General features: G+C 51.0%; 9 protein-coding genes across 22 annotated transcripts; 4 read left to right on the top strand and 5 right to left on the bottom strand.

Annotated features, from left to right (window-relative positions):
* Positions 1-12,750: 12,750 nt before the first annotated feature.
* On the top strand, positions 12,751-15,379 carry LOC116947925 (gap junction delta-2 protein-like). The gene is made up of 2 exons (XM_032964245.2): positions 12,751-13,352; positions 13,555-15,379. Exons 1-2 carry the CDS (start codon positions 13,282-13,284, stop codon positions 14,405-14,407), a joined length of 924 nt encoding a protein of 307 aa, XP_032820136.1. The 5' UTR covers positions 12,751-13,281; the 3' UTR covers positions 14,408-15,379.
* A 24,216-nt stretch (positions 15,380-39,595) lies between these two features.
* Positions 39,596-51,900, bottom strand: LOC116947923 (syntaxin-binding protein 6-like). Of its 3 annotated transcripts, none has more exons than XM_032964242.1 (6): positions 51,733-51,900; positions 47,841-48,022; positions 46,064-46,194; positions 45,316-45,481; positions 43,651-43,808; positions 39,596-42,249 (listed from the first exon to the last, which is right to left on the bottom strand). In XM_032964242.1, exons 2-6 carry the CDS (start codon positions 47,998-48,000, stop codon positions 42,226-42,228), a joined length of 639 nt encoding a protein of 212 aa, XP_032820133.1. In that variant the 5' UTR covers positions 48,001-48,022; positions 51,733-51,900; the 3' UTR covers positions 39,596-42,225. The 3 variants fall into 3 exon arrangements, with proteins under 3 accessions (XP_032820133.1, XP_075927279.1, XP_075927280.1); XM_076071164.1 differs by lacking the exon at positions 51,733-51,900 and adding an exon at positions 51,589-51,720; XM_076071165.1 differs by lacking the exon at positions 51,733-51,900 and adding an exon at positions 51,172-51,546.
* A 1,116-nt stretch (positions 51,901-53,016) lies between these two features.
* LOC116947924 (cytochrome c oxidase subunit 7A1, mitochondrial-like) lies at positions 53,017-59,108 on the top strand. The gene is made up of 4 exons (XM_032964244.2): positions 53,017-53,167; positions 56,552-56,641; positions 58,059-58,143; positions 58,549-59,108. Exons 1-4 carry the CDS (start codon positions 53,153-53,155, stop codon positions 58,602-58,604), a joined length of 246 nt encoding a protein of 81 aa, XP_032820135.1. The 5' UTR covers positions 53,017-53,152; the 3' UTR covers positions 58,605-59,108.
* A 3,467-nt stretch (positions 59,109-62,575) lies between these two features.
* Positions 62,576-75,790, top strand: LOC116947922 (uncharacterized). 2 transcript variants are annotated; one of them, XM_032964240.2, is made up of 8 exons: positions 62,576-63,087; positions 64,172-64,657; positions 65,108-65,554; positions 68,155-68,598; positions 70,536-70,613; positions 70,723-70,830; positions 72,195-72,299; positions 73,065-75,790. In XM_032964240.2, the coding sequence occupies exons 2-8, from the start codon at positions 64,180-64,182 to the stop codon at positions 73,493-73,495; spliced, it is 2,091 nt and encodes a 696-aa protein (XP_032820131.1). In that variant the 5' UTR covers positions 62,576-63,087; positions 64,172-64,179; the 3' UTR covers positions 73,496-75,790. The 2 variants fall into 2 exon arrangements, with proteins under 2 accessions (XP_032820131.1, XP_032820132.1); XM_032964241.2 differs by having other exon boundaries at positions 62,576-63,174.
* Positions 75,791-76,843: 1,053 nt separating this feature from the next.
* On the bottom strand, positions 76,844-85,757 carry BDH2 (3-hydroxybutyrate dehydrogenase 2). Of its 6 annotated transcripts, none has more exons than XM_076071162.1 (10): positions 85,659-85,757; positions 84,853-84,934; positions 84,164-84,242; positions 83,332-83,433; positions 82,451-82,559; positions 82,085-82,145; positions 80,704-80,817; positions 78,511-78,569; positions 77,733-77,825; positions 76,844-77,040 (listed from the first exon to the last, which is right to left on the bottom strand). In XM_076071162.1, the coding sequence occupies exons 1-10, from the start codon at positions 85,740-85,742 to the stop codon at positions 76,987-76,989; spliced, it is 837 nt and encodes a 278-aa protein (XP_075927277.1). In that variant the 5' UTR covers positions 85,743-85,757; the 3' UTR covers positions 76,844-76,986. The 6 variants fall into 6 exon arrangements, with proteins under 6 accessions (XP_075927277.1, XP_032820126.1, XP_075927278.1 ...); XM_032964235.2 differs by having other exon boundaries at positions 83,332-83,428; positions 84,853-84,925; positions 85,658-85,746; XM_076071163.1 differs by having other exon boundaries at positions 83,332-83,428; positions 85,659-85,697.
* Positions 85,758-94,545: 8,788 nt separating this feature from the next.
* LOC116947919 (uncharacterized) lies at positions 94,546-100,142 on the bottom strand. The gene is made up of 3 exons (XM_032964231.2): positions 98,003-100,142; positions 96,112-96,309; positions 94,546-95,569 (listed from the first exon to the last, which is right to left on the bottom strand). The coding sequence occupies exons 1-3, from the start codon at positions 98,439-98,441 to the stop codon at positions 95,274-95,276; spliced, it is 933 nt and encodes a 310-aa protein (XP_032820122.1). The 5' UTR covers positions 98,442-100,142; the 3' UTR covers positions 94,546-95,273.
* A 115-nt stretch (positions 100,143-100,257) lies between these two features.
* CHP1 (calcineurin like EF-hand protein 1) lies at positions 100,258-114,523 on the bottom strand. Of its 2 annotated transcripts, XM_032964232.2 has the most exons (8): positions 114,353-114,523; positions 108,716-108,788; positions 106,628-106,708; positions 106,308-106,432; positions 105,357-105,418; positions 104,957-105,079; positions 103,898-103,991; positions 100,258-103,085 (listed from the first exon to the last, which is right to left on the bottom strand). In XM_032964232.2, exons 1-7 carry the CDS (start codon positions 114,417-114,419, stop codon positions 103,938-103,940), a joined length of 585 nt encoding a protein of 194 aa, XP_032820123.1. In that variant the 5' UTR covers positions 114,420-114,523; the 3' UTR covers positions 100,258-103,085; positions 103,898-103,937. The 2 variants fall into 2 exon arrangements, with proteins under 2 accessions (XP_032820123.1, XP_075927276.1); XM_076071161.1 differs by having other exon boundaries at positions 100,258-103,991.
* Positions 114,524-114,789: 266 nt separating this feature from the next.
* Positions 114,790-119,416, top strand: LOC116947918 (transcription initiation factor TFIID subunit 11). 4 transcript variants are annotated; one of them, XM_032964226.2, is made up of 5 exons: positions 114,790-114,923; positions 115,624-115,897; positions 116,208-116,295; positions 117,731-117,827; positions 118,386-119,416. In XM_032964226.2, the coding sequence occupies exons 2-5, from the start codon at positions 115,665-115,667 to the stop codon at positions 118,514-118,516; spliced, it is 549 nt and encodes a 182-aa protein (XP_032820117.1). In that variant the 5' UTR covers positions 114,790-114,923; positions 115,624-115,664; the 3' UTR covers positions 118,517-119,416. The 4 variants fall into 4 exon arrangements, with proteins under 4 accessions (XP_032820117.1, XP_032820121.1, XP_032820118.1 ...); XM_032964230.2 differs by lacking the exon at positions 114,790-114,923 and adding an exon at positions 114,930-115,259; XM_032964227.2 differs by lacking the exon at positions 114,790-114,923 and adding an exon at positions 114,930-115,264.
* Positions 119,417-119,892: 476 nt separating this feature from the next.
* Positions 119,893-134,350, bottom strand: LOC116947917 (1-phosphatidylinositol 4,5-bisphosphate phosphodiesterase eta-2-like). 2 transcript variants are annotated; one of them, XM_032964224.2, is made up of 20 exons: positions 133,850-134,350; positions 132,543-132,719; positions 132,053-132,419; positions 131,439-131,568; positions 130,453-130,665; positions 130,239-130,332; positions 129,379-129,582; positions 127,990-128,110; positions 126,301-126,472; positions 125,875-125,952; positions 125,094-125,207; positions 124,890-124,978; positions 124,559-124,722; positions 124,254-124,439; positions 123,669-123,776; positions 122,616-122,740; positions 122,136-122,220; positions 121,838-121,984; positions 121,089-121,168; positions 119,893-120,413 (listed from the first exon to the last, which is right to left on the bottom strand). In XM_032964224.2, the coding sequence occupies exons 1-20, from the start codon at positions 133,869-133,871 to the stop codon at positions 120,189-120,191; spliced, it is 2,901 nt and encodes a 966-aa protein (XP_032820115.1). In that variant the 5' UTR covers positions 133,872-134,350; the 3' UTR covers positions 119,893-120,188. The 2 variants fall into 2 exon arrangements, with proteins under 2 accessions (XP_032820115.1, XP_032820116.1); XM_032964225.2 differs by having other exon boundaries at positions 129,379-129,552.
* Positions 134,351-139,828: the final 5,478 nt, after the last annotated feature.

The following is a 139,828-nucleotide window of genomic DNA, read 5'->3' as shown; positions in this document are numbered from 1 at the left end:
TGTATTATTTCCTTTCCAACTAATATTGTAAGACGAACATTTTAAATATCACATCAATGTATTTTAAACATGTAAATTAATTATGAGCCGCTCAAATTACATTTGAAGAATATTCATCGCGATTGTCAGGGTGAAACGAATTTCATCTGAAACGACTTTTCAGTAGAAATAGACAAACGTATTAAACCCCCTTTCATTATTAAAACGAATCATGCCGAACACCACACGCATGTTACGCCTCACACATGTTACCTGTGTGCAACGCAACCATGCGCAAAGTGAGGTTTTTAGCCACCGCGAGGTGAGACGCCGTCTGGCTGGGTAGAGGGCTGGTGGCGTGCCCACGTGGCCACGTACCCACGTGGCCACGCTGCTACCATAATTGGCTGCACCGATTCGAGTTTAAACTTGATTCTCATAATTTTACAAGTGCCAGAACAGGAATGTTAGTAATTGCTATTGTGAGACAAAGGAATAGTTTCTGTTTGACCATTCAACTCTCGTGGTGTGCATTGTAGAGCAGTTGTAGTCGAGGGTAGTGTGAGTGCTGTGGCGACGTGTCGTGTGATCCAGCACTGTGGAAACAAGCAACGGTTGGTGGCTCACACAAGTTGCGAAACTCCCTTCCCGTGGGCGTTGATGGGATATCATGACCTTGCTCGCCACGAGAAGGCAGTACGTACTGCAAACACGTGGACTCCACCTGTTCCATTTCTACGGGATATAGTGTTTTCCCTCGCTCGCAAGCGTCGGTTTTCTCCGGGTGCTCCGATTTCCTCCCACGTGTAAATTAATCATTAATTGGCCGGTAACACCTTCATATATAGAGGACCGCAGAGCTGAGATAATTGTTGGTAGCGCCGGCTCCTCATCGCATGGCTGCTGCGCCTTCCCGTTCGTCTGTGGCTCCTCCTCGTGGCTCTGAGTCGTCCCCTCTCGCTCTACGTGAGACAGCGAATAATATAATAAATGAGCAAATGCAGACATGGAAATAACACATTAAATTGAAAAAAATATTAAATGTGCATCGAGGTTTTGCCTGTCGATATATCTCAGTGCTCGTCCGGGCCTTATTCCCGGGCTTGTCGGACCGTGTGGCCGTTGAGGGCCTCCCCACCTCCCACGCGGAGTGCGGTGGCCCTCATGCAGCAGTGGATCGGCAGAAGGAGTGGCACCCGTGTCAATCAATGCGTGTGACTCGCTCGGTTTGTGTGTCCGGGACCGGTGTCTGTTCACCTCCGCGTGTCTGTCCATCCACCCGTGTCTCCGCATCTGTGTTTGGAGCGTCTCCCCTTCTGCGTCTCCTCTGCGTCTCTCCGCTCCGACTGTTCTGTGCCTCTCCACGACTCGCGGTCTCACTCTATCCGCTCCTCCCTCTCCTCCTGAGACGGCTCCAGCGCCTCTCCAGTAAATATATTTTTTTATTTCGATCCCAGCTCTCCATCGCTTCGAGAGATACGGTTCATTGCCCCATGGCCGCTTACATTCGCTTGGAACAAAATGGCTTAATTATAGAAGGGTGAACATCTTCCTTCCTTGGTCATTATAATCGTAATTACATTAATATCTCGCTGAGAGAAATAAACTAAAATAGTCTCTGGAAAAAAAATGTTTCTTCTCAGGTCGAAAGAAAGTAGTTTTTAATTAATCTGTGTAATAATTGTGTCGCCTACATTGTGAATTGCATATTTCCTTGCTTGCCTTTGTGTGGAATAGGAATGTTTATTATTTATCACTATAAGAGCACAGTGGCTGGAGTTTGCCCTCTTGGCCTTTCCAAATTTGTATTTAGCGGTCACGCACGCGAGACGGTGGAGGGGTTCTGGGAGGCGGGGAGCGGTGCCTGGGCCAGGCTGCTTACGTTGGCACGGAACAGGTAAGGGAGGAGGAGTGGAGTCCGACGGTGGAGGAAGAGGCCAACTGAGCGCCACTCGGCGCCACATGTGCAGTGACTTAACGCGTAGCTCCAATTATTGCCCATTGTCTTAACACGATGTCACAATTTTTTCAAGCTATTAAAAACTATCGTTTTCTCGCAAAATTCAGTATCCAGCACGAAACTAAAACGCCACTGTCTTTGAGATGACTTTGAAACAATTGGTATACTGCGACTCGGTTTACCGATCTTTAAATGACCCACAGCACACGCGTCGACTGTGTGCACAGTGACGACTGTGCCTCTTCTGCCCCTGTGGTTACCATGATTCCCCATTCCCGAATGACGTCTACAGAGAGCGAGGCCTCAGCCACGCGCTGCTCGCTCTGGGCACGCGCCCCGTGTGCCCACTGCTGCTGTGCCCTGCTGCCCGTGAATAGGCGTGAGGAGTGCACAGCCTAAGGGATCCGTGCCTCCGCGTGTGAACCAGCCGGGTCTGTGTGCACTCTCACTGGTCCCGTAGAGCCCCGCTTTATCTCACTGGTTTTACACGACATCAGTATCTGTGTCTGTGTGTCTTTGGCTTGTGTGTCCTTAGCTCTGTGTGTATTTGTCTTTGTGTCTGTGTGTTCGTGTGTTCTCGGCCACAGTGGAGAGTGGAAAATTATATCTAAAGCGGCCTCAGTGCCGTGCCAGACTTTCATAGGGGCTCACTAACAGCAGATTCCCCAATCGTCTGTATGGATATAGGGGTGCCTTTGTCTTGGTCGTTGTGTGTGTGCTGACTGTGTGAATATGTGAGTGGGTGTGTGAATGTGTGCGTGTGTAAAGTGCACATATCCTGGCACAGGCGCAGTTGTTGTAGATGTGCATATGTGTGTGAATGTCGCCTCAAATGAGTACCTGGTGCGGTGAGTAAAAACATCGCCACTAGAGAGACAAAGGCGGGTGTGTGAATGTGTGCGTGTGTAAAGTGCACATATCCTGGCACAGGCGCAGTTGTTGTAGATGTGCATATGTGTGTGAATGTCGCCTCAAATGAGTACCTGGTGCGGTGAGTAAAAACATCGCCACTAGAGAGACAAAGGCGGACGGGCGTGGTGTTGGCCACCCACCCTTTCGTGTGCCGTGCCGGCCTTCATAGGTGTTCGCTAATAGCACTTGCCCCAACAGTCTGTTAAGGTTATAAGGGGGATTTTTGTATTTATGTGTGTGCTTACTGTGTGCATATTTGTGAGTGTGGGTGTGTGTGCTGACCGTGTGAATGTGTGAGTGTGGGTGTGAGTGCTGACTATGCATGTGAGTGAGTGAATGTGTGTGTGTGTGCTGACTGTACATTTGTGTGCGTGAGTGTGGGTGTGTGTGCTGACTGTGTGCATGTGTATGTGTGCTGACTGTACACGTGTGTGTGTGTGTGAGAATGTGTGAGTGTGTGTGCTGACCGTACATGTGTATGCGTGCATGTGAGTGTGTGAATGTGTGTGTGTGCTGACCGTACACGTGTGTGTGTGTGAATGTGTGAGTGTGAGTGTGTGTGCTGACCCCGTGAGCCCCTATCGATCTCGCACGCCCCGTGTGCCGCTATCGATCACGCGCGGGTTTACAGCCGCTATCGATCTCGCGCGCTCCGCTCCGCCGCTCCGCTCGGCGCTCCGGCGCTCTCCACTCGCACTGCTGCCACAAAGGCTCGCTGCAGAGATCTGTAACGCTTTCAATTTACATTTCCTGCAGCAAAAAATGTAGCCCATTACTCGCCAGGCTTACGCAGTAATTGCCGATGTGTTTATTCGTGTTTAGCTTAAGGCAATTAAATTGCTGAACGTTACAATTCGGTGAAGATGGAATTTACATGATTGATGCATTACTTTTCCCGAAAATAATGATAATATTTTCGTGATCACTTTCGTCTGTTGGTGGTCATCCGTAGCTTTCTGAACTCTTATCTTGACCTGGCAGAAGGCATTGGAAACCTCGGTGGAATCACTGATCCTGAGCTCCTGATCGCCACTACATTCATCTCAACTCTGCAGGACCTTCCACCTCCACCTTAGCGACTTTCCAGCTCCACCTGCGCCAGGAACCTCATGTACGCATTAATCGCCTCTCCTCGACCATCGCAACTTCGTTCGGCATCCCTCAATCCCTCGCCTCAAAACCCCGAAGTGGCACTGAGTGCCGCCGCGAGGCACCGTGCTGGAGCCTGTACACATGACGTGTGTATGTTGATGTGTGTTGAACTTATTTCGCACCGTACGTAGCCAACCACTCTAATCGGCAGTGCGGGTAACCACGTTACCGCACTCGCCAGGTTGCTCCAAATCCACTCCGAGGTCAACTCAGTCACTTCAAACCCAATGTGTTTTAGTGATGCTGCAGCGTTGGCAGTGGTGCAAAAACACAAGCTAAACACTCACAGTGTGTGGCCTTAAAAGTAGTTTCATATATACAATAGGCGACGTTTCGGACAATGACCCTTCTACATAGCACTTTGCCCTCTTCAAGACCCTTCGTGGACTCTGTCCACCTCTTCCCATCTCCCTCTACTCTCGTTCCAATGTTCTCCGCTCCAACGAACACGGCCCTCTGTCAAATCCCTCGGGGCAGCCTCCCCTCAATGCCAGCTCGCTGCCGGGCGATCGCACCGCCGAATGCATCGCCGCGTTTTCCCCCCTCGAGGTCCCTCTCCTGCCCACGACTGGGAATTCGTGACGTGACGTCATTTGCAATTTTACCAAAACCTCGCCTCCATCCCCCCGTGTGGCCAGGATAATTATCTCTTTCTCTTCCCCCGCTCAAATACAATCACGAAACTCCCCATCCCCAGAAGCGCGTGGTACTCCAATTCACATTCACAGGCGCTAGAGATGCAAGCGGCAAACCGCTTTTGAGTCCAGTGCGATGGATGTCGGCACGGAGCGATGCTTCACCGCCAGTGATCCCATGAGCAGCCACCACTCGGGAATCATCGCACCCGGTCATCAATTATTTTATTGTCTCATTTTTACAGTCTCGTTAGCATAGCATCACTCATTAGCATATACTTTGCAAATCAATTGCATATAATCGTAAATTACTATATTCTACACAAGCACCGTGAATTTAATCATTCATTTTAATACATCGATCACATGTATCGTTACATTCTTGCCTGCTTGCTTAGTGTAAGTAGGAACTACACACACAGTCACAGACTGTCAGAGCTACCCAGAAGAATGCCGCCAGCATCACATTCTATTCTCTTCTTGCGTGTGAGTGTTCAAGAGCTCGATGCCAATGTCGAAGTTTGTTTCTCGCCACGACGAGAGGGCTTCAGCAGAGAGAGATATGCTTTGGATCTTTCGGTAAAGTCACGTCGATAGGTTCAAATTAATAAAAAGAAAATAAACAAAAAACTACGACGTTTCGATCACAACACAAGCGATCGTCATGTGTTGTGATCGAAACGTCGTAGTTTTTTGTTCATTTTATTTTTATTAATTTGAATCTATCTACGTGACTTTACCGAAAGACCCAAAGAATATTCATTCCTGCAGTCACGAAAGCTGCAAGTCAAGATTTAGAGAGAGATGGAGTTCGTGTCGTCTTGCTGTTCCTCCTCCGTTGAAGGAGCGCAGACTACAGGGGTTCACTCTGTGGTCCATAGCTTGTGTTGCATGGCCACAATCGCAGTGCTGTGGCTCGTCTTTAATATTCCAACTGCCAGCAGTAAGCGACGTCTCTGCTACCTTCTCCAGGAAGGAGCTCAATCTCATAAATGTTTCCGTGGGCGAAAGTCGTCTCTGTTATGCGAATCAACAATCGGTAAAAACAAAAAAACTCCCGTGACAGCTGTACCGTCGGGTGCGGTGTTTCACGTTGATATTCGAGTGCAGCATTTACAGAAATGCCGCGACATTTATCACCTCCTGCCGCGCAGCAGCGGTGAGCCCGGCGCTGCCTCTCGGGAGTCCCGGCACAGCAGATGCCAACTTCTGCCCACGGGATCGACTCCGTGTCTCGCCGAGTGCCGCTCAAAACGCCTGCAGTCTTCCCCTTCCGTGAGACTGCTGCTGACGTAGATGCAGAGCAACAACCACAATGTCACATTCAGGTGGTCAAGCCAGATAACGGCTGCAGTACATCCGCACGTTCCACATCATCCTCTGCGCCCCCTGGTCCCCATGTATCGCGACAATGAGGACATCACCGGGAGGCTCGCTCGGCAGCGCGCTGCGGGCACGGGAATTGCCGTGCCACCCACTGCTGAGTAAAGGCCTCCTCTTGCCGTGTTGGTCGTGGGAGTTGTTTGACCATACTTCACCATTTTGGTCAAATTGGCTGAAATCATCTTTAAATAAACCCCAATGCAGGACCCCCCTCAAAAAAATGGTTCTGCTACTCTGTGTGGCTTTCCTGAATTAATTAGCACTTTAGATTCAGAGATGACTCACCACTGACGTTAGCCGTGGCTGGGAATGGAACTCAGGTAGCCGGGTTCATCGCGCGGTGTGCACTGCACCACCCACGAGGTGTTAATGAGCAGAAATATCGACGGGAGAATAACACGCGGCACGAAAGCCGCAGCGAGCAGCACTGCCCGCAGAGCTCCGAAGCGCGGGTTTATCCAATTACTTCTCAAAATCTTAGACGGCCAAATTAATGCACACGACAGATAACGCCAATTAGAGGTGTGAGCTGCATGTTTAGCACGGGGGACGGCTCGGCGCGCCGATTTCAGTAGGCGCGCGTACACATGGCGTGGCGTGGGGGGGGGGGGGTACGCGTGCGCGGTGTTCATTCGATGGGAGATGTAGCACGGGGCTCTTGGTCACAGTCATTGTTGTTGGTGGCTTCTAGAGAGGCACTTCGGGAGAACCGAGACGTCGGCAGAGCCCCGACAGGGCCATGGTCACGTGCGGGGCTCGGTAATGGGCGCCCCCCAAGTTGAAAGACAGCGCGGACCGCTTAGCACGGCCCCCTCCCTCTCGTGGTCATCGGGAACAGCGCGAACAGCGAGACGCGAGGCACCGGGTGGGGAGTGTTGCCCCGCTCCGCTGCTGTCCAGTGGCTCGCCCAGCCGGGAAGCCGAGCAGCGCGGCTGCAGCGCTCCCTTTGCATCAACCATTAGCACGGTTGGCTACGCAGGGTGCGAAAAGAAGGTCAACATACATACCTACATGCATGCACACTCGCAACCACTCGCTCAAAACGCCTCGCACCACGCGGGGTGGCTCACTGCTGCTGCTGCCGCCTCGGTCATCGCACCCGGCCTCGTCATCTGTCGCCCAGTGGCTCCCTCTCCTCTTTCTTCTCTCCTGCATTTCCCCGTCCTCTCATTCTCTTGCCTGCCTTAGGTGCAGGCCAGCTGCTTGCGCGGGACGCGGCGATGCCTCTCGACCCGGGCTCCGATTGTTTGAATTTACTTTGTCACTCGAACGCAAATGGAATAACACGGCCAGGGGTGAGCTCGGAGCGATGTCAGCTCGTCAGTCGAGGTGTCGTCCTTGGTGCGATTTTCGGCCACGGAGAAGGAGGCGGTGTAAACATCGCCAATCACAACAGATCGGCCTCCTGTCGCGAACACAAAGGCGGCGTCGCGATCATCCATCCTCTTATCTGCTGGGAATCGTGAATAAGAGGAGTGGGGGTTAAGGCCGACAGTTGAGCTGTCGTTGTGAAAAATGACTCGCTCACTCATACACACTCACTGAAGACACACACACACCGTGAACACACACACACATATCGTGACCACACACACACCGTGAACACACACACCCCTTGAGCACACACACACACCGTGAACACACACACACCGTGAACACACACACACACACCGTGAACACACACCGTGAACACACACACACCGTGAACACACACACACCCTGAACACACACACACCGTGAACACACACATCGGGAACACGCACACACCGTGAACACACACACCGTGAACACACACATCGGGAACACGCACACACCGTGAACACACACACACACCGTGAACACACATACACCCTGAACACACACACACCGTGAACACACACACCGTGAACACACACACCGTGAACACAAACACAGCGTGAACACACACATCGGGAACACGCACACACCGTGAACACACACACACACCGTGAACACACACCCTGAACACACACACACCCTGAACACACACACACCGTGAACACACACATCGGGAACACGCACACACCGTGAACACACACACACTGTGAACACACATCGGGAACACGCACACACCGTGAACACACACACACACCGTGAACACACACACACACCCTGAACACACACACACCGTGAACACACACACACACCGTGAACACACACACACACACCGTGAACACACACACACCCTGAACACACACACACACCGTGAACACACACACACACCGTGAACACACACACACCGTGAACACACACACACACACACCGTGAACACACAAACACCCTGCACACACACACCGTGAACACACACACACCCGTGAAAGCCCGGTGTGTGCCACTCGGCTAGGGGGTCTCGTGCTGACAGCCGCTGTCGCGCTGTGGGGCTGTGATCGGGGCTCGCGGCACGTTCAGGTTCCTCACTACAGCAGCTACACTCTGAGAGTACAGTACTGACCAGCTTGGTGAAGTATGGTCAAAACAACCGCCACGACCGACATCGTATCCCGCAGCAGATTACCAACGGGTTTGTGATGTTATTAACGTTGCATCATGATGATCGCGTTTAACTCATTCAGTTCTGAGTTTCATGTCCCTGCGTTTTGCACATCGTGAAGCAATACCCTTTCCGTCACAGAATGCACCACACGCTTTCCGCACGAGGGTCAATCTCATTACCCGTCATATCGCGGATAACAGGGTTACTGATAAGAGGTGCAATTCACAGACGACGCCACTAGCGATGCTATAGCCGTGTAAGTTAATTTGCTGACGACCGCAGTCCTGGTTATTTTGTTCCATTCCTTAATTCATGACCAACTGCGCTGACGGAGCATTCTATGCAGGTCAAGCAGACAGGTCATGCAGCCAGGTCAAGCAGCCAGGTCAAGCAGCCAGGTCAAGCAGCGCCTCGCTGTGCGTGAGCCTCTGGCGCTCGCTCCGCGCGCAGTCTGAGCGAGGAGCGAGCGGAGGAGTCGCGGACAACGCGGAGCCTCGGGTTTATTTTTAGACGGAGATGCAAATGAGGAGACGGAGTCAACAGAGCGCACAGGGAGAGAGAGCGGGCAGCAGAGCGCGAGGAGAGCGCGGTGCTCGCGAGCCGCGCGTTGCACCGGGGGCTCGCGGCGTTCTCAGTTTCGTGGAATCGCAGAGCCCGGGACTCGAGAGAGAAAGAGAAGGGGGGGGGGTTCTGAATGTGCCGCAGTGCGGAGCAGCAGCAGTAGCGCGGCGCCGCGTGCCGAACTCGGGCGGCGATAGCGCGGGGGCTGCGTCTCCAGCAGTGATGAGCGCGGTGCCACGCGCAGGGGGGGGGGGGTGGGGGGTGCACTGCTCAACGCTGCGTCCGTCCCCAATCAAAGACCACGTGTAGCAGTGGAGGCGACAGGGCCCTATCCCCCCCTCCCCTCCCCCCGTGAGCCCCCCACCCCGCGCTGCACAGCGAACCCGTCGGTCCAACCCCTCAAGCGCAGCCGTTTGTAGCCGCGTTCCTCGACCTTTGCGAAGGCGCTGCCCCTCGCTTCCCAGCTCGACCCCTACCTCCACCATAGACTCCTCCCCCCTCCTCTAAGCCCCAACACCCCCCCCCCCCCCCCGGCTGTTCCTGTCGCGACCACAGACCCCCACTGCGCATCCCCAATTACAGAGTCCTCCCTGGATGGGACTCCACTCCAAATCAGTGCAGCTGCCTGCCCACAGTCAATGTATTTTATGACTAGACCGCCAATGTCATGAATAATTGAAAACTAATTCCAAGTTAAGGCGCTGTAGCCGGTGATATCGTAACCTTCAAAGACATTGCACATTGTTACATCGCTGCAGTAAATGACGTTGCACAACGGCTCCCCTCCTCTCCCGGTGTGAATGCATTGTCCAGGGACCCTTGCTTGGCCAATCGGAGCGCAGCGTTTATAATGTTTATGATGTGGTGCCTCCGTACAGCCACACGCATCCCTTTTTCACTGGCACATCCGAGCCGCGCCTTGACCGTGCCGAGCTGGCCCGGCGCGGCTCAAGAGGTGCCAGATTTTGTTTTCCCAATGCAGAAATGGAAAGTAATTAATGATATCTGGCGTCGAGATTACATGACATTGATCCGCATATGCAGACGCAGTGACGCTGTATCCTCACAGAGTACTGACTGACGACGACACACGAGTAGAGACACAGATCTCACTGTAGCCTGTGATAGCCTGTTGAGGTACACGAGAGGGTGGGTGGCCACCACCACGCCCGATCGCCTTTGTCTTCCAGTATCGATGTTTATACAACCGACCAGGTACTCATTTGAGACCGAGTCGACCTAGGGGAGGTCCAGGACCGGATAGTTACTGATGTTGGCCGTGAGCGGGAATCGAACTCGGGTCGTCGGATTTGTAACACATCGAGCAAACTGCTCCGCCACCTTTCCCCAGTGGAGACGCACACACACACACATCGACATACACACTCATACACACACAGGTCTACACACACGTCGACATACACACTCGTACACACACAGGTCTACACACACATCGACATACACACTCGTACACACACAGGTCTACACACGTGTAGCACACATACACACACATCTACACACGTGTACTACACACACACATCTACACACGAGCACCTCTCCTCACAGACCAATAGATTCTCCATCGCTCCCCTGCAGAGCCGCTCCACAGCCCCCGCCCCCTGTGCTGCTGCTGCGCCTCGCGGCTCGGGGACGCGAGACGCAGCAGCAGCAGGAGGAGGAGGAGGAGCCGGTTTCTATTTTTATCTCGGAGCTCGCTGCCTCGCTCGTGAATAAATCAGGATTCCTTAAATAATTCCCTGGCTCACAACTTCACGGCATGATCCTTGTCTCCCGCCTCATCCCAGCGTTCATTTCACGTGCACGTTGTGTCTGCAGTCATTCCCATCCATTGCATTGCAGTACGGTATCCTATTATGTAATATATAAGTAAAACCGTGCCAGGATGCGTCAAGCGCACGCACAAAGACACAGCTTTAGCAAATCGTTGGAGCAAGTGCTGTGAGCGAGCAGCACCTATGAAGGCCGGAACGATGCACGAGCGGGTGGCTAGTCAGCACCACGTCCGGCCGCCTTTGTCTCTCCAGTGGTGATGGATTTAAGACTGAGTCGACCTAGATAATCGTGATTGGTGTTGGTCGTGAGCGGGAATGATACTCGGGTCGCTGGGTTCGTCGCGCAGTGCGCTAACCACTGCACCACCGCTCCCCACTCCACTCGCGCACCCTTTGCGGCGGGGAGCGCCCCGCGAGATGAATCCCCGGGGTAGCGGGGCCGGGCTGCTTCTCACCACCCAGCCACAGCGTCCTCCTGCTCAGCTGAATATACAGGCGTGCTCTTCTCCTTGTTTACAACACCGATCCGGTGGTGGAAATTCCACATTCCTATGGGTGGGGTGGATCTTTCAGCAGGACCACCACCGGAGGCGAGATGCTGGAATAGGTGTGGGGGGGGGGGTAAGAGGTGGGGGGGTAAGAGTTGGGGGGGGTAAGGAATCTGAGTTCGCCGATGCGCCACGCGCTGTGTGGGAGAGCGGAAAGGGGGTGCTGATGAGGTGGGGGGTGTGCGGGGCTGGGTGGAAGGGGGAGGGGTAAAGAGGCTCGGGGAAGAGGAGACCGGCCAGGATGCAAGGGGCCCTGCTGCTGGCGTGGACGGGAAAGGTACAGAAGGTGCTGAGGGGGAGGTACGGGGGGTGGGCAACCGGCGTGGCGGTAATGCGGTGAATGTCTCCGCGTGTCGAATCGCGACCAAGTAGCGGGAGAGCCGCGCTCCCTTCTCAATCAACTGGGCGCGCTTCGCTTGGAGCACGCGGCACGGCTTCTCGCTGCGGCGAACACAGCCGCGCAGGCTCCTTCACCCCCCACCCCACACACCTAACACCCCCACTCCCTCCCCCCCAACCCCCCACCCCACACACCTAACACCCCCACTCCCTCCCCCTCTAGCCCCCCTATCCCACACACCTAACACCCCCACTCCCTCCTCCCCTAGCCCCCCTATCCCACACACCTAACACCCCCACTCCCTCCTCCCCTAGCCCCCCCCCGCCCCCACACACGTAACACCCCCACTCCCTCCCCCCCTAGCCCCCCCCGCCCCACACACCTAACACCCCCACTCCCTCCCCCCCTAGCCCCCCCACCCCACACACATAACACCCCCACTCCCTCCCCCCCTAGCCCCCCCCGCCCCACACACCTAACACCCCCACTCCCTCCCCCCCTAGCCCCCCCATCCCACACACCTAACACCCCCACTCCCTCCCCCCCTAGCCCCCCCCCCACACACCTAACACCCCCACTCCCTCCTCCCCTAGCCCCCCCCCGCCCCCACACACCTAACACCCCCACTCCCTCCCCCCCTAGCCCCCCCCGCCCCACACACCTAACACCCCCACTCCCTCCCCCCCTAGCCCCCCCACCCCACACACATAACACCCCCACTCCCTCCCCCCTAGCCCCCCCCGCCCCACACACCTAACACCCCCACTCCCTCCCCCCCTAGCCCCCCCATCCCACACACCTAACACCCCCACTCCCTCCCCCCCTAGCCCCCCCCCGCCCCACACACCTAACACCCCCACTCCCTCCCCCCCTAGCCCCCCCCCCGCCCCACACACCTAACACCCCCACTCCCTCCCCCCTAGCTCCCCCGCCCCTCCCCCAACATCTGTGCGCCGCGCCCCGTGCCCCCTCGTGGCGCCGCCGCCGACGCTGTCACTTTCATCTCCGTCAAGGCGAGCGGCGCGGAGATAAAATTAGCGCAGCGCGCGGCTTGCAATGCCCGGCTCACACCAACCCGCAGCACGCGCGCTCCGCACACCCCGCGCACACTGCAGGCGCTGCACACGCGGCGAGGAGGAGGAGGAGCGGCGCTGGTGCTAACGATGCCGAATAAACCCCGCGCGACGCAATGAAGAAGTCTTGGCGAGGAGTCCGTGCCCTCCTCGCCCGGCTCGCGATGCTGCGCTCGGGGCTCGCGGAGTGGCACCTGGGACCCACATAGCGGGCACTGCGCTCCGGCGCGGAGAGGAGCACGCGACGAGGAGAGAAAGAATCGAGGAGTGAGAGGAGGAGGCAGAGTCGTGGGGGGTCGCGCCGCAGCGCGGCTCCCGGGGAGGCGATGCCGCGGCAAGGCGAGGGGGCTGCGTGATGAGCCGCGGGCACGGGCGGCGCGCCGGGCTCTCAGCACTCTCGGGCCCGCGCTGAGGCGAGCGGCACGGGGTGAAGATGGGGGAATGGACCATCCTCGAGAGACTGCTGGAGGCTGCCGTGCAGCAGCATTCCACCATGATCGGCAGGTAGGCGCCGCGCCGCTCCGCGCGCACCGAGCGGCGCGGCTTCGCCCGGGGTCGCGGGGAGGGAAACTTTGACGCGCGCCGCGTTCCGTGCTAACACCGTGCCGAGTGTTGCGTGCAGGGCGCCCGCGATGCTGCCGGTACTGCTGCGGCTGCTGGTGGTAGTGCTGGTGTGACGGAGACCGCTTGTGTGTCTCTGCCTTAGGATCCTCTTGACAGTCGTGGTTATTTTCCGGATCCTGATAGTGGCTATTGTGGGAGAGACCGTCTACGAAGACGAGCAGACGATGTTTGTATGTAACACCCTCCAGCCGGGGTGCAACCAGGCGTGCTACGACAAGGCGTTTCCCATCTCGCACATCCGCTACTGGGTCTTCCAGATCATCATGGTGTGCACGCCCAGCCTCTGCTTCATCACCTACTCGCTCCACCACTCGGCCAAGGCGAGGGAGCGGCGCTCCTCCGTGCTGCACGCGCTGCTGCTGCAGGACAAGGAGATCCTGCACGACCTCTCGCCCGAGAAGCGAGACGACAGCAAGAAGACCAAGAACTCCATGCTGAACGGCATCCTGCTGCAAAACACCGAGAACTCGTCCCGCGAGCCGGAGGGCCACGAGGTGAAGGAGATCATGCACCCGACGCCACTGATGCGGACGAGCAAGCTCAGGGGCCGCAGGCAGGACGGCATCTCCCGTTTCTACATCATCCAAGTGGTGTTCCGCAACGCGCTCGAGATCGGCTTCCTCACGGGGCAGTACTTCCTCTACGGCTTCAACGTGCCGCCCATGTTCGAGTGCGACAGATACCCGTGCATCAAGGAAGTGGAGTGCTACGTGTCGAGGCCCACCGAGAAGACCGTGTTCCTCGTCTTCATGTTCGCCGTGAGCGGCCTCTGCGTCGTCCTCAACCTGGCCGAGCTCAACCACCTGGGCTGGCGCAAGATCAAGCAGGCGGTGCAGGGGGTGCAAGCGCGGCGCAAGTCCATCGGCGAGATCCGCTCGCAGGGCGGCCCCGTCGGGTTCGGCCGCACGCACTCCAGCGAGTCGGCCTACGTGTGATGGCCCGCACAGGCCCGCGACCGCTGCCCGCGTGGGGACCCCGCGGGCCCTCGTGGGGCCGGACCGGGCAGCCCCCCCACCCCCCACCGGAACGCGCTACCCGCCACTTGCAGTGAGGAGGGAGCGACGCCTGCCTCTCGGGACGAGTCATTCTCACGGTGACGATGTCCACCGCATCGTTGTCGTCACAATAATAATGATAACGCCGGCATCAACGTGGCCCGGCACGGCTTGAGCTGCGTGGCGCGCGTACAACGAGACCGGGGCCCGTGGGGTCGCCGCTGTTTACATCTCGTGCCGCTGTGGCCGCGCGAGTCGCATGGTGCGTGTGTGTACTGTATGTGTACTGTACGTGTACTGTGTGTGTACTGTGTGTGTACTGTATGTGTACTGTTCTCTATATGCAAGCATCGCCACGGGGCGCGGCGACGCCTCCCCTGGCGTCCGCACGTGTCGCGACCCGACCGCGTTTTTAAACTCGACCATATTTAAGGAACGCGATTGTTGACTTGAACTATACTTAATCTATGCGCAGCGACGTGCTTATACATATATACGGCTCGCGATTTCCTAGGTCTAATCCTAGGTCTTTCCAAAAACGCCACATGAAAGCCCGATATAAAAGCCATAACCGCGGCGGCGCCGAGTTGGCTCCGAGCGGGCACCGAGCGGGCACGGCCAGTGCCCCCCTCCCCTTCACGCCGGCTCTGCGTGCGCAAGTGCCGGCGTGAAGGGAGGGGACCCCCAGGGTAGGGCTGCCCTGTTGGTGATGCGGCGCTGGTGCACTGCGCTGGTGCACTGCGCTGGTGCACTGCGCTGGTGCACTGCGCTGGTGCACTGCGCTGGTGCACTGCGCTGGTGCGCTGCGCGTCTCGCGGGGTCGGCGCTCGTCAGGCCGCGCGTTCCGCGTACCCGCGCCACGAGGACCACGGAGCGGCGTTGCAGGGGGGGAAGGAGACCGCGTCGAGATCACACGGGGGGGGGGGGGGGGTGGCTCGGTGACCGCGTCCGTCAGGCGGCGGGAGGGCGAGGGGGGTTCCTGGGTAAGGAGCTGAAACGGCTTGGGGGTCGCGGCGCACACCGGGGTGGGTGTGGGGGGGTGTGAGGCGATCGCTCCGGAACGCGCGGTCCCCTCGCACGCCCGTGGCCGGGATGGTCACCACGCGACGCGGCGATTGGCCCCGGAGTTTGACTTTGAAAGCAGCGCGCGCGTTCATAGGCAGCGCAGCAGCAGCTTCAGCGCTGCTACAGCAGCAGCTTCAGGGCTGATGTAGCAGCAGCAGCTTCAGGACTGCTGTAGCAGCAGCTGCTGGCCCCGCGTCACGCGATTCACCGCAATGCGCGCCACCGTCACCGCAACGATGTGGCTGGGCAGCAGAGATCCGCGCGGAGCGGGACTGTGCGTGCAGAGGACACGGCGCGTCACTCACACGCATCACAGTGTGTCACATTCACTCACACCACATCGTGTCACTCACACACATCACAGGGTGTCACACACCCGTCACAACGAGGGGTGCACTGCCCGTACCTCGCTTCTTCCCATCGGCTGTGAGAAACACCCTAAAACCCTAACACCCAAACACACAAACACCCAAACACACAAACACCCAAACACACTGCGGCAGACAATCGCCGTGAGTCTTGGCACCTGGCGGTGCGATTATGGCGGCCGTGTTAATGCGATGTGACTTAACCACCATCGGAGATAATGGGGATGAGAAAGGTTAGGGGTGATAATTAGTTGTTGTAGTTAGTGGTGGGGTTGTTAGGGTTCGGGGAGAGGATGAGACTCGGTGTGTGGAAAGGGCTGATGTTGTTCGGGGATGCTGATTGGCTGCTGCGCTGTTTACAGAGCAAGGGGGTGGCGCTGCTTATGGTAGAATGGGGAAGGCTGCGGGAGTGGCTCCCGACTTCACTGCCATTCCCGTCTCCCTATCTCTCTCCACAAGCCACGTGCTCACTCGTGTCACGCGTTCAGAGCTCATGCCCAGTGTCTGCTGCGGGTTCTGGCTGCCCCCCACAGTGATACCAGCCCCTCCCCCCACGCTCCCCAGTCCAGCGAGGACACCCATTCGCACGTTTCCCTTCGCCCTCGTCAGGGAGATGCGTGCACTCGCGTCACTGCGCCCACACCACGGGCCGCTAATGAGGAGCGCGCTCCTCGCACTGCGCTTCCCGCAGCACGAACGAGATGCGCAGGAGAGGCCACACCACGCAATGCCACACCACGCCACACCGCGCAATGCCACACTATGCCTCACCGCGCGACGCCACACCACGCCACACCGCGCGATGCCACACCACGCCACACCGCGCAATGCCACACCACGCCACACCACGCGATGCCACACCACGCGATTCCATACCACGCCACCCCACGCAATTCCACACCACGCCACACCGCGCGATGCCATGCCACACCACGCAATACCACAATACGCCACACCGCGCGATGCCACGCCACACCACGCAATACCACACCACGCCACACCGCGCGATGCCACACCACGCCACACCACGCGATGCCACACTACGCCACACCACGCAATACCACACCACGCCACACCGCGCGATGCCACACCACGCCACACCACGCAATACCACGCCACCCCGCGCGATGCCACACCACGCCACACCGCGCCATGCCATTGGACGACGACTCGAAAACAGAGTGGCGTCGTTTTATCGATCTCGGTAGTAACGATGGGCTCCTGGAGCCCCGATGGGGGACGCATGCTGGTGGGTGGATTAGCAGTGACCGTGACCGCGCTCTACTGTGAGACACCACACGCTCGCACGCGTGGCTAGGGAAGGGTGAGCAGGGGTGAGCAGGGGTTGAGCGTTCGATGACCATAGAGAGACGGAACGAGGATCGCGCGCCCGTGCTGTGCCAGGAGGCGCCGCGCGTCCTCCTGGCAGCGCCCCCAGCGGCGCCGTTCTCTGTGCGAGGCAAAGCGCGCGCGAGTTGCGCAATAATGACGTCACCGGAGTAATTTGTCGTCTTGCCCGAAAATCAACTTGAGAGTTGGAGAATCGCCTTCGTCTCACTCGTGGCGTGAGAAGTTGGAGAGTCGCCTTCGTCTCACTCGTGGCGTGAGAAGTTGGAGAGTCGTCTTCGTCTCACTCGTGGCGTGAGAAGTTGGAGAGTCGTCTTCGTCTCACTCGTGGCGTGGGAAGTTGGAGAGTTGTCTTCGTCTCACTCGTGGCGTGAGAAGTTGGAGAGTCGTCTTCGTCTCACTCGTGGCGTGAGAAGTTGGAGAGTCGTTTTCGTCTCACTCGTGGCGTGAGAAGTTGGAGAGTCGTCTTCGTCTCACTCGTGGCGTGAGAAGTTGGAGAGTCGCCTTCGTCTCACTCGTGGCGTGAGAAGTTGGAGAGTCGTCTTCGTCTCACTCGTGGCGTGAGAAGTTGGAGAGTCGCCTTCGTCTCACTCGTTGCGTGAGAAGTTGGAGAGTCGCCTTCGTCTCACTCGTGGTGTGAGAAGTTGGAGAGTCGTCTTCGTCTCACTCGTGGCGTGAGAAATTGGAGAGTCGCCTTCGTCTCACTCGTGGTGTGAGAAGTTGGAGAGTCGTCTTCGTCTCACTCGTGGCGTGAGAAGTTGGAGGTCGCCTTCTTCTCACTCGTGGCGTGAGAAGTTGGAGAGTTGTCTTCGTCTCACTCGTGGCGTGAGGAGTTGGAGAGTCGTCTTCGTCTCACTCGTGGCGTGAGAAGTTGGAGAGTCGTCTTCGTCTCACTCGTGGTGTGAGAAGTTGGAGAGTCGTCTTCGTCTCACTCGTGGTATGAGAAGTTGGAGAGTCGTCTTCGTCTCACTCGTGGCGTGAGAAGTTGGAGAGTCGTCTTCGTCTCACTCGTGGCGTGAGAAGTTGGAGAGTCGTCTTCGTCTCGCTCGTGGCGTGAGAAGTTGGAGAGTCATCTTCGTCTCGCTCGTGGCGTGAGAAGTTGGAGAGTCGTCTTCGTCTCACTCGTGGCGTGACAAGTTGGAGAGTCGTCTTCGTCTCACTCGTGGTGTGAGAAGTTGGAGAGTCGTATTCGTCTCACTCGTGGAATGAGAAGTTGGAGAGTCGCCTTCGTCTCACTCGTGGCGTGAGAAGTTGGAGAGTCGCCTTCGTCTCACTCATGGTGTGAGAAGTTGGAGAGTCGTCTTCGTCTCACTCGTGGCGTGAGAAGTTGGAGAGTCGTCTTCGTCTCGCTCGTGGCGTGAGAAGTTGGAGAGTCGCCTTCCTCTCACTCGTGGCGTGAGAAGTTGGAGAGTCGCCTTCGTCTCACTCGTGGCGTGAGACAGCCAGCGACGCGCGGCCTCCCTCGGGCTGCGCGTTCCTCTCGTTGCCGACCCGTGAGCTATAGGGAGTTTTGTACTGGGCAAGGATGGGAAAATAAAGTGTATTATGCATTTAAATCTAAAGCTAGGGACAGATGAGTAGACGTGCGGTAGATCGCCGATCGAGAGGGAACACGTGAGTGTGATTTGGGTCGCAGCTTTGACGCGGGGGGAGTGAGCCTCGGGGCACGGGAACGTGGCACGCTCGAGGTTCACGGGGATCGTCCGAGGCCCTGCGCCATCCTCGCAGCGCGGCTCTGATGGCACTGCGAGTCCCCCCGCTGTGCGCGTCGCTCCCCTGACGCACGGCGATGCAAGGCAGAGCGCAGCTAGCGGCACTCTCAGCCGTGCTCGGTCAGAACTCGGTTGGATCCCAGACCAGTGGACGTTGATTGCTGCGTTGTCTGTGGCGGCAAGAGTCGGAGTGGCCTCTTTCCTGCGACTCTCGCCGAGGTGGTGGCCACGCTCATCCCGGCCTCCGCACTGCGGGATACGCACGGGGGCCGCGATTCACCATCGCCGCGTGTCTGGCTCACCTAGCCCAGGGAACAGGGTCAGGGACGGTGGTCAGGGCCAGCGCTCGCCGTGGCTGCGGAGCGCCAGACTCGAGCGTGGGAATGAGCGGCTCCGCGTGGAGGCTCTCGGCGCGTGTCGATGGGGCGACGCGACGGGTTTGGGTTAAATCCCCGGGCTCTGGCTCGCGTGGTCCCCCCACCCCGCCATCCCAATCATCGGAGCAGCTACAGCAGCAGCGTTTTCTCAGCTGCGGCAGAATTCATGAGCCAGCTGAGCGAGCGATGTTTAAGGCCGAGTTGGCACGAGGCTTGCGGGATGATGTCTGCCTGACCACACGGCGTGCACTCTCACAAAGACTCCATCGAGTCTAAGACGGGCGCGCTGGGGCAAGGACCGAGCTCCCTAACCGACACCGCATCCCGGAGATAGAACGATGATCAACCCAGTCAGGGCACACAACCGCGCGTTTACACAAACATATGTGCAATGGAAACTAAAACGATCGTGGCCAGATGTCCAACGTGTACGTGCAGCGCGTCTATTTAAAGATCGTGCATCGCCTACCGGGCGATTGTCACTCGGCACTTGGGTCTTCGACGGAAGAGCTTTTCCGTTAGACGCGTGGCTCCATGCTCCGGTAATCGACAGAAGGAACTAAACCATTCTTGGTCCCGTTTGAGACACTGGATCATTCATCAATAGAGCAGTGCGCCAACCACTATGCCACCACTCCCTCCCCCGCGGTCATTATCACTGCCCTCGTGATAGCGGAGAAACTTGCGCTAGGTGACGCACTGTTGTGTGATTGTGATGATGTGTCGGTGAGGGTTGTTGTTGTGGATGATGTGTCTGTGAGGGTTGTGTCTGTGAGGTTGGGTCTGTAAGAGGTGTGAATTTTGTATCTGTGAGGGTAGTGTCTGTGAGTGTTGTTGTCAGGGTTGTATGTGCAAGGGTTGTTGTGGTGAATGTTGTGTCTGTGAGGTTGGGTCTGTAAGAGTTGTTGTGAATGTTGTGTCTAAGGGTTATATCTATGAGGTTGTGTCTGTGAAAGTTGCTGTTGTGAATGTATTTTCTGTGAGTGTTGTTGTTACGGTTGTATCTGTGAGCTCTGTTGGGAATGTTGTGTCTGTGAGGGTAGTGGTGTGTGAGGGTAGTGGTGTGTGAGGGTAGTGGTGTGTGAGGGTAGTGGTGTGTGAGGGTAGTGGTGTGTGAGGGTAGTGGTCTGTGAGGGTAGTGGTGTGTGAGGGTAGTGGTGTGTGAGGGTAGTGGTGTGTGAGGGTAGTGGTTTGTGAGGGTAGTGGTGTGTGAGGGTAGTGGTGTGTGAGGGTAGTAATGTGTGAGGGTAGTAATGTGTGAGGGTAGTGGTGTGTGAAGGTAGTGGTGTGTGAGGGTAGTAGTGTGTGAGTGTAGTAGTTTGTGAGGGTAGTGGTGTGTGAGGGTAGTGGTGTGTGAGGGTAGTAATGTGTGAGGGTAGTGGTGTGTGAGGGTAGTCATGTGTGAGGGTAGTGGTGTGTGAGGGTAGTAATGTGTGAGGGTAGTGGTGTGTGAGGGTAGTGGTGTGTGAGTGTAGTGGTGTGTGAGGGTAGTAATGTGTGAGGGTAGTGGTGTGTGAGGGTAGTGGTGTGTGAGGGTAGTGGTGTGTGAGGGTAGTGGTGTGTGAGGGTAGTAATGTGTGAGGGTAGTGGTGTGTGAGGGTAGTGGTGTGTGAGGGTAGTGGTGTGAGAGGGTAGTAATGTGTGAGGGTAGTGGTGTGTGAGGGTAGTGGTGTGTGAGGGTAGTGGTGTGTGAGGGTAGTGGTGTGTGAGGGCAGTAGTGTGTGAGGGTAGTGGTGTGTGAGGGTAGTGGTGTGTGAGGGTAGTCGTGTGTGAGACAATGGGTGTTTGTAAATATCCTCCTGTCCGCTCGTGGCCGCCTGTTAGCCGCGTGATGCTGAGCGGGTATGATAACAGGCGACGCCGCTGATGGTCACTTTTAAAAATAATTCCGCTATAAATCAGCGTCCAGGGTCGAGCCGAGGGGAGCGGCCACGGGCAGGCAACGTGCCGAGCCAGGGGCGCAGCCATCAAACTAGACAATTATTTTTATTTTACAAGGTAAGGTTCACTGAGCTATATAGCTTTTTTCAGGAGCGACCTGGCCACAAATGATAGCAAACGAAGTGACTTATCACATGGAAATGTATAGCAGCTAAATGTGGAGAGAAAACCCGGAGGACCCGGAGAAAAATCCACGCGACCACACGGAGAGAGACACCACAAACTCCAAATATACAACAGCAGGCGTCAGGGTCGGGGTCGATCCCACGGACTCCTGCATACCAGGCGAGGGAGTTCACATCTCCCAGCCCCTGCGGCGCCACCAGGCCAGCCGCCACCACACGCGAGTCCACGGTTCCATTCTGTTCGGATGCCCCCCTCCCAGCATGGGGTCCGCATTGTCTCTACTCGGCCGTTCGCTCGCATCTCAACTGGCGTGCTCCTGCCGGCCAACAACAGTTCCGCACGTGGGTCTCACGTGAAGATATCGCGTGCGGGAGATGCATTTGTGATCGTTTACCCGTGACCTTCGGCCCGGGGTTCACCCCTCCTCGTCCTCTCACCGCCAGTGCAGCACTGCACACTGCTTAGCGGCACGCGGGTGGAGTGCTGCTGGGGGCGGGAGGAGATGATGGGAGGGGGCGGGAGGGGGCTTGGAACTCGCATGGATGCGCAGTGCGTGCCCGAGGCGGCGCGTGTCCAATTGCCGCTGCGTGAGACCACCACACCGCATACTCAGCGGTGTGGTGAGTGTGAATGTGCTGAGTGTATTTGTAGTGAGTGTGCTGTGTGTGTGGTGAGTGTGCAGTGTGTGTGCTGAGTGTGCTGTATGTGTGCTGAGTGTGTGCTGAGTGTGCTGTGTGTGTGGTGAGTGTGCAGTGTGTGTGCTGAGTGTGCTGTATGTGTGCTGAGTGTGTGCTGAGTGTACTGTGTGTGTGCTGAGTGTGCTGTGTGTGTGCTGAGTGTGCTGTGTGTGTGCTGAGTGGAATCGTGCAACACAGACTTGGTGGCTGGAGCAGGGAGCACGTGAAGGGGAGTGGAGCGCGACGAGAGGGGAGCGGTGGGCGGGGCGAGGAGCGTGCGGGAGATGCTGCGGTTGACTCGGCACTGCGTGGATCGGGGGGTCGCGTGTGATGTTGTTGATGGGTGCATGCGGCATTCTGGGTCATTTAGATGTCGACGGTGAGGAGGTCTACGGAGGTCACCGGGGAACTACACGAGTCAAGTGGGGGGGGGGGGGATGAAGGCGTGGGTCTCGGCGGCAGATGGCGTCAAGGAATGGAGTGGTGCGGGGTGTGGGGGGAGAGATCATTTGCAGACTTCCCGCGTCTGTGTTCGTCGTCGTGAACCTGCACGATGCAAAGTGAGAACAGGGTGGTGGTGTTGTTGTTAACACTGCGCTGAATGAAAGTCCGTAGCTTCTCGGCCGACTGGCCGGCTTCAGGTAATGGTCAATTGAGGGTCGTTACTGTATTACCTACCCCGAGTATTCTCGGAGTATACCCTGAGTGTTACCTACCCCGAGTATTCTCCCCGAAACGCGACAGCCACGTGGCGCGTAAGCTGTGTTTACAAGGGGCGGGGCGGGGGGAAGGAGCTGCATCACCCGAGGTCTGTCCACGTGCTCCACGCGGTGCTCCCACTGCCTGGCACGGGCTGGTCTAGGCTCTGATTTGTACCTCTCTAAATTCTACTCCACTTTTCAGTGACAAGCAGCTTTTCTCACCGTTTCATTCCACTTTCTGCCGTTTACAGTGCCCCGTGGTATCTTTGTCTGTGACACATCAGCACAGGCGTGAGGGTGACATCTCCCCGTGCACATCTTGTCGCACGTGTTGAGAGACTCACCCGAGAGTGATCGCCCTCCTCACCCCGGAGTCCCCGCGCGGGCTACCGAACGAGCCCCCCTCCCCCGCAGGCGGTGGCGCGGCCTCTGCCGGGCGATGCCATTGCGCTCGGTGGCACGCGGAGTGCGGCCGCACAGAGGCGCGACACCCGGGGCGTCTCCGCCGGGATTGTTTCTCCCGAACTCTGACGATGCCGCGTGCCTGCTTCTCTCTCGCGACCAAAGCGCAGGCGATCGTTAATGACGCTCACGCGTTACAGTGAGGGAAAAAAAGTATTTGATCCCCTGCTGATTTTGTACGTTTGCCCACTGACAATGAAATGATCGCTCTATAATTTTAATGGTAGGTTTATTTGAACAGTAAGAGACAGAATAACAACAGAAAAATCCAGAAAAACGCATGTCAAAGATGTTATAAAATGATTTGCATTTTTTGTGATGGAAATAAGTATTTGACCCCTCTGCAAAACATGACTTAGTACTTGGTGGCAAAACCCTTGTTGGCAATCACAGAGGTCAGACGTTTCTTGTAGTTGGCCACCAGGTTTGCACACATCTCAGGAGGGATTTTGTCCCACTCCTCTTTGCAGATCTTCAAGTCATTAAGGTTTCGAGGCTGACGTTTGGCAACTCGAACATTCAGCTCCCTCCACAGATTTTCTATGGGATTAAGGTCTGGAGACTGGCTAGGCCACTCCAGGACCTTAATTTGCTTCTTCTTGAGCCACTCCTTTGTTGCCTTGGCCGTGTGTTTTGGGTCATTGTCATACTGTAATACCCATCCACGACCCATTTTCAATGCCCTGGCTGAGGGAAGGAGGTTCTCACCCAAGATTTGACGGTACATGACCCTGTCCATCGTCCCTTTGATGCGGTGAAGTTGTCCTGTCCCCTTAGCAGAAAAACACCCCCAAAGCATAATGTTTCCACCTCCATGTTTGACGGTGGGGATGGTGTTCTTGGGGTCATAGGCAGCATTCCTCCTCCTCTGAATCATTCAGATGTTCATTGGCAAACTTCAGACGGGCATGTATATGTGCCTTCTTGAGCAGGGGGACCTTGCGGGCGCTGCAGGATTTCAGTCCTTCACGGCATAATGTGTTATCAATTGTTTTCTTTGTGATTATGGTCCCAGCTGCCTTGAGATCATTGACAAGATCCCCCCGTGTAGTTCTGGGCTAATTCCTCACCGTTCTCATGATCATTGCAACTCTACGAGGTGAGATCTTGCATGGAGCCCCAGGCCGAGGGAGATTGACAGTTCTTTAGTGTTTCTTCCATTTGCGAATAATCGCACCAACTGTTGTCACCTTCTCACCAAGCTGCTTGGCAATGGTCTTGTAGCCCATTCCAGCCTTGTGTAGGTCTACAATCTTGTCCCTGACATCCTTGGAGAGCTCTTTGGTCTTGGCCATGGTGGAGAGTTTGGAATCTGATTGATTGATTGTTTCTGTGGACAGGTGTCTTTTATACAGGTAACAAGCTGAGATTAGGAGCACTCCCTTTAAGAGTGTGCTCCTAATCTCAACTCGTTACCTGTATAAAAGACACCTGGGAGCCAGAAATCTTTCTGAGTGAGAGGAGGTCAACTACTTATTTCCCTAATTAAAATGCAAATCAATTCATAACATTTTTGACATGCGTTTTTCTGGATTTTTGTTGTTGTTATTCTGTCTCTCACTGTTCAAATAAACCTACCATTAAAATTATAGACTGATAATTTCTTTGTCAGTGGGCAAACGTACAAAATCAGCAGGGGATCAAATATTTTTTTCCCTCACTGTATGTGCGTGTCACATTGTGTGCGTGCGTGTCGACGAGAGCCCGCGTGTTCCATGTCCGCTCTTGGTGTCACGCTGAAGCGACACGCGGGGCCCCTTACACGGCGCGAATGAAAACCTCGACTCGACGAGGACTCCCCGCGGAAGCGTTCCGCATGCTCCCTCGCCCGCTCGTCGCGCACGAGCTGCGCTCCGTGCCCAGCGCAGCAGCGCCACATTCTCATACTCTTAACACACCCCACGTTGGCAACACGTACGCTGTACCATTAACACGTACTGTACATGTAACACACAGTACCCGTAACACACGATATACCTGTAAAGACACCGGCGCTTGCCCCAAAAATATGTTAAGGCTATACGGGGGATCTTTGTCGATGACGCACGACTCCGTGTCGTGCTGGTATCGCTCCCAGTGGAGACTGCCAGGACATTGTGTTCGTGTTTTGTGGGGGGGGGGGGGCACAGTAAGCTCACGGATCGGGGGTTGGGGGGGAGGAGTAAACGCGGAGTGACCGACAGGCGCTGGTGCAGCAGGGCGCCGCATGGAGCACCCACCACCGCCACCACCCCCGGTCTCGGTCTTCGTGGGGCTGCCGACCCCGATGCGCCATTTGACTGCACGCCGAGTTCCAAAGCTCATCGCGCGGCTGCTTCGGAAATATTCGGACGCGCATGGCGTGGCGACAGACCACAAAGTGCCCGGTCTGGACAGGCGCCGTGTGCTCTTAGCAACGATTTCTCCGCGTTCATTGCAGTTATATAATATGTCGTTTTGTATTCAATAGCTTGTTTTCATTTGCTTCCCCATATCTTTGTGTATATTTGGGTTTAAAATATATATATTCCAGAGAAGCACCAAGTGTGTAATTCTCGCGCCGAGGAGGTAGCAGCCCCCACCTCTGATCGTTTCCAGCGGGAGGCGAGGGCGCGGCCCTGCGGGGGGGCGAGCTCGCGGTGACCCTCGATCGCCCAGAACATCAACAAAGCGATCACGGCCAACGCACAGGGACAGTCGCTTCGCAAGCAGCAGATGGTGGGGGCGAGGCCAGCAGTCACCTCGATGTGTCCTGTGCGCGTGTCTACCGGGAGCCCGTACAGCACGGGCGCTGATGATGATTATTATAAGTTGCGGTTACCAGTCCCAGCAGTGCCGGGATCCACTGGCCCGTGATGACCACACAGCACTCAGACCGTGCACGTAACGCACCGTGCACATTACGCACCGCACATTTAACACACGAGTGCTTGTAACGCACGCTCGCCGTGCTCGAACACAATTGCAGTCCAGGGTGGTGAGGTTCGCGCTTCCCGTCTCTAGTTCTCGAGAACTGGTGCTACCACGTGTGTCGAATCATAGAGTCGCCACTTCAGAGGGACGAACATCTGTGACATATCATGGGAAGAATACGGAGAATATTTCCTCACAAGACCGCAAGAGGGGAGACATTGTGAATGTCTCGAGTGGTACGTTGTTGCTGTTGTTATTATTATTGTTACGCATGACAAAACCCGGGACGTGTAATGTCCCGAGATGATGACACATTTCCCAGGAGAGCAGCTACCTCAACAAGAGGACGTCCCCCTGGCAATCCAGGACACGTGCAGCAAACGCTGCCGGGTACCGTGGCACGAGCACGGCACGCGCGCCACGTGCTCCATCATGCGTGGGGGCCGAACCGCACCACGAGGAGCCGCCGTCGCTTCCGGAGGAGAAGAATGAGCCCTTTGTGACGTCAGCGACGCGGAGACGTCTCCGTGCGCGCTCTATGCACGCGGCTCGGAGCCAACGGGAACAGAAAGGTTATTTTTCTTAACTCAAGCTAAATCGTTGCATTTTAATAGCCTATATTAAGCAATAATTCGTACAAAAGGACTGGATCCGCAGCACTGAAGAAGACTTCGCGCATTGGCGAGGAGTCGGGGAGATTCGGAGCCCGTGGGACCGTTTGCACGCGTGGAGTAGGCGATGTTTTAGAGGCGATGTCTCAAAAAGCGCATGTGTTGTTCATTGTCGTGTTAATGGTTTCGGGCCGATATGTTACTGTTAATTGCCGTGTCAGAGGGTGGTAGCTTCATCCACGTTTCTTGTTGGGTTAGGCCAGTCGGTGGTGGTTTTATGCCAAGATTCTTCTTGTCATCACCCTCCACCACCCGACAAGATTGTCAAGTTTACAAAGATATTATTATTATTATTTACACACGTGCCAATGTATTGATCAAATTCTGACCGATAAAGCTTCAGTTGCTCTCTGGTGGTGGCTCGAGACTTCTCACGGTTGAATTCAACGTCAACGTAGGACGACGTTTTGCCCAAACTGTTTAGAGCTTGACCAGGAGGAATCGAGTGGCATAAACCTACCACGTCGCCTGACCCAACGACCAACATGGACACGAATCGGGATCATTGCAGTGGCTACGAACCCCACGTGGGTGCGCGGCAGACTCCCCCATGGCGTCTGCGCACGCAGCCCCGGCATTCCGAGTGCAGCATGAGCTGGGCACGTGTTGTGAAACCACACGGGCAACACACACACATACATATACATATATATTTTCCATTACATTAACATAAGTAACCGTTCTTTCTCATTAAAAAATCGCAAACTTTCCTAAAACGTGGCTGGTTTGTGAATACGTTGAACAGCGAAGGCTCAGCAGCAGCAGCAGCTTCCAGGCACGAAACCGGCGGATTCTGGAGGATATCGCGGTCTGCGGTCCCAACGCGCCCAGAAGGCACCTCCAAGCGCTCTCAACCCCACCCCATGGGATTACAGAACATCTCCAGTATGATCTTGTATTTTAATTGGGTAGTTCCACAAATTGGTAGCCTCACAGTGAACGTTTAAAGATCGTGCTACTGATACATTCCCAGTATCGTGTCGAAGGTAATTATCTGCAGTTTTTTTAGAATATGGCTCGTTAATGGGGAAAACATGGTTGGACCCATATACACGAACTGAGCGCATCATCAACACCAACATCACCACTATCCCAGCGTGGATGACAAAGTCCGTTCGAGTGCGCCTGACACCGCGGCAAGCAAGGTGGATGAAAAATATCGATCTCGGTTCCAGTCGACTCGCGGGAGTGCGACTCGCTAGATTCCTCCAGAGCGCGCTCATGCCCCGAGCCAGTTAATCCGACACCCACGTGCCCATCCAGCAGCTGATAGAGCATTCCTATGGAAATAAAGTAAAAACCTGTGACATTTGTCGTGGCCATTCTTTCCTGGTTTCATGGCTCACAAATCTAAAATTGTAAAATGATCCCAGAAAATGTAAATCCAGCTTCGATCACTCTTGTTATAAAACTACGGTCATTCCTAGACTCTCTTTCCAAAGACATCAATAACGCAAACGACTCTCACCCACACGGTTACATCGTTGATATAGAGACAGAGTTGTAAATTGACAGAGGCACTCGACAATGACGGTGGAGATGAATACGAATTCTTAACGCACTCGGACTAACGCGTGGAACGGTAACGAGTAACCGAGCAGATGCTCGCCCACCGGGAGTCCCTGGCCACGGATAACGCTCAGCCAAGGTAAGCTGGCGGGATAGGAGCCTACCCTCTAACCCCTGACGTAATCAACTCCTTCCCTTCCCTCCCACTCCAAGAAAAGCGGCACACACGGAGTGCGTCCATAACCACGTGTGTCCCCGGCATGCGGTGTGCACAAGCTCCATGTGGTGCCACGGCTTCAGACTTTCCGATAGGCCCTCTAACGCAAACAGACGTCGAGACGGCGTTGTCTGGCCCACAAAATCACCCAACCCTAAGACAATGTGGACCACGTGGGCTCACATGTGGGCCACGCGGGCTCACATGTGGGCCACGCGGGCTCACATGTGGGCCACGCGGGCTCACATGTGGGCCACGCGGGCTCACATGTGGGCCACGCGGGCTCACATGTCGGTCACGCGGGCTCACATGTGGGCCATGCGGGCTCACATGTCGGCCACGTGGGCTCACATGTCGGCCACGTGGGCTCACATGTGGGCCGTGTTGGGCGAATCTGGGTCACGCGGGCTCAATGTGGGTCATGCGGGGCTCAAATGTGGGCCAGTGTGGGCTCAATGTAGATTCCTGGAGTTCAAATGTTGGCCAGTGTGGGTTCAAAGGGGGTAAATATGGGCTCAATAAAAAACAGTTGTGGGCCCCTTGTGGGTCATGGGGGCTACAGTATTGTCCTTCTGCACCAAATCCAAAGCGTTCTTGTGCCAGGAATGTATGATGTATGTTGAACTTCGCACCGTACGTAGCCAACCGTGCTAATCGGAGGTGAGTCGAACCCCCGCTTGCACTGGACGTGGATTTGTTCGTGAAACTCGGGCGAGGCACGCGACGCTCACAGCTCTGTATAATTCATGGAGACTTTGGCATCCACCGCTGATAGGCATCTCCCCTGAAACAGCCACATTTCGCTTTTTCAGCAGAATTGGCAGCGGCTGCAGAAATGTGTTCTCGCGGGGCCTGACCTCTCCATGGGAGCCGGGGCGGCGAGCAGCGCACACCTGCCGTGCGTGCGCACGCGTGACGGATCGCGACTTGCGAGCAGCGGATCTCCCCATTAGGAGACTCCGCGCATGCTCCATCTTGGCGACACGTGTCAAATTACAGACCACGACCTCATTTGTCATAGCTTTTCACCCCCTGGTCACCTAAAGGATTCGTTATCAGCCGTAATCCATCCACTGCTGGATGAAGGGATCCCACAGCTGTCGCCACCTCTTGGCCAGGCGGTGGTGGCTCTGCACGTGGCTGCAATCCAGCACTGTGGAGGCAGTAACAGTTGGTGCTTCGCACAGATGTTGTGAAGCTCCCTTCCCGGGTGCATCACGGTGCCGCACCCCTGGCTCGACAGCATAATACAGTACCTGAGGAGGTGGACTGACATCATCTGTCCCCTCTGTACGAGGTGTTGTTGCCTCCTCGCTATGCGTGGGGTTTCTCTGTGTGCTCCGGTATCCTGCCACATCTACAATAAACACTAACTCATTGGCTGGAAACATCTTAATATGCAGAACACTGCAGAACTATTGTCAACGCCGGCTCGCTGCCTGATATTCTTCCAGCTTGGTCTGTGGTTCCTTTACTCGGCGAACGTGAGATGCGATTTGCATGAGCGACGGCGCTGTATCAAAAAAAATAACAATCAGTGCATAGAGGGGGTATTGAGTGAGAGATAGGAGAGTGTGTGGAGGGGGTATGGAGTGAGAGGTAGGAGAGTGTGTGGAGGGGGTATGGAGTGAAAGGTAGGAGAGTGTGTGGAGGGGGTATGGAGTGAGAGGTAGGAGAGTGTGTGGAGGGGGTATGGAGTGAAAGGTAGGAGAGTGTGTGGAGGGGGTATTGAGTGAGAGGTAGGAGAGTGTGTGGAGGGATTGTAGAGTGAGAGTTAGGAGAGTGTGTGGAGGGGGTATTGAGTGAGAGTTAGGAGAATGTATGGAGGGGTATTGAGTGAGAGGTAGGAGAGCGTGTGGAGGGGGTATTGAGTGAGAGGTAGGAGAGTGTGTGGAGGGGGTATTGAGTGAGAGGTAGGAGAGTGTGTGGAGGGGGTATTGAGTGAGAGGTAGGAGAGTGTGTGGAGGGGGTATTGAGTGAGAGGTAGGAGAGTGTATGGAGGGGGTATTGAGTGAGAGGTAGGAGAGTGTATGGAGGGGGTATTGAGTGAGAGGTAGGAGAGTGTGTGGAGGGATTGTAGAATGAGAGGTAGGAGAGCGTGTGGAGGGGGTATTGAGTGAGAGGTAGGAGAGTGCGTGGAGGGGGTATTGAGTGAGAGGTAGGAGAGTGCGTGGAGGGGGTATTGAGTGAGAGGTAGGAGAGTGTATGGAGGGGGTATTGAGTGAGAGGTAGGAGAGTGTGTGGAGGGGGTATTGAGTGAGAGGGAGGAGAGTGTGTGGAGGGGGTATTGAGTGAGAGGTAGGAGAGTGTATGGAGGGGGTATTGAGTGAGAGGTAGGAGAGTGTATGGAGGGGGTATTGAGTGAGAGGTAGGAGAGTGTGTGGAGGGATTGTAGAATGAGAGGTAGGAGAGCGTGTGGAGGGGGTATTGAGTGAGAGGTAGGAGAGTGTGTGGAGGGGGTATTGAGTGAGAGGTAGGAGAGTGCGTGGAGGGGGTATTGAGTGAGAGGTAGGAGAGTGCGTGGAGGGGGTATTGAGTGAGAGGTAGGAGAGTGTTTGTGGAGGGGGTATTTAGTGAGAGGTAGAAGAGTGCGTGGAGGGGGTATTGTTTGAGAGGTAGGATAGTGTGTGGAGGGATTGTAGAGTGAGAGGTAGGAGAGTGTGTGGAAGGGAGTATTGAGTGAGAGGTAGGAGAGTGTGTAGAGGGATTGTAGAATGAGAGGTAGGAGAGTGTGTGGAGGGGGTATTGAGTGAGAGGTAGGAGAGTGTGTGGAGGGGGTATTGAGTGAGAGGTAGGAGAGTGTGTGGAGGGGGTATTGAGTGAGAGGTAGGAGAGTGTGTGGAGGGGGTATTGAGTGAGAGGTAGGAGAGTGTGTGGAGGGGGTATTGAGTGAGAGGTAGGAGAGTGTGTGGAGGGGGTATTGAGTGAGAGGTAGGAGAGTGTGTGGAGGGGGTATTGAGTGAGAGGTAGGAGAGTGCGTGGAGGGGTTGTAGAGTGAGATGAGAGGGTAGAGGGATGCAGCTGCGAGTCCACGGAAGACCGTGAAGATGCTGACTTTAAATCTGAAACGTGTCCGGGACTGGATGTGAAACCAGCGGAGGAGGCAGGGATCGGAGCCGTGGGGGTGACGTGAAGGTGACGAGGCGTCGCTCGATCAAGAATCCATCGTTCCCGTGTGCGGGCAGCGGCCTCGAGGCCGAGCCGTGAGCACAGGGCTCGCTGGGGGGTGCTGTGGGTGCGAGTCTCCCCCTGCGAGGGGGGTGTGCGGGGTTCGTGCACGGCGGAGTGAGAACGGGGATGGGGGGGGGGGGCGTTACTCCCTGTGACAGGCGGACTGCATTAGCCGCCCCTGCTGCACGACGGTGGTCCTTGAGACCGGCCGTAAATAATCGGACAGGATCGCTGGGCAGCGCGCGCACATCCTTGTGATACTCGGCACGACAAGTGACCGCATCGCGTAATTGAATTCCCCGGTGCTTTATCAGAACACAAATCAATGCGCAACAACAGCGGCGGCAGCAGGAGCTGCTGCACGGAGAAAACACAAGTTCAGCCCCTTCCTTAAGAACATTAATTAACACAACCTTCTGCGTCGAGCCCTGCCAAGCATCGATAATAAAAACAGAAAACAAGAGATGCAATTAACATGTTGCCAAGTTGTACAATCAGCCGCTCATCATCATCGCACGAGGCGGTCCCACGATGGCACGGCGAGTCGCGGCGGGGCACGGAAGCCAACATCGCAAACCCATCGGCAGGAGGAGGCGTTAACGTCATACCAATCATGATTATTATAATTGTGCAGGAATAAGTTACACGCACGTGAAGCAATCTTGTAACGAATGCCACTGCGGTACCGTGGCGTCATTAGGAGAGCGCTAACAACGCAGAGCTGCGAACGCGTGAACAGCGCAGGAGCCAGAGAGACGCTGCTGCTGCTGCTGCTATTCTTAGCCCTGCATGGGGCACGTTCGCTGTGCTGCCCTATGCCGTATACATGCTGTACGCACTAACGCGCTATGCTGTGTGCATTAACACGCTATGCTGTACGCACTAACGCGCTATGCTGTGTGCATTAACACGCTATGCTGTACGCACTAACGCGCTATGCTGTGTGCATTAACACGCTATGCTGTACGCACTAACGCGTTATGCTGTGTGCACTAACGCGCTATGCTGTATGCACTAACGCGCTATGCTGTGTGCATTGACGCGCTATGCTGTGTGCATTAACGCGATATGATTTGTGCATTAACGCGCTATGCTGTGTGCATTAACGCGCTATGCTGTGTGAATTAACGCGCTATGCTGTGTGAATTAACACGCTATGCTGTGTGCATTAACGCGCTATGCTGTGTGAATTAACACGCTATGCTGTGTGCATTAACGTGCTATGCTGTGTGCATTAACGCGCTATGCTGTGTACATTAACGCGATATGATTTGTGCATTAACGCGCTATGCTGTGTGCATTAACGCGCTATGCTGTGTGCATTAACACGCTATGCTGTGCATTAACGTGCTATGTTGTGTGCATTAACGCGCTATGCTGTGTGCATTAACGCGCTATGCTGTGTGCATTAACACGCTATGCTGTGCATTAACGTGCTATGTTGTGTGCATTAACGCGCTATGCTGTGCATTAACGCGCTATGCTGTGTGCATTAACATCGCTATGCTGTGTGCATTAACGCGCTATGCTGTGTGCATTAACGCGCTATGATGTGTGCATTAACATCGCTATGCTGTGTGCATTAACGCGCTATGCTGTGTGCATTAACGCGCTATGATGTGTGCATTAACGCGCTATACTGTGTGCATTAACGCGCTATGCTGTGTGCATTAACGTGCTATGCTGTGTGCATTAACGCGCTATGCTGTGTGCATTAACATGCTATGCTGTGTGCATTAACACACTATGCTGTGTGCATTAACACGCTATGCTGTGTGCATTAACACGCTATGCTGTGTGCATTAACATCGCTATGCTGTGTGCATTAGCAGCGCTGTGCTGTGTGCATTAACAGCGCTATGCTGCGTGCATTAACGCGCTATGCTGTGTGCATTAACATCGCTATGCTGTGTGCATTAACATCGCTATGCTGTGTGCATTAACACGCGATGCTGTGTGCATTAACACGCTATGCTGTGTGCATTAACGCGCTATGCTGTGTATGTCGTATTCACATCGGGTGGTGGTGGTGGTGGGGCGTGCATGATCAGCCAACTCGGGCACAGGGCGGCTGAGGGCAGCGCTGGCAGAGCGCTCCTCGTGGCATTCCGTCCGTGCTGCCCTCGCACGGGCCGTGAGTGAATTGGCGGCCTCGAGTGACTGGGTGACCGTGCTTTGTCTGGGCTGTTTCCAGCGTGTAATCAATTACACGTGTCTTATTCTGTTTCGGTTTAAAGAAGGGGTTTTTATTGTACACGCGAGTGGGCTACGATGGCTGTGACAAGGGGCACTGCTGGCGACAGTCCCAGGGCGCTCCTCCTGGTGACCACGTGGTGGGGCACTGCCACTGGGGTGCTGCGTGCAGCAGCAGGGCTCACGGCTCGGGCTCAAAACGGCATTCAAGAATTGATACTCTTATTTCTCTCATTGATATGGTCTCGAAATATCATGCATTATTGTCCTTATCGTTTGTCTTGTTCAGTTACCCTAAAGGTACATTTACACAAATGAGCATAACATTTCAGTTTCTTTATTTTGGTATAGCCCTTTGAGCCATTCGGTTCTTGAATCGGGTGCAACCACAACAAACAAAAAAACAAAAACACGAACAAGAAAACATCTTAAAGTGACTATGTGACTGTGCAAACAGAAAATCCATGAAAAAACAGCAAAATATTCCTGAAAAAAGCACCGTACACCAACGCTGTGTGCAAAAAATCCCAGTGGGATGCAAGTCAAACAACAACAACCAAAATAAAGCTTAGATTAAGGCCATCAGTCTAACTCCGTACTACAACAAAACAAACATGTCCAAACCAAAAAACTTTTCTAAATCAACAAAAAATAAAGCCATAATTGCAACGTAACAGTGATCATAGGGACTGTGACCGGATTTTTACAATAAACTACATAAATAACATGTAACACCAAATCCTAGAGCCATAGCTGGCTGCATGAGTTACTCCACAACAACAGAAGCATCAGTCGGAGTATCAAATTTTTCAATGCACCTTTAAGATCAGCACGCTAAATAAAAATACAGATAATACTTTGCTGCGTCATCCGGAGCGAAAACATTTTATTTTATTTTACGCCAATGAATATCAGTGGCAGCTAGGGGTGTACAACTCCTCTAGAGCAGTTTTGAGAGAAGATCTCATTGGTAGCGAATCAAGTTGCAGTTTATTGGCAATAGCATTCCAGACCCTGGGGGCATCGATAGCAAAGGCCCTTCCTCCAGTTTTTGTACGGAAATAGGGAATGTGAAGCTGGTAAATGAGCGAGACCTGAGGTCAAATTTGTTCTTTGAAACAGAGATACAGCAGGTAGTCTGCGGATTTTTTTGTAAGTACATCGTGAATAAATAAGATCTGGTGCACAAGCCGTCGAACATTAAGAGATGTTAAATTTGACCCAATGTATAAATCACAGTGGTGAGTCCTATATGGGCAGTTCAATGTAAATCTTAAGGCCGAGTGATAAATGGAATCAAGCTTCTTCAGTACAGGACTTGGGGCTGATTTATACACGATGTCACAGTAGTCAAGTAGAGGCAGTATGGTAGCTTTTATCAATTCCAAATGGAACATTGGGGGGAAGCGGTGCTTGTGTCGATACAGAAAACCATTTTTTTATTTTTTATTTTTACCAATATAATCAATGTGATCTTCAAAATTCAGTTTTGAATCCAGGATGACCCCAAGATAATTATAGATCTTGACTTGCTCTATTTGATAATTATTTAAGGAATGTAATTGGGGAAAAATTACTTCCTGCTTTAGTCTTGGTGAGAAGCATAGCACCTTGGTTGTGGAGGTATTCAGGACTATCTTCTTTGGTTCTTTCGGTAAAGTCACGTAGAATGAGAATAAAATAATAAAATAAAATAAGACAATAAAATTCTCACGACGTTTCGGCCACAACACAAGTAGCCTTCATCAGGTGAAAGAACAGAACGGTCGGGACGACAGTGCTTCAATGAGCGTTGCTGAGATTCGTCGCGTCTTTTAAGCTCGGTGAGAGGCGTGAAACGTCTTGACAAAGGAGTGTACTATCAAAGCAGGAGAATTTAGCATTGAAATAGCTGAGGGATTAGCTTGTGACAGAAATAGCTATGTTAAAGTCAAGGTTTACCTATCAACAGAGGCATTTAGTATATGGACGCTAAAGGCCTTCAACTACCCAACTACGTGACTTTACCGAATAGAACCAAAGAGTATGGATCCTTGCAGTCACGAAAGCTTCAAATCTAGAATGTTATAGTTTGTTGAAATCATTTGCATGGCCAGTGACGTGAACGCCACTGCACCTCACCATCACTGTCCCTTCTGCAAAATCCCATGATTGTGCCACAGGGCACATCCCATCTCCCGTGAGGTGGACTTCCCAGTGGCCACCGACCTCTGCGTGTGTGGAGTTATCGAGCAAGCTGGCACTCCCACGCACGTCTCAATATCTTGCCCGCCTCCACCCTGCACAGTCCTTTACTCACCACACACTTTTCTTCATTACATTTGAACCCAACTGCCAAAGCTTCCCTTCTCGCGACCGCCCACGGACCATCCTCTCTTTCTATTCATAATGAAATGAAGCCCTTGCAAGCTGCACGCACCTCGTGGTTTGTACTCACGGAAGGCTGTTCCGTGGGGGGTGGGATCGCGAGGACTGTAGTTGAGACACCGCTGGCCTCCAGCAAGGGAGCCAGAGCTCGCTCATGGAGAATGCGCGCGAGTGCAGCCCGCACAGCACGGCTGTAGCACGGCTGTAGGACAGCTGTAGGACAGCAGCGCAGCATTCAAGGCTTCGCACTCATTCTGCATAGCACGTGCTGCGCATGCGAAGGTCACAGCTCTGACAGGATACGTGCAGCTTGTGGTGGGGCTTCACTGCGCTTGAAAAACGAACTACAATAACCACAAACAATATCATTACTGTGCAGGGTTTCAAAGACAATGTAAAAAATAGCATATAATGCGTTTTTTAAACCAATAGCATCTCTTGTGCCGCGGAGCCAAAAAAAATCGGTCGATTGTAATAAAATGCCTTGGGTGCTTTCCACGTGATTCCCACAGCTGATTGGTTTCATGTTTTTATTACAAACCACCAACCTGAGCAACATGATTTACAAAATGATTTACACCAAGTGTCACATACATCTATCGCTGCTTCCAAAGGGCACATAATTCACGCCTTGCAGACTCCACGTGCTGCGCAGCAACCTGGATGCACTATTGCGGCAATCCGCGTTCTACACACGTTACTTTGTAAATATGCTAGATTGTTTATAAGTGAAAACGCATCATGCAGCATCTTGGCGGTGACGTCCTAATGGGGCTCGTTTTTGGCCGTGATCCGTCTTCCTTCCTGCATAGGCTGGGTCTGGCTGCGAGTGACATCTGCAGCAGCAGCTATGAGTGATGCATCAAAGTAAGCAGCTGTCAGCTCCGCCTGCAGTGATATCCGTCAGGCACCCGCACTGGAGTGTGGCGGGATGAGACACTCAGCGGCATCACGCAGTTCAAATGCAGCGGGAAAAGAACTGTTCCTATCGGAGAACAGGCAGCCAGACTCTCATCGGGCATACGGCGAGCTCACTGGGGTGGAGAACCGTGAGCACTCTTCCCCAGATTAACCCATGATGGGACCCCACGTGCCACCTTCAAAATTCACGAGATGGCGCCTCAAGCAACCCCAATTCAGCACTCGACGCCAGACACCAAATCAGTTCAACACCATTCAGAACCGAAGCTCAATCTCCAGAAGTACAGCTCACAATCAATGCTTTACCCCAGTCCATGGTGCAAGGGTTCCGCTTCACGGGAGCACGCAGTTGCGCCGCTTCCCCCTTGCCGTAATTCACTGCCCCCCACGTGCAAGTTAAGCCAATCACAGCTCAGTCTCGCCTCGTTGCCTGTCGCGAGTGCCCCTCGAATAGGTGGGTGTCCTGACCGCAAGACAACACAGCACTCGATCGTGGCAGTTATGCCCGAGTTCACGTGATCGAAAAGCTGCCCAACTTGGGAGTGCTTTCTGCGCCGTACCACACCGGGCTCATTTGTGCAAGATCAACCGCTAACACAAGCACGGGGGACCATACGTTCAAATCAGATGTGTAGCCTAACATCGGGCTTCCACAGCTTTGCACGGGTGAGGAATGTACAAAACAGATCCTGCAACCACGAACAATCCCACATTATAGGAACGCATAGCGACATCTCCATATATATAAAAGGCAAAGTTGTGATTGTGTCTGTTCAAAATGTTTAGCGTACTTCCCGACATGCAACAAACTTGAAATTTGCCATGTGGGTACTTTCCAGAGTGTACACCATGCAAAAAATATAAAAATGCACTTGTTTTTTTGTCGGGGAGCTCAATAATGCATATTTTTTTTGCACGGCAAGTGAGCTGTGACGTCAAATCTGTCATGTGACCCGCGCATGTGGAAGCGTAACGCATTGTAGTGTAGTGGTTAGCGCGTTGTGCTACGAACCCAGCGACCCGAGTTCGATTCCCGCTCACGGCCACCACTGGTGAGAATTATTTTTACCACTGGGGGGATAAAGGCGGCCGGGCGTGGTGCTGACCAACCCAAAAAACCGAAATATCCTTTGCAGGCCTATATACCTACACACCCTACATACAATAGAGTCAGAAGTATCTGCACACATGGGCAGGGGGAAAGAGGACATAAATGGGGCGACGGGCGAGGTGTAAAAGCGCCGAGAAGCCCTCCGCAGGAGCTAGAATGTTGGCAGCCACAGGCCGATTGTGGACAAGTGAGCAGACGAGTACACGTGGGGACGCCGAGAAAATACTGTGTACTCACAATACTGTGTACTCACAATACTGTGTACTCACAATACTGTGTACTCACAAAAAATACTGTGTACTCACAATACTGTGTACTCACAAAAAATACTGTGTACTCACAATACTGTGTACTCACAAGAAAATACTGTGTACTCACAAGAAAATACTGTGTACTCACAAAAAATACTGTGTACTCACAATACTGTGTACTCACAATACTGTGTACTCACAAGAAAATACTGTGTACTCACAATACTGTGTACTCACAAGAAAATACTGTGTACTCACAATACTGTGTACTCACAAGAAAATACTGTGTACTCACAAGAAAATACTGTGTACTCACAATACTGTGTACTCACAATACTGTGTACTGTGTACTCACAATAATATACTGTGTACTCACAATACTGTGTACTCACAAGAAAATACTGTGTACTCACAATACGGTGTACTCACAAGAAAATACTGTGTACTCACAATACTGTGTACTCACAAGAAAATACTGTGTACTCACAATACTGTGTACTGTGTACTCACAATACTGTGTACTCACAAGAAAATACTGTGTACTCACAATAGTGTGTACTCACAATAGTGTGTACTCACAATAGTGTGTACTCACAAGAATATAGTGTGTACTCACAATACTGTGTACTCACAAGAAAATACTGTGTACTCACAATAAAATACTGTTTACTCACAATACTGTGTACTCACAAGAAAATACTGTGTACTCACAATACTGTGTACTCAAGAAAATACTGTGTACTCACAATACTGTGTACTCACAAGAATATACTGTGTACTCACAATACTGTGTACTCACAAGAAAATACTGTGTGCTCACAAGAAAGTACTGTGTACTCACAAGAAAATACTGTGTACTCACAAGAAAATACTGTGTACTCAAGAAAATACTGTGTACTCACAATACTGTGTATTCACAAAAATATACTGTTTACTCACAACGCGTGCCCCGAGGGGGGGCCCCATCAGGGCTCGGGGAGAGGGAGGCGGCGGGCCACGTAGCCGGGCACCCACCGCCGCGCTCGGATCCTCCACCAAGAAAGACCACGTGGCGTCCCAACACGTTATTTTATTTGGCACACGACATTGGCTCGTACAGCATTAATAATAAAGGTTTGCAACATTTTTACAAAAAAATTATTAGGTTGGAAATTATTCAAACATTAGTCTTGTGTGAAGCAAAAAACCACGTCACAAACTCGGGTGGTCGTTTGGTTTACCGACAGCCGCTTCTCGATCAGAGGACAATCCCCAAAAGGCACAGAAAGCACTTGCACTGAGATCACTAGACCTGCGGTGTTTGCGGACATCCAGTAGAATTCATTTGCGAAATCAAATTCCGTAATGTGGACATCTCTAGCTATAATTGTATCCTCTTAGACAAAATTAAATTAGTGTTAAAAATACAATTGCATAAAAACACAAGTAGCGGGCAAATAAGGAAAACGTTAAAAGGCCTTCATCAAAGGCCCCGCTGCCGAGGGGACGCGCTGGAGGGGGCGCACGGTGGCAGCCCAAGCTCTGAATCGCCCTCTCCTTGAACATCGACCACGAGCAACCATGCAGGGCAAAGTTACCTCGCACACTTTCCCTGGATGGTCGCCTGAGCCTTTTCGTCTCAAGATTTGCCCATTACAGCTTCCCTCAAACATCACAGCTAATTTACATCATTGTAAGATGTGGCTGTAATGGCAAATCTTGAGCCGACGGGGCTCAGATGACCATGCGCTCCTGTCGACGGGCAGAAGCACAGCAATATCTTACAATGAGATTATCGGGCTTGCGACCTCGCTACGCATGTACCTTAGCGTCTGTTCTCTTGGTATGCACCGTGGCATTAGCGAATCAAAACGAAGTAATGGTGAACGGAGATGACGTTCGTCAATGGCACATATCTACACAATACTACACGGTAGCAAAGCGTTGTACAGTACATGTTGGATCATAAACCAGATATACGTTTCCAGCGCTGAGCTTCTAAACACAATGTAACTTATTTCATTCATTATTGCTTTGGTGGGCTGACAGTGTCATTTGTATAAAGGATTTGTGACCAAAATCACAGGATCCGAAACGGTGTTTACTTTGAAATGCACGTGTAAAGTCACGCGTTCATGTCGCGTGTACCGACTCAACAGCGGATGAGCGGTTCGCGTAACGCGCGCGAGCTCTGCGGAGCCGCTGACCGCAGTGCCCCCCGCGCGTCCTGCTGTAAACAACGCTGGTCTGGGGAAGGGGCGTGCGGAGATGACAACCGTTTCATAAAGCTGAGGGTAAGACACTGCTGAATTACCTGAGCTACACGAGTATTTTACAAAGCGACGCAATACTTCGGTCGGATGAAATGCTTTCAGTTGCTAATATGAGCAAGGTTCCTGTTCTGCAAGTCATTTCAGTATTCCGTTGCGGCGATCTGGCACGTGCAAATTCACTGTACACGAACACTCGGACCGCTCTGAACTCCCGCGGCAGCCGTGGCTCTCCCACGCCACAAGACAACCCAGTTCGACAGAAGCAACGCTGAAGGGAAACAACAAAATAATAAAATATATATAAAACTAAAAAAATTCTCACACGACGTTTCGAACATAACACAAACGGTGTTATGGTCGAAACGTCGTGAGAATTTTTATTGTTTTATATATATTTTATTATTTTGTTGTTTCCCTTCAACGTGACTTTACCGAAAGAACTAAGAATATGAATTACTGCAGTCACGAAAGCTTCAAATCAAAATTTAGAAGCAACGCTGTTTTGGAAATTGGTGATTGTGTCAGTGCATAAAGTCTGAATGCATATTTAGGGCTTCAAAAGATTACGTCATTAATTTTAAGTGTTTGGTTTGGGCAATCAGCGGTGAACATAAAGCTGGTGTGCCGGTGTTCCAGGATGAAATGGAGGCAGGCACACCGGGCGCCGCGAGTGCCATGTAAACGCACGAGGAATGAAGGTCCATGAGGCAGCGAGCCCACTGCTGATGTTACCCCACAACAGTGGTAACAAGTTATTGCTGACAGCACCCACTCACAGGAGTAGGCATCTACACCCACTACATAAAGTCACGTGATGGCCCCTGAGAACACAGTTTTCCATGGCCTTTAATTATCAGTCTGACTAGACGCAGGGCGGAAAGAGCAGGTTTGTTGTTTATCCAAAGGATGTCGCTGCGGTTTGTGTATTTATTTTATTGTACGGAACCGTGCGCGTTCTCAACCTTGGCGTGCAACCTCATGGCCCTGATCTCGCCTTGGGCTGGCACCATCTCAGCGGCAGCCACTGGAGAATTCCCTACTCTGCTGCAGCTCCACGCTAATGAAGATGTGCCTGTGTCCACGCAATGCCCTCCTTACTGTGACCCGACTTCCAAAAATATATTTAATACAGTCAGTCATATGCCTAGGGTCTGCACCGCAAGAACGAGGCGCAGAGTTGCTGGATAATCACATGTGCTTTACTTGTAAACGTATTATATGTCGATGTGCTACCTCGGAGGTTAAATTACAAAATAAAAAATTCGCAAACAGGTCACATATCATTTGGACAGCGGCCTGGAGAGACTGTGGGGGAGGTTTTCTGTGCATGCTCGAAAGCATCGACCGCATGCACATGCATGCGTGTAAATGGCCGTATGCATGCATGTGTGCGTGTGCATTACAGCTGGGTGGGTTCCAGGCACTTCTTAGCATTTGTACTTCTCCGCGAGCTGCAAGAGGTGAGGGACAGGGAAGTGAGACAGCAGCACAGAAACGTGAAATCTCAAGAACACAACTACGAGCCTTTGGTCAGAAACCGCCCACTTGTAAATGACACGAACAGAAAACATGTTCATTCCCAAATGCCAAACAGTTCATGAGTGATAATAATGTAAATTTTATATCGCATCATCGTTCATTCAAATTTTATTTCAGTCACTAAGGAACTAGCAACAGGTGGGAAGCCAGCCAGGCGGTGAGCCGACGCCAACAATTGCCCAAGCTCTATAGTCCTATATATACCGACCAGAAAAAAATACATCTATAATGTTAATTTTTTTGACAGAATTCCTGATTTCAACTCCAATGCCCAATAAGAGGCTGAATGACGATGCCCTTACTCAAAAGGGGAAAGTAGACGGCCGATATAGAGTGGCTCATTACACCGCGGGTTCGGAACTACTGCGGGGCCAGTCATGCCCCAAAAAACTAATCATGTGAGCTTCACGTTAATATTGCTTGGTTTCACATTGTTGAGGAGAGAGGTATAGGTCAAGGCATTCTATTTTAAGCCATGACCTTGTAATGTGATGTACAATACTGTATACGTTTTGAAATGTATAGATGTGTGGGCTTTAAAGCACTGTACCCATCGATTAATGCATGCTTTGCGTCACACGGTCGGCTACTGGCACTTTAAACGGCGCTGCACCGTAAAGACACGAGTGCGGCTGTGAGACCGTTGAGAGTGCGTGTCCCGCCATGACGGGGGGAGTCCAGGCGAACGACACCTTTCAAGGTTTTCTCCAAAATGACGAGCGTCATCGATCCAAGAAATTTGCAAAACAAAAGTCGCAGCTTGGGACTGCCGTGCCATCGCACGGTACAGATAAAACTATCTGCAGTAAATAGAAACACATTCCAAATTTGACTATAAAGTAATTACATCTTGATTTAAATAGACCAAAATTCAATACAAGTTAAATAATAGTTATAAAGCAGTGCGCATTTGACATTACCAAGGTATTTCCATAAACCTTGGAATCGTCATGGTATACGAAGAACCAGGTAAGGTTTTATTGCTGAAGGAACAAAACGTTCTTCAATTCCGTTCTGCATGGGTCCCAGAGCAACACAATCATCCAGTGTAAAAATTTAAAGAGCGCTTACAATAAGAGTTTTTTTCAAAAACCCAATTTTCCAGATTTATGAGTGACCCATTAAACTCGGCTATGGCTGAGAAGAAGCTAATGAAGCGTGCAGCTAATGGAGGGAGAGGCTAATGAAAGGAGAGGCGAATGCAGGGACAGGCTAATGCGGGGAGATGCTAATGAAGGGACAGGCTAACGAAGGGATAGGCTAATGAAGGAATAGGGTGATGAAGGGAGAGGTGGCGACCTTTTCAGACTGACCTTGTGGGCGGTGTCGGCGAACTGCTGGGCGCTTTGCGCCATCTCGGCCGTGCGGTCCTCGGCCTCTCCAAGCCGCTCCCCACGCTCGCTTAGGGCCTGGCTCGCATAAGCCACGGCACTGCTCATGCTGTCCGCTGCAGAGCCCAGGATACTCACCCCTGCATCGCATACCACACGGATGCGCACAGACAGACACAATAATCTCAATCTTCGTGTTCACACCCACATTGTTACCTTGCACGCTGAAATCTGTGCAGCGTCCATATACGACTGCATCTCAAGACGCTGCAACACCGCAGGGCATGCACACAAAGGAATTTGTTTACCAGTGACTGGAACTGCACTTGAGGTTGGGTTTTTGAAGATACATCATTGCATGTGCCTTTGGAGTAATCTGTTCATGGCATTAAAAACTATTTTTAGAATTGGCCTACAGTTTCAAAAGATAAAAAGCCTGCCCCTGAGCATTGGAACCTGAAGGGAAAGTGTACCCAGTGCTCTAGCGTGGCAGTGCTCGTTCGAAGTCTCGGAGGCGCAGTCGTAGCTCAAGACACCAGTGTGAAGGTTCGACCCACGCTGCCCTTGTGCGTGCACTACAGTGGGACATGCGATGACAGCCACTGTAAGCGGCAGCACCAGCGCGTCTCGCCGTACTCCCATACTCTCTCTGGACGAGTCCTCGCCAATCCCCACGCTCCCTCCGCCTTTCGATGGTGATAAAATATTTTCTCTTCATGTGCGAATGAAGCCAATGCAAGCTGCATGCAGCTGACGGTCGGTAAGTACGGGAAACTGTGTGACACTGAAGTCGAGAATGCTTGCTGGAAAACCCTGCGGCGCTCCTGGGCAAGCGAGGAGGTTTTCTGTTTATTCTCTCAAAGCAGTATTTGACATCTTTCACACCAAAGTGTGAAAGTATGGCCAATTGACACCCATGACTGAAAGTGTATGGCGAGGCCTTCGTTCTTAATCAGCTGGTGTACCTAGCAGAGCCTCGCTGACTCTCAAATCTCTCTCAGGAAGGTCCGTGCCAAGTTTTGGCAGTCAGGGGCGATGTTGTGGAGTCCCAATTGAGTTTTTTAAGGGTTTTTTTAGCAATGAAATTCAGACATCAGTGGGTATCTGGTGTGGTGTGTCTACTTCGGCTCTGGCGATGCAAAGGCAGCTGGGCGTAGTACTGGCCAAGTGCTCAGCATCGGCACTTGGGAGGCTGCTGTTGCGTTTTATTGCTTAACAAGGACCACTCAAGGCTAGTCAAGTGGACGATTATTCTCGAGGCCTGCACAGGGGACTGCACGTGGAAATGGGTTTGCGCAATGGATAGGAAGCTCTGCTGAATCCCGGACGCAGACCCCGCATCATGGAAACCTGCCATGAGAATCCCCCAGAATGACCCAATTGCCTCTCTGAAATCGTTCAACACCAGAACGCTGGAAAAACTACCTGCAAATCACTCAACTGGGATTACACATAGCCTCAATGTTGCTGCCCACTGTGAAAATGTCAGGACAGTCCTGAAAGAAGAGTATTGAGACTCTGCGAGGCCCTTCCTGTGTAAAAAAAACGGTTTAATAACAACAAATTACAATTTCGTAAATTCGACACAGATGCCATTCGCACGGCCACTGCGAAGCGGCGCGCTCGTATCTCAGGTGCTCGTCTCACCTGAGAGGAGGCGGGCGGGCACGTTGGCGAAGGTGGGCATGCCGTTGGTACGGTACCGCTGGCACGTGTTGTGCAGCACCTGCAAAAACGTATTCTTCTCGGACGTCGAGCTGGCCACCCACTGGTCCTGGGCACTATCGAACAGCAGGTCCAGCTCTGGACAGTCCTGCACACGACACAAACATATGCACCTTGCATTGCATCACACGGTGCTGTTCGTGCTGGCTGCTGTACACGAATGCATCTTCACAATGTCAGTCAGCCTGATTGCGTGGCCATACTTCACGACACTAGTCGGTACAGGTTTGTGAAGAGAAGTGTCCCAAAGGACCCATTCAGATATCGCTCACCACAGATATCAGCCGTAGCGGTCACTGGGTTCATAGCACAATTTTCTAACCTCAGTGCCACCACTCCCCTGCCTACATATATAGGAACCCCAATGTCAAGTCTTATTTGATCAGGTACCACGTTACATGAAGCAGATTAATCTCCAGACTTACACAAGTTGTTTAAACCTTTATCGAAGTCTCTTGCATATCTGTACAAGGGTTTGGTGTGTGTGGTGTGTGCTGGTTGGATGGTCTGGGTTGGCTGGGTGTGTGGTGTGTGTTGGCTGTGTGTGGGGTGTGTGTTGGCTGTGTGTGGGGTGTGCTGGCTGTGTGTGTGGTGTGTGCTGGTTGGCTGGGTGTGTGCTGTCCGCGCCGTGCCCGCGGTGTGCCCGCCGTGTGTGCCACGAGTGCCGGACCTGCTCAGCGCCGATGCCGTTGACTTGCCGCAGCTGCTCGAGCCCCCAAGTGGTGCGCTTCACGAAGCCAGCCGTCCCATCAAACTGCTTCACCTTCGTGACGAACCCTTGTGTCGGTTTCCGGTTCGTTACTGGGTATACACACACCGTGGGCACGTCGGGAAAACATTTTGTAAACATTGCGAACAAAATATGAAGATATTTAAACCAAAAACGCAACATGTCATACTGCCTCATCATTTGTCAGAAACGAATATATTTTAAAGAAATTAATTGTCTATAAAACAGTTGTAAAATGCACCTATACATTGTTAAATCTTACACGCAGGGCCGGGTCTCGCTGTGGCTCCATTGCAAACCCGGCCCTGCTCACTCTGTGCAGTCTAGGTGATGTTCAAACGGAGGGAGCTGTCCCCCTCCCCGTGCTTCTGGCTCCCGAGGGTTCCGTGAGATGCGTGACTTGGCGTGAGACCTCCCAGAAGGGGCAGCTGATGTCACCCGGACACAGCGCTCCATTAGCCTTATCTCTTGCGCGGAGATACATGGCGCGATAAGGCGAGCGGGCGAACGCGAACAACTTCCTGCACCCTGCGATGCCGCAGAACAGTCAAACTGCGCCCCCTTCGGGGTGTGAGGTGCGTGTCGTACGCGCGATGAAAAATGACGTGCACCGAACCAGGCACATAACACCATGGCTTGCAAGATCCACGCACCTTTTGTGTCTGCTCTGTACACATGTGGGCGGTCGTGAATCGCCCAGCATTATTACACACGTGCAATTACTGAGAGCACACACCCGAGTACATTACAGGCTTCTCAAATCAGCATCTCTGGAGACTTGGGCGGCATGCAATTAAACGCCCAATTACATGTTTCCTGTAGCGTGTAACCGAGCACGTATGTGGTCACAACTGCAGGCATGCCGAGCCACGCATCGCGAATGGAGGAGAATGTACGGCGTACGACGTGTGACAATCACGTGGACTTCCACGGCTAGGATAACGACCACTGATTTCGTCTTGGTCTCGTGATCTCGACGGGATATGGCAAATAAGCTCCCTGTCACTGGGCGACACAGAGCAGATGTCAGTCCTTCCCTGTCTTGGGTCTCATGGAGCTCGCATAGAATCGCCGTTCTGCCGGCCCTGCTAACGAACATGGATTGCAGTTAAGATAAGAAGTTTTTCAAATTATAAAAAGAAAAAATATTTTGAAAAAGCAAGTTAATTATTCCAGAAAAACAGCAGAACCTCAATGTTAAATTAGGCCTGGGAATGTAACGAGATCAGAAAGGATCAGATGTTCTCCTGTTTCAATAATTCCAGTTTAGAATACATGGTCATGTGCATGCCTATAAGTATGCACGTCCAATGCTCTCAACTCCCCAGCCCTGTTCAAGACCGGGCTCAAGACTCTCCTTTTTTACTCCGCCTGCGACTGACTGCCTCTCTACAAAATACTGCCACTGTTCCTGCACAGCGCATGTAGGTGCTAAGCCAATCCACAATACACTATACAAGTGTCTCACCGCTGTGTATGTGGAGAAAGGGTGTATTCAGAATTGTCATCTCGATATGAATGCCATGCGTCCATTACAACGCGATGAGCATGCCCGTGCGCAAGTGCGTATGCGTTTTCGCGTGTCAGTGGGTGCGGTGCAAAGTGTTTAACGCACAGCACCCCGCATAACCCAAGTTCAATTCCTCGTCACAGCCAAATGATATATATAATTGCCTGACTTACAGATGGAGGTGACAGTCCCTGTGTGGGCGAGTACCTGACACACAGATGTAGGTGACGTATTCCCCTGGGCCGCCTGTTGCCAGGAAGGGAATGCGCTTCTTGCCACGTCGCTTCACCTGCATAGCAGCCAGCATGCGCTCGTCATTTGGCCCAAACACCTCCTTGCTGATCACCGCCTTGGAATTCATGGCCATTCATGTATCTGGCAGCACGCTCCTGCGCATCACGCGTACACACACGAGCACAGGCACTCAAGGCGCACGCGCAGGATATCGTGCAATAGGACATGCAAGCACACGTGTACACTAACATCACCCAGCATCCACACACCGACTCACACGTAGACAAGTGTTCACACTTCTAAAAGTATGCAAGCCCAACAGCAATTCTCCAAGGGCCATTGACAGACCACATCACTCATCGAGTTTGTTTTAATCCCTATTACCCATAACAAATAAGTGATCCTGTTCACACAACTGTGTGAGGCTTCTAGAGCTATGTGTGCACGCAAACGTACCTCTCGCACCTCCAATTAGCAAGGTTGGCTACGTATAGAACGAAATAAATTCAACATACATACACGCGCGTACAGCAGTCTTCATGGCCTGGACTGTAACCATAGAAAGCAAAAAGCGTTCCATCATGCACGGCGATTGTATATCGTGGGATAAGCAGGATTACGAGGCATGTGTGGCTGGGTGACATAACCCACGTGAACAGGCAGAGCTGCCTGTGGGGGGTTTTACCATAATTGTTTTTCGGTAATTGCAAGCAGGGCGCAAGGGTGCATCGCATCTCATGATGCGCGCCATATCCCCAGTCGCATGGGAACGTCGCTCAGAGGGAAGTTCACAGGAACCTCGCGCGAATCCCAAATGGGCATGGAGAGAACGTCAGTCCGCACGGCAACGCTGGTGCTCTTATACGAGACACCAGGGGTGACAGCTCCTCTGCATTTCATTATTTCACCAGTCTTATGCACAGCTAGTAATTTGTCAAGATTTGGCAGCTTAAGCTAATTTCACTTGCTCATTTACATAATGGGATTTTTTTTATCCATACATTTTTTTGGTGTGTTTTAAGTTCACAGCGTTTTCTTTTCCAGCATTCTAGATTTGAAGCTTTCGTGACTGCAGGAATCCATACTCTTTGGTTTTCGGTAAAGTCACGTAGGTATAAAATAAAAGAAATTACGTTTCGATTGCAACACAAGCAATTATCATCAGGTGGGAAAAAGACAGCAAGATATTTTTTTTCCACCATTGTTTGTAAAATTGTTGTTTTATGCTTTCCAACTTTGGTTAAAAAGCTTAAATGCATCAGCTTTCTCCATCCTTCCACTTGTAATCGGGGGTGGGGAAACGTAACTCTCGTAGATGCTCAAATGAGAACGACACTGAAGTGGGACGTGGCATTGCTATTCGGAATTCACCCTAGAGAAAATTAAAACAATATTTCAATGGGTTTGCCCACAACAGGGAACAAACTTAGATCAGAAAGGATGTTTTTGCAAATATGCAAATGAACTTTGACCTGACAGCTGCCCATCCGTCGGCTTCCATACTGCTGATTAAATATGTATCACGTGCGACTGTGAGTGATTAAACGTGCAGCGTGAGCTCTGCATGGACGTGGTGCGTTATTTAGATGTGACCAAAGCGCTGGGCTCGCCGTGCCAGCATGCCTCTCCAACGCCACGTCACCCCACGGCGTGTCGCACTGCGGGTGCCAAGCTGCCCGTGTTCTCCGCTTCCAGACACTCGAGAGATTACTCTGGCTCAGAGCCAACCCCCTCCCCCCGAGAGGTCTCTTTGAACCTCGGTCGGCCCAACGCATAACCAGGATTAGTGCTCAACACAATCCTTCAGCACACAAACCCGCGAGCAGAAAGGTCAAGCTCGCAGCCACGATATCGATGAACACCTGCTGGTGCTGCACTGCAACTACCAACCCTGTCCTCCCAAAGTCATTAGGTCCTTAACACTCGCGGTCAACATCAACACATGGACACATCTTTTAGTCACTCCACTGCTGGATAAGGCCCTGCCGACGCCCTGCGTGTCATGGGAGTTTATTTGACCATCATTTCCCGGCGCTAGTCAGTGTGGATTGGTAACGGTAGAGAGCATTGAGGCGGGAGCATAGACGTTCACTACAAACATCAGATTTTACTGAAATTCCACCTGCTGACCACTGTGCCACACGGCGCCGCAAATTTAGTCATTTTAAACTCGGGCAGCACAAGGAACCCAATTTTTAGAGAGCAACAGTAGACGCCACAGGTCATTCTCCTGCAGAGCAACCGTGTAGCCCGAGAGATGATTTCAGGTTTGTGAGTGACCTAGTTTTGTAATTTGTATTACTCTTGTTTACCCAGGAGAGCCTCAGTAGGAGGTGATGCTGCTGTGCGTAATCCAAACTGAGCACTGCTTGGCAGATGTCACTTTAATAAAACTCCGAGAGAATAGGTGATGATGCATGTGCATCCTGTTTGTCAATCCACCGCTAGGTGAGGGCTCCCAAAACCGTGTGGGTTAATGGGGTTATTTAACCATATTTCACCACGGTTGGTAAAGGTAGGGAGGATGAATGTGAGAGCGTACAAGAACAGTTAAACAATGGCATTTTCCTGCACGGGCTTCTGCTGCCCACCAAATAGTCCCACACTCCCCACAAGACAGCCTCTTTGTGCGTGGTGGTCACCCGTCCAGCGAGCGATATCCAAGCTCCAACCTGTTCAGATTCCCAGAGCTGATGAGAGTTGACGAGATTGGGCACATTGAAGCTATTCAAAATATGAATTGCTGCTGCACCCCCCCCCCCCCCCAACGCTCTCCGTGAGCTAAGGGATGCAGCGCTCTCCGCGATAGCATCAGACACGCCGTGCAGAACGAGACGTCGCTTCCTCGAGAGCCGCGATGCGAGCGAAGACAGCATTCCTCATTCCTCAACACAGCCTCGCGTTACTCCACTGCACGAGATACGATCACACATCCGTGAGTGCTGATATGAGCCTTTGCAATGCATAAGCACAGGACTAGTGACCCTTAATAACTCTGGAATGTATTGCACCGGAATTGAGTTGAAGCCATGAATACCTAAACGGAAGAAAAAACACCTTTCTTGTTACGCAAAGTCTCTGAGAATATCACTGCAGCCACAATACAAGTAACTTGATAACGAAATGTACCTACAAATGACTCAATAGGGATGAAACCCAGCAATATCGCCCGCAACTGCGAAAACTCGGCAGGACTCTCCTGAACAACAGTCCTGAGACTCGGTGAGGTTTTCCTGGGTAAATACAAAACAAACAACATCACGCTCTCTACTCATAATAAACCATTAACACTCTTCACTCGCACCTCTTCACTGGACTCGCTGCACGCGGGAGCCCGAACCCCTCCACTGAACCCTCCGGCTCGTCGCACAACGCGGCGCCTCATGCAGAGCCCCGGCAGCCCAAGGAGGCGTTGGAAGATCGCGGGTTGGTGGTGGTGATAACGGTGATGAGGATAATGAAGAGGTGATGAAAATGGTGAAGATGATGATGACCACCCATGGATGACGATGAAGGTAACGGTGATGGTGACGATGGAAATGGTCATGATGATGATGGACATAATGGTGAGGTAAATTATGAGCATGCTTTTGATTTAAAGCTTTCGTGACTGCAAGGATTCATATTCTTGGTTCTTTCGGTAAAGTCACGTAGAAGGGAAACAATAAAATAAAAAAAAATATAAAACAATACAATTCTCACGACGTGTAAAAAACCACACCTGATGATGATTGCTTGTGTTGCAGTCGAACCGTCGTGAGAATTTTAGCTTTATATATTTTTATTATTTTATTGTTTCCCTTCTACATGACTTTACCGAAAGAACCAAGAATATGATACTGGTGATGTTGATGTTGTTGGCGACCTTGTTGGTGCTGGCGATGTTGTTGGTGCTTGTTGGTGATGTCGCTGCCCCGCTCCGCCGCTCCTCTGCCCTCGCTGGGCCGCACTGAGGCGGCTCCTCGCCCCTCCCCCCCTAGGGTGCGCGAGACCGGATGTGGGGGCCGGAACCGGATCTCGGGTACCTGTGCCGGATGAGACCGGAACCGATCCAGGATGTGGAACCGCACGTGGGGCACGGAAGGGCGCGGCGATGTTGGCACCGGGGTCCAGTCACGTGGTGAAAACAATGGGCGTCGCGTGGCGAGACACGCGCCACGCGGTTTGACCTGCGGAACGTTCGGAGGAGCCCACACAAGGGAAGGCCACAAAACTGGGAGCAGATTTTGCTCCCTCAAGTTTCAATAGGGGGGAATAGAGATGTTTGGAGGGCCACCATAGCAAAAAGCTGCTGTTGGCGAAGAGTTGAACGTGGACAGCGCTGACGCCTCATTCAATACCAATACATCATAAGCGGAGTTTCACTTCTATATTTCGGGAGGGTGGGGGGGGGGTCAATTAGTTCCTGACATTAGAAATCGCGGGTGGATATAATACAAATTTTTGACTTAAAACTTTCGTAACTGCAGTAATTCATATTCTTGTTTCTTTCGGTAAAGTTACGTAGATATAAAATAAAAATAAGAAATTTGTTCATTTTTTATCTTATTTCATTTTATTTGTTATTTTTATTTTCTATCTACGTTCATATAATTAATGTATTTTAATCTTAATTTTAAACTACTGAAAATAAATAAATAAAGGTGCCCAGTTCTGGGGGGCGTTGCCCCCATGTACCACCCACCACCAAACTCCGCCCATGCTAGACATCGCACTTCATGGAATAAGAGTCTTCCTCGAAGACTGGCGTGACGATTAACCGCATCAGAACATTAACACATCTGATGCAACCCAAACTGTGGACCATACAGTAAACCACTATAGGCTGCCCTCTGCTAACGGAGTAAAATAAAATAAAAACCACGCACTCTCCTGAAGCCCTCTCGTGGCGAGAAGACCTCGCTATAGGCATTTAGCTCCCAAAGGTAATACAATAGGCGACGTTTCGGGAAATATCCCTTCTTGGCACATTGGCTATTACCCCACGGAAGCTCCCTTCGTTGGTCAGTGAGGTAAGGTCATTTTATTGCTCAAGACAACCCTACATGTGCTGCTAATCAGTGACCGGTGTTCATTTGCGATTAACCGGTTATTACAATAAAACCGGTTTCACCGGCCGAGCCTTCTTGGCTGACGTCACGTCCGCACTGCGCGCGCTTCTGCCTCACCGTGACGTCACGTCCGTCCTGCACGTCCCCAGGATTCGTGACGTCACTTCCGTCTATCTCGTCCTTGTCGCTGAGGTCGCCGCGCGTAGCCGCACAGCAGCAGCACGCGGAGTCGCCATGCGGAGTCTCATGGTGAGAGGCGCGGCCGCGCTCTGCCCCTCTTCCTCCTCCTCTCCCTTCCTCTCACAGAAATCGCTCCGTTGCGGGGTCGCGGCGCTGTGTCCACGAGGTCTCCGGCCTTCCCCCATCGAAGCCGCGGCGAGCCCCGCGCCGTTGTGGGTCGCGTCGTCGTCCTCAGAGTTCGCGTCTCGGAGCTGTGTGCGGGCGGGCGGGCCGCACGGTATTCGAGGTGCCCTGCTCCCGTCGCGGCCGGGTCGCGGCGGGGCCTCCCGCAGGAGCGGTGCGAGTCGCGCGTCGTTTGCGCTCCTCGGAGTCGCCAAGTCCGGCCGTGTCGGAAGGACCCTGACTCCACATGGACGAATTAACATCGCGATAATGGCGTAGGACTGTTAACGTGAACCTCTAATCGCAATTACGTAGCCGTGATAGCCTAAATTCCACGAATGAGTGTTTGAATTGGTGTGGAAAGAAACCGGACAACCCGGAGAAATTCGCCATGCATACCAGGGGATAAACCCCGACATTAAATTTATATTCATTTGGGCAGACGGAATGTGGACTGTACCCATTTCGATACTGTATTGCCATTTCCTGGCACCTTCACAAGCTTTTTCAACAACTACACCTCCTGGAAAGCACTAGCGGTCACCCATTCAAGCCCTAACCAGACACGAGTGAATATCACGAGATAGGTCGCATTAGAGGTGATTTTGTCGGAGACACTGTCACCTTCGTCTTGGCTCATACGCATGGTATTTCTCCTTGCGCTCCGGATCCGTGTAACATCAGAAATAGGGGATTGGCCTAACATCCCAAGCAGGATCATACTGGAGGTCTTTTGAGGCTAGGACTATGTTGCGTAATTTCGGGGTATGGGATTAGATTGTTAAAAGATGAGCGGCGTGAAGGATACTCTGGTCGCGTCGGTAGCAGACAAGGTCATGCCGTCCCGGCGCCCGTGGTGACCCGGGCTGCTATGAGCGTGGGACTCGGGGACTCGGTGGCCCACTGGCCCGCACATGTACGACTCGGCCCATCGTCTGTTTGAAGTCGGTACCACTTTGTGGGAAGACAGCAGTGGTCGTTCTGAGGACAGACTGCCCCTTTCCATTTGAATATGGAATATCCGCCATTGACTCAGAGCTGCCAACCGAGATCAGTTTTATTCCTCACGGTTTGAGCTTTTGATTGGTGCATAACATTGCCTGTACGAGCCTTACAGATAGACGCCGTCTAAGAGACACCGCTCCTAATCCAGGCCTGCCCCACTGGCTTCTGACTTCCGCATCCTCCCTGCTGCGGCCTGCCTCTTACCGACCTCTATAATCATTTATCGCATTCTCGTAAATGATCCACGTCAACATACTGCTCCTGCCATTGTCTTATTTGGGTAGCACTTATCATTGACTGCTCCTTTTGTCTGGAATGTTCTGTTTTCTGGTCTTGACCAGGAGCTAAAGGGAGAAATTTTAAAATATATTAGCTTGCACTTGTTTATGATATTTGATTGCTTAATGCTTTTTCCCTTGATACTTCATGTTATTTTGTGTGTTTATGTTTATAAACAATGTAAAGCACTATTTCTAGCTCTTTCGGTAAAGTCACGTTGAAGGGAAACAATAAAATAATAAAATATATATAAAACAATAAAAAATTCTCACTACGTTTCGACCATAACACAAACGGTCATCATCAGGTGGATGATGACCGTGACTTTACCGAAAGAGCTAGGAATATGAGTTACTGCAGTCACGAAAGCTTTAAATCAAAATCTAATGTAATGCACTGTTTGAAACAAAGGGCAGCGTTCTGGGTTCTTCAGAAGCAGAAAATGCTGATAACATACTCGTTTAGCAAAATCCGTTTTGGCATTATCAGGGCATCTAGAGTCCGTCAGCTTAACAGGGGACGGACACACCCAGCAAGCATGCACTCATGTCTCGGCAGAGGTCAAGCTAGCATTGACGTGATCAGTCTTGAGTTCACTTGCGTAAAGTTAAGCATTAGGAAGAGGGCTTAAAGACATTTATTTTAACGATAAAAGTAAAAATTGCTCATTTTCGTACATTCAGTAGCACTGGGTTAATAAACTCACAAATGGTCTTTTAATGTGAGAGTAGACGTTGGATGGCAGATGTATAGCGGAAGGATGGAAGTGATAGCAAGGTGTCCTCATATCAGGTGGAATGGCCGTGATAAACTTTTTATCTTCACATATTGGTAGATTGTCACATAACTAGGGTAAGTAATTTTTTTTCAATTACATTTATGAAAATAAAGGTTTAGATCAGAGGGTTCAAATGTGTCCTTGGGGATGCTTAAAAAGGTGCATATGCACAGTGCACTTTCCAGGAAGTGGATGAAGTCATGGAACAGCGGTTAGCTATCACACCAGCGGCCTGGGTTTTCTGCCCGGTCACGACAAGCGATATCTGAACCAGCTGTGGGTCCTCCGGCCCTTCACTATACCTCTGACCAACGTGGTGAAGTATGGTCAAACAACCCCCATGACCAACATGGGATGGGGAGGCCTTTCTTCACCATTGGATGACGACAAAGACTTTAGTAAAGTGCAGGAATCGCTGAAAACACTTGCTGCATGACATGTGTACAAAGCTTGCGCGGGCTAGAAGCACGTGCACATGCGGCACGCATGGTGCCATTCATCCATGGCGCACACGGCTCTGAAGGTGGCGGTGGACGGGAAGCTTGCCGTAGCAGGGGGACACTTGCATCACTCCACGCACGTGTGCCTTCAGTTTCCAATGAAACACGTGCGTTTGGGCTGCTAGAGCAAAGCGCAGATTGTTAACATGATTTTTTCACAATGCTGTGTCTTTTATAGCTGACATCCCTGGATTTATCTGGGGATGTGATGCTTATCCAGGGAACAGTTGAGTTGTATGAGCTCATGAATCCTACAAAATGTCCAATAATTGGGTTGCTGGTCTTTAGATACATTGTGCATAATACATATGGGCTATAATCTTCAAGGTAGTTCTCTATAGTTTGAGAAATATGGCTTAGAAATTACACATACACGAAACTGAATGCACCATCACCATCACAGCGGGGATGAAAGTCCGTCCGAGTACATCCACAACTTGATGATATTAATGATTATCTACATCTTACAAGTGTCCGGAAATACCTTGGAAAACATGCAACTGCTTCTTGATTTGTCTACGTTTTTATAAAATTAGGTATGGCCTATTTCCAGAGCTGCACGTCATTTCTCAGTGGGTATAGCAAGTGTGGCATTGTACACAACATGGTAAAAAGGAACTGTTGAACACATAATGGCTGCTTTTGCAATGCATAGGCACTAAAATATTAATCCAATGCACTCTTGTTTTTGTTTGTGTGTGTGTGATGCCTCGTGTGCAAACAACGCAGGTATTAAGGCAGCTTGCCCAGCGCAACTTCAGCAGCAGTAGCCGCCTCCAGTTAAAAAACCGCGTGCCAGAGTTCCAGAAAGTGTTCCAGGTGAGCTGGTGGCTCTGAGAACACAGGCACTGCAGCCACCCACAGCACAAACAGCACAGTTACAATGCTCAAACTCAGACACAGAATGAGACCCTTAGACTCACTCAGCCACAACTATTTCATTAGAAACATAATTATCTTTCCTGAAAATATCAATGAGTCGCCTGTGAGCTCTCTCAAAAGCTGATATAGGAACACTGAAATATCACATCACTTCCACATTTCACTGTTAGGATTACATTTTAACAAACAAAACTATTCCATCTGCCTCTCCATGGAAGGCTGCACCATCTACATTGCAACACATCCAGAATCACCACCATACCACCCCTGTTGCACATTCATACCACGTTTAACAGATTAACTCTGCTTGCACCACCTAGCAGCAATTCCTGTTTCAATCTGGCACTGTCAAACTTCTATCTCTTTGGTCCTTTTAAGAATAAGCTTGACCTCCACGGCTCGAATGTTAATGAGACTGGATGTACTCTTCCAGTGGTTGCAAGATGGTCATCAATCTCTCCATAAACATGCTTTATATCAGAAACGAGCACACGGATGTTGACTTTGAAATATCTCTGTTGCCTAAAGCTTTGACATTTATAAAATATTGGATGCAAACCCGACGGAGAGAAAAAAAACACTCGAAGGTATCACTGGGCTTTCTCCATAAAATAAGTGTGGGCAACTTCACCAGTACTTGGACAATGTTGACCATCCAGGGAAGCTCATTCACCGTGTCTCTCCCACATGTGGGTGAGATGATGTGCATGCCAAACATTTCCTTTAGGCTGTTACTGCGGGCCTGGGTGCTTTCCTCGGTGCTTTCCTCGTGATTCTGAGTGTGACTACATGCCCCGCCGAGTCCTACAGACGTGTAATGTGTCCATTACGATTGTGTTCAAATGTGCAATTCAAGACAACTGTACGTAGATGTTTTGTAGATTTTTGGAATCGGGTGGTAATGGGTTGGTATGATGCGGATTGGTGGTAGGGCATCAACACATGCATGGATGTATGGTTTGCAGTGCGAGTTGCCAATGGCCTGTTTGACAATCCCCTCAGATACCATTAGTGTCTAACATATACTCAAGTATCTTGGTTATTTTGTTTCATCTTGAGAACACTTCCTCTCCCTCTGGTATATATTTTTAGGCCTGTGTTTGCCCTTTGGTGATTGGTAGTGAGAAATGAATCTCCGTGTCGCCACACCCGGAGGACTGCGCGATTCCTACTGCTTTTACCATTCACAGCTGATGATAGCTTCTGGTCATTTGCTTTCTGCTTGTGAGTTGGCTCGGCCAGTTGAGGGCTATTGTTGGTGTCACCGATTCACCTTGAGCCATTTTCAAACTGCGCGAGTTATCGATGTGGCTTGGTTAATGATGACTCGGTGCTGGTTGCGTGCGATGTACAGGAGGACAACGGATTGCCTGTGCACTTGAAGGGCGGTGTCAGGGATGCCGTGCTCTACCGGGTCACCATGACCCTCACCGTCCTGGGTGAGTCAGACACTCAATCTCATTTTTGTTATTATGCTTGATAAGCCCAGGAAAGCCTCACTTTGTCTCGAGACTCTTTTTAGGAGGGTCCTGCTGAGTTTTCACAGTAGGGGTGATGTTGCTGCTGCTTGGAATCCCAATCGAATACTTTGCCCGTAATCTTTCAGCATTGGGATATTTGTCCAATACAGTTAAAAAAATGTTTGCTATGGGGGATGTATGTCCCCCCCTGTTATACCCACGTTTGACAGGAGGAGTACATACAATCAACACACAGACACCCAAGTTGGTGTCTCAAAGATAGAATTGTGCTGTAAGAATGGTGTCTGATTTGTTGGTGTTATTATGTATTGTGAAAGGGAATTCTGATGTGTTTTTTTGTTCCGGATTGTGTGTTGTCTGCAGGTACGGGCATTATGGCGTACCAGTTGTTCCAGGCTGCGATGCCACAAAACAAGTAGTCAAGATTCTTCGCAGTGTTGGGATGATCGATACAATGCAAGATGCCGTGGCATTCAAATTTAACGAGTATATACCATTAACTATACACAGGCTGCTGGGCATCACGTATACACTTACAAGTGCACACATCGTCTTGTCCTGCCATTTACATCAACATCTGTTCCTCCAGCAAAGTTGTTCATATCAGCCAGAGTTTGATTACAACAGGTACATGTATTAGTTATGACATATACAGGCATGGCAACAAGCATTTCACTAACTTGTCATCCTAACACTTATTGTGGACCACGTGTAATGCAACTGTAGATTGTTTCAGGGCATATTCATGTTTTATTTTGCCTGTACTTGTTTAAAATGTTTGTGAGAGATGAAACTGTCGAGGGATACAATATCTGGAAATGATGTTCAATATTGCGGTTTTGCTTGTTTTAAGCTCTCCACAAAACACTGTTTCACTGAAATGTGTGCGGTCGTTAAGTGGTCCAATAAAATGTTTAATTTAATCATAACGCCCCAGACTAGTTTTATTTTCCCATACTACATTTTGATTCGTAGAAAACATGAAATATCCAGCCCCTGTTACAGATGTCATTTTTGTGTGACCAACTTAAAACAATAAAACATCCAGTCTTGAACCTGCAATGACATTTTAATTCGGGTGTAACGATTATTTTATTTGATTACATTGGTGCAGAAGTAAAATAATGATAGGTGTATGCTTTTATGTTGGAAATGCATTTCAGTAAATATGGGAGTGAATACTATAGTCCAGTAAGACAGTTCATCTGATGTCGATTCAAGTACAGTGGATGGGAATAACTGACCATTTGGGTCACAGCAGCCTTTTAACAATCGATAGTTCTGCAGCATGAAGATCATTTGCCATGAAATTTAACCAAAATAGAAACAATTTGGTAAATACAGTATAAAGGCCAATCAGTATGTTCCCTCAATCACAGTGTTCTGCAATTGTGATGCACAAAATGTAGGGATATGCTTAACCACATACAGGAAAGGACTGGTACAAAGGATGCATATAGAATACGGCAGTGGGGTGTTGCTGCTCAGGAAAGATGGTGCTTGTGTTGTTGAAATGGAAATTTTACAGCGCTGTCCATTGCAGAGTGTTACCAGACCCCACGTCCATCACCTGAGCACGATAACATTACTTGCACTTCACATACTCTGAACAAACGACACACGACTGCATTAGAACAAATAACAGTTTCTTTTTTCCAATAAATCAAGATACCTAATTTAAATATTTGTAATAAACATCACTCCTGAAATTAATCTACAGTATTGTATTAAGTTTCTGATGTGTATTGAAGGTAAATCGAAGCATTTAAAAAAACTAAGCTCCATGTCAGTTGTGGCAAAACTAACAGTTGGGGGAAGTGGCCACAGAGCGAACACATTGCAGGTGCAGCACCGTCTCCACATGCGTCAACGCCACCTGCACCACTGCAGCAGCAGGGCTTGGCTATCTCAGCAGGTCAAGCCGCTCATCGGTCGAATCGATGGACAATTGTAGCCAGAGTTCGGCAGACCCTGGCATGCGACTGCAGTGTCCTCCCTAGAGATTGATCAGGGCACTACTCGATGCCTTTGAGGGCACCTGCTGCGAGATTTTTGGATGGGTGACCACACCAATATGGACAAATTGCCTCATGACCTGCAAGGCATGGGAAGGCTCCCATCCAGAATTGGACGGACAAAAGGCAGCCGGGCAGCTAAGCTCTGGGAATAGTTGGGAGACGACAGGTGAGGATCCTGAGTGAAGTAAAGTGCAGCTGGGCAGGTGCATTGTGGTCTTGAAGACTGGATTAAAATGAACCATCGGAGCGGTTAACTCTTTTCCTCGGGCCCAAATAAAAACGATGCATCTAAAATGTGTCAAGTCCTGGAAGTTAAAATGTAAGAGAATTTTTTAAACATTCAAGGCGTATACGGTGTCCTAATGAGTGTCATGCTGTGGGCATGGCAGCTGTTGTCGGGATTGTTACCATCGCTCCTCCTGCATCAGATGCCAGGAGGACAACCCCCATGCAATATGGCCCCCCATGCAACGTGGCCGGCATGACGTTCTCGCACTGCGCTTCAGCCAGTTTGTGGCTGGGTTCAGTATTTGTACTCAGTGTTCATTTTGTTCGTTACAGTATTTATGTTTTTAACACCAATTTCGTCTGCTGATGTGTTATCAGTTCATGTTTTACATTTGCAATCGATTTATAAGGGGTCCTGACCACTCTGAATATCTGCTAACTTTACCATGTTTAATTGTGTTAACGCCCTTATTGAATAGGAGTTAATAGAAGTCTTATCTCTAACATCAATTAAATAATTCTGTACTCAGCCCCCAGGTTCGTAATCCCATGTTTGGTGAGCAGATGACAATGCCTACTTAGAATTCCATCTTACTTGGCGTGGGAGTGTAGCTATACGCTCTAAGTCAGAATTGGACACTGGAGATGTGCCAGTTGAGCAATAAACGTTCGGCTAAGGAATCTAATGCGTACATACGAGTAGCAGGCGAATTGTTCACTCAGCTATTTTATAATTCCTCATCAATTTGGATTGTGGCATCGGAAAAGCGTGCAGAAGGGTGACAGAGAATGGGGAGGCCCTCACCCAGCAGTAAATAGAATGGGGAGGCCGGCTTCCAGCAGTGGAGATAATGGGGGAGATAATGGGGAGGCCGTCATTCAGCAGTGGAGAGAATGGGGAGGCCGGCATCCAGCAGTGGAGATAATGGGGAGCCGTCATCCAGCAGTGGAGATAATGGGGAGCCGTCATCCAGCAGTGGAGATAATGGGGAGGTCGTCATCCAGCAGTGGAGATAATGGGGAGGCCGTCATCCAGCAAAGGAGATAATGGGGAGGCCGTCATCCAGCAGTGGAGATAATGGGGAGCCGTCATCCAGCAGTGGAGATAATGGGGAGCCGTCATCCAGCAGTGGAGATAATGGGGAGCCGTCATCCAGCAGTGGAGATAATGGGGGAGATAATGGAGAGGTCGTCATCCAGCAGTAGAGATAATGGGGAGGCCGTCATCCAGCAATGGAGATAATGGGGAGGCCGTCATCCAGCAGTGGAGATAATGGCGAGGCCGTCATCCAGCAGTGGATAGAATGGGGAGGTCGTCATCCAGCAGTGGATAGAATGGGGAGGTCGTCATCCAGCAGTGGATAGAATGGGGAGGTCGTCATCCAGCAGTGGAGATAATGGGGAGGTCGTCATCCAACAGTGGAGATAATCGGGAGGTCGTCATCCAGCAGTGGAGAGAATGGGGAGGTCGTCATCCAGCAGTGGAGAGAATGGGGAGGTCGTCATCCAGCAGTGGAGAGAATGGGGAGGTCGTTATCCAGCAGTGGAGATAATGGGGAGGTCGTTATCCAGCAGTGGAGATAATGGTGAGGCCCTCATCCAGCAGTGGAGATAATGGGGAGGTCGTCATCCAGCAGTGGATAGAATTGTGAGGCCCTCATCCAGCAGTGGAGAGAATGGTGAGGCCCTCATCCAGCAGTGGAGAGAATGTGGAGGTCGTCATCCAGCAGTGGAGAGAATGGTGAGGCCGTCATCCAGCAGTGGAGATAATGGGGAGGTCGTAATCCAGCAGTGGAGATAATGGTGAGGCCGTCATCCAGCAGTGGAGATAATGGTGAGGTCGTCATCCAGCAGTGGAGAGAATGTGGAGGCCCTCATCCAGCAGTGGAGAGAATGTGGAGGCCGTCATCCAGCAGTGGAGAGAATGTGGAGGCCGTCATCCAGCAGTGGAGAGTCGTTGAGTTTCCCTCAGCTTTCTACAGTAGCAGGGTTTTCACGATTTACGCCCAAACGATTCATAATATCGTCGCTAATTTTTCTCTAAACGATCCGCGAATCGATCCGGGTTTACGTCGCGTCGCTGAGACGCGGAAACTACGCGTCGGCAAGACGCGCGGATCGAAAAAAAAACGATTCCGCACGCGCGATCCGATGCGCATATCGCAGGACAGAGAATCGACGAAGCTGTTCCGCTAATCTCCGTGGTGGAGGTGCGGGGTTTCGACGACGCGTGGGGCTCATCGGCACCGCGCCTCCACTCTCCTCGCTCATCAGCAGCGCGCCTCCACTCTCCTCGCTCATCGGCACCGCGCCTCCACTCTCCTCGCCCATCAGCAGCGCCCCTCCACTCTCCTTGCTCATCAGCAGCGCGCCTCCACTCTCCTCGCTCATCGGCACCGCGCCTCCACTCTCCTCGCTCATCAGCAGCGCGCCTCCACTCTCCTCGCTCATCGGCACCGCGCCTCCACTCTCCTCGCTCATCGGCAGCGCCCCTCCACCTCTCCTCGCTCATCAGCAGCGCCCCTCCACCTCTCCTCGCTCATCAGCAGCGCGCCTCCACTCTCCTCGCTCATCAGCAGCGCGCCTCCACTCTCCTCGCTCATCAGCACGGCGGCGCCGCCACCTCTCCCAGGCTGTGCGCGTCTCGCCGAGCCAGGTGCGTCCCGCACGGCCGCGAGTGCGGCACCCTCCATACGCGTGAACACAACACACTGCCCCGTGAACACAATGAACACGGCACTGGGTGAGTTTCGCATGTGCGCAGGTTCACACGTGTATCACATCCGATGTACAGGTGCGAGTTCTCACTGCCAGCAATCCCCCGGGTGACATTCCCCCCCCCATCCCACACTCGAGTTATCCGACAGCTCCAGCCGATCAAAACGTAATCCCGGTGCGTTCTTCCTCTTGTCTTAATTTGCGGATAAGAGGGAGAGATGTGTGTAGAGTACCTGGGGCAGCTTTTGAAGGCAGACCGTGATCAAACCGATACAATAATGTTGCAATATTTGAGGACAAAGGAGTGGTAGCCCAAAGAGAACATGCGCCCTAGAGCCCATCCACCACGGAGACGGAGTAATGAACCCCGCTTGTGTGCAGCTGCTAGATGGATTATTTTGTCACAAGATCTTGGGAGAATGACCGCTTGGGAAGGCGTTCGTCAAATGGTGGAGAGATCTCGACTAATGACAATGCCTTAAGTAAGCCAGGTGACTGCGAGGTGATGGCGGCTGGTGTGATTGGCTGTACGTGCCCTGCTGCTGTGCATTTCTTTAATACCGGGGCAGTGCCTGCATGTTTACAGGTGGTGGTGCTCTTGAGCAACTCGGTGGATGGTGTTTATGTGGATCGCAAGAGGCCACTCGCTACCTGGAAGGTGTTAGCAGGGTTTTAGGTAACTCATAAATGCGGAGGTTGTGGGGGCACTGCTTTACAAAGCGAGATCGGGCACGTTAATACCAAAACCTGGTCTTAATGATTTTCATTTGGTTAGTTGAATTGTGTTTCCACAATTGACAGGAATGTACAGTGTAGCAGCAAATCAGTCTATCTTGATCGAGAACATATTCTCTATGCAAACATATAATTTAAATCGCCAAGATGGTGTGCTAGGCCTGCTGTGGTGGGCTCGACGTACAAGAGAAAGATTAGTGAGTCTGGTGGTTTCTACGACATGTAAGGGGGACGTTATGATATAAATATTTGAACGGTTATTGACGATCAGTGTTCTCTTCTCCAAGGCTGAAGCATGGCGACAGACTCGTCGTCAGACCTCCCTACGTGGTGGAAGGGGCAGGGCATCAGTGCGGAGGTGGCCCAGGCCATGGACACGGAGCTGGGGATCCGCGACTACGGGACGCTGCGCGCGTGCGCCGACGACGGGCAAGTCGGGCAAGAGGTGCTGGCCACGGCACGCGACCGCCTGCCCTTCGGTTTCTACGCCGTCCTGCGCCAGGTGCTGAGAACCATGCAAAGCGCCGGCGCCATCAGGGCACGGTCGGACGCGTCCTCGCCCAGAGTGGACACGGCGTTGGGAAGCCTGCTCGATGTGCTGGTCACTCTGCTGAGCACGCTGAGTCAGGAGCTCCTGCTGACCGAGAAGAGGCTGAGCGCCATGGGCAGCGGGATGCCCTCCGACAGCGAGTCTCAGGACACAGCAGCGGCACGTTCAGAAGATATTTGTGGAGAACATCCTTGCCTTACAGAAACTCAGCGTTCAAGTGAAGGTCAGTCCTGTACTCGAGTACAAATGAAAACATTCTTTTCCATGGTTTTGCTCCTAACTTGTTATCACAGGAGTAGGGCAGGCCTTCCCCAGAAATTCATATTTTTGCTTGGCCCGAATTCTAGAGTAGAATTTAGGCCTGCCATAGAAAGGAAACCATCCAGAATTGAGGCTTCTGCCTGAATTGGGATACAACTTGTGCTCTCAACATGGAGAGTTATGGGGGGGGGGGGGGGGTGGGACTCGATTCTGACACTCACAGAACCAGAATATGCTTTCTTTGCAACATCTTGCATCCTTGTTCTTTGGTTTGTGACTTTAACGTTCACGCTAATATTTAGTCATTGTTTATGTTCTGCTACAGGGGTATGGCATGGAATTGTGCACTGTGTTTTCAGTGGCCGGGTCCTTCCCTGCAGTTTATATGTCGGTGTTGTCTTTAACTAAATAGGCCCCGACGCCGGCAACCTCGAAGAGCCGAGCGCAGACTTCCCCAAGTGGCTCAAGACGCAGGGTGTGAGCACCGAGGAGGCCGTTGGCTCTGAGCCGCACGAGAGCAGGGCCGGCGATGGCCGTGGGGTTACGGTGGAGCCGCAGGGCACGGCGAGCGAGCGCCCGCCCTCGCGGCTTCACGCCGCGCTGCAGCAGCTCGCGCAGGCCGCGCGCGGCACCGGGAATGACGACGACGGCGAGGGAACGCAATCGGACGCTACGGTGCCGCGGACCGACGCGGACCTGGGCAGCCTCCTCGACGCGCTCGTCGCTCTGCTGAGCAGAGTGAACCATGAGCTACTGCTCTCCGCGCAGAAGCTGGGCACCATTGATCTCTGTGCGGCGTCCTCTGCGTGTGCCCCACTTGCCACTGCTGTCGTCACTCCCAAGGGCTCTACGGGCGAAGGTGACCGACGATCACCAATAACGTGTGTCCTGGAAAGTGTTGATAAATTTACGTAAATCAAGTGCATCATTGGCGTCATTGTGGAGCATATAAATAACATTGATAATCAGACAATACATATCCGTGGATCCATCTATTTTTATATACAACCCATCCACCCCAAGACCTTCAGGGAGCGCATCATCTCAGCAGCACTGATTCAGTCCAAGCTGTCAGGTATTTCTTTAGAACACCCCACAATTGCTTCAAATGTTTATCCAGGTGACCAGGAGCGGTTATTGCAGGACATTTAAACTTTTATAAATGTGTACCTCTTGAATTTTATGTAAGACCACTGATGAATACCTTTTTTCATGGGTCCTTATGTTTAGAACTCAGCTATTCATCTTGCGGGGCGAGTGGCAGCACAGTGGTTAGCGCATTGCACTTGTTGATGTTTATTTTGATTCCTGTCCTTGGCTAATGTCAGTGAGTGATATCTGAACTGATCTTGGGCTTCAACTTCAAGCATCATTGACCAGTGTGGTGAAATATGGTAAAACCCCCATGACTGGCATTGGCGAGGGGAGGTCTTCATCCAGCAGTAGATTAACAAAGGGCTGAAAATAATAATTACTTTTCTTCTTACAATATATCCATCTTTAAAACTTGTTCCATGTGCAAACAAATGTTGAATTTATATTGAGTAGAAATAACTTAACAGGAAGCACACTAATCTGATTCGGTTGCGTGCATAACTCACTCTTATAATGTTCACATGCCTAACTACACTAACCAAGTCATTTGCCAACTTGATGCAAAATAACTGATGACACAAATAGGTTTTGCTTGGAATCCTATTTTGAAATATGTTTGTACATCTGGCAAACATGCGATATTTAAATATTATTGGATGCCCCCCAGTACAGCAGCTCTGGTTGCAGAATCAGGTCACCGGCTGGGGAGGTGAAGGAGCAGGGGACCAAGTTCCACATTGATTTTGTGTAACCAGGTGAGCACTCAAGAGACCAGGATAGGCATCTCATTTGCAAGAGTGACCTGGGTCACCAAAGTGACAAAAGAAAACACAAAAACAAAGTACAACAATAAAGTAGCGCAATCAGAACAAAAACATAATAACTATTATATTCCCTGCAGCTCAAATCGGCTCAGCCAGATCACTTCCAGATTGATAACAACACAAATTATAAACTAAGCTACAGAAATATATGACATGAATAGGTTGACTAGTACTGGGTCCTCAGAATCACTGGGTAGGGACAGGATGCCCTATGGATGTTACTGTTGCTGCATACATCCCATGGTCTCCTTGTTGGACTGCACACAGAACTCGGATAAATAAATTGTAGCATAGTTAGACTCAGCAGTGGAGAAAGGAGGAAAATCCATGTGTTTAAATAGTGGCTGCCTTTTCTACAATGGAGGGAACATTGATGTTGGAGAAATGGGATTGTGAGTCCCTGTGGAAATGAGACAATGTTATTTAAAGTACTCCAGAGAAAGTGGCTCGGAGTCTGTGTGGAATTCCCGCAGAGCAAAAAATATTTGCGTTTAAACAAATTCCTACTGCGTTTGAACTGCTTTAGTTAATATTGTAGTGAATCGTTATACTGATCCAGATCGTGTAAACTATGATTTTTGATTTGAAGCTTTCGTGACTGCAGTAATCCATACTCTTTGGTTCTTTCGGTAAAGTCACGTAGGTAGAAAAGAAAAAAAAAATATCACGACGTTTCGATCACAACACAAGCGGTCGTCTTCAGGCGGAAAAAATAATCCAGCAGTGGAACTGCGGAACCAGGAAGAACACAGTGAGAGAGCTGTTTACAACAAGAGGTTATATATGTGGCGGAGAGCAAGCAGGCGGGGTCTGAGCTGGAAAGGAATTACATCCCCGCACGCAAGCACTGTCAGTTGTGTTAATGGGGGAGATTAGGGAGAGAGCGATTAGGCAGAGAGATTAGGGGGATTAGCAAGTTAATGTCATGTCTATGTGTAACACCGCATGTGTTGCGATCGAAACGTCGTGATATATTTGATTATTATTTTATTTTTCTACCTACGTGACTTTACCGAAAGAACCAAAGAGTATAAACTACATTTGTTTTGCTCTTTTCTCCAAAAAAAAGAGTGACTGGGACTAAACTCTCGCAAGTGCAGAAAACAGACCAAGTTGTAGAGGGGAGTGACAAATTCTTGGCAGTGAGACTTCAAGTAATTTAACTTAATCAGTTTATAAACAATTGTATATATACCTGGTCCTGGGGTCCCTCTACACCAACCTGCACTCAACAGCGTGGTGAAGTAATGTCCAAACAAGCCTCATTCCGACACTGGGGAGGGGAGGCCTTCACCCACCAGTGCATTGACAACGAGTTGTATTTTGTGTAAGTTAATTTACCCTGGAAAAGCTCGCCAAGTCTCAAGACAAATTTAAAGAGTGTTCTAGATTGGAGTGTTTGGACACTCGGTGAGTGTTTTGCATGTGGGACAGAACCCATACGTACAATGGGACATCACTTAGAAATACAGCTTGGTCACAGCTGCTCTACCGGCCACCCCATTGTGAGCGCCTCTTGGTGTCGTGTTTGTCGTGGCAGGCAATCACGGTGGGGCACTCGTGGAGCCAAGCCCGGACTTCCCCGCTTGGCTCAATGCACAGGGTGTGACCACCGAGGAGGCCGTGGTCTCCGAGCCGCGGGAGCGTGGGGCCGGCGATGACCACGGGGTTGCGGTGGAGCCGCTGGGCCCGGCGTGCGAGCACCCGCCCTCGCAGTTTCACGCCACGCTGCAGCAGCTCGCCCAGGTCGCGCGTGTGGCGCCGGGAAAGACGGATCCGGCGCTGGGCAGCCTGCTCGCCGTGCTCGTGTCGCTGCTGGGCAGGCTGAGTAACGAGCTCGCGCTGTCCGTACAGAAACTGTGCTCCATAGAGGGGGCGGCGAGCGGAGAGGCCCAAGGCTGCGCTCCAAGGACTGATGATCCCGAGAGAAATCAACACCAAGACCTTCAGCTCAGAGAGCCACCCGACACGGACGGATACTCAAGTCAGTTTCCGCAGCTCGTCGCGTTGATCCCATGCCCCCACGCGTCTTGTTATTGGCCTTCAGGAAAACTTAGACTGCTGATTTTTACGTTTGTTTTCATTTAACTTGGCAAGTCCTTTGTCATAATGTCCTGCAGCTGCTGCTGCCTTTACTGATTGTTGCAGGAGCAGTTGTGCCACTTCATTCACTTAGCTCAAGGGCACCACGTTATCATGGCTTTCCATGCCCCTCCACCAGATCCCGCAACCGTTGTACAGGTGGCGCCACACCTCCAGTTTATATTGCACCTATACGTGATACACGACCTACTGCAGAGTCTGCGTTTAGTCCAATCACCACGCTGTATTTAGGTCTTCCGTTGGTCGCCGAGTTCTGGGTGCCACGCCATTGCCCGTCTCGGCAATCTGACCACCTCCAGCCTGCACGTCGTCCGTCGTTTCCTCTTACTGACGATACCTACAATGCATTCTTGCCACAACCCATTTCAAACTTGCAAGTCCATTAAATATCTAGCATCCACCCCATGCGACAGGCAATGTTGACATCATTTTGCGTGTTGGAAAACTACATTGCAGAGCACAGATTGCGCCACTGTGTTCATCCCATGCTCACCCCGTGCTCACCCCGTGCTCACCCCGTGCTCACCCCGCGCTCACCCCGTGCTCACGAGGGTCAGCAGATACCTGGGTGTCATTCTGCCTGCAGATATCTCGATCTCAACCAAGGCTGCTGTTAAAGTCCCCTGTTGGTTTCACTCAGCGGGAAGTCACTTCTCCTCTGCCCATAGTCTGGAATTGCTTTCCTCCTGCCGTCCGTGCTGTTGACTTCCTGTCCCTATTCAAGTTCAGGCTCAAGACCTTCCTTTTTCCTCTGTAAAACATGCCCACTGTTTCTACACAGCACTTTTAGACACTACATTAATCCAAATTTTGTGACTGGGAATGGAATGATGAGTCCCTGGTCTCAAAAACAGTAAACATTTCCCTCTGTTACTGATTATAATTTTTTTTTATTAAGTTACACGAATTGTATTAACTGGTTACATCTTTAGCTGTTATATTACAGTACAAGTCTCACATTTATAAATGGTTTCCTACATAAACTTACAGTTAATGTAGGTGTTTAGTGACTTCGATACAATCTTGATGAAAAATATATTTAATATTTACGGGTAGCTTTGCCATTAGTGCCATCACTGATGTGATGTTAGTTGTGCTGCTTGGTGGCACGTGCTGCGTATGCTTGGCTCAGCCACTGCAACACGCAGTTACACTTTGCATTATTGCTCATCCATAGCAACGAGAAAGATATGGCAGTCTTGGGTGATTTTTTTAATCTCCGTACGAGGGAGCCGCGGATGTAGGTGATTGGGGGTTGTAAAGGTAACAAAGACCGTGATCTTGTGAAAGCCGAGGGAATGGCAGCGCTACTCGATGGTTTACTGTGGTGGTGCAAAGGCGAAGCAGTGTCACATGAGACCTGTGGCACGGTTTGATGATAAACCTGGTCTTGGAAAACACGCTCAGGCATTTCATGCCTCTTCTTGGGACCAATCGCCTCATCTGCTGAGACACCCTTGTCTTGTCAGGAGATGGTCCACAGGACATAATGAAAAAAACAAATGGCTGGTCATGCGACTCACTTATTACTAATCAGCTGGCAACAAAAAATGGGGTATATTTTTATATTCATTGGAACTATAATAACATTGGACATGTGTGTCCTTGGGTCAACTCGCATGGAAGGGCTGAGTAAAGTGTGCACGTCATTTTCTTTTGGACTCTCAGACTCTGAAAGTCTTTACAAACATGTTAACTTCGTTGGGAGTAACTTTCAAGGATGTGGTTGTGTGTGGTCTCTGTGCTCAGCCAGTGTCTGGCTGCCTGCTGCAGGACGTGCTGAGCACAATTGTTGCATTCTCTTTTTCTCTTTCACAGAAACAGCTGCGAGGTTTAAATGTTCCGAATGGCAGCCGTCAGTCCCGGAAGTGGAAGAGGAGTGGAGTCAGCCTTCTGGTAGGCTCCTAGAGTCGTGCATACTCACACCAACTTACTAAAAAATATATTGCGTGATGTTGAACACATGGTCTTTCATTGCATTTGATGATGCACTCTTTTATAACAGATGGCTATGTTGGAATTTCTAAAGAAGATTTTGTTAGAAAGAAAAGAAGAAGAGCCATGCACGAGCGGTGGCAGGGAGTTTCCGTGAAGGCTGAAACGAGTTTTTCAGGTAAGAGTGGCAGTGGGGGTGGTAATGATGATTGCCTTAATCATTCGCGCACAAGTGATACAGCCGCCCTCCTTTACGCTGGTGGAGTAAGCGACTTACATCTCCCATCTCAACACATTTTAAAGGGCACCCCAGCTTCAGCTGTCACTGTGGGCACAAGGTAATTTAGCACCTGGCCTGCAATCGGTCTTCCAGTCGGGGGCGATGATTGCGAAGTGTAATCCCATTGTGCCAGCAACTTAACAACTGTGTAATTTTAATAGCTCGACACTTTCCCCGTTGCGCAGGGCTTTGCCTGTAGTGCATTGTTAATGCACTACTAGCGTGACTAGAGAAGGCTTGCCACACAAAAGCATGCCGCATACCCCACTCACAGAGGATGGGGAGTTCACCTCCCCTACCCTTGCCAAATGTCGTGGTTTCCACTACAAGGGAAGGACTCGGAGCAAACCCTTCTTGTCTCACATTGGAAACAATTTAGATTGTTGATTTTTTTACATGTTTATATGTTGACTTTCAACACATTTTTCACCAAATCTGTGAAAAATCTGATTTTGGAGTCTGCAATGTCAACATGTGAGCAACATAAACGATAATTAATCTAGGCCTGTCATGTTTTCACCTTGAATTGGGGCTTCAGCAGAAGTCCTTGGTTGCTGGAGTGGAGCGTCTGTGGTGGCGGGGGGTGGGATAGAATGAGATGAGAGGGAGGAGGTAGGCAGCGACGAGCCCATGGATGACCTTTGAACACAGCGAGTGCGATCCTTCGAATTGGGATCCAGTGGAAGGATCGGAGTATTGGGGTAATGTGGTCTCGTTTACAGGTGCAGGTGAAAAGTCTGCCAGTGGCATTTTTGAGTCGTCTCAAGGGATTTGGGAAGGCTGTAGAGAAGAGAGTTGCAGGAGTCGAGGAGATGATGCGCAGGGTTGGGGTGTGTGGGAAGAGAATGAGAGAGCTCGGGGTCAATGACCACTCCATGTTTTGCACGTACTTTTCCAGTGTCGTGTCAGAGTTTAGGATGTACAGGCTCAAATTGGAGTTTTTACCATGAGTGGACTTTTTGCCGAGGCGTGCTTCAGTGTTGGCCACATTTAGCTGGAGGAAGTTACAACCCTTCCGAGACCACGTCAAGGCCGGATATGAGAGTGGACAGAGGCGGGGTTTATGGGGTCAGTGGTGATGCAGCGTTGCGTGTGCTCGGCATCGACGTGATGGTCGACATTAAAACCGGAGATTAATTTTGCCAAGTGGGAGATGTAATGAGAGGAGCAGGAGGCCGAGTTAAGACATTCGTGATGGTAATTTGTGTGGTGTTTAATAATGGTTCATGTATTCATTTCATGTCATCCCTCTTCTATGACAGATGCTACTGGCTTCCCTAAAGACAATTTCATCAGACAGAAAAGAAGGAAGACTACCCACAACAGGTGGAAAGAAGTGGAGGTTAAGACAGAAACTGGCTTTACAGGTGAGATAGTACTCATGTTGCATGGGCTGCCTTAAGTAAATTTTATAGTTTGAATTGATTAGAGTTTTTCAGATAATTTGCAATTTTATCTCCCAAACTCACGAAATGCACCTTGATACCAATCCCATGCGTGTGGGATTGGTATCAGGCGGCTCTTTACTTTGACGAATTCCACAAGGCCTTGGTGATTGAGAGGCAGTGCGCTTGCGAGAGTCGAACTGCTTTGTGTTTAGTTTGTAGTCCTTTCTCCGCACCTCCGATTAGCACGGTTGGCTACGTACAGTGCGAAAGAAGTTTAACAAACATACTAGTTATAGCTGTACTAGTTATAGCTGTAGGAAACACTTGTTGTGGGCTTTAGGATGAACACAGCTTGACTGCACCAGGGATTTAAATCAGTGTCAAAATATTTGGCGTCTCTTCAGTGTTTTGCCAGAGACATGAACAGCTGAATTTACTGGAATATCTACATTTCAGTTCATGCCGTGTGACCGGAGGGAGAAAACTAATGATCATAGACGACACAGCAGGATATCCCAGGTGACGTGGAGGGAGGGAAGTTCAGGAGCAACTTGGATTGTGGTATTGCAGGATTGTAAGGGATGGTGATGTGGGAAGGGCTTCATTCAGCAGTGGAAAGATTATGGCTGTGGATTTATTGTAAGGGATGTGTGTGTACTTTTGAAAGGATGATGTAACAAACCGTACTCTACTTTGTTTAATCGTGCCAAATGCTAACCCTATTCCCGCATGGCTGTGCTCCAGGGAAACCGTACGTGTGCGAGGAGTGTGGAAAAGGCTTCACCAAGATGTCCAACCTGAAGATGCATCAGAAGACGCACACTGGAGAGAGGCCGTACGTGTGTAAGGAATGCGGAAAGGCGTTCTCCAGGATCTCCCACCTACAGAGCCACCAGATGATCCACACGGGAGAGAGGCCGTACATGTGCGAGGAGTGCGGAAAGGGGTTTTCTCGCATCTCCACCCTGAAAACTCATCAGAGGACGCACACCGGCGAGAGGCCATTCGTGTGCCAGGAGTGTGGGAAAGCTTTCCAGGTTATTTCCAACTTAAAGATGCATCAGAGGACACACACTGGAGAGAAGCCCTATGTGTGCGAAGAGTGTGGGAAAGGGTTTTCCCAGTTTTGCCATTTGAAGACTCACCAGAAGACGCACCAGCAGACAGTCAAATGAGTTGCTGCGAGCATTAAATGTAGAGGGTTTCTAGTTTATTTATTTAATATCGTGATGCTCTGGAAGCAAATGAAAGAATGCTTATTTATTCCAATCTGAGCAAACTATTTTGTTTATGCGACTACATGCTATTGATGCATTTATCTATTTGTGTTCAGGTGAAGCCTTTTACATTTTAACAATGCTCGTAGAGTCGGTACAAATAATCTGGTGTGTAAGGCTCTAAAACTTGTGAATTGTGGGTTCCGTGACCCTACCATGGAAATTGACTGTGCAAGTGGCAGTCGTTCTGCACTAAGAGCGGTCCTCACGCAGGGGGGAGGGACCCCTCGGGAGCCCGCGTGACACAGGGTCGGTCCGCAGCTTCACAAGTAACACCACGCACGGGGGAGATGCACAACATCTGCAGTTAAGGTGTTTGCCCCACACAGGCTGGGTGGAACTCTGCTCCAGTAGCACTTTTTATGGCGTTCCACTCTTCTAAAGCAAGCTGAGACGTGTTACAAAACACAGCGCCGTTGTGGAGAACGTTAATACAATAAATAACGCCTCCTCCCACGTGTCTCTACATAAAATACACACAAGTAGTTTTTATTTCGATTTAAAGCTTTCGTGACTGCAGGGATTCATCTTCTTGGTTCTTTCGGTAAAGTCACGTAGAATGGAAATAAAATAATAAAAATAAAAAAAATTTCTTCCGACGTTTCGGCCACAACACAAGTAGCCTTCTTCAGGTGAAGAAACAGGACTGTCCGGAAGACAGCGCTTAAGTGAACACTGCCAAGCATGGACAGCGTCTTTTAAGCTGTGTAGGTGGAATTAACATGCATTCGCATGTTAATATGAAGGACAAGCTTCGGAACGGAGGAGGGGGGGTGGTAAAAAAAAGAAAACAGCCACGGTACGCTGCTCTGTCCTGTGTTGCGTTATAACTATGCTATAAACTTGACTACTATACAATACAATATTATACCTTCCAATCTAAACTACATGGTATAATATCATATCCATAGACAAATTCCACCTTTGAATTATACAATGCGTTACTATACACTACCCTATACTTTAGACTATAAAATATTAGACTTGTAATATTACACTGTCTTATTCTATCAACCCTACTGTATACCACACTGCTGTATATTCACTATACAATTACAATATAGAGTATCGTAATTGTATAGTGAATAATGAATATACAGCAGTGTGGTATACAGTAGGGTTGATAGAATAAGACGGTGTAATATTACAAGTCTAATATTTTACAGTCTAAAGTATAGGGTAGTGTATAGTAACGCATTGTATAATTCAAGGGTGGGATTTGTCTATGGATGGCATTATACCATGTAGTTTAGATTGGAAGGTATAATATTGTATTGTATAGTAGTCCAGTTTATAGCATAGTTATAACGCAACACAGGACAGAGCAGCGCACCGTGGCGGTTTTCTTTTTAACCCCCCCTCCTCCGTTCCAAAGCTTGTCCCTCATTAACATGCTAATTCATGTTAATTCCTCCTACACGGCTTAAAAGACGCTGTCCATGCTTGGCAGTGTTCACTCAAGCGCTGTCTTCTGGACAGTCCTGTTTCTTCACCTGAAGAAGGCTACTTGTGTTGTGGCCGAAACGTCGTGAGAATTTTATTTTATTGTTTTATTTTTTATTTTATTTCCATTCTACGTGACTTTACTGAAAGAACCAAGAAGATGAAGTAGTTTTTACACAACCTATCGGCTGCATAGCCTTCTGGGAGTACTTGAGACCGTGATGATTATGGTGACAACCAGAAGCACTTGATGTTATTAATGTGTGAACCACATTGTCACGGGATGAAAAAAACTGAAACTTAAGTATTCCCACCCACTTGTCTTCTACGAAAGAGAAGTCGCAGTTTTGTGCTGGTGAGAACTTTCAGGACAAACAGAAACTCTTCCTCACGCGCTCCTGGGACCTGCAGTGTTTCAGCAACGGTACCAACTGCATGTAACTATATAACGACCATTCCACAGTCGGACCAAACAGATGGGCAACTTGTCTGTACTGGTCTGTTCGGCAGTAGAATGAAGTTTGATACAGCAAATGCTCCTGCAAGAAACGTGCTGGCATTATTGCAGTTTATACAGTTGCTGCAATATAACCAGAATTTTATTGTTTTATATTAGGGACGTTATTTGTGTACATATAAGTGCACTGTTTTGCTAAATTAGAATTTTACAGTATGTGATTTGGCGTTTATATAACATCTGTGTGGTTACTAGATCCAACCATAATAAAAACTTGATGTATAGTTAATGAAGCATCGTGTGGTTATGCATCATTAGTTGGCTGTCGTCCCTAAACGGTGTCATAGGAGCCACAGACGCCGCCCTGCAAATACGTGCTCCAAATGCCCACGACCCGACAACACAAGCGGCTACGCGGTTTGCTTACGGAGTGAAAAAGTTAAACCTTACCCAAGGCTTGCGGGAGGATGGACACAGAATCGGCCATTCCCGCCATCTCAACCCTCGCATGGCCTGCAGCTTTATGCACCTGTGGGTTGTGCCATGTTTCCCATAGGCAGTCCGATTCAACGCCTCACTGAACCCGGCCTGCAGCGTCCACCAAATGACTTCAGATTGGTCGCCCACAGCTTTGAAATGAAGTGAGAAAATTAGTAATCTAATATTTAACAACACTTTCACAGTTATGTAAACAAGGAGAGCCCTGGGGAGTGAAGACTCCAGCCTGGTGTAGGGGTTGTACACAGCTTTCTCTTCATTACAGGCAAAGGGCAGGGCTATTCGGGTAGGTATCGTGTTCATGCTAATGTTAAATCCACGGGTCGTGTGAAAAGCAATATTTTTTTTAATCCCAAATGTCTCATCTACAACGAAACCTACGTGATAATTTAATTCTGGCTGTGTGGCTGCTACCACCACAGCAAGGCTATACGAGACTGCAATTATTTTGTTGACAAACCAGCGAATTACATTTTCCAGTTCGCCGTATATAGAGTAACAAAACCGTGTATTCATTTTATGAAATTTTTCAAACAAAACCTTACGCAGATCCGATTCCTGCCCTGGCCCTTCTCAACTCAATCCTTCCCGACCTTCTGACCTCAAAAGGGCATCTCAGTCACTCTCTTGGACCTTCTCATCTGTATGCAACACCCCCACACCAGCTCATGTGCCTTCACAATGATCATGACCTTCACAATGGTCTTCCTGAAATGGAAATGTGCCAAACACTCCATCTCCATCAGTCCTAATACCCCTGTGTCTCGTCAATGTGTGACAAACAGGCGCAAGTGCTGTGCAGTGTCAGAAGATCGGCCATGGAATATACTCTGAAACCAAGCATGACATGAGGCAATACATGCAGATTGCTTTAATTACATTGCAGAAATGATCATTACTTGTGTCATTACATTGTGGACATAATTGCACGACAAATTAAAAATAAGCTTGCAATAAAAATCTGATTATGTAAGGCAAATGTTATTCTTCTTCACAGGCTCCATCCCCCATCAATCACCATCTCGTTCCCAGTAACGTAGGCAGACTGCAGAAAAAATGAAATATGCATAATTAAACATAATCCGTACTGTGGTAACGCAGGCCTAAACCCACGCAGGGGTAGATACTGTTGGGTGTGCCCAGGACATCCCATTTCCTGGTGGCACTCGTGCGTGCGGGAATAATTGTGTTTTCGCTTCATCAGCCAATTACGTTGAATTGCGCTGATATGTGTCATGCCACGTGACAGCCTACCATATATACGTTTTACAGTGAGCAGTGTGACCACCCTGCGTTAGAAAACGGCCCTAGAAGACGACGTCACCACTACAGAAGGCCTCCTCGTCCAGGCTCAGGGTTGGGGGAGGGCCCAAAAGCTGGGTGGAGCACGAGGAAGTGCACATGATTTTTCAAATGTAGTTTTCTGAATGACATTTCACCAACGCTCTGTAAAATTTTACTTTTTGCACAAAATCAGTGTTCTAAGATTCTGACAGGCAGTGATGTAGCACGGGGAATGTTATAACATAACCAGTTTTTCACACAATATGCTGGCAAAGGCATGAAATACCCAAATAAATCAGAGCCACTGATGACTATAAATTGGCATTGCTGTTATAGTGATTTAAAGCAAGGGGAATGTTTAACTGCCAAGGTATTTTATTCGACTGCGTTTTAAAGTGATTGTACAATTGATCACATCGGATATACCTTGGAGTTACACTCGCTTGATCGTACCTCATCAGAAGCCAAATAGACACAGAGGTGAGCCACCTCCTCTGGCTTGGCGAGCCGTCCGCTCTTCTGCCTCGCCATGAAGTCCTGTCTCGCCTGCATCACATCCAACAACACGGCACGGACTCAGTCTGGGTCTCTGTGTCTCTCAACTTTAACTCAATAATGCGATCAACGTCTAGCCACGAGGCAGAGACGTTTCCATTCACAACTCTCCAAAGCACAGGTACAAAGGCCATTTTGTTACCATAAAGCTTTTAATTATGGTGAATATACTGTATACGTATAAACCAACTCATTCTCAAGAGCCTTCGTATCACCAACTATGCGACAGGCTAACATTAAACATCATTGGTCTTTGATTATACAAATTAGTGATGAAATAAAATTAAGGAATTCAGATTATAGTAGAGCACAAAATGAGGCATTACGCTTGTCATAAGCATGGTTTTATGGCTTCAGGGTGCAGGAGACAATGGTCCTTCAGTCATGGCCATGCACTTTCTGGCTGCGAGACAAACTCATGACAAGAGAACGGAATACATATTGAGCACAATCACAAATCATTCTTATTCGAAAATAAATCAATCTTGTTTACGAAATTAGATTTCATCCTATTTGTGAAGGATGCAGAAAAGCAAACCTAATTTCGATTGTGAGATTGAGATTCACTGGAGGTGCTCTGCCATTCCCCTGGTGGTACCGATGTACTCGACAGCGCCAGTGTGTCACTCCACCTAAGTGTCACTAGGTAACACTTAAACACAGCTGAGTTTCTAACCTTTTCTGGGTCAGGCTGGGCATTGATGCGCTCTTGCAGTGAAGGAGTGTCCACCGTGCCTGCAAAAGAACAACCCAACAACGCGTGTCACTCAATCCCATTACAAGACTCAAGCGGAACGACGTCTTCCAATTCAGCTGTTATTTCAAGTGAGGAAGAAGTAAACACGAGTGTGGCTATGTCACTTTTCTGACAAGATCGGTCAACTCGAACACTGAAGATTGTGTCTTACACAACACTCCGGGACAACAGCATTGAGGCAGCATGAAGGGAAGGTGAGCGTGAACCCTGTCATATGGAACGCTAGACTCATTGAAGTGAGGACATTTACAGTGAGGGAAAAAGTATTTGATCCCCTGCTGATTTTGTACGTTTGCCCACTGACAAAGAAATTATCAGTCTATAATTGTAATGGTAGGCTTATTTGAACAGTGAGAGACAGAATAACAACAAAAAAACCAGAAAAACGCATGTCAAAAATGTTATAAATTGATTTGCATTTTAATGAGGGAAATAAGTATTTGACCCCCTCTCAACCATAAAGATTTCTGGCTCCCAGGTGTCTTTTATACAGGTAACGAGTTGAGATTATGAGCACACTCTTAACGGGAGTGCTCCTAATCTCAGCTTGTTACCTGTATAAAAGACACCTGTCCACAGAAGCAATCAATCAATCAGATTCCAAACTCTCCACCATGGCCAAGACCAAAGAGCTCTCCAAGGATGTCAGGGACAAGATTGTAGACCTACACAAGGCTGGAATGGGCTACAAGACCATTGCCAAGCAGCTTGGTGAGAAGGTGACAACAGTTGGTGCGATTATTCACAAATGGAAGAAACACAAACGAACTGTCAATCTCCCTCGGCCTGGGGCTCCATGCAAGATTTCACCTCGTGGAGTTGCAATGATCATGAGAACGGTGAGGAATCAGCCCAGAACTACACGGGAGGATCTTGCCAATGATCTCAAGGCAGCTGGGACCATAGTCACCAAGAAAACAATTGGTAACACACTACGCCGTGAAGGACTGAAATCCTGCAGCACCCGCAAGGTCCCCCTGCTCAAGAAAGCACATATACATGCCCGTCTGAAGTTTGCCAATGAACATCTGAATGATTAAGAGGACAACTGGGTGAAAGTGTTGTGGTCAGATGAGACCAAAATGGAGCTCTTTGGCATCAACGCAACTCGCAGTGTTTGGAGGAGGAGGAATGCTGCCTATGACCCCAAGAACACCATCCCCACCGTCAAACATGGAGGTGGAAACATTATGCTTTGGGGGTGTTTCTCTGCTAAGGGGACAGGACAACTTCACCGCATCAAAGGGACGATGTACGGGGCCATGTACCGTCAAATCTTGGGTGAAAACCTCCTTCCTTCAGCCAGGGCATTGAAAATGGGTCGTGGATGGGTATTGTAGCATGACAATGACCCAAAACACACGGCCAAGGCAACAAAGGAGTGGCTCAAGAAGAAGCACATTAAGGTCCTGGAGTGGCCTAGCCTGTCTCCAGACCTTAATCCCATAGAAAATCTGTGGAGGAGATGATCTGCAAAGAGAAGATCTGCAAAGAGAAGGGGGACAAAATCCCTCCTGAGATGTGTGCAAACCTGGTGGCCAACTACAAAAAACGTCTGACCTCTGTGAATACCAACAAGGGTTTTGTCACCAAGTACTAAATCATGTTTTGCAGAGGGGTCAAATACTTATTTCCCTCATTAAAATGCAAATCAATTTATAACATTTTTGACATGCGTTTTTCTGGATTTTTTTGTTGTTATTCTGCCTCTCACTGTTCAAATAAACCTACCATTAAAATGATAGACTGATCATTTCTTTACTATTTGGTTCTATTGGGTAAAGTCACGTAGGTGAAAATTATTATTTGTGGAATTGGGTACCTACGTGACTTTACCCAATAGAACCAAAGAGTATGGATCCTAGCAGTCACGAAAGCTTTAAATCTAGAATTGATCATTTCTTTGTCAGTGGGCAAACGTACAAAATCAGCAGGGGATCAAATACTTTTTTGCCTCACTGTAGAATTACTTTGACAGCAAGGCCGTGATACAAGTAAAAAGACTCACAAGATCCAGGCAAAGGCCTAACCTGTCCTCAAGGGGGACTAAAAAAATGGCCTGGTCTTGTGAACGACGAGATTAGAACGCTGTCCAGAACGAACTTCACTCACCAGGACAGACAGCATTGCAGCGAATGCCTTCCGTTAAAAAGTCCGCAGCCACAGATTTTGTGAGTCCTATGATGGCCGCCTTCGAGGTGCTGTACACACAGCGGTTGGCCACCCCTGCGAGCACACAAACAAGGGCAAGTTGAACACCAAGCAGCCAGCAACCTTAAGAAGATCCACCACCACCCATAACCAGGAGTTCCTATCAATTGCAAGGCACTGCTCCACACTGGCCCACTTTTTAGAGAATTCAGTGTGAGTGTACATTTAAATGGGATATCTTACCCAATTCCACAAATAACAATATAGCACAGGAAACAAATTAACATGAATAAGTCTCATATTCTTAGCTCTTTCGGTAAAGTCACGTTGAAGGGAAACAATAAAATAATTAAATATATAAAAAACAATTAAAATTCTCACGACGTTTCGACCATAACACAAACGGTCGTCATCAGGTGTGTCGGTTTGCATACATTTATTTATTTTTAAACGGTGTATTTATAATAACAAAAAAAACGCCAGCGCCACTCGCAGCGATTTGGCAGTTTATTTAGAAGGACTAGTACATCTATGTTCTGAAAAGAGGAGGGGGGAGACGAAAAATTTCAACACATTACATAAAATCCGTGATCTGGTTCTGTCTGTAAAAGATGTGATTCCGGACATACAGTACCCTGGTGTCTACAAACTAAGTTGCCTCTGTGGTAGTAGTTACATTGGAGAAACCAAACGCCATGTCTCAGACCACATTCGTGAACACAAAGCAGACCTTAAACACGGTAGGACCAACACCTCTGCCGTGGCAGATCACTGTTACAATTCAGTGGGCTCACATGACATTGACTTTTCCAAGACAGAGGTTCTTTGTAAGCCATCTGGCTACCATGAGAGATTCGTTCATGAGGCTATCCACATATACAAGCACAGAGACAATTTCAACCGAGAAGATGGATTCTGGCTTAGCAATCATTGGAAAGATTTGATGAACCATTTCAGGTCTTAATTGATTGTTCACGCTTACAGTGGCATTCAGACAGCATACATTAATTTTTCGTCTCCCCCCTCCTCTTTTCAGAACATAGATGGACTAGTCCTTCTAAATAAACTGCCAAATGGCTGCGCGTGGCGCTGACGGTTTTTTTAAAATAAATAAATAAGTACACCGTTTAAAAATAAATACATTTATGCAAACCGACACACCTGATGACGACCGTTTGTGTTATGGTCGAAACGTCGTGAGAATTTTTATTGTTTTATATATATTTTATTATTTTATTGTTTCCCTTCAACGTGACTTTACCGAAAGAGCTAAGAATATGAATTACTGCAGTCACGAAAGCTTTAAATCAAAAATGAATAAGTCTCGGTCATTTATTCTCACCTTTGATGCTGGATGCCACAGATGCCATGTTGATGATGGAGCCCGACTTCTGAGCCAGCATCTGCATGAAAGGAACCAACATGGGTTCTGGGAAATTGGTCGATTGTTGAATCCATAACCGGAGGCCATGATCATAGGCAGCTGACAGCCTCTCCGTATGCCCTATACCCCTGACCTTGCAATAGCCGAGTGCCTCATCACACCGACCAGCCATCTCGAGATTCTTGGTGTCCTATCAGATTAGAGCCTGAGTTTCGACTTTCATATTTAGTCCATTGTCAGGATTTCCAATCACCAATGTTGGTCAAGGCACCAGTAAACACATCTGGGTAACTAGCTCACATCCACGTTCAATGTTCAGGGTACCTTGGGTAGGAACGCACGGATCATGTAGTACATCCCCTTAACGTTGAGGTTCATGGTGAAATCCCAGTCTTTGTCCTCGCAGTCCAAAATAGTTCCATGGTGGACAAACCTGTGCAGAGTACAATAAGAAATCAGCGCCTAATCAAACTGTGTGCTCCAGGGTGTTAAGAGTGGAATGGCTGCGTGTAGATGAATGGTTTACAAGTCGGCCAAGGACGATGCTGCACCTGGCTCGCAATCGGAAGGCTGCGAGAGTCAAAATCGTAGTCACGGCTTTCAGGGCCGTTTATCTGGTCAATTAAATGAGTGCCACTTTTTGGTAAGTCAACGGAGGTCGTCTTGGGTCACGCTGAATCTCTACCACTGATTCAAGGTGCCATCGCAGGCGAGTGCCGCCCAATTGGGCAGACAACTGTAAAACATCGTCCAATTGTTTTATGTTGCCATTGTGGGAGATTGTGTGTAACCAAGTAATAATCGACATTGATCTATTTCACCACGATTCTGATGAGACGTATTTTAAATCAGTCCAGAGAATTGTGGAGTTTCCACCACTTGTGCATTATGGCTAACTAGGATGAGGTTTCATTACAGTTTGAGCAGGGGACACATTTTGCCTCAGTATGGGTTATAAGGGGCAATCTGACTGCTTTTGTAAAAATCTATATAAAATTACATTTCGACAATTTTAACTATTACTGAGTTGATATGAGGTTTTATTAGAGACAAACACAAATTAAGTGCAAGCCTCGTGTTCATGAATATATTGGGAATCAGTGGAGTCTGGTTTATATCAGAACGTTCTTGGAATGCCCAGTGAAGGTCCAGTTAGAGTGTGACATATGCACGACGTTACGGGCTTGTTCTTGCATTGTCAGTACCCTGCACAGTTGAACAAGACGTCCACTTTGTCAATCTTGGCAGCGAGAGCCTCGATCTGATCCTTGCTCGTCACATTCAGGACTCCAACCTCTATGCCTGCACTTCGCCATATTCCAACGCAAAGAGGAACAATGCATTATCCATCTAATTTATAATTACTTTACAAATAACTCCCCATACAGTGCCAGCCAAGGGGATTGTCTGACCATACTTCACCATGCTAGTCAGTGTGGGCTGGGGAAAGGGGGGAGAATCCCATAAATTACCACTTTGTAGCAAGTGCACAGTGGTTGTCCTGTGGAGAGAATGGCTCAGTAGGATGTGTAATTTCCACCCGTGGCTCAGGTGCAGAGTTGAGCACCGCTCACCACCAACACAAGCAAGATGACGGCACTTTGAACGACTGGTTCTGTGTGTGGTTATGCACGTACGAAGGAATGCTAATTTTACTCATTAAACAAATCACATGGAATGTACCCGTATCTCATCAGATCTCAGAAATAGGACTGGACCTGGATAGTGCTGGGATGGGGGACCACCGTGCATAATAGGTGGCCAGCAGAAGGCAATACAGCAAAATCCTATTTTACTGTACTCCGTGCCTATGCTCCCCACCTATACGAACGTGAAGGATAAAGTATATTCAAACAATTCCCATGAGCTACAGAGTGCGGAGAGTCCCCCAGCCAGCAGTGGACTGACTAAAGGCTGTCCGTGCACACTTAAGTCCACATACGGTATGAGGACAGCGTAACAAAAAAAACACTTGGCACCTCCGCGTTTATTTATGAACCTCAAAGTGACAAGTCTACAATTTGCGCATGTGCGTACCTGGGATTTGCTCCAACTCCTTCAGGGCTTCCCCATTGATGTCTGTGGCAATCACCTTGGCCCCTTCTTTCGCAAATGCCTGTGGTGTTTTGCAAGCAGTGGGGGAAGCGGCCACATGCAGTGACATGTGCATCAGGAGATTGGCCGCATAAACTCCAAAGAGCACAACGATGCCCATCTTATTAGTAGAATAGCAATGAGTTGCAACTGGGCTTGCTGCAAGGTAAACCAGCATCTGCAATCTGCGGGTTTTACCGTCGGAGCAAGACAGAATCTTGAAACTGTAAAAACTGTCAACCGCAATAACCAGGGCCCTTGTGTAGGTGAGGTTGGTGGAGGAGGCAGGAGGTGAGAGACAAGATAAGATTGACGAGCAAGGAAGTGAAGATTTGGTCAGCCGTCCCCAGGCTATGGCGAATCGGGGCGATCGCCCCGGGCCCGCACTTTGGGGGGGGGGGGGGCGCTTCGACGTCACAGTACCAGATGTAATACTCCCGATTTAGTGTGAATGCGTCGGGGGGGGCCCACACAGTGGGATTTTCCACGGCCCCGCACTCCCCAACGGAAGACGCTGGATGTGGTCGAGGTTGTGATGGTTCCGGGGGGACCCGAGAGTGGGGAGTGAGTGGGGTCCATTGGATGAATGCGCGTGCAGTGAAGGCGCGCGCGTCTGCCGGGGCGGCACTCACGATGGCGCAGGCCCTGCCGATGCCCTGGCCCGCGGCCGTGAGGACCACCACCTTGCCGTCGAGCCGGCCCATTCTGTGGCGCCGCGTACACGCGGATGGAAAACAGTGACACGTCCGCGTTTCACCCCGGGGAGGTTGACGACACACAGGGCACACGACACTCCCCGTGCTCCCCAAGGCCAGTCAGCGTACGCTACTCTTAAGTGCCCAATCGTACGGGAAGGCCATTCGATATATGGCTAACATGCACTAAGTCGTACCGCAGAAAAATATTGAGTGTAACTTACCACTCTTTTATCACTCCACTGCTGGATTAAGACCTCCCCATGTCATGTGGATATTTGACCACACTTCACCATGCCCGTCAGTGCGGCCCAGTAAAGACGGTGCCCAGGGTCGGTTCAGATCTCACTGCCACTGGCGAAGCCATGGACAATCGTCGAACACAGCTCACTGGCACCAACCACTGCGTCACCGTTCCCCAAAAGTAATACATTTAATGTGTGATTATCGGCATTCTTAGGGGAAAAAAACCTCTTGTCTATGCGATTACATCTATCAAATAATGGATGACTGAGATACAATTAGACTTGAAGACACACAGCGTGTGACAATGCGAGCAGATTGTATGGAGCCTACAAAGGGAGAAGTTCCTCTCCGATAGCGTGGGTGCAGCGCGTGCGGTCTCTTGTGGCCGAATAGCATTCGGGTGCAGCAGTCAGAGACGGGTGGTGGTTGCGGGTCCCTGTGGTGGGTCCGGGTCCCTGTGGCGGGCTGTAGGTCGACAGAGCGCCACCGAACGCACCTGGCTCAGAGCAGCCCCGGAAGTGCGGCGCCCCCGTCTCGGCCTCTCTCCTCCCTCCCCGCCCCCCCTCAGCCCTCGTGTCCATACAAGGGCAGGCCACGCTCACGCCCCGCCCCTCGAGTCGCGTTCTTATCGGTGATTGGCTGCTGTTGGCTCTTCACCCACCCTCCAACGGCGGCGCGTGTCAATCACGAGCCACGTGACGCGCGTGAGGCTGTGGTCACGTGACGTCGGTGGCGTGACATTGACGCGCGGGGCGGAGTCACGTGACGTCCCTCGTGACGCACGCGTGGGGCGGGAGTCACGAGGCCGCGTGACGGGGGGGGAGGAGACGTCACCCGGCGAGGAGGCGACGCAGCCGCCTCGGGGTCACCGCGACTTGCCGCCCCCCACCCCCGCCGCTTTACTATCACGGGACAGAACGTGTCACGTGGTCGTAAAACAACATGCTGAGCTGAAACATTTCGAAGGCGCATCCGCGTGTCACCATGGCAGCAACTAATTTTTAAAATCCGAACGCGAACTCATTCACGTGTTGGCCGCTCGTCCCGGCTGCTGATGGCGCCGCTTTTAACCCCCGTTACCACGGCGACCGCTGTTCCAGGGAAAGTAAACAACCCTGGTTGCTTTGGCGACGACGCGCGTGCTTGCTCGCGTGGTCACCACGTGGCCCCGCCCCCCGCGGCGCACGCGCGCGCGCTGCACCTGGCGGGGCGGGTCCCCGAGTCGTGTCCCCGCCCCCCCCCGCCCCCTCCCGTCGAGCTCACAGGAAGCGGCGCGCGCCACGCACGGGGCGACACGCGGAGGCGCTCGGCATGGCGGGCTCGCGGCGCCTCTCGGCGCTCTACACGCAGTACCTGCTCGTCACGGCGCTCTACATGCTCGAGCCCTGGGAGCGCGCCGCCTTCAGTATCCTCCGCCTCCCGCTGCGGACATCGGGACCCCCGCTCCCTTGACCGCGCGCTCTCACGGCTCCTTCCTCAATGTCCCCACTCCCAGCCTTCCTCATGCCCCGCTCACTGGTTCCCTACTTCCGACTCTCCCTGCACCCTCGCCTTGCTCTCATTACTCTCTCTTCGCTCGAGTCGCCTCTCCCTCCCACTCTCTGTTCTCACCATTCACACTCGACTCTGCTGCTGAGCTGTCAAGTTGAGGAAACTGCGAATTAATGCGTGAGAGAGAGAAGTGCGCGAGTCTGGCTTGACTGGCCGTGGGTGCGGGGTGGTGTTGGGTGGGAGCGGGTCATTGGCGCTGTGCCCCCTGAATTACACTCTGAATTACACTCGCCCTCACGCCCGAGGGCTCCGTATGGGCTCTGTTCTCGTGTGTAATAATAGCAACACTGTGGGCAAGGGCTTAGATTTCAATGTCGAGGTATGCTGTTCGCCACGACGAGAGGGCTTCAGGAGAGAGAGTTCGTGTCGTTGTTCTGGCCCTCCCTTGTTATGTATTTACGTCGTGAACTTCGTTCGCAGCGTACGTAGTAGCCAACCGTGCTAATCGGAGGTGCGGATTACAGTGTTTGACCACATAGCCTAGAGTTTGGGTTGCACTGCGCTACTGTGGCTTGTCTTTAATGTCCAATATCTCTGCGGGTGTCCGCGTGTATGCATCTCTGTGTCTGTGGGTTTACCTTACGATGCACAGTGTGGGTTGCATGACCACAGTCACACTGCGCGCTGTGTCTCTTGCTCTCGCCTCGGCCCTCAGGGGCTTCAAATGGACGTCGATTGAAGTCCGTGAAGTTTGGTGGTGGTGGTGGTAGTGGTGCTGATGAGGGGTAGCGTGAGGCACACGCCAAGCGCCGTGACATGAGCCTTCTGAAGCTCGTGCTGCACAGCCTGTGCAGTGGTGATGAAGTGATTGTGATTATTGTGGAGAGTGATGAGTGTGATGAGTGCTGTGTTAAGTGATTGAGTGGAAGGATCGGGGTGTGGTGATTGCGATGGGGATGGCTATTATGGAATTAGCAGGATCGGTCGTGTGGCGGTTAACTCGCTGCGCTACAAACCCCTTAACATTCGAGGTCGATTTACAATCACGGCCAACACCAGTGACGATTATTTGAACCAGTCTTGGGCCTCTCCCCTCGGTCGACTCTTCCTTAAATGAGTACCTGGTGTGACGAGACAAAGGTGGTCGAGCGCGGTGCTGGCCACATCCCCCCCCCCCAGCATGTACCATGCCATCCTTCATAGGTGCTCGCTAACAGCACTTGTCCCAACAGTGTGTTAAGGCTATAAAGAAGGGGGTTTTGGTGTCTGGTTCACCATCGGTTTGTGGTGGGAGCGATATAAGTCAATATTTGTGGCGAGTGATGAGTCTGCTGAGAGCCGGCTGGGTATGCTGAGTGCTGGTTCTGACTGCACAGGGCATCCCCGCCATGAGAGGGGTGACGTGACTCACCCAACCTGTTCTTGGGTAATGTCACCTGAGCTTGGGTCTTGCTTTGTTGAGTCATGAGAGAGGTTGCTTCCATATCGCCGCTGTGGACGACGCGTCTGGGAGGCTGTATGGCAAGTGCAGCCTTAGCAGATGAGACAATTGCGGGTAAATTGAATTGAGGATAATAAGATTAGTCGCACGTGATTCCTCTGTCATTCTGACCAAAGGGAAGCCACGTGGTGCTCAACCCTGTCCATAAAAATCACGTTCTGCAGGAGTAAGATGTCGAGGAGGCTTTCTGTTTCTCACCGAAGCTGAGTGAATAAATTACGAGGTCCTTTGGCAGGGGCGTGCAGATCATAAGTCGTTCTAAGCACCTAAGCGTGGCTTGTGGCAAGAGTTAAATTCATGACATTACAGCGTCTGATTGTGAATGAAGCGCTGTTAAATGCTTCGTTGCTTCTGAACAAGCACGTTTTGTTGCCCATGGTGGATCAAACGGTGCCCATCTGAGGCGTCTCTTGACGTTCAACCTGATCACTGGAGTCACAAAGTAATGTGAAATATTTCTGTGTAGCTGCTCCTTGCATTATAGTAGGAAATCTTCCACTCGAGGCATCAGTTGTCGAATTTGCATACAGATTTGCATTCACAATTTCCTTATTTTGCTTGCCGTTTGGAAAATATCAACGGGCTACGATTGTATTGTTAAGTGTTAGCCGTTCCACGGCATCCGTGTAGCTGAGTGGACTCCGCTCGGTCCACCAGAATCCGCGTGTTGTATTGGTGCTATCGTCGCTGATGGTTTATACCTCACTGCATTCACAGATTCCTAATATTATTGCACGAAAAACAAACAGGTGTTCCTTTTAGATCTCCTAAACATACACAATGTACACAAGTATGACGTAGAGTACATAATTTATACTCAAGTGTAGAATAATGCGTGTTTATATCTTTATCGTGGAGTCAACATTGGGGTACAGCTACAAGAGGCATTTCCATTATGTTTGTGTGTTTAAATTATCTGCGTTATGAATGATCTTAGAAGTGAAGTTTTCTTCTGCCGTGTTGATTCTGCTCTTGCTCGGTGGCGAGCAGAGTGCTCGAGCGCTTTGTGTGATCGGGGTCTGTGGCCGGCATGCGGTCCACGTGGTGGTTGGTATGTTCCCTTGACCGTGCCGCTCAGACCTGCTGCTGGTGATCATCATGGCCATGGTGCTGTACACCACGTTCATCTTTATGCCGCAGCACGTGTCTGCAGCGCTCGGTTACCTGCGCTCTGGGGAGCTGGAGCTGTGAGCGCTGGCGTGCTCGCCGCACGCACGCCTACGGGGGATGATGGGAGGAGAGGGCCGTGGGGCCGAAGAGCCGAAGAGGATGCCCACGTGCCCTCCCCAGCCCACTACCTCAACAACGCAAGCTGACGCACACAACAACTCTTCATTCACCATGTAACTTCGACATCTGGGGAACGAGAGAGTCCTTTTGTACAAATTTTTTCACATTGGAGAAATGGTTCCATATGTTATATTAAATCATGTTTTTGTTTTAAAAACTCTTTGAAACCCTCCCTCTTTGATGGTGTTTATTATTTGTAGGCAATTTTTTATTCTTTGGAAGCAGCTCGGCTTCGTACTGTATTTTCAATACTGTCAGAAGCTCCCATGCATTGCATTATAAGCTGCAGGCACTTGTGTAGGCATGTGCAGCAAGCATGTGCAGCGAGCATGTGCAGAAATCCGCACTGACCAGCAAGCACGCTGTTGGGTGCTCTGCCTCTGCGCCCGTGCTTGTGCACACAGTCCCTTGTGTCCCGCTCTGCTTGTCCATCGTAACCTCCCCACCCCCCCACGTGTGATGGTAGATGTTCGCACCACATTGGGTTTCTTCATCTCATCCCCGCATTTCTTAATCATTTTAACAATTTGGTGTATCTGGGAGGCTGCATGTGCATCGTTATATATATTTTAGCGTGCAGCCGGAGCTAAAATGAGGTGGGTGGAGTGGTGGTGCAGTGCTTAGCACACTGCGCTATGAGCCTGGCAACCCGAGTTAAATTCCCTGTCACAACTAGCATTGGTGAGTGATTTCCAAACCAGTCCGTGCCTCCCTTCACCAATCCGCACTGACCAGTGTGATGAAGTATGGTCAAACAACCTTCCCAACCAAACACGGCATAAGGAGACCTTGAAATCAGTGGATTTACAAAATTTGAAATTATATATTTCCCTCCAAAAATCTATCTAGGGATAAAATTAGGGGAAGTAATTATATGATTTTAAATCTTGCTTTACCAAAATAAAATAATTATATTTTAAGCCCTACTTGTATTGAGGTACCAGACCGATGTCACCATAAACTGCCTTATGTGTTCAGACACGTTATGAACCAGAAGTGCCAACAATCCTGACAACGTCACGGTCTATTGGTGGACAATCTTTTTCCAGCCAATGCTACTCACTGAGCGTGCCACCCATGGCGTATTGGCATTGCTCGTGTAGCATGGACCGTCATTTCGTACAAACTCCTAAAGGCCCTCTCCTGTCATCACCACGCTGACAGTCCTTGCAATGATATCAGTCATTTGAAATTGTCTTCATTGCCCCATTCTGAAAAGGAATATATTTTAGAAAGTCTTTTGTAAGAAATCGAAGATAATGAAGCTTAATTTATTAATATTCTTTGGGTCTTTCGGGAAAGTCACGTAGATAGAAAAATAATTTCTAAAAATCACGACGTTTTGGTCCCAACACGCGCAATCGTATTTTTCACCTGATCGAAACGTAATTTTGATTATTTTTCTATCTACGTGACTTTACCGAAAGACCCAAAGAGTATGAATTACTGCAGTTACGAAAGCTTTAAGTGAAGATTTAATTTATTAAGGCAAGCCTGTTTTTATTCTGTATTGCATTTGGTTTGGAATATTTGAGAGTGCATGGTGAAGTTGCAAACATTTGCTGGTGTCACTTATGGTTGAGCTATTTATGATGAATATTAATCCAAAGAGAGAATTACACTGGACACACGTTTATAACTTATAATAGCAGTTTATTAAAGTGCACTTATATTCTGCAGAGAATATTTTATTTTAAGATGGCCCATTACACAATGTTTGAATACTTTGGTTCGTTTTATTGATGCTTTGAAATATCTACTGTATTTTAAACATCGCAAGTACAGTCTGATTTAATGGATGCAAGTCATCACGGTGTATCTTCGCTGCTTATGCAGTGATTACAGGTCTCTCACTTTATGCGGGGTTGGTTTGTGTTTTCGCGTATCTGCAGCTAATGTATTTCTACCTAAAATTCCCTTCATGCGGTTTCAATTCACTCACATTCGGCTATTCAGTCGGACGTGGGACAACATTGTAGGTACTGTACACGCTACTCAGCAGGCAGCTGTCTTGTGCGGTGCACTATGGGTTGGGTGGCTGCGGTCTATACTATGCGATTTCACTTTGTGCGCTTTTGTTGGAATGCATCTACTCCCTCATAAAGCGAGGGAATCCTGTATTCCTTCCCGACTGCCCTGGCATATATTGTTTTGTTTTGCATTTAAAATCATCACCATGTGCATCCCTGGTATAAGCTTGGTAGGTGTGGTTTTTAAAAGATAACTATGTGATGTAGCAAAACCAGAACTGGCTTCCAGGTCTCAATGACGACGATACTGCCCTGTTACGCAGTCATTGAGTTGGCATTTGAGGTGACACGAATTGAGTGCAGATGCCAGCAGGGCAGAGCCGAGCTGGGTGAGTTTGGGGCAGGATGGCAGGCCTGCTGTGTAATGCACGCCAGCAGACGTGCAGGGGTCGAAATTGTACTGTATAGTCAGATGTAAAAAGATAACAGTTTGTTGTGATCCCAATAATTTCCACAGTTTTTAAGAAATAAAATTGTACTGATCCGGATATTTTTTTATTCTGTGTCACTGATGATGCGTACTTGAAAAAGGCGAATTTCAGAGTGCACAGCCACCCATCACTGCCGACATTCTACAAAAACTCAACACATTTCATCATTACACTGGCATGCAAGGGAAACGGAGATGTGATGTTTGGGAATGGCCCTTTATTCGTAACACACTACAGTAAACTAACCACACAAACATAGTTTGCACCACCGATGAGCATGCTTGGCTATGAACGGTGCAAAAGAAGTTCAACATACATAGATACATACAATGGATAGTGCATGGAAAGTCAGGTTATAAAGCAAGCGGAGCAAAGCATGTTGAGGAAGACGAGAAATATACGGACATGCTACATCAAAGATTTAACACAATTATCAAGCGATTAAGAAAATAAAATGGAGAACACAAGACGACCATGATTGAGAATTTCATCAACAATGGTGGCGTTAAAACGGTGAGATGCAGTTTTGCATCAATAACCCGATATAAAAATGAAACTACTATTACTATCTCTGATTTATCAACTTCCGTTTTTATGCTTTCACGCTCCCGTTCCTTTGGCTAACTCCAGTTATTTTCCTCTCAGGTTCTCCGAGTTTTTTCTCGTTTCCCCAATATTTTCACGGAGTGCCCTGTGCCGTAGATCTTGTTGCTATTGTGCATTCCTTTTCATTATGCTTTCTCTTTTATTCATGAAAATCCCATTCAGCCGCAGAGGCTGCTCGACTAGTTTACAAGCCGTCTGGCAACTGCCATTTCCTAAACAATGTCACCTTAGTGTGAGTTTTACAATGATTAACGTTGTTCATTTCCAGCGGTTAGAGCTTATCGGATTTAACATTTTGCATCGCAGCCCTTGACATTCTATGTAACTGGCTACACGGCCCACCACGCGACTCCCCGTATGTTGTGTAACTCAGCTTTTCCAGTCGTTTACAAAACAATTGTGGACACGTGGAGAGAATGCAGCCTTTCCAGTTCGGGCCTGGACTGGGAGACTCCAGCGTCAGCGTGGGATTCTGCCCAAAGCCCGGCAGGGCATTGGAACAGCGAGGCGGAACACGCTCTCCAGACCAGCCCGGCTCGGCCAAGTCCGGTTTGGCCCCGTTCGCGAGTAGTAGGAACGAGGGTGTAGAGGGGGGATATTGTCCTCGTGCTGTGACCTTGCTGATGTTCGGTGAGGGCGGGGCAGAATTTCCCTCCCTCGATTTGAATCGGGTGAATCCCAGGGAAAGAGATCGGAACGGAGTCCTACGTCACGCGGGCGTGCTTCGTGTTGGTTCTGCGTGGATTCCTCGCGCAGATTCACTTGTGGGATGTGGAACGTTTTCCAGGGAGCGAGCAAGCTGTGCCACGGCGCTGCCCAGCAGCAGTCGGAGGACAGCCTCTGGAGGGGAGTCCACGCCCGGGTGGTGGGAGTCGCGAGCCGGCGTCGCACGCCCAAGGTGAAGGCACCGGCGCCGTGCGGGGCAGAGTGGGGGGGGGGGCAGAGTGGGGGGGGGGGCAGAGTGGGGGGGGGTAGAGTGGGGGGGGGCAGAGTGGGGGGGGGCAGAGTGGGGGAGGGGGGGCAGAGTGGGGGAGGGGGGGCAGAGTGGGGGGGGGCAGAGTGGGGGGGGGGCAGAGTGGGGGGGGGGAGAGTGGGGGGGGGCAGAGTGGGGGGGGCAGAGTGGGGGGGGGCAGAGTGGGGAGGGGGGGCAGAGTGGGGAGGGGGGCAGAGTGGGGGGGGCAGTGGGGGGGGCAGAGTGGGGGGGGGGGGGCAGCGCTGCACACGTGCAACGAGTGTTCTCTTCGTAGATGCGTGGGTTTGATCTCGTTCCACATTCACATACAAATTGCGATGGAGCGTCGTGCAATACGAGAGACATCGTGCACGGGAGTCATCTCTGCCGACTGTCATCACTCCCACCACGCGTATCGTGGTGCCTCGCGCTGGGCCGGGGATCGGGGCTCGGTTCTGGGACGGCCCCTGCACCCCCACGCGTCCCTCTGTGGCACCATCCACACGGTCACTGGCCAAACCGTCTTGTTTTGTCGTGGTGGCAGATGGACACCGCTCCTGGCCCCTGTCCTCTGTTTCCAGACTGTTGCGGGAAATGCTGTTAGTGAGCACCTATGAAGGCCAGCACAGCACACGATGGGATGGGTGGCCAACACCACGCTCTTGCCCAACACGAGGTTGCTCTTCCCTTACGCTTGGAAAAAGTGCTTTCGTGTACCTTCGTTCATTCACAACTTGCTCGGACAAATACAAAACCAAACACGTTGTGCAGCCTTTAGTGACTAAAGGAGACCGCCAACTCGCTGGTGTCATCGGTCGCCTCCCACATTCAGTCAAATGCGCACTCTGGCTCATCGTCCCATTCATACACGGGCCCCTCTCTCAGTGGCTCTGGCTCACTGCCACACGACGCAGGCGCACCTCTATCCCTCCCGGGTTACCAGGCAGCTGAAACCGGTGGTGGCATTGGTCATCACGTGACCTCGCGTCCTGCCACGGGTTTGTGGTGCGGAGCGGCGTCGTGACGTGGGGGATGACCACGTAACGACCCCAGCCATGACAACTTGGACGTGCGAGCATCACGTTAGGAGCAGTCCTCTTTAATAAACCGCGCATGTCACATGTACAGCATCACTGTTGGCACATTTGGTAAAAAAAATAAACAATCTTGATATTGGCATCATCAATAAAGCCTAATCGGACAATTGCTGGCACTATTAACACGATGCAGACTCTCACCAACAACTTGTAAACTGCCCTGATGTCTGCGTGCCAACCACGGAACTTTAACGCAACAGACTCGGGGCCTTTATCGTGAAACATCGCCGAGCTGCTGCTGAGCCGCAACCCGCGCCGCTGTAGTCTGAACAATCCGGTGCTGATTTGCAGACATTTACCAGAGCCTAATCGACTCAGTCAACCTGATAACGCTGGTGCTCAAGTTTTCAAAGTAAAACATGACGTTATTTAAAACGATACAAATTCAAGTCCTAGAGGAAACTCCCTTCTCAAAATATTGCTGCTGTGCGGTGTGCATCGCTATTGGTGACCGTGAGCCAGCGCTGGGAATTCTACATTCCTATGGCAGGGGTCAGTCTCTCCAAAAGACAACCACTGTTGTTGACCTTCCACAAACGTGGTACTTATTTTTTTGATTCACTAAGTGTGATGGGCAAACTCAACCCCAACCGAGACTGGCACTCGTAACCTTCTGATTGCGTTCACTTTTGCCAGCTGTTCCTCCAAACCGTCGCCATCACACGAACCACAGTGGCCGTGCGTTCCGTATTCACGCGAGGCTGCAGCCCTCCGCTACGGGGGCTGCCTCACACCGCCGTCCCGGGCCGTCGCCGCCGCGGCCACGAGGGCCGTGACGATCTGGCCCAGGATGGACACGAGCTGCACGTTGGAGGCGTTGTAGCTCGAGAGCTCGAGCGCCCGCTGCTGCTGCTCGGCCCGCAGCTGCTCTCGCTTGAAGTCGAGCAGCTGTCGGAGCTGTTGCTGGCGCAGCTCCCGGTCGGCGCGCAGCTCCTGCACAAGCAGCGCGCCCAACTCCCTCGCGCAGCGCGCCCACACGGAGGCCGCCGCCGCACGTTCGCGCTTTGACCCTGTGGGGCACGGGGAAGGAGCAGGTGCAATGGAGAGGGAGTAGGGGTCACGGGGGAGCGGGAGTAGGATCATCTCGTATGCATGTTGAAATTATTTTGCACTGTATATAGCCAACCGTGCTGATCATACATATCCAATCATGCCACATTCCTCACCGAGCCATTATTCACATCCCCACGTCAAAAGGGCCCACGTGCAATCTCATCTCATTGACCCTTTACAGACGGACACGGCTCATAGTTGATGTTTGGCTCTGCCATTCCGAGTACAATGCCAATGTGCATCATCAGGGGATTTCCAGGGTTGGAGTTCAACTCCACTGCAGGAGTTCAAATCAGGCAATCGCCTAATGATACTAAATGTAATTACCAACGACAAGTCGACCCTAATTTGTAAATGTGTGGATTGCTCTTCAACACACCAGGTGTGCTGAAGACAAGGATTCGATCCCAGGATCTCCAGTGTCTCTGGCTCATTATTGGCTGGCTGCAGTGCGTGAGCACCTCCTCTACACCTCCTCTCTGACTTCTGGATTCCTCACCCCAGTTGTGCCGTCTCGTGACCCCTCGGCGAGTGTTTGTGGAGCTTGAGGCCGAGTTTGGGGGTGGAGCACGAGGAGGTGGGAGGTGAACGACCTCCGGTTTCTTATCCTCCTCCACCTCCTCATCCCCCTCCTCTTCGCCGCACAGCGAGTCGGCAGCGGCTGCTACCTCAGTGCAGCGCGGGTCACACGAATCTCCTTGGCAGAAAAAAAACACGGGCGGGCCTCCATCACCACGGCGAGCAAGCAAATGCGAAGTCATTCAACAGTCGCGGCGTCTCATCGATCGACCTCCGGACGAGGACCCCCCACGCGGTGGTGTCGGTGAGAAGGGTTGTTTGACCAGAGTTCACGTTGGATGATACGAATTGATGAAGAGGGGGGGAGCCCAGGGCCAGTTAGGGTATCGCTCGCCACTGATGCCCGCCGTGGCCGGGAATTTAATTCGGATGGCCGGGTTCATGCGCTGACCACTGCATCACTGCTTCCCCTAATATCTCCAGAAGCCATCGTTAGACACCTGCTCCATCACAATATGTCCAAGCGGATTTCACCAACGTTCCAAAACTACGGCAATGCTTTAAGGACACTAACTTTTAAACGGATTCTATGACAGAGTTGAAGCAGTGGCGGCTCGTGACATTTCCACGAGGTGGGGCTGTTGTGAGTGACCTCTGAAATTTTGGTGTTCTAATTAAGAAAAACCTCGTCATGTTATTGGTCTTCCCGTGAAAGTGATATCACTGTCTTATCTACCAATGGTGGGCATTTATAAACAATACGAAACATAACAAAGCACTCAAATGCTGTCCCCATGACCCTCAAGTTCACACTACACAACCCCCTTGACACTGCCAAAGCCGTGAGCTGCTCGATTTGCACAACGCGACCTCGCTTTGTGACGTCGTCTCTCATCACAGCCACGGGCGCCTTCGTCACCGCCCTGCATGGGTCTCAAGCGGCGTGGCTGCAATGCGAAGCTCATCGCGATAACTGAAGGGAACTCTCTCACTCGGACGCCTTCACAGACCTCCATGAGGCACAAATCAGACTTGTGGTGTTGCAGCACTTTCTAATATGAGCAAATAAAAATGTTATCTTCATTAGGTAATTCACGATTAAAGAGTCATTTTCATTTTTTTTAAACAACAAAGCTATTTGGAGAAAAGTATTTTTATTAGACGAACCGCGCCTGAGTTTAAGTGAAATTTGTCCTCACAGAGAAGGAAAGGCTCTCCTTGTGATCGCATTAAATTTGGGAAGTATCATCTCACGAAGTTACCATCGTTATCTTGTTAATGTCATCAGGATATGTGCCCAAGCTCGTAACTGCCGGATGCACCTCACGCAGGAAACAATACCATGGACAAGGTGGTGTATACTGAGGCTTTCACCACCAAGGATTCATAATTATGTATTTATTTTTAGCGCGTGTTCACACCTGATGATGCTGGATATAATCTCCAGCCAAACGCCGTGTTATATAAGCTTGCGCCTTTCAACTTTCCGGTTTTGTTGATAAACCAAATCATCAATCGGAATATCTGACCACCACGTGGCAACTTCAACGGGTTGGCTGTGTCGCTGGGCTGGTGGGTGGAGGAGGTTCGAGTTGACGCGACCACGCGATGGGCTGCTCACCCAGGGGTCGGCAAACAAAAAAATCCTCAATGTCAATCACCGCATTGCGTGTCAATATGAGACGGTTGGTCCTTAACAAATTACGTCAAGAAGGAGTAATTTAAAGAGCCGCAGGTTACCGACCCATGGGCCAACCCCAAAGAGACCGATGACGAATCGCAGACACGGCAACGGCCCGCGGTGACCCCGCGAGGATCTCGCGAGGTCACCGCGTGCCGCTGGTTGGGGAAGGGGAGGGGGGTCGACGCACCGTAGGCGGGCTCCGACTTCACGGGCGGCGGCTCCGCGGCAGCCCCCGCCACGCCGCGCGAGTCGGTGACGCCCGCTGGGGGGCTCGGGCCCCCCTCACGGCCCAGCACCGCGTCCATGATCTCGAAGTGCTTACACCGGGCGGCGTCTCTGCCCCCTCCTCCGCCACCGCCGCGCCTGCTCTGCTCCTTGACCCGCTTGTAGTCGGCCTTGAGCCGCTTGATCTTCTCTCGCACCTGCTTCACGCTGCGGCTGCTGCCGCTCGTCTGCAGCAGCCGGATTTGTATTTTGGCGAAGACCTTCTCGTTCCTGACGCACGAGTCCAGCTCGTCCTGGATCACAGGGTCGGCCCAGACGGCCAGGAGCGCCTGCACCTCGCTCGACGTCCAGGGGCGGCTCTCCTCGGGGGGGCCGGGCGACGAGGCTCGCGCCGGGTTCATGGCCCCCGCAGTGCCGCGCGCGCCGTGGCTCGCGGACCCGGACCCGGACTGCCGCGCTCGCTCTCCCCTGGCCGCCCCAGCGAGCCCCGTCGGGCAGATCCGGCCCGACCCGGCCTGGCCCGGGTCCGTGCCCCCCTCCCGTGCCCGCGGTGGCCGGGCGCTGTGAGCGGCGACGACAACAACAACACAATTCAGCCAGAGACTGGCTTCAGCCGGGCCCGTGCCCCCAGCGTGCGGTCTGTGTACAGTGAACGTGCACAAATCCCTGTCTCACCTTAAGCCCATAAACCCCGACCAGGAGAAACATGTTACTAATTTAGAAAAAATAAACTATAAATTCACGTCCAAAATACCATACAAGCCACATAGAGTATGCAATTGTGGCTCATTATTATTACAAGTATTCTCCACAGGCATGTTTAAATAAATTAAATGTATTTCCCCTGAGCAAAAAAAAACGCGTGGGCTGCAAATTAAACTGCCAAAATGATCTCCAAACACTCGCTTCGAGAGGCGATGGGTGGGTGGCTCGCTGGGCAGTGGGGCTTCTATGCCGAGCTGAGGCACACCGCTGAGCCAGGTGTCGCGACTCAATCGTGGGGAGATGATAGTCCGTGACCCGATAGGAGCGGCTGAAAGCGGCGAGGTTGCTGCACGCCACATTATCTCTGAATAACAAGCCGCTGGTAGCGACCCCTGCCCTGCCGGTATCTGTGGTGATCTGAGCCATCGGGAGAAGCCAACGCAGGGTTTTATGAATGGCATTGGCCGTGGTGACCTATTGACTTTGATCATGGAAAGTAATGCACCTAAAACCAAGCCCTTGTGACACGTGGTGCGAATTCGTCCATCAAGCTTGACATGCAACGCGGTGGCCGGGTGGCTCAAGAGGTCAGGGCGCTGGGCTGCTACGGCTGAGAACCCGAGTGCGAATCTCGGCAGCTGCCCAACTTCAACTGTTCTCAAGCGTGGTGACTTTCTGGTCTCAGCCCGAGTAACCAATGACTGCAAGCACAAAATCACATTTGGTTTGGCACTTGACTGCTGGATTCTGGCTCTGAAAATAATTAAAATGATCGATTTTATCGTCATACGTAAAACAATCTCGCGACGGATCTCGAGTGCACTGCGCCCTCTGCTGTGCACAGCGCCAGAGTCGTGCCTGGAAGGGACTGCTCCGCGGGATCTTCTCCGATACACGGGGGCGCGCTGTGCTCTGAGAGTTCCAAATTGATTCCTCAGCTCATGACATCGTACCATTGGCACAATCGGAAATGTGCATTGAAAAAGTAAAAAAACAACTCAAAATGCACATCGGAGCGGTGAAGTACATCCACTCGGCAATCGATGGTTGCGATACCAATCTAATCTGTAAAGGATACATCCCGACCACAGCAGAAGAGCCACAAGTTTCAAACGGCAACACACACGTGTGAAAAATAAACACTCAGCCTTTGTGCATTGGGCAAAAACCATCAACAGTTCCTGAAGTGCACTGTGGTCCTCTTTTCTGAGTCCACCATGAAAAAGTGGGGAAATGTGACATGGACTGACAACAGCGTTCGTTGAATTTGCTCAGAAGTGGCTTGGTGGTGGCCTGAGAAAAGAGGGTCACAATGCACTTCTTCAGGAACTGCTGATAGTTTTTGCGAAATGCACAGAAGCCGTGTGGGTTTTACACATTCGTGTGCTGTTTGAAGCTTTCGTCACCGCAAAGCTGGGTATAATACAGGCGTGATCGTAGCACGGGCGAGTACGTGAGGCTGCGCACCCGACCACGCCGCGTGTTTGTGTTTATACAGACGCTCACACTGCATTGCATATACTGGACACTTTTATTTACACACTTGTCATAAATTATGAAACTATGTTTTTTTTTATTATATAGACTTCTGTGGGTTTTTTTTTGTTACAGCTCTGAATTTAAATCCAATTGAGCTGCTTCCACTGACCCCGTGTTCACTCACGGCATCACCCACCCATCAGGTTACCTGCTGATGCTGCTGGTTCTCCCCGCGGATGTGATCCACGTGTTGCTACTACTGCTATTAAAGCAAGACACTGCATCTTCCTTCCAGCCGTCACTGATGCTTCTCTACCACAGCGATCGCCTGTTTAACCAAGCGTTGTCCTGGTTGATGCAGTGAAAATCTGCCTCAACCTCTTTCCTTCATGTCACTTTCATCTTTCTTTGGCAGAAATTAAACCAAGTACCATGAATTAGTATGATGTTTGGTCTCCACTGTTGAATTATGTCGTATAGTTTTTTAACCCAGGATTTCCTAAATAAATAAATGCCACTATTGTTGTTTAGGGAATTATCGCAAATCCAGAGAGTGATGACAGCGCCTTTTTAAATTTCTATTCCAGGATCTCTCATAACAGCAGTGGGCCGTCACGCTGTGGAAACCACCCGAGTCTATACTTCACCGCCACTGTCGATGAAGTAAACACGTCGCTCTGTATCCTTTTGGTGGAAAACCCTTCAAACGATTAATATTACAGATGTTTTGGTGCCATGAGGGACCATCGACCACAGCCAGACTTATCGTGATGTGGACAAGCGTTTCGTGACCAAACGAGTACCGTTTCAGCTCTTATTAAATTTAGCGATAAGAAGATACGAGGTTTCTATTGAAACGACGTCTAGCATCATGAGGACAAAAAGTAATAGTCCAGGAAGTCAAGAGTCAGATCATCATGTGGCCTAACATAAAAATCAACTATGAATTACACTGGCTGAAAAAAATCCACGTGTTACGGTAACCCCTCAAATGTTTACATAAAAATGTAACTATCGGTGATTGGGTTGAGGCCATGACAATCACAGGGGCTTTGGCACAGGGTACGGCACACGCAGCATCGGTGCCTTCAGCAACCCGGCCGCTCTAATACAGCAGCTACCGCCCACGCCGTTCAGCTGACGTTACGACCACGTAATTTGTGGGGAGTGGTGGCCCAGTGGTTCGCGCACTGCACCATGCACCCAATGACCTGAGTTCGATTTCTGGCCATGGCTAACATCAGTGATATCTTAATTGGTTCTGCACCCCCTCCCCATCATTAACCCGACTTTACCAGTGTGGTGAAGTATGGTAAAAAAACCCAGTTTGACACGGCACGGGAAGGCCCACATGCAGAAAGCAAGAGGATTGACAGAGCGCTGCAAGTTATCACGTTATTACTCCTGCGGCTGTAACGCAGGGGATAGCGCTCGTTCAGGTGATTGCGCGAAGCGCGTCATCATCACGGACGAGGGTGAACCTACGTTGGCACTGCTCTGTCACGTGCGGACGCGTGTCCACACAGAAGCGTGAATATCAACAAGAAATGGGCGCAAGTGGCATTGGTAGACAGTGTCGCTACACGCGACGGTACATACCGAGCACAATCAGACACTGACAATCAGCGCTACATCACAGTCGATGGGACGCACAGCCAGTGAGCACGACACGCAGCGGTGGCTCGTGCTCTGGGTTCAGGAGGCAACAAAGTCCGTGTTGGGTTTTCCAGTCTCTCGGTGGATTCACCTGCACACGTTATCACCTGAGAATGAAAACCCAAGGCGGACTGCTTCCTCAACCTGCAGCCGAGAGCCGCCGCTGACGATAAGAAACATCCCGGAGAGGGCATAACAAGCGCATGGCCAACACTGACATTACAATAGACGTAAATAAACTTTGCCTTTACAAGACATCACGTAAATATTTAAATCACACTGCACGTCTGACAAAATGCTATATGTCACAAAGTGAACGGGTGACCACCCTAAACCAGTCTCCTAAATGTGTGCACATTGAAACATGGAAATCGATTCAAAACAATATGTGAACGCACAGTCCCGAACACGAGATCAGCAATTCAAACACTCTCTTGGGAATTGCATTCTTATGGATGTCAATGTGCATCAGAAGACGACCAATAAGATGCCGTTAGGTCTCACACCAATGCGCAAAGGCACTTGTTAACAGAACTGTTAATTTTTGGGATCCATTTAAAAACAGCATGCTTCACTTTTACCACAATGGAATTCACGGTGGCAAACAAAACGACCGTGACTTGGTAGCGAGGAGCTCTCACGGGTTCCTCTTTGCCCTGCCACTGGGTAGAGTGGCGGGGCTCCGGGGGACGATGCAGCCGTGACTCCACGTTCCTCAACGGCGCTCTGCATTTCCTTACGCAATTCAACGCTCATTATCGTGCACCCTTCCAGTCCGGACTATCGCGAACACATGTATTCGCGATGGTCTCTCAAAACGTTCCACAATTGAAATAAACAGAGCATTTAATACAAATGCACAAGCAATGCACCAAATAATAGAACACTCTCAAAATGCTTGCAGAAAAATGGTTGAATAAACAGCGCATTTTTTAAAATTCATCCATCACATGTTTACATGATATGTGTTTGAAAAAATACACAGATTACTGTGGAAGCATTGGCTTCCTTCGTTCAGGGTGAAACTCCCAGTGGTTTGGCGAGCGACCAGACGCACAGACAGGGCAGTCAGCGTTCTTCACAGAGCCCCTGCGAAGGGCAAGGCCGGTACGCGGTGGGGCGGCGAGGCTGGCACCACATCGGCAGGCCCTCGCTCCCCAGGTTGTGACGCTCACACACAAGCGGGCCCACTGCCAGCGCCGCACCTGGCGAGTAACCGTGGGGCTGGGAGTTAACCACTACCCCACTGCTTCACACGACAAAGACAAGCACGCAGGGTGCTTGCACACAAGTACACTCACAGCACAAGAACATATCGAAGGTAAGAACAGTAATAACCACTGCAACACAGCCATATAAAATAACGCACCAAGGATAAAGCAACTCAACACTGCAACGCACATCGGGACACGTGGCTGTGTGGCGCTGCCCACACACGGGGCGAGATGCCGAATCGATCGGCACTTTCCGCGGACGTGACCAATGCAAGTTTAATTGCGAGGCCTGAAGTGGGTGTCAGGTCATATGAGGCCTGCACACATCTGTCTGGCAACACAACAGACTGTGCATGGATTTAGGCAAAGCTTCCTCAACGCCCAGCACCGGTCCACCAAGCACGACCTATGATACCAAGATACCAATGGCTACGTCACTTAACCAATGCGTAGCTGCCAGCCTGCAAAAGTAAAAAAAGAGCAAGCTCTGAAGCCTGTCTCAAACTCGGAAGCTTGCTCCGATTTGCCTTGCATGCTCATGAGGGATGTGAAAGAGAGCACAGACATGATCACAGAACCCCTATAATATTAAAGGGCGCCTGAGGCTCTGAGATTGAATGAACATTAAGATGGCAGTTTCTTTGTCAGGCTCGCAGTCGGTGTTTCCCTTATTTTGCACCGATCACAACAGCAGAGAATGCTCAAATCAATTCACAGCGGTTGTCAGCTACGCCAGTGGTGGCTACAGGGCGGTGCAGGAGGTGGTGCACTGTGGGAGTGGGGGGGGTTGCCGGCTTGCCCACCGCCCGGGAGGGAGGGAGCCGTCTGCCTCCCCCGCGGTGCTTAGTTGAGGAAGCGGATGCTCATCTTCTGCTCCACGTCCACTTTCTCCAGCACCTGGCAGCAGCAGCAGAGCGGGACGCCGGGGTCAATCCACACGCGTGGGGTCACCGCCTCCGCCTCGTCTGCGCCGCCCCAATTCAGCGGCGGCCATAGATCGTAATCACAAGCCGAGCCACTCGGAGCTACCAAGAGGTGACTGTGGCAAGACAATTTCTTATAATACTTGATAGATACGTGTGATTAGTCTGTTGTCCTTCCCACGCACCTCCGATTAGCCCGGTTGGCTACGTAGAGTGCGAAAGAAGTTCAACATACATGCATACATATACCAACCCCCTATTATTATTATTATCTGCTCGTTTGGCCAGTGGTCGAGTGACAAATCAGTACAGACTCACTCTGTCAACACAAAATCCAGAAGCCCGATGGGTTTGTTTTCAAGCATGAGGCATACGTTGAGGGTACACAGTTGGGCTTTGAGTCTGGGCTCTTCCCACGTGCTAAAAACCCCTCAGACTCTCTCCTCTCCCACGGAGGTGGTTGCTTTGTCAAAACCTATCAAAAGATGGGAGTCGGCCAGGGGCGTTGGCGATTCGTGTCGACTTTCACCAAGACAGCCGATGTTGAATTCAACTATTTATGCTACCGCAGCATATGATACATTCACGGCCTCCACAAACCCACTCAGAATCAGTAAAAATGCTCTTCCTACAATCTTGCACGTCCACTTTTATCACTGGCTGACAACAACACAAAGTGCACAACCAGTTGTTACAGGCCGAGTGGCTACTTGGTGGGCGGCAGAGTGCAGCGCGAGAAACTCCATTCCTGTACTGTACTTCAACGCACCCCGCCTTCACTGACCCGCACTGACCAGCTTGGTAAAGTATGGAAAAATAACCCTCAGGACACGCACGGCATGCGGAGGCCCTCACCCAGCAGTGGGTCAACCTTAGGGCCGCGCCTGCTCACTCCCCAGCGGTACCGTGGGCTTCTAAGTGGCTACGGCCCCAAGGCACCTTCTGGAATTCTGTGAAGGAGATGGCGTTGTCTCCATCCTGATCGGCCTCCTGGATAGTGCGGTCGGCGATGCTGCCCAGCTGCTCGTCGGAGATGTTCACGCCCACCATCATGCGAAGCACCTGCGCATGGGGCCACGAGCACGGGGAGCAAGTCGCCATGCACACACATAGGTGATCATTACAATCATCGCTTAATACATGTGGTATTCGCGCCATCCTCGTAGCGCAATGAAGGAAGAGTCTAGGGTGGTCATGGTGACACACGGTAACACACGGTGATACACACACACACAGAGTGGAGTGTGGTAATGATGACACATGGTGACTCACACACACAGCAGTGCGGTCATGGTAAGTCACATACCTACAGTGGAGCGTGATCAGTGCTGGGCCTCACCTGCAGGAGCTCGTCTCGCGAAATCTTCTCATCCTTGTCCAGGTCATAAAGCCGGAAGGCGACTGCAGCGACATGGACAGTGGGGAGACAGGTGAGTACAGAGGCACGCGGATGCATCTGTATGGCAGGGATATGCCGGTCCATTGTGTACTCTCAGGCATGTGTCACAGTTCGAAAACTATTTTCTTAAACGTGAATAAAACTAATACACTTACATTACTTGCCCTATGACAGCCTCACTGAATATATAACAAGCCTACTTTAGCAGCATCCTACACTGGGATTTTTGGTTCATTTTATGTTTTGCCACCTTCTGGCAACATCGCAGATTGGCAAAGGTCACAACCAACAATTAAATCTTGGAGCTGGGGACCAGGGATGAGCCACCATGCCCAGCTATGTGCAAAACCAAACATAATTGTGTAGGTGAGACATTTGTGGCTAAATAATGAATGTTATTATTAGGGGAGTGGCGGCAGAGTGGTTGGCGCATTCATATATGAACAAAGGGCTGTAGATTATTTCATTATAAAATTTCCACCGCAAAGTCTTCACTGCAAGACTTGGATCAGACGAAGAAATGTTTATTACATTTTTATTAAATTTAATCAATTATTTTTTAAATGTATTTATATTATTTTCATGCTGAGTGTCTGCTGCTGCTGTGTCTTCTACAGCGCTTTGAGATCCTTGTTGAAAAGTGATATATAAATGTAAATATTATTATTTTTAACATGATGCTAAACTGTACAAGTGCTAGCGTGCATACCGATGAGCGAGTGGAATGCCTGTGTGCGTATGTGCATGTGTCTGTGTGCGTGTGTGCCTGTGCATGCCTGTGTGTGCGCGTGTACGCGTGTGCCTGTGTGCGTGAGTGCGTGAGTGCTTGCACGTGCGGTAGTGACGGCACATGGTGCCGTGGCTCCCTGTTCGGGTGCGAGGAGACCCTACACTTGAGTTTGCTCGCGCGGCTGTTGAGGGCTGCGGGGGCGTTCGGATCTTTCTCCTTGACCGTGTCCACCGGCCGGAAATGTGCAAGGGTGCGCATGAACCCACGGAAATTCACTTGGTCCTCCCTGCCACATACACGCACATACACACACACACACACGCGCACATGAGCTGCGGGTGTGTGCGGGCTGCGTAAGTGTATGCCAGGCCAGTGTGAGCTGGGGGTGTGTGCGGGCTGGGTGAGTGAGCTGGGTGAGTATGAGCTGGGGGTGTGTGGGGGCTGGGAAAGTGTGGGCTGGGCGAGTGTGAGGTGGACGCACCCCTCGGGGAAGAACGCGTTGATGATGCGATCTCCCAGCGGGTTGATGGCCAACTCCGGAATGCGCTGGAAATCCTCGCGGCTGCACAGGCAGAGGCACAAAGAGAAAATGTGAAACCGCTCTCAAACGCCAGCACGGCCTCCACTTGGGTGTTAAGTAACATAAATGTTTCTTTAGAATTAGTTTTTCTTTATACACATTTATGTTTCTGTAGATTCAATGAGCAAATCTGCAAAGGCACAGGATTAGTTTTGTTGTACTGAGTCGCTTAGGAACCTATGAGCAAGGCCAAGTCACGACCAAAAGGGAGCGAAGGAAAGCTCCACAGGTTTCGCCCTCGACCCATGCGAGGCTCTCTCCAGCGATTGAACCAGATGTTAAGAAGGAACGTCACATCGTGGGACCGCGAGAGATAGCCGACGGCTTGGGGGTACCTCCATCTAGCAGTGCAAAAGGCTGCCAATAATGATGATGACGAAGGCTGCAACGGTCGCCTGCTGCGTACCTCGTGTCTAGCAGCGTGCCCTCTTTAGCAAAAGGCGCAGTGTCCGCTTCCCCTCTCCGACTACGAGCGAGCGGCCCATTCAAGCGAGCGACCCATCCATCGGTGAGCATCGATCATCGTCAACAATCAGGCTCGTGAAACAAATACCGCTGGGGTGTCTCAGGATTTGTTTTACAAGCCTGAATCTGCTAATGAGACCCTTGAGGGTGAAACTGGTTTGCTTGCTCGTTTAAACGAATTCTGCTGGCACACACTGGTCTAAGAGATGAGATGCTCTTTGAGGAGAGGTGAGCAAAGGTTTATTTATTCTAATAGCCATATTGCAGCACAACAGTGCATTATAACTTTCAGCCGTGTGTTCACTCTGGTGTGGAGCAGCATGGTTGCTCAGGTTTGCCAGACAGCTATGCGAGCTCGATTCAGATGATAATTAAGTCACACTCTTCAGTAATGATGGTGACATTGCACCATTTATTAAAACTATTATTACTAGTAAAATGTGTAATTATTGTTTTATAAAAGCAATTTAAAAACATCCATATCCCTTGTCAATACATGGGCAGCAACATGGCGGTGTTTTCCAAAACCATCAATAGGCCATCGTGCAGCAACAAATCCCACGCATTCCTTGCCACCCAATGGCAACAGTGAGGCAATGATGGGAGTGGTAAAGAGCGATTGCCCTGCGATCATTACGAGCCATGGCATGGCAAGTCTTCCCATCTCATTTCCTGCCTAATCCTTTGGGCATTTATGTATGAAGCCACAATCCAGGTTAGAAACCGCACACAGCAGAAGATCCGTTGCTAAAATAATCGCGGTGTGTAGGCAATAACCGCGTGCCTTCCCAGCAGTGGCACCGTGCAGGGTCCTGGACGTTCGCGAGTCGTCTCGTGCCCGGACTCGCTGCGACTCCACTGTGTCACCACCCCCATTGCGTCCCTCCCCCCGCCCCATGCTCCCGTGTTTCTCGTGGCTGCCATTGTCTCTTGGAACGTGGGCGCAGCGGTTTGTGCAGAGCACTACGAACCTGCCAAACCCGAGTTCGATTGCTGGCAACCTCCATTAACTGACGAGCAACGTCTAAACCTGTCCTACCCACCCCCCTTCCACCACCGTCCACCTTTACCAACCTGCACAGATCAGCGTGAAGTATGGTCAAACAATCTCCACAACCAATAAAGAAGCCTTCATCTAGCAGTGGATTGACAAAGGGCTGTATATCATGATAAAAACAATGTCCTGGCGAAGCCCACTGGTGTTTGACCGTACATGTAACAGTTCGCCCAACCCACCACGATACAACATCATGATTGAGGGTGTAAACAATCCCACTGAAATCACAACTCTTGTCCTGTTTGATTACTCCTTGTTTTGTATGTCGCTTGGATGAATACTTATTCGCTCATTGAGCCAAAATGTAGCTTGAGCATATAATTTGCAAACATAATAAATTACCGATTCTCGCATGCGCAATTTGACGCAAGTATCGTGGACATGGGAATCCACTTGAATTGGTGAACTGATATACAGTGAATGCGGGCTGAATGAGGGCCAGGCCGGTGAGCTGTCCCGAGGCGTACCTCAGCGTGCCGTTCTCTCCCTTGTCCAGGCTCGTGAAGCGGCTGTAAAGGCGCGTGATCTGGCTGTGGGAAACTGATGCAGACCAAAGGATACACACACACACACCCATACACATGCATGAACACAAATATGCACACATTCCGTTAATCAGAATACTATGCCATAGAGAAGGGACAGATGGTATTAGTCCGCATTTTTCTGTACCGCCTTCTCAAGGTGCCTTCTCCAGGGTGTTCCTCGATGCCCACAGGAATGGGAGTTGGGTAACATCTGTGTGTGATCCACCAAGCCTCGCTTCCTCCACAGTGCTGGATTGCAGGCCACGTGCCGAGGCACCACCGTCACCTTTGTCTAGGGCTTCCATGGGATTGACCGCACAGTGGCCAGGCCCTAGCAACGCGATGGCGTTGGCTTAGAGTGTTTGTCTGAAAGTTGGAGCTCAGCTTGACGGACCCCCAGGTAGTGTGCTCAGGGTGCATGCATGGTTCAGGTCCCTAGACATTCCTGCCGCCGGTTGCCATGGTGTGCTGACCGCCGTCTTAACTATGGTACGTTCATCGTTTATACAAAAAAAACAAAATTATTCCTTGTGCAGTGGATTGGTGGCGTGGTGATTCGTGCACTGTGCTGCTATGAACCCAATTACCCGAGTTCGCATCCCAGCCACAACTCACATCAGTCGTGAATAATATCTGAACCAGTCCCGGCCCCCCTCCCCCCCAATTCATCAACCCACACCGACCAGCGTGGTGAAGTACAGTCGAAGGACCGCCCATGTTCAACCAGAGTCGATTGACAAGGGGCTGCAACTATCATAATACATATTGTAGGCTATTTTAATGATATGAGAGAAAATATTTTCACAATGATTATTTCCTATAAAAATTGTTACACAAAATTGGGCTCCCTCTATACGAGGTGTTATATTAAACCGGACCGGTCCAGCACAAATACATTTGGAGTTACACCAACGTAGCATGAATTGAATTACAATCGTCATTTGACCCTGTCCCATAGGTGTCTGTAACCAACAACTATTTAGCACCAACGCCCTGGCACCACGCAAACAATGATACTAAACCGCCGCCACGCAATTCCCCAACGATTAATGACTGCAAGCGATAGGTGAGAGAATAATCCAGAACGTTAGGTGAAAGGATCATTGTTAAATGCACCTGGATACTGACAGGTCCGAGCCCAAGACATTATGCTCCTGACACATCACGATACAATAGCATTATGTTACTCATGTCCGTTAGTAATGGGACACTCCAAGACAAATGGTGGCAGATTGTGAATGGACTGACAGGCTGCGCTCCTGCACCGCTTGTGATTAAAATGTCTCTGCAATTTAATCTAAACTGCAGAATGGTCGTGTGTACAAAGGAACATTACAAGCTTAATATTGAAAGGTTATTAGTTGTACTATTAAAACGTCTGTGGTCAGGAAACAATGAAGGAGAAATGGCAATTCATCCTACATTGTTTCTTAAGTTGTATTTTGGAGTTCGGCCGCCAATTCAAATGTGACAACTCCTGGATCGATTTAAGGTTCTCAGGCAAATGACTTTCACAGGTTATAAGCCCCAGCATCTCTCTCATCTATTAGAATTACTGGTAAATAGGATTAGGAACTTAGGTATCCTATATCTTGCCTTGTAGCCACATAGACCCCACCCCCATCCCACAGCCCCAGGCGCTACTCAGCTCCCCCTTCCCCCATGAGTCACTGGGATCGGAGGCAGCGAGAAAAACTGTAATGGAGACGCATCAGCAGCTCGTGTAGACCGTAGAGCTCATCGTATTGTCACTATGGACTGTGGGAGAGAGGTCAAAGTAGTTATGCGTAGCCGGGAGGGAGTGGCTACGCACACCTGTAATCCAGCACTGTGGAGGCGAGGGTTGATGAATCACTCAATTATGTGAAACTCCCTTCCCGTGGACATAGAGGTGCCATACCCTGGCTTGTTCAGAGACGGAAGGACAGCAAAGTATGGGTTACATTTCTTCCTTCTGAATGGGAAAAACTATTGCCCCCAGCATGCGTGGGGTTTTCTCCCAGTTCTCAGATTTTCTTCCACAAGTATAATCACTCAGTAATTCACTGAAAACACGTTTAAAAAAGTATACACTTCTGTGTTTTTTGGATTGTGCAGCAGTATGAAATGCAGTTTGCATGAGTGATGTTAATTAAAAACACTCGTTGACGGACGCTGTCTCACTCAAGAGTTATGGGACATGCAGAATTGCGAGTCACAGTTACGTGTTGGAAAGAGAGAAGGAATGAGGCAGCGATCACGATGTCCCATATGTTCCGCGTCACTCTCATCAAAACTGTCTAATCTACCTCCCCGCTAAAGCGCTGGGAATTGGGCTGCAGTCGTCATTACTCCACATCTCGCGCGGCCAATACATTTCCATCAGCTCATCATCCCCCCGACTTAGCGCGCGCGTGTGGACACAACGCCCACACCCTGACACCACATTCTGGGCCGGAGACACATTCTGGGCCAGTGACACATTCTGGGCCAGAGGCACATTCTAGGGTAGAGAAACATTCTGGGCCAGTGACACATTCTGGGCCAGAGGCACATTCTAGGGTAGAGAAACATTCTGGGCCAGTGACACATTCTGGGCCAGAGGCACATTCTAGGGTAGAGAAACATTCTGGGCCAGACACATTCTGGGCCAGTGGCACATTCTAGGGGCAGAGACATTCTGGGCCAGACACAGAGACACATTTGACAGCACGCAATCAAGTCGTGCCCCACGTTCGCTTAATGGGACAGCTCCAAGGGTGGGAAATGTTTAGTAGTAATAATAACAATGGGTAAAGGGGCAGTCCTGCTGGAGAAAGGGCCTCCCCTAGAGGGAGCTCAAGAGAGCCACTCCAGAAGGTATTGGGCCTACTTTTTTATGCTGGTGTATACATTTATACTGCCGGGTGTGCAAAGGTGAAAGGATTTAATATAGACTTTGCGTGGCAGGACCCTCCTGAAAAAGAGACTGAGGCAAGGTGAAGCTTTCCCAAGTAAATAGCGTAAAAATAACAATAATAAAGAGATTAGACTTTGGTCTAGAGGGAAATAAATCTGCAATAGCAGCTGCAAAATAGGCATTAAGCATTTAACATTTGGCAGTTAATTATATTTTAATTTCGCAACTTATGCTTTTGGCACCATAACATACATTATCACCTTACCTATATATGCTAACGTCAAACTAAAGTGCAGTGACACTGTGTACCCATGGTACTATTCCCCCAAGAAGACTTTGTTAACCTTTGTTCCTTTGTTAAATGTTTGAAACAACAAACAAAAACCAATTAAATCTGCACAAACAACAAGCTTTTTACAATGAGCATTCCTCAATGAACCAACATCACCTGCTGAACCTACAGATAACGCCAGACAGGCACACAGTGCCACAGGAGCTCTGTCCCATTTAGGTTGCATAAGACCTGCCTTTGCAGGTGCAGTCTATGACACTGATTGAACACGCAGCATTTACTGAAACTTACAGCACTTTTTTTTGCAAAAGGAAACTTTCCAAAGCATTTCGGTATTTTTTGTCAGTGGATATTTATGGAATGCATTCCACACTTGTTAAAGCTCATAACGAGATGTGAAATGTCACTGCTGTCGAAGGGCTCCCTGGCCTCGCTTCGGCGCTAATTGAGGAGCAGAGGTGAAAGGATGAGCGGAGCCCGACTGCTGTTCTCTAAGGAGCCGCAGGCGTAGTGACCCTGCATGCAAGTGGGATTGATTAATTATGTAGAGGCTTACGCACAATAGAAAGGCAACATTCCCTCTGGCTTCATATCTTCACATGAATTCGCTTCTGTTGTTGGGCCAAGTAAAGACTGTCCAATAGCAAAGCAATATTTACGTTATAATTTACCCACTGTCGATTTTGATGGGATTGTCACGATAGGGGTTGTGATGCAATTAAGAGATTGATTATTTCGTCTATTTACCATCGCATTTGTATTGTTTCTCATATTTTAGATTTCACTGTTAAAGTTGTTAGCTCCAGTGACTTAATTGTAATGTAAGCATATGAAATATAATTTATGGCCCTTTTGTCAGCCACTTCTGGAATGCCTCCACACATCTTGTCAGTCACATGGGTTGTTTTACCATACTTAAAACCACGCTGGTCAATGTGGGTTGGTGAACGAGAGACTTCGGACTGGTTCAGATATCACTCGGCAACAATGTTAGCCATGACTGGGAATCAAAATCAGGTGGTCCAGTTCATTGCGGAGTGCAAGAATCGCAGCGCCATCACTCCACCGCGTTTTCATTTGCATAGAATGTGCATACAACTTTCCTAAACAGTAACTTATCCATTTTCTCTGCATCGAAACATTGCTAACTTGCCACGTGTGAAGATGGCGCAAACGTCGGTCCATTCATAGCGGTGCCGTGAGATGTACGTGCTGGCTTCCCCGCTGCACTCCCGTTACACACGGAGTTTCCCTAACCCGGGACCCAATCGTCCGAGTCTCCTATTAACAACACTCCTAATGTACATGGCAACTTACTGTTTTCTCAATTTTGTTAGTCACGATCCTGCCCTACAGAGCATTACAGTAGAGCTATCGGGGCAATTCGACCGCATGCACACAACGCAGCAGTTCCTGCAGGAACCCTATTCCATTCCCACAATTCCAGTCTAGATAATTCATACAGGAACCACGATTCTTCTATGGCAGATTCCCATTTTTAAATCACATTCATTTCAATGGAAAATGTTTAACATGAGAAACTGTCATTCAAGATTCCTATTTTAAAAAATCCCATGAATTGAGATTTTTAACATGAGAATATGCCATAGAAGAATCGTGTAATAGAATGGAGAGGGCCGAGAAGTGTGTGCCCGATGCTACATACACACACGTAGCTGCCCCGTGTATTAAAGCCATTTGTCAATTCGTTGCTGGATGAGGGCCAATGCAGGCCAGTGGCAGTGCGCCAGCCACACGGCCGTGTCAGTCGCGTGTCATGCCAACAGGATGGCACGAAGCAGTCAAATGCAGTCACAAATAAATCAGCTGCGAAGGGAGTAGTGCACTCTCAGTTTCCCAGCAGTCTCCCCATGGTACGGTGGTGGTGACCAGGCGAGCTTGAGCACCACTCACAGTTCAAATCCCAGGCGGAAGGTCTCTCTCCTGCCTCACGGCGCTTCAGGGTCAATACAACGAGGACCGCTAATCGCGGGCTGGGTCCGCGCTTCTGGTTGAATCGCGCGGAGCCTTCACCGCTGGCGCAGGGCCACCGAGAGGTGAGTACAGTCGCACTGGGATTTAAGAAGGGATACTCTTACACACACGAAGCTTCTAAAATTGTTCCAGGGTGGTGCCGTGACAAGTTTGATCCCAACTACAGTGCACGGCCCGGCCCGGCCCGGCCACTCACCGGCGAACAAATCACCGACGAGCAACTCCCGAGAGACGAGATCAACAACTCACTACAGCCCTGGGGCCAGAGCCCGTCTCTGCCTCACAGACTCCGTCACGCAGACACCCTCTCTGATCATCACTCTCGCTGGCCGTGTCCTGATAGATTCCTGCTCCCCAATCGCGGATTATAGGCCCGGCGCGGGTCCCCCTATCACAGCGCGGCGCTACTCACATCCCGTCTCCTTCTTGATCTCCTCGATCTCCTCGTCGCGCAGGAGGGACGAGGCCCGGGAGCCCATGGTGGCGGCGGCGGCAACTGCGGTGGCGGCGGCGAAGGTGACGCTGGGCGAGACGCAGCGAGGAGGGTCCTGGCGACACCGGCTAAGAGAGACCCCGCCCCCTCGCAGAGACCCCGCCCCCTCGCAGAAACCCCTCCCCCTCGCAGATACCCCGGCCCCTCTCGGAAACCCCGCCCCCTCGCAGAGACCCCTCCCCCTCGCAGGTACCCCAGCCCCTCTCGGAGACCCCGCCCCCTCACAGAGACCCCTCGCAGAGACCTCGGCCCCTCTCAGAGACCACGCCCCCTCGCAGAGACCCTCCCCCTCACAGAGACCCCGCCCCCTCCCCACTACCGGAAGTACGTCGGTCCTCTCCTACTGGAACGCGCGGGAGAGGCCGCCATTGGTCACGTGCGCGAGCAGACGAATCGCTGTGCGGTTTGCTGCGACCGCTCGACGCGCGCTGACCAATCGGAAGCGCTGAACCGGGGCGCGGTGTGGGGGAGGCCTCTCCGTACGACACCGGTGAGTCCTAGTCTGCTCCTCTGCTCCTCCTGTTGCTGCTCTCCCTCCTGCTCCTCGCCGCTCCTGCTTCTGTTCCTCTCCATTGCCTATTGCTGTTTGCTCCTTCTCCCCTGCATCGCGCGAGCTTGGTGCTTGTGCAAGAGAATCGGACTCGAGCCCCGACCTGGCGCCCCACGGCGGCGGCATTGGGGTGGCGTCTTCGGGGCGATTGTCTCGTTCAGGGAGATTCCCTGAGACGTGCCGGCACGCGGCCTGTGTGGGTGTGGTGGAGCTGCGTGCCACGAGCTGTGCTGCGGCGTTATTTGACGAGACGCGCTTTTAAGAGCGATCTGCATTGTGAGGTTTGGCCAATTGCCTTTTTTAGGTATGAAGCGAATGTTGCGTGTGGGAGAAAACTGCAGAATGAGATAACGCTCATAGATCCACACATATGGGTTCACGAACTCCGCTGTGATCTCTGCGTGATCGAAGTATAATGTTGAAGATCTGATATTTGAACTGTGACATTTCGCGTGTAATGTCGGTTGGATATTTAAGTTGTGAGACAAGCGCTTGTCACGTGTTATTGCACAAACTTTACAAACAATCACACACATTTTGTTCAACCTCGCCACACCTTGTGTAACGATCCCCCGAACGTTAAACCTAGATATAATGTGGAACCCGCGTTGATAGCCTTGGCGCTGCTGTATCCGTGCAGGACACAAGTCGCTGGTGCACGCACGCAGGGAGCGAGCGGTGATGGAAGGCGCGGGCAGCGGAGCCGCGCTGCTGGGGAGCGCCGACCCCAAGGCCGCGGCTCTGAACGATCGCGGGGAGGAGGCGGACGCCAAGGAAGGAGCGGCGGGCGAGGCGGCGGCGCTGGGAGCCGACGAGGAGGACCCGTCCTCGCCCGCCGCCCGCGCCAAACTTGAGAGAGAGAAAGCGGAGCGCGCACGGCAGAAGCACGACGAGGACGAGATCCAGAAGATGCAGTGAGTGGTGGGGCGGGGGGGAGAGTCCATGCACGTTGGTGAAGTGGGGGTTTACCACTCAGGATCAGTTCGGATATCACTCGCCACTGTTATCCGTGGCCTGAAATCCAAACTCAAGACTGGCAGATTCACAAAACAGTGCCGCGAAGCACTGTGCCGAGCTCACTCACCAGTCGATGTAAATGGGTACTGATTGTACGTGCGGGCTATTTAAATGTGGAGGTAGCATGGAAGTGGCGATCGGCAGCACTTTCGTGCGCCCTCTTTGCTCGTGATGACGGACACGGTGGTGGTCGTGTGCGCCTTCCAGGATCCTGGTGTCGTCATTCTCGGAGGAGCAGCTGAACCGCTATGAGATGTACCGGCGCGCAGCCTTCCCTAAAGCCGCCTTCAAACGGGTACCCACACACTGAGCCCTCACCCCACACACTGAGCCCTCACCCCACACACTGAGCCCTCACCCCACACACTGAGCCCTCACCCCACACACTGAGCCCTCACCCCACACACTGAGCCCTCACCCCACACACTGAGCCCTCCTCCACTGGTATATAAATAACACCTCCCCATGTTTTGGGGCGGTGACGTGGCCCAGCGGTAGCGCATTCACCGCTTGTTGAAAAGGCTCGTGGTTTTAATCTGGCAAGCCACCCTGTTTATTACTACGAGTATGTTTATCAAAAATACGTGCCATCTGACGTTACGGTTAACCCAATCACAAACCTCAATGACGTTCACTCCCCACATTGTACATCAACATTGCCTACAGTTGCATGAGGATTTCAGGTAATTCATTTTCAGTGGATGGCTGATAAATTGATGATGAACAAGTCCAGTCCCAATTAAAAGCGTAAGTAATCTGGGACTGCAATGAAACCTGTTATCTATGTTTAAATACTAAAATATTCCATTACAGAAGCACTGGTGTTTGTCATCCTCTTACTTGCAAGTCCTCTTATCCACACGGCAGATCTGTGATTCTCCCCGGTGCCAGGATTTGGAGATAGAATTGCCGAGATAGAATTGTCGCCGTCAATGTGATAAGCCCTCTTTGCTGCCACGTGCGTGCTTCTGGGTGGTTGACTGTCACAGCACATCGATGATGTGGATGTAGGATGGGGTAGTTGCCCACAGTAATAAAACAGTGCGTATCTACTGTGATAGTCGTGTAATATGGCACTGGTGCTCATTACCCGCATCTCTTGTGAGGGGAACGAGTCACTCACATTGTCACTTAATTATAAGATGAAAGTCTTTACATGCATCGGAATTTCTTAGGATTTTGTAGAAATACACAAGCCTAAAACTAGTGGAAATGTCCAGTTCTTAATCTCTTCCAACTAAAGCCGTCTTTCAAGAATTCCCATTCTCTAGAGCCACTTTTTATATTTGTAGCTGTTGGAAGCGTAACATCCGCAGCACCGGATGCGTCACTCCTGATGTGATGTGAACTTCTTGCACACAAACGGATTCTTCTCTGCATCGTTCAAGCATGGCTGTTACTTGAACTTAGTGTTCACCTCACATCTTCTGCTGACGTGCAGGACAGAGGACAAATGAGCTCCTGTGTGTGGGCAACAGAGCGGAGGTGTTGCCCATGCAGCATGATTTTTTATTGCGGTGATGCCCGGTGTGGGTGTCCGTAATGTAGCACTGGCATGGAGCTCTCTCACAGCAGTGCGAATTCTCCTCTCAGTGATTTGCTGTATATTTACTAAGACGTGATGTCTTATTGGTAATGCTGAACATTTACCTGTGCTTGAAATGTATCGCTTTGTTAAACATTAAAAAGGCTGGCAAGTAGAGCTAATGTGGAGTCGTGTTTGATTTCAGCTCATCCAGTCAATAACGGGGTGCTCGGTGTCACAGAACGTTGTGATTGCCATGTCTGGCATCGCCAAGGTCTTCGTGGGGGAAGTTGTGGAGACAGGTCAGCCCCATTTTCTCTCCAACACAACATACCTACCCAGTTGCTAACATTCATTACAAACACACTGTTAAAACCAGGGAGGTGAGACCGACACATCTTAGTTATCAAGCAATATGTAAGGAGGTGGTGTATTGAAGTTTTCTGACAATTCTGACAAGTTTAACAAGAAAATAGATAAGTCTTGATATATTGTAGCATAACCACATGTCTATCAGAACATGCTTTTCAATCTTTTAACCCTAGTTATTACAGTTTCCATTTTAACTCTTAAATGTAGTTTTTGGAACACAACCACCATCATCTTGGCCATTAATTGTGCTTTATCCGTCATTCTCAAAGAAACGCAAATTCTCATGTTGTGGTTAAACTAACTGCTACACCGTCCACGCATTGAGGTACAACCCATGCCTACTGCTGCCAGCCATGAAGATTGTCACATGGTCATCTTTTAAATGTCACCTGAACATGTTTTTCAAACATTGAGTAAATTGTGTTTAATCCCAGTGTTTTATCCAGCGGATGTAATTGTATTTGTGCCGGCGTGCGTGCGTGGTGCAGCGTTGGACGTGTGCGAGGAGTGGGGAGACACACCTCCCCTGCAGCCCAAGCATCTGCGGGAAGCGGTGCGACGGCTCAAGGCACGTGGGCAGATTCCCAACACGAAATACAAGCGGGTGCTATTCCACTGAATGTACCACACAACACCACCTCCTGCCACCTGTCCAGGGCAACGAGTAGACCGCCATCTACCAGAAAGAGGGGCGCATGTGCACCTCACGACAGCATATGTAGTCTGCACTAAGCGCAGTTATGCGGCCTTTATTTAACTGCAGTGGGCTACGTCATGTTCCACAATTTTGACTGGAGTACAAATACCTCCACCATTTGTTTACATTTGTCGAGCGTCAATGTGCAAGAGTTAGTCACACACCCTAACTTAGTTTACCTCCGTCAGGTAAACAAATAGGTGGCAAGACATGAAAGGTCATTAACACGACATGCCGTGGCGTCATATTGTGGTAGACGCTGCACTGCTAAACGTCCATGCGTTGTGTTGCTGCCCCCCACGTCCTCATCGCTGCAGCTCACGCCCAGCTTCCTAACCCATAATTTTGCCCACCGGACAAAGGAGGGCTAGGGGCCCCAGGGGGGAGCTTGAGGGTCACGTGGTTGGGGGCGTGGCCTGGGGCGGAGCCGGCCATGCCACGGGAGTTATAAGCGGGTGTGAACAGGGAGCTGGGCTGTTCTACCCCGGGATGAAGACATCAGCAGTCGAGTCTCCGATCGTTGTTCGTGACCAGGCAGCCTGTCTCCTGCCTTGGTAACGCTCTGTAGTATTCCCCGAGTGTTCGTGAGATTGGGAACAGTGGTCACCACCCTGTATATAATGTTCACGTTGGTTGTTAATAAATAGTGTTGCCTCCAAGTTAAGTGTGCCTCAATTGAACCCACGACAATGTAATACGCTCAAATTTTTTCTTTTGTAAAAGTGACCATTAACTATTTCGCCATGAGCTGTTGCATTTTTTTACATGTAATATTTTTTTGTTAATAAAAATGGCATCAATAAACGTGTAAAATATTGAAAATTTTAGTAAGATTTTTCAGTTTTAATTTCCACAGCCGTTCTGTCAGTCGCTATTGCGTGGTGTCTGGCACAGTTGCTGAGGCACAGCCCCTGTGACGCGGTCGTGAAGACAGTCTCGATAACAGTTGGTACAACATCGTCTCTGATGCAATCTCTGAGAGCCTTGATGACAGTCTGTAACGGTCACCATGGTGCAGTCATTATGACTTAGTAGCGGCCACTGATGCCCTGTTACAAGGTTGCTGTGACCCAGTCTTTGACGCATTTTCTTTTTGAGTCGCTATGAGGCCGTTGCTATGACACTTAGTGAGACGAACTCTTGCTATGACGCGTTCACGATACGGTCACTGATGGCGTCTATAACACAGCAGCTGTGTTATTTCGAAAGGAGGTTTACACAGACGTGACCTTACACACACGGCCCAAAAATCAGTCCACTGGCAATGAACCAACCTTACTCCAAACCACACAACACAGTTTGTATTCCAATAATTTAATATACTTAATTAAAATCCGAAGTTAAAACGTTTATAAATTACATAAAATAAAAATGTATCTTCCAGTCCTCTTACAACCCTTGATTAAATAAAAACCACTTTCCATAAACCCTACCAATTACAACAAGGCCTCGTGGATAACTGCTTGGATATTTAATCACGGGTAAGGTTTTTTGTGTTCAAAGCTCCATTTGCACATTGCTGATTAGTGCTTGCGAAAAACTTGAGGATAAGAGAGGAATTGGAAGAATGCATTGCCGTTACATCCGATGGAATTCAATGCTCTTGGGTTCCGTATTGAGATGAAATCTGTCTTGGCTGAGAGCCGGATCGAGGTGTGTTCACGCTCAAGGGGTGATCTGTTGAGGTCCAGGGTAGACGATGCATGGAAGAGGTCCAGGGGGTGGCTCTCATGCCGTGCTTCCGACGAGGCGCATCCCCCACACCGCATTCCCTCGATTTGCTCCCCAGAGCTCGCATCAGGTTAGACGCCTGCCGCGCCTGCACACAGACATATGTACACGGGACTTGCACGCGGCCACGCGAGATACATGCACACACCGGGGCATACAGGAGCAAGCGGCTGCAACTCCACCTTCAGCAAGTGCGGTCGGAATTATAACGCCTGCTATTTGAACTGCGATGCACAAACTATTGTGGTGCGTTGTTCATCTAGCTATTGCTTATGAAGGCCTGTTACCACAAGCCACCACACTGAGCCATCCCACTCCGGTAATAACAGTGGAAACTTTGAATTCCAGGCGTGTATGGGTAAATGCAATTGTATGCGAATGTAACTTTTAGGGTAATTAATTGAATGAGACAACATACGAAGGAGTGCAAACGAGACAAAAAAATAACACGATTTCTCAATCGAATCGTGATCCCGCAATCAACTATTCGTTGAACTTAAGGGGGCTGGGGTGTTATCTGCCCGCCGATTCGATTACGTGAATATGTCGGACAGTCACGCTCGACACCACGTAAAGTAAAAAAACCTGGTTTATCAGCATCTCAAGTCTTCATACTGGGAAAAACTGATAAGGCACAGTGACTTACATATGGATGATGTGCGTGAAAACTGGGGAGACAATGCAATAGACATCCGTGACAAGGGCATTCACAGGCACTGGGAAGAGCCACGTGGGAACGCAAACACGGAGACGGAGAGCTTGCCTTGCCGTGGATCTGCTCAACGGTGACGTAAACAAAGATGGACGCCTCGCTCAGGCTTTCCAAGCGCACGTGACGGTAACCTGCCAGGCGAGAGAGCATCCCAACGCAACAACCGGCATAGAGCAGAGAGCCCAACATCAGCCACGGCGAAGTGCGGCCCGGCACAGGCGGCAGAGGAAGAACAGTTGTGGCTCGACATGGGGGGGGGCATGGTGAGCCGTCTGTGCGGAGTACGTAGGGTGTAGTGCATTAGTGTGGGGCATGGTTCAATAGTAACTCGTGCAAGACATAGCTAAACTCAGTGGCAAGTGATATCTGAACTTTGGTCCTAGGCCAACCCAATGTACCTCATCGTGGTGTAAACATCAGCACTGAGGACAAAAGTGGCCCGGGCATGGTGCAGGGGGTGTGCCATCCCGGCCTTTGTGGGTGCTCGCTTACATATTTTATTTTCCCCCCAATAGTCTATGCAGGTTACATGGAGGATCTGTGTTTCGTTTGAACTCGTGAGCGGTATATGCATGGTGAGTGGAATTCTGAGTGTCTGCTTGCTGCGTGTTGCTGGTGAGTGGTGTGGATATGGTGAGAGTGAATGTTTGGTGAGCAGTGTTTGTTGGTTAGCGGTTGTGCGTGCTGTGTGTACGCCGTGTGAATGCTGTGTGTGGCGAGTGCGCCGTGTCTGTGTGTGCTGTGTAGCAAATGTGCTGTGTGTGCATGTGCATGCACGCACTGAGAGATTTAGCACGAACCAGGCAGGATGCTGGACAGGGCGATCGTCTTCTGTCCGATGAAGTTTCTCCCAATGGGGTCGTCGTCCCAAACCACGAATCGCACCATGGCCAGCTCCGGCATGTGGATGATAAACACCAGGGTCTCGTCCCACAGTGGCTGAAACCCTGAACACCGCATGCACAACGCGGCTCGTGCACCGACAGCCAAACACACAGATCCCCCGTGTAGCCTTCATGGATTGTCTGTGTATTATGTGTGTGTATGATGTGTGTATGGTGTGTGTGTGTATGATGTGTGTGTGTGTTTGCTCCTTGCCATTATCGTCCACCACCCTGGTGCGCCGCACCGCAGAGTCAACCGGCAGCCCCACCACCTCCACCTCCACGTAGGGGTCGATGATCTGAGCGCAACGTGGAGATGAAACGTGCACAACACTCAGTCCCCGTGCTTCCATCATCAGCGCTTCACGGCTCCTCTCACAGACGAGGCGGGAGCGTGCGAGTGAAGAGGCATCGCTGCTCTTTACCGCGGACCCATTCTGGGCCTGGTCGCGGTGGCCTCCTGAGGTTTGGTCTGCAGGAGCCGAAAGCTGCGTGCGTGGGAGTTGCGATCTTGAATTTACAAAAGCGTTCGCTTTCCCGGAGTCTTCATTTCATACGCAGACTCATTATTCCCCTGTTACCTACGGGGGGAAGTCTACGTATGTGACAGAACATCCTTCTCCAGGGCAAGACGATTTAACGGAGATTGTGTTGCTACCTCCACTCCCCCGTGTCTCTCGCCGCGTGTCCTCACCTCGTCTCTAGAGGGCAGCCGCGAGACGGCGGGCTTGGGCAGCCGCTGTCCGCTGATGACGCGCACCCTGAGGTACGTGCGAGCCCGGCCCCGGTAGGGATCGTCGCTCAGAGGGTTGAAGTGGCCTGAGGGAACAGGTCAAGGGTCGCGAGCGACAGAGTCTCCGTGTTAACGTGAGCATTGCCGGGCAGGCCCCGAGCCATCTGGAAATTCCACATTCCTTTTGCAGGGGCGATCTGATCTTAATAGAACGGCCAACTTGAATTCACGCAAAGTGGTGCTCATTGTATTCACTGTAGAGGGATGTTGGGCTGATTCAACCCTTGACTGGGATACGAGTTGAATAACCAGCCACCTGGGCACCCAGCCACACATTCAGCAACATACCTGTCAACCCATACGGTTTACCCATATTTTTGTTCAGGGAAATTGAGTTTTCAAGTCCATACGGCATACAGCCGTTTCAATATGGGAAATTCTTTTTTTGTCTATTTGTTTGTCTTTCTCCCTTGTGATGGGACTTTGAAGGATGAACGTTGATATTTACAAGGGCACGCAGTGACCAATAAGGTCTGAATTGGTCTGTAATAATGTAGGGCACTGATAAGGGGTTGACAGGTATGCAACAACCCAGCCAGCCAGCAGCCCAGCGACTCGGGAGGAAAAAAGAAATGCAATTTGATTGCATATTAACTCTTCATGGGTGCAAGTTAATGTACAGTGTGGGTTGTCAAAGGCAGAGGGTGGGAGTGGGATTGTGGCGAGACAGATTTAGTATCCAGGGTCCACACGATGAAATATCGCCGCTAATCCGCGGCGCTGCGAAGGCCTGCTGGCACGACGAGAGTACTGGACTGCTGGTGGTACAGAGGGAAAGCACAGAGAGCGGGACAGCGACAGAGCGCAGACACACCGCGAGCCGAATGGACTGTGATGCTCGTTCCACAACGTGAAACATGCGGTATACAGCCCTTCATCAACCCACTGCTGGATGAGGGCCTCCCCACGCTGTGCAGTCGCGCTTTCACGATGTTTGAAAAGAATAACGCTCACCCGTGCACATCTCAGCCGGCTTCAGGACGTATCCACAGTTCCCATTGGCTGCAAATTTTGCTCGATTGAGCTGCATGGGCCGCCCCTCCGTCTGGTAGTTGAGAGAGACTGGAATGAAGGGGAAGCGCACGAGGTCACTCCCAAGGTCACGGACGTCCCTTGCGGTGTTTACCTGCCGTCACTGCAATCTCCACTTTCCAACAACTGACAGTGCCCTAAGTGGAACAGAATGTATACATGTATACACACGTACTTTATTTTTTTCAGCAGTGTTCTGCATCGGAATGATCGGCCAATTCCATTGTAAGGAGTGATATTGCATGTGCCCATAGAAATCCCGTGTACACGAGGGAATAACATTCAAATCTTCGCACAGGTGGATTCAAGAACTCGTTTACACTGTGCTACCTTCTTATGGACATCTCACAACGCACAGGGTTTTGGGAGTTTCACAAAACGCCACGTGATCCACCAACCCCTGCCTTCAAAGGTCAGCACGTCGCAGGCCACGCCGCCATGCTCGACAAGAGTGAACCTGGACGCGGCGATGGCGGCGCGCCGAGAGCCACGCCGGAGCCCACCCACCCATCTGAGTGCCCGCGTTCCAGAATGGCTCGGGGTCGTAGTTGCTGGAGGACATGCGGTGGGCTGAGGGGTAGACGCGGGCCAGGCGAGCGCTCGTGAACGCCGCCAGCTCCCGCGCGTGTTCCGACGCCAGCGCGGAGGCCTGCCGCTCCGCAAACGACGTCACGCTCCACCGGGGTGGCGGCCCTGAGGCGAGACAACGGCCGTTCGGCTCACTCGGTTGGCAAAGTACGGCGCCCCCGCCCCTCCGCCCACGAACCCGGGCACCCCTCCTCTGCACGTGTGCCCACACGTGCGTCTCTCACCGTGCGAGCCGACGTCGATGGCTCCTCGAGCCCGCGAGCACGCGGTGAGCTCGGAGAGGGCGCGCGACAGGCGCGGCGTGCGGGCCCGCGGGATGGGAGGCCCTGCGCGCGGGCTCGGCTCGCGCCGTGGCTCCCGTCGCGGCTCCCGCGGCTTGCACGGGGAGCTGCAGGGGAAGGGACTCGTTAACGGCGTCGGCAGCGACCGCACCGAGGAGCGGTCTTTTGCTTTGCCGTTCCTCAATCGGGGCAAACACACGTGCGCGCACACGTACGCTCGTGCGGTCACCATGCAAGTTGACGCACGAGCCCCCTCCCGCTCGCGTTCTCTGACCTGACAGTGTAGGCCACGGGGCGCTTGGTAGAACCCGGGAGTTTGTCCCCACGGTCGCTGCCGATTGCTTTCTCGCGGCAGTTCTGCGCCTACGGCCGACACAGTTTAACCGCGGGTTTGGAGCGCCGGGAGGTGCGTGTCAGATGAGAATGAGCGGCGGAGGCCACGCTGGTCGTGGTCGCCGTGGCGAGAGGCTTTGCTCACCTTGCGCCTCGGCAGGAGACCGAGGAGAGAGCGGCTTCGGCGCACCGTGGCACGCCCCTCGCGGTGCACCGCCACCTCGTCGGCACAGGGGCGCACGCCAGCCGCACCGCCACCCTGCCGTGGCACAGGGGAGGCACTGGAACAGCGTGGGGTGTGTGGCGAGTGTGTGGTGTGTGGGGTGCGTGGTGTGTGTGTATGGTGTGTGTAGGATGAGTGTGGTGTGGGCTGTGGCGAGTGTGTGGGGTGCGTGGTGTGTGTGTATGGTGTGTGTGGGATGTGTGTGGTGTGTGTGGGATGTGTGTGGTGTGGGCTGCGGCGAGTGTGTGGTGTGTGGGGTGCGTGGGGTGTGTTTGGGGTGTCGGCTATGGCAAACGAGTGGTGTGTGTGGTGGGTGTGGGGTGTGTAGGGGGTGTGTGTGGGGTGTGTGTGTGGAGTGTGTGTGTGGCGTGTGTGTGTGTGTGTGGTGTGTGTGTGTGTGTGATGTGTGGGGTGTGTGGGCTGTGGCCAGCGTGTGGGAAGACCCCAGCCTGGCTGCTGACAGCATATGGCCGGGGCCCGTCCCCCCGCTGCGGGAGTTCACCGCGTCTCGCGCACATCGTCACAAACTTCCCGCGTGCTCCTAGGGACATCTGCACTGTGAGTATAAATCACATTGCCCCCTTTGTTGGGTTGAGCACAAAGTGGCCACGGCCACCATGCACGGGGCACACCGACGACGCCCAACTTTATTCCTCTGCGCGGCCGCTTAACTTCAATCGCGTGCGGTGCAGTGCCACCTCACCTGGGCATGGTTTGCGCTCGTCTCGCTCTCCGACTCATCGTCGTCCACGCCCTGCGTTGTCACCGAGATCTTTTTACCCTGCGCTCCGAGTCGCACCCGCCAGGCCGTGCATCGTCACCACCATTGCTCACAACATCACCGCTACCATCGCCAACAACATCACCGCTACCATCGCCAACAACATCACCGCAACCATCGCCAACAACATCACCGCTACCATCGCCAACAACATCACCGCAACCATCGCCAACAACATCACCGCTACCATCGCCCACAACATCACCGCGACCATCGCCCACATCACCGCTACCATCGCCCACAACATCACCGCTACCATCGCCCACAACATCACCGCGACCATCGCCAACAACATCACCGCTACCATCGCCAACAACATCACCGCTACATGTCATTTACATACCTCACCTTCAGCAAAATCTTTCCCATGAGGCTCTGTGGCGAGGGCCACTGTGCATCAGCTGTTGGAAGGTCAGAGGGCAGCAGAAGCAGGTCTCCCAGAATGCTTTGCAAGTAATGGGCCATTTTGTCTTGTTGAGCCAAACTGCAGTGATTCTCCAGGGAGACGATGACCGGATATCTGAGAGTGAGAAATGGAATGTTTCACCGCTGTGCAGCCAGCAGTGGGGAAATTTCATGAGGAACATTTCCGGACTTTGTTCCATTGTAACAATGAGATGGGTCAATGGCGGTAGGAATTCGGAGAAACTGACCTTTAATTTTCATCATCCAATTACAACCAACAATTCCGTATGCTAAACAATAACACCGATCAAGTCTTGCCACCGACGCAGAGCGGCGAGAGCAGACAGCCTCTCTCAATTTACTGCTAGATAAGACCACTTCACGCCCTGCAAGTCACGGGGGTTGTTTGACCATACTTCACCACAGTGGTCAGCGCCGCTAGGTTCGTAGCGCTTAACACGGAACGCTGTGACGCTTGTCTCCCCGTTTCCATCGTTGCCCCCCAACCAAAACGCGACTGACTGCACATGAACAGGAATCCAAGATCCAGTTCACGTCCAGTGACCGCACTGCATAGAACGTATTTAATGACTAGGAAATGGGGTGAACGCAACCAAAAGGAGATACTTGTTCCACAATTTATCACCGTTTTCCTTTCCCACTAATACGCAACAACTTAATCTCGTAAACAATGTCACAGGGGTCCTTCACATTAATCATGTGGCCGTGGGATGACAGGCGGGAGCCGAGGGATTTGGATGACACCACAGCTGATGAGCCTGATCCTGCGATTAGAGAATCCGATGCCAACAGAGCACATTGACAGCGGTGAGTTGAACGCCCAGATTTTATCCTGTTACGGAAATCTTGCGTCCCATAAGAGGACTTTACAGGACTGACGCAAGCCGGCTGGTTTGTTTCAAAATAGATGCGAGACCACCACGTGACAAGACGGGGAATTCCGTCGGTGTTTGTTGCGCTCTGGCAACGTTCAACGGCTAGGAAACTCAAAAGGGGGAAGCCTCCTGAGCGAGGACTCTCCAGGGCGGCAGACGCCGGAGGCCTCTGCCAGCGATGGCACGGACTCCTCACGGCTCTGAAGCGTTATGCCTCCGCCCATTGGAATGTGCAGCCAGACATGGCCTCTGGGCTCTCTGCACCTTGTTCACGTAACCTGCCGACGTGCCCCTACTGCACGCTGTCGTCGTTCGATCCGAGCGGGACGGCCGCTCGCTGTGGCACCGGAGCTTGGAGCGCGGGGAGCGAGCGCTGCGGACGCACAGCTGGAGGGGGGGGGTGAGGCTGGAGGGGGGTGAGGCTGGAGGGGGGGGAGGGTGAGGCTGGAGGGGGTGGGGGTGAGGCTGGAGGGGGGTGAGGCTGGAGGGGGGGTGAGGCTGGAGGGGGGGGTGAGGCTGGAGGGGGGGGTGAGGCTGGAGGGGGGGGGTGAGGCTGGAGGGGGGGGGTGAGGCTGGAGGGGGGGGGGTGAGGCTGGAGGGGGGGGGTGAGGCTGGAGGGGGGGGGTGGAGGGGGGGGGGGTGGAGGGGTGGGGGGTGAGGCTGGAGGGGGGGGGTGAGGCTGGAGGGGGGGGGTGAGGCTGGGGGGGGGTGGGGCTGGAGGGGGGCGTTCACTCACGGGTTGTGGGTGAAGGAGTGGGCGCCGATACACCGCAGGACGTCCTGGAAGGGGATGCGCGTCGTGAGCGTGCGTCCGTGCGTGACCATTGGCTCGCCGTCCGGGCCGTCCCAGCTGTCGACTACGGAGGTCGTTTCAAAACGCGACAGGAGAGCGAGCGCACGGTCTGCTATGCCCGCTCCGCCAGACACATCTGTGACATTCTCTCCGCATCTTGCGCAGACCATTGACCGCACATAGAGACTTCACGTCAAAGTACAGAATGTTGATATTCCTCCGTTACAACGGCGTCACGCCAAAATCGGGCCAGCCAGATTGCACGTTCGAATTATTACAGACAAAACAGAACTATCTCCCCTATTGGCATCCCAGAAGAAGTGTCCATGCCATTCGGGTGCAGCTAGCACAGTGAACACCACCGAGTTGCACGCAGAGTGAAAGAAGCCTGCTTCCTTGGACAAGAAGTGAAAAGTTAATTTGTTTAACCCTGGTAAGAACTCAAGAAACCAAGATAAAACTCAATTGCAAGACTGACCTGGGTCACCAAAGTGACCAGCTCAATACAAACAAAATACATAATACAACAGGTTTTTTCTGGGTTAGATCACGTAAATATATAAATGTGTCGTTAAACCCACCACCACTCGACAGCCAACGAGTAAGGTTTGTAACGTAAACATAACGTGCCAATTCGTTACGAGTACAGCACAACGGTGTGATGGAGAGCAAATCCACAACATTTACAATCGGAGTACGACGTTTTGCCAGTAATTACAACTAGCTTCATCAGGCAGACAGCAGTCAGATTTGTGGAGAAGTCCTCCTCCTGTCTCAGTACCGCATTGAAGCAAATAGAAATGGGAACAAAAACAACTGTGTCACATGGGAATCTTGCACGAACATAAATCTATGTAAGATTCCCTGTCGCAGAAGTCTCCTGAGACAGATTATCTTTAGACTGATCATAATGTAATTATAATGAAGTTACTGAAACATTCAACAGATATAGGGTAACTGTTGCACGAATATGTAACCAGACGTGGATATACACGAGAGTCAAATGCACCCTGCAAGTGAAATTATCGTAAAGAATCGAAAGCTCGGCATCAAATCGCGGTTTTCATGGCAGAGTAAGCGGGGACGTTGTTTGTGGATTTCCACAGGGAGTGAGAGCCGTGCGAGCGTCTCGACCTCGGTAGAGAGGAATTGATATACCTATGCAATTTTCACTTCTATTTGTATTTATTTAAGTGACTTGCTTCACCTTTTCTCTATTTAGTACTCCTATAGTGTTGTGTGTTGTTGTTGTTGTGACTTGCTCATCGGATTCCTCCTCCAGTCTCAACAAAGACTCTGCGTTTCACAGCGATCCCGCGCGCCGTTCGGTACCTTCCACGCAGCGGCAGCCGGCGCGCAGCACGCTCGCGTACGAGTCGGCGCATGCCCGCGACGTCACCTGGTCGCCCGTCAGGTAGGTGTTGTGCGAGGAGGCGATGCAGTAGCGCGTCAGCGGCAGGCCCATGTCCTGGTGCACGGAGCCGTGGGCCGGGTCCACCGCGTCACCTGCGGGGCCGCACAGGTACGCGGTCAACCCTGCTCGCGCACACACAGTTTGCACCGCTAGCAAACACAACGGCGGCAAAGACGGCGCACGTAACCCCAACCCCTAACGCGGCGGGGAGGAGACCCTTATCATTGCCAACCATAATTACTCGTGTTCAAATGCAATTGTGCCGAACATCCATTCATAAAATGATATTACCAAAGTGATAACCTGTGGTACAAAAATAATCCAATACAATGTGGAAATAACAAGTGTGATCGGACTTTACAGGTAAATCACACAAGCGCTGTTTGCAAGCTGGGGGGTGTAAGCTGGGTTTTAGAGGATGCCGACCGATGTTCACAACAAATATAACCCGAGACTCCCACACACAGGTGTCGCCTCAGCTCAGCAAATACAACTCAGATTCACTCTGCAAGCGTGGCGTCTAACAGACTGGGAGCAAGTGCTGTTAGAGAACACCGATGCAGGCCAGCACAGTACACGAGGGGGGTGGGTGGCCAGCACCACACCAGGCCACTTTTGTCTCCCCAGTAATGATGTTAACACACTGCACCAGGTACTCAATTTGAGGCCGAGTCGACCGAAGGCAGGCCCAGGACCGGTTTGGATATTCGTCACCAATGCTGGCTGTGAGTGAGAATCGAACTCGGGTTTCCACACGCACGCACGCACACACACGCACCTTCTAAGCTCAGGCAGCCGTGCCGTCTGTTTTCCGCATTTGGCTCCATGCTGTCGATGATCTCCAAGCACATTGCCCTCGTTACGCCGGGAACCTGGGAAAAAAAAACTCTCCGGTGAAAACCGTTTGCGTAAACAAATCCGTGTGGCATTCACCACATTGAAACCAGCGAAGCGCATGGATAAACGTTCTAATTCAGCGCACGTGACCAGACCTTTTGTTCTTCCGTCATGAATCTGGCCAAATCACCGACGTTCCACAATGGTTTACGATCAAAATGTCCACTGGCGTCCGATTGCCACGGCTGCGTCTTGTGAACGTGTCTGTTCATCAGCATGAGGAGGTCGCGGCGTGACGACATCAGAGCGTAGAACGACGAGAATTCCACAAACGATAAAAACCCTCGATCGTTGTCCACATCCGTTGCCTGCGTGGCAAACAAAACACACGGGCGCACGCGTCACCGAGCGGAGTTGTCGACATCGTCCTTCCTCGCTATCTCCCGGATGTTGAGCGCCACTCGTGAACTGGGCACCGCACCGGGCACTCTGTGCCACGGGCATTTCTGCGCGGATCCTGGAAGCGCGAGAGGATTCTCAACATGTATGTATGTTGAACTTTGCAATCGTGATAATCGGAGGTGCACAGCATGCTTATATTGGGAGCAAATAATAAACTGATGAGACACGGGTAGTACATGGCCAGAAATTATGGAAAAAACCATGTGGTCGAGGTAAAGATCCACTTTGGGGGTGATCTGTATAAATATTTGTGTCACACCGTCACTCGTTTTGCTCACGTTTATCTTGAGTCCAACTTTGCAGCTTTATTAAAGTTCTTCAATCATTTCCTGTCGTTAATTTTCATCGTTGTAAAAATTACTGTGTCCTCAACAAATGTGGGATGGTTAATATGATTTGCATTTATGTTTATGCCTTTATTGCTCTAATCCAGTAAACATTAAATAATCTGTGAACGTTTTAGAGACTCAACTTTGGCCGCAACCCTTTGCTCGTGAGAAAAATTAGCGAGTTAAATAATCTTCGCCAGAGAAGATCTACCCACTGCTGTACAAAGGCTTCCCCAAGCCGTCAACATCTCCCATGGTATTGCAGACAGACAGAGGGAAAGGGAAGGGCGTTAGCGAGCGGGAGACTTCGAGGCGAAAGGGAGAGAGGCCGGCGGAGGCGAGGGTCGCACCTGGATGAGGTCGTGCAGGCGCTGCCGCGACAGCCGCAGATTCAGGCTGCTCAGCAGAGCGCGGATCTCGTCCAGCGCAAGGCGCCCGTCGCCGTTCCTGTCGGCCGCGGCAAACGTGCGCACCAGGAGCCTGGGAGAGTCACTTTAGGGAAGATCTCTCCCTAACCTCCGTCTCCCTGGCTCTCCCTCTCTCCAGCAAGCAACGCATCCAACTCTCACTCACCGCTCGCCACATTCACCTCTCATTCACCTCTCACCTCAATCACCTGACATTGACCTATGGCCACATTCAACTTGCCGCATCGTCCTACACAGTCCACGCAAACTATTCACGTGACATCGCACACTGTACATTCAACGTTTCACCGTACAGCCCATGGAGGCAGTGTTGTTAGCGAGCGCCTGGCAGGGTCGGCACGGCACACCCGGCCACCTGCATCCCAAGCGCTGACGTTTACACGCAACACCGGTTATTAATTAAAGTGTGTGTCAACCTAGGGGATAGGCACAGCACAGGTTTGGATCTCACTCGTCACAGATGCTACGCGCACACACACTGCACACCTCTTGGCTCACATACACAGACACACGTGCCGTCCGAGTGGGTCGGATACTGTTGATGGCAGTGCAACGTCGGCCCACTGCTTGGTGAGCCCAAATTCATCCCGGCCATGATCATGGTGAGGCCCACACGCCAGGCCAAGGCCTGCTCTCGGCAAGCGGTCATCAGAACCAGCGGTCCGTCGACGGCTCCGTAGAAAACGCTGAGCACGCACGTCGAGTCGGGCTGCCCGAAAGCGCCACGGCCGCCCACCGTGGCGTCCACCGGGCCGAGTGCGGCGTCCACCCCGGCACCACGGCCTCCGGGCGGAGGGGCCGAGAAGTCGTAGGGAGCGAATGTCGACACTTCTGGACGAAAGGCTCCGGACGGCGCTCCGACGGGCCAGCCCTGCCGCACCTCCCGTACGGCGTCGATGCAAACTGCGGGGGAAGAGCGACGCGCACGGACGGACGCGCACGGCGTCCCCGATTACGGCGACGCGCGCGTCACGCGCCCGGTTCAGAGTCGTGGTCGTGCGTGCAGCTCGAGCCTGTGGCACGCACTGGCGGCCTTGTGGCGCTTGCGTGAGGGGTGCCAGCAGATGCATCGTCGGCTCTCGTCGAGGTAGAACACGCGGGGTACGGGGTGCCAGGCCAGGCTGTGCCAGGCCACGGCACGAGAGCCGGGTCTGAGCTTGAGCATGGTGGAGCCGGCCTGCATGATGCTCACGCACCTCTCCACTGCACAACAACCCAACAGCACACCGCTTCGCATTGCCAACGCACTTCCCCACCACCAAACCCACCAAAACAACAGCATACATGTCCAGAAGCTACGCGCAAGGTACACAAACATGACATTTGTGTGGAAACGTTGGAACACAATGTCTGCCACTCACCATCTAAACGCATTTTGCAATTGTTTCAATAAACGGCGGTTGCCGCCTTTGAATTGAACAAATTATGGCCACACATCACACAGGAAAGTGGCGCATTTCAAACTCGTATATTGTTACAAATGTGGAGGTGTTTGGGCCTTGACCTTTAGACCAGAACAAGTGGAAGACAATTTAAAAAATGGCCAAGGAGACTCATCTGAAGCGTGTCCCTGTCCCGACTCACGGCGGAGGGGTTCATGCGAAGTCCGCACCGTAACCCAATGCAACGTGACTTTACGATGGGCAGAAGTGACATTTAATAAATGCTGGCACCGCAAACCACTCTCTGAACTGTCTCGTCAGTCTATGACGAGTGGAAAGTATGCAGGCATCGTCAGCCGTGATCTACCCACTGCTGGATGACGGCCTTTCTCCCGCAGCCCGTGACAGCCCCCCTCACGGTACCGCGATGCCACGGTCAGCCGGTACCCCCCCCCCCCCCCCGTGGAGACTAACGCGGCAGCGGCAGCCAGAGGAGTCGCGGCCACTGCCCGGCCGAGCAGCCACGCGTTGTGGCGCCATCCGAGGCCCAGTTCCTGCCTGCCAGGGCCCGCGCCGCGATTCGTTTTGGACCAAACGAGAAATGTGGCCCGGGTTTGGGGAAATACCGAGCGCTGGGGGCCGTGGTGAGATCACGGAGACGGAGTGAATGCCGGACTAAGGCAGAGCGAGAGGGCCTCGTGGCTATAGAGTACGCAGGCCGTGCAACTGCGCCGTAATCCAGGCGCCGAGATGCGTAGAGGGAGACAGAGTTGGACAAGGTGGGTGGCCCCACTGAATGCGTGAGGAGGCCACAGGGCCGGCTCCGCTCCACCACTGGGACCTCCACGCAAACCCCTCCGCGGCCACGCTCCACGTCCGCCTGCAGCAACAGCAGCAGGGCAACTCTGCCCACACCCGGCGCGGTATCGCCGCAGCAGCAGCACCACTCACAGTTTCCCTCGAAGCATCCCATGTGAAGCAGGCGCTGGGGTGGGTGAGCACACAAGGGGGGCCCCGTGTGGCCATGCGCCGCCGTTCGGGTGGACCGCAGTCACCGCGCGGGGCCACGCGGGGGCGCTCGCGACCCCTCCCCCCTGGAGGCCACCGCCACCGCGCCCGCGTCTCCACGAGGCCCGAGAACGCCGCTCGGCACTTGGTGCTCTGGGCCACGCGCCTCTCAGAAACACCGCGATTACGAAGAGAAACAAATGAGAGCACTAGACCACCACCCCCTTGTGAAAACATTCACACTTCACTGTATAGCCACTGTTCATATTCCTCTAGAACAATGGTTGCATGCATAGCTGTGCAATACAGACCAACCTATTATTATCGCGTACTTTGTGAAGTTGAATTAAAAATGTTAATGCAAAACCTGGTTTTTCAGGTTTGGTGACATATTTAAAGTGGAGATAAATTGAGTTGGCTGGTTTGGCCGCCCTGTTTTCTCTACACTGTGACGCGTGATGAAATGTCACGGCATGGCTCTCGTGGGGACTCCCTCCCTCCCTCCCCGTGTGACCCAGAATGGGGCGACTTACGGGAAGGCACTCGAGCCACTTGCGGCTCTCCGCACCGCGCGAATCTCTCTCGGCGCTGCTGCCGAGTGACGGCTTCACTCCACGGTGGCACTGAGCTTCCTTGTCACCTCTGGGTGTCCTCTCAGACACCGCGATATCCATACAACTTGTTTTTACATTTCCAAAAATCCTTTACAAAGAAGAGCAGAGCCATGCGTTTCCACGAAATGACGCGCGTGTCGAATTTTATCCCATAAGCTGTAACAAACATCTGTATGCAGTGCATTTGTGTTGTTAAATGACTGCAAGTGACGGCATTTCAGCTTCCACAAGTGCCGCTGTGTGGACTACCGGTGTGTTTGTGAACATAGCACCAACTTCAATACGCATCAGCATACCTGGGAGAGCTGTGGGTGTACACGGAGCCTCTATTTCGTGCCGCACACCTTACTCGTCTCATGAGACACAGGCCAAGGCCCACATTATGACTTTAAAAAGAATGCCCACTTTTCACACTGAATCATCATCACTGTGTGTGTGTGTTTAATGTACGTCGCATCTCATTACATCGCGAGGTTCATTCAAACGGCTAGAGGTGAACAAGACGCTCACAGATCTATAAACCAAAGAACAATAACAACAAACCAATCAACGTATAAAAACACACTCAAATAAATACAATATAACAAAATTGGAGTTGAGTACCCACGTATTTTTATTTATGGAGCACAGTAAGGACGTGGGCAGACAGACAGATAGGAGGCCGTCTGCTATTTCTTTAAACAGATTTCTGCAGATTGTAGAGGCAGTCGCCCTTCTGTCACCATGCTGATTCAAATATTAATGGGGAAACAAGTGAAGGGAGTTCTCTTTGTGTGTGAGGATGATGTAGGCACGCATCCTCCTCCCAGTGTTGTTGTAGCCATCCCTGCGGCTACAAGCGTGTGGCTACATTCTGGGAAGGCTGCTGTTGATGCTGCTGTGTGTGGAGCATGCGTGATGTCTGCTGGGAGCCAGCACTTCCTCTCAGCTGATGTAAATGTAGAGCAATTATACAATGCACCATTAAAAAAATCATGAAAGCAAATTAAGGCGCGTATTTATTTGGGAGTAATACTTTATACTTTGAATAGTATTGTTTCTTCTCATTGCAATATTTGAAATGTCATAATCGGAATAGCATGTTTATATCTTATCGTTATCATCAACCATGATTAATTCACTGCGGAATGAAAGCGTGTACATCTCTGTATGGACCCCGTAGCGGTCACGGAGGGCCCTATTACAGTATAAGTAGTGATGGATGGCCAATAACAAGAGGCAGCCCAGGAATATTTTCTTGACAGATCACGCTCTGCTGATAAGACTCAAAAGTCAAAATGAGCACAGCGTGTGCCTGTTTAAAGAAAATACCTTCTGCAAGACATTCGTCCAGTGGGCACTCAGGCTGGTGGACGTGAATACGACTTGCGGGCTAAACACAGCCTCATCTCGTTAATGTGGATGCTAACGTTTGTGATGAATGCACGCACCATAAATGAGCGGTGACATCCCGTTAGGATGACGACGCGGTTCGTGGCGGTTTTCGTGATTACTGGATTTGAAATGCAGGTCGGGCCCGTACCGACCAGAGCCGCGCTCTGAATGCAGCTGCACTGAACAGTTGCTAACGTGACCGAGGCAAGAGTCAATAAGCACGCGACACAGCCCCCCCCCTGGAACATTCGACAGAGCGCTCGCATCGTAGTCAACAAAAGCCTCACACGCGGAGTCCGCCACTGCCAGGCTGCCGCGCGCTGCCCTGTGTGGGACGAATGCTAATGATGCACTGCTTGCAAATACCAACTCACAACTAGAGCCGCTGTGAGACAACACAGAGTGGATGCCGTTCTCTCGGCGCCTTCACTGCCCGAGCCGTGCGCACTTTGGGCTCACGGTAGGCTAAAGCGCGTCTCGAGAAACACACGAACGCGCACATTCTCTGTCCACTGCTGGATGAGGGCCTCCGCTAGGCCGGTTGGGTCATGAGGGTTTTGTGACCCCGGTGCGGGGAGCATAGACGTACAGTATGAAGTACAGCAGGAGCACAGAAGTGCAGTACAACAACGAATGTGGCTCCACTGCCCTCTGCTCGTCACCACTCAGCAGAGAGAGTTCCAGACCGCAAGAGCAAGCAGAGGAGTAGCGCATGAGAAGGGGGATCGACTCTCCACTGAGTGGAGATTTACCGGGATCTCGCCTCGGTTACGAGAGTGCGGCGTTCGAGGCGGGGAATAGGGCGAGACGGAAGGCTGGAGCAATGCAACATCCTACAAGCGGCGAGGAGATACGCTGATTTGATCCGAGATGGAGTTGGGGGGATGCAGTGGAGGGATCCGAGGCTTGGAGTGATGTCCTCTCACTCGTGGGTAGGGTGAGCAGCCTGGCGGTGGTATTCAGAATGAGAGGTTTGGAGAGGCCCTCGGGGTGATGGGCACAGTTGTCATCGCGCGGCCTGTACGATAGAGGCCGCGCCTACCGAGCACTGCGGCTGACTCGCCCTGGTTGTTGATGTCAATCACCAGCAGGAGGTGTAAGTGACCCCGTCTCCTGTGTGGATCACCTTGGGTAGGGTGAGGTGAACAACCTGCCGTGCCTGGGCCACTCCACGTGTGCACGGGGGTTCACTTCCTCGTGCTGTGCTCCAGGAGGTTGATCTGTTAATCGGGGTGACAGCTCCCACCCAAGGGGACTCGTCTCGTTTGTGAGCCCCGCCGGTCAGTCGCTTGCAGGATTAATTTGGCTGCTTTGAGCAGTTGGTACAGCTGAGAATAACCAAGATCCCAAATCACCATTCATTGAAGAGGAAGGAGCCAGTAGGAAGTAATAATTTCCATGAAAGAACACACCCGAGTTAGAGACATCCTCATGTTAGAGAACGGCCCACGGAATGGGATATTACAGAACTACTCTTTTAAATCCCTTCAAGTGACCGCAATACCACGCAGTAGGTGGCAGCACTCTCCCACGCGCCCTGCTGCAGAGTAATATCGTTGCATTGTAAATGTCATCTTTTACAAATCTCAGAGCAGCCAAATGCAGTGACAAGACACACGCGCACACGCGTGTTGGTCTCATGGATTCCTGTGCAGCTACAGTATTGGTGGCCGGGCCGAACCCGTGATCTCCCGACACACGAGGAGTCGCCAAGGTCACTGGGGGGGTGCTCCCGGGGTTAGAAGACAGAATTTCAGCGGTGCCAGCCCAGCCCTTAACCACCCGGCCACCTCGACTTTCGTATTTACATCTTTTAAGTAGACATCACGAAATCCATATTAAGATTACTGCTGTTATAATGATGACATTCGCCACCCACTTGTTGATGGTCGTTTGTTATTCATATACATTTAATTTAACTGTTGTTTAAATGTATCCAAATATTCTGTAACTATGTTTTTCAACATGTGTTTTAATTTCATCAATGTAGACACGTGTAAGGTTATTTAAAGTACAGTAATGCATATACAATGTGTCCACCAGGCAATAGGCAATGGTTGTGTCTCGAGATGAAGCGATATTAATCGTTTAAAGCCCGTGACAAGGAGCATGGGACCCGTGTACAGCTCCTGGCAGCGCCGTGACACAGCCCTATCACAGTGCATCCCCCTCTTTGTCTCATAGTTCTGTTGTATTTCAACACAATGTGAAAATAAATCTCCGAATAGGTTTAAAGGCCCGATTATTTATTTATTTAACAGCTTAGCTTGCTTAAACATGGTTTACTGCTGGTTCATCTATGGCCAACAGTGATACAATTATACGCAGGAGTTGTTGTTTTTAAGGTCGCACATTTTACTTGCGAGAGAGTTTCAGCTCTCCCGCACAACCCCTACTTAGGGAACAACTCCTGAGCGCTGTGCGCGCTACGGGGCATATGGTGCTGGGTGCAGGCCGCGTGCCCATTACGCACGCGCGGTGCTGCACAGCAGCTGCCGAGTGAGCGCCGGTCGCTCCTCCCAGGTCAGCGGGGCTCCGTGAACAATGCCTGCACATGTCCCCCCCCCAGCCTCCCTCCCCAGCCTACCCCCACTGCCCCACCGCCTCCCCCAGGGGAGCAGCCCCCCCGCCCCGGCTCACGCGCCGCGCGGGGCGCGTGCGAGCGGCGTGTATAGAGGCATGGGGAGGAGGAGGTGGTGGAGCAGATGCAGGGCCCCGCGTGCTTACACACGGCGCTCCGCCACTCCCCGCGCTCTGCTGCTGCCCCAGCAGATGCTCCTCGGCCATAACTCACGAGCAGAACGAGCCGTCACCACCACCATCACCATCCCCACCAACAACAGCGGCAGCAATAATGACGGGAGGGATCAGTCCGCGTTCAGAAGCCCAACTCAATGTTTTAGATTATTTAGATAACTTTGCTGCTATACATTTCCACATGATAAGCCACTTCGTTGAGCTATAATTTGTGGCCAGGTGGCTTCTGAAAAATAAGTTAATAGCTCAGTGGGCTTTACCTGCTAAGATAAAACATTTCTATACTTTAGTTTTATTTGTTTATTTTTGTTATTGGTTTGTTTACCTTTTCTATCATATTTTGTATTCTTTGTTGTTGCTATGTTCTGGCCTCCCCTTATTGGAAATCTGTGAAAAAAATAGCTTTATAGCTCATCGGATTCTTCCAGTATAAACACAGATTCTAATTGTGATATTGTGATGTTGCTATTGTACCGCTTGTTGGTCGTTCGGCGTGATGTCCGACGTTTCACTCCAAAGTGCTGCTGGAAGATATGTTCATACGGAAAACCCCGAAGCTCTGTGTGAGAGTCACATAGCACAACCGAGCAAACCCTATGCGCCTTCTTCTTTGGTTCTTTCGGTAAAGTCACGTAGAATGAGAAAAAAACACGATGAAATTCTCACGACGTTTCGGCCACAACGCAAGCGGCCGTCTTCAGGTGAAAGGTACAGAACTGTCGGGACGACAGAGCTTCAATGATTTAAATGATTTCATTGAAGCTCTGTAGCCGAAACGTCGTGAGAATTTTATTGTGATATTTTATTTTTTAATTCTCATTCTACGTGACTTTACCGAAAGAACCAAAGAAGATGAATCCTTGCAGTCACGAAAGCTTCAAATCGAAACCTATGCGCCTTGTTCGATGAAGGCGCTAAGGCCCGGTTCCTCTTCAGCTGAGTGGACGTCGCGCTCGGCACGAACACTGACTGACGCGGCCTCTCAAGGGCGAACCGGAGTCTTGAGACTCTCCGCATTACCTGCAGGGCACGCGTGGTCGGTGTTGGATCACGCAACTCACGACTCCAGTTCTGGTGCTGCTCGTAGCAGAACTCGGTCATGGAGTCTCTCACAGGGATGTGAAGGATACTTCTAGGAGCCCTTCCATATGTCGCTGAAGCAGCAATGGCTGGGCAT

This window comes from Petromyzon marinus, chromosome 31 (genome assembly GCF_048934315.1).
Source record: "Petromyzon marinus isolate PM22_M1 ecotype Great Lakes invasive population chromosome 31, UKy_Petmar_22M1.pri1.0, whole genome shotgun sequence".
In the NCBI taxonomy this organism is placed as follows: domain Eukaryota; kingdom Metazoa; phylum Chordata; class Hyperoartia; order Petromyzontiformes; family Petromyzontidae; genus Petromyzon; species Petromyzon marinus.
The sequence above is the reverse complement of the archived record's forward strand: the minus strand, read 5'-3'. Positions and strand labels throughout refer to the sequence as shown.

Excerpts from the sequence above, each read along its gene's own strand:
- LOC116947925 (XM_032964245.2), top strand. The coding sequence starts at position 13,282 with ATGGGGGAATGGACCATCCTCGAGAGACTGCTGGAGGCTGCCGTGCAG. Across the intron at positions 13,353-13,554 it reads CATTCCACCATGATCGGCAG|GATCCTCTTGACAGTCGTGG; the intron begins GTAGGCGCCGCG and ends TCTCTGCCTTAG.
- LOC116947923 (XM_032964242.1), bottom strand. The coding sequence starts at position 48,000 with ATGGCCATGAATTCCAAGGCGGTGATCAGCAAGGAGGTGTTTGGGCCA. Across the intron at positions 45,482-46,063 it reads ACGGCATCGGCGCTGAGCAG|GACTGTCCAGAGCTGGACCT; the intron begins GTCCGGCACTCG and ends TGTCGTGTGCAG. Across the intron at positions 42,250-43,650 it reads TCGCCGACACCGCCCACAAG|CTCGCGGAGAAGTACAAATG; the intron begins GTCAGTCTGAAA and ends CACCTCTTGCAG.
- LOC116947924 (XM_032964244.2), top strand. Across the intron at positions 56,642-58,058 it reads AGTTCCAGAAAGTGTTCCAG|GAGGACAACGGATTGCCTGT; the intron begins GTGAGCTGGTGG and ends TGCGATGTACAG. Across the intron at positions 58,144-58,548 it reads CATGACCCTCACCGTCCTGG|GTACGGGCATTATGGCGTAC; the intron begins GTGAGTCAGACA and ends TGTTGTCTGCAG.
- LOC116947922 (XM_032964240.2), top strand. The coding sequence starts at position 64,180 with ATGGCGACAGACTCGTCGTCAGACCTCCCTACGTGGTGGAAGGGGCAG. Across the intron at positions 65,555-68,154 it reads CAAGGGCTCTACGGGCGAAG|GCAATCACGGTGGGGCACTC; the intron begins GTGACCGACGAT and ends TTGTCGTGGCAG. Across the intron at positions 70,831-72,194 it reads GGCTGAAACGAGTTTTTCAG|ATGCTACTGGCTTCCCTAAA; the intron begins GTAAGAGTGGCA and ends CTTCTATGACAG.
- BDH2 (XM_076071162.1), bottom strand. The coding sequence starts at position 85,742 with ATGGACACGAGGGCTGAGGGGGGGCGGGGAGGGAGGAGAGAGGCCGAG. Across the intron at positions 84,243-84,852 it reads TCGGCAGGGCCTGCGCCATC|GCATTTGCGAAAGAAGGGGC; the intron begins GTGAGTGCCGCC and ends AAAACACCACAG. Across the intron at positions 82,560-83,331 it reads GTCTTGTTCAACTGTGCAGG|GTTTGTCCACCATGGAACTA; the intron begins GTACTGACAATG and ends TACTCTGCACAG.
- LOC116947919 (XM_032964231.2), bottom strand. The coding sequence starts at position 98,441 with ATGAACCCGGCGCGAGCCTCGTCGCCCGGCCCCCCCGAGGAGAGCCGC. Across the intron at positions 96,310-98,002 it reads GAAGTCGGAGCCCGCCTACG|GAGATTCGTGTGACCCGCGC; the intron begins GTGCGTCGACCC and ends TTTTCTGCCAAG. Across the intron at positions 95,570-96,111 it reads CACGAGACGGCACAACTGGG|GGTCAAAGCGCGAACGTGCG; the intron begins GTGAGGAATCCA and ends CGTGCCCCACAG.
- CHP1 (XM_076071161.1), bottom strand. The coding sequence starts at position 114,419 with ATGGGCTCCCGGGCCTCGTCCCTCCTGCGCGACGAGGAGATCGAGGAG. Across the intron at positions 108,789-114,352 it reads GATCAAGAAGGAGACGGGAT|TTTCCCACAGCCAGATCACG; the intron begins GTGAGTAGCGCC and ends GGTCTGCATCAG. Across the intron at positions 103,992-104,956 it reads CCTTCACAGAATTCCAGAAG|GTGCTGGAGAAAGTGGACGT; the intron begins GTGCCTTGGGGC and ends TGCTGCTGCCAG.
- LOC116947918 (XM_032964226.2), top strand. The coding sequence starts at position 115,665 with ATGGAAGGCGCGGGCAGCGGAGCCGCGCTGCTGGGGAGCGCCGACCCC. Across the intron at positions 115,898-116,207 it reads GACGAGATCCAGAAGATGCA|GATCCTGGTGTCGTCATTCT; the intron begins GTGAGTGGTGGG and ends TGCGCCTTCCAG. Across the intron at positions 116,296-117,730 it reads CTAAAGCCGCCTTCAAACGG|CTCATCCAGTCAATAACGGG; the intron begins GTACCCACACAC and ends GTTTGATTTCAG.
- LOC116947917 (XM_032964224.2), bottom strand. The coding sequence starts at position 133,871 with ATGGGATGCTTCGAGGGAAACT. Across the intron at positions 123,777-124,253 it reads GAACGCGGGCACTCAGATGG|TCTCTCTCAACTACCAGACG; the intron begins GTGGGTGGGCTC and ends CCTTCATTCCAG. Across the intron at positions 120,414-121,088 it reads TTGAGCAGATCCACGGCAAG|GCGCGGCAGGCGTCTAACCT; the intron begins GCAAGCTCTCCG and ends GTCTGTGTGCAG.